The 122,264-nt window shown below is 31.4% G+C and overlaps 11 protein-coding genes across 14 annotated transcripts in view; 6 read left to right on the forward strand and 5 right to left on the reverse strand.

Annotated features, from left to right (window-relative positions):
- The window catches only part of LOC108781461 (allantoinase, mitochondrial), a 16,966-nt gene extending 7,986 nt beyond the window's left edge, over positions 1-8,980 (forward strand). The window contains exons 4-11 of one of the 2 annotated variants that reach the window (XM_018549422.1): positions 4,711-4,857; positions 4,941-4,986; positions 5,050-5,146; positions 5,223-5,409; positions 5,687-5,819; positions 5,935-6,107; positions 6,195-6,227; positions 8,631-8,980. In XM_018549422.1, coding sequence (XP_018404924.1) covers positions 4,711-4,857; positions 4,941-4,986; positions 5,050-5,146; positions 5,223-5,409; positions 5,687-5,819; positions 5,935-6,107; positions 6,195-6,227; positions 8,631-8,924 — 1,110 coding nt within the window. In that variant the 3' untranslated portion in view covers positions 8,925-8,980. Of the gene's footprint in view, positions 1-4,710; positions 4,858-4,940; positions 4,987-5,049; positions 5,147-5,222; positions 5,410-5,686; positions 5,820-5,934; positions 6,108-6,194; positions 6,228-6,320; positions 6,494-8,630 lie in introns of those variants that run through there. The other variant, XM_018549423.1, reaches the window with a different exon arrangement.
- A 2,107-nt stretch (positions 8,981-11,087) lies between these two features.
- On the reverse strand, positions 11,088-16,435 carry dre4 (SPT16 homolog, facilitates chromatin remodeling subunit dre4). Its single transcript, XM_018549424.1, has 16 exons — positions 16,159-16,435; positions 15,970-16,074; positions 15,305-15,469; positions 15,061-15,213; positions 14,828-14,974; positions 14,465-14,734; positions 13,105-14,391; positions 12,796-12,978; positions 12,558-12,689; positions 12,317-12,486; positions 12,025-12,208; positions 11,863-11,941; positions 11,608-11,773; positions 11,446-11,526; positions 11,277-11,342; positions 11,088-11,217 (listed from the first exon to the last, which is right to left on the reverse strand). Exons 1-16 carry the CDS (start codon positions 16,225-16,227, stop codon positions 11,088-11,090), a joined length of 3,387 nt encoding a protein of 1,128 aa, XP_018404926.1. The 5' UTR covers positions 16,228-16,435.
- Positions 16,436-19,385: 2,950 nt separating this feature from the next.
- Positions 19,386-24,539, forward strand: Ptpmeg (protein tyrosine phosphatase Meg). The gene is made up of 16 exons (XM_018549388.1): positions 19,386-19,619; positions 19,709-19,837; positions 19,967-20,015; positions 20,142-20,309; positions 20,422-20,542; positions 20,625-20,712; positions 20,788-20,940; positions 21,026-21,258; positions 21,340-21,510; positions 22,312-22,489; positions 22,575-22,742; positions 22,836-23,011; positions 23,099-23,298; positions 23,439-23,782; positions 23,940-24,224; positions 24,306-24,539. The coding sequence occupies exons 1-16, from the start codon at positions 19,386-19,388 to the stop codon at positions 24,387-24,389; spliced, it is 2,781 nt and encodes a 926-aa protein (XP_018404890.1). The 3' UTR covers positions 24,390-24,539.
- A 5,605-nt stretch (positions 24,540-30,144) lies between these two features.
- Positions 30,145-42,524, reverse strand: LOC108781458 (calpain-7). 2 transcript variants are annotated; one of them, XM_018549420.1, is made up of 13 exons: positions 42,479-42,524; positions 35,543-35,816; positions 35,290-35,453; positions 34,829-35,042; positions 34,432-34,754; positions 34,173-34,305; positions 32,685-32,875; positions 32,340-32,567; positions 31,919-32,163; positions 31,419-31,627; positions 31,127-31,335; positions 30,366-30,595; positions 30,145-30,286 (listed from the first exon to the last, which is right to left on the reverse strand). In XM_018549420.1, exons 2-13 carry the CDS (start codon positions 35,733-35,735, stop codon positions 30,145-30,147), a joined length of 2,481 nt encoding a protein of 826 aa, XP_018404922.1. In that variant the 5' UTR covers positions 35,736-35,816; positions 42,479-42,524. The 2 variants fall into 2 exon arrangements, with proteins under 2 accessions (XP_018404922.1, XP_018404921.1); XM_018549419.1 differs by lacking the exon at positions 42,479-42,524 and having other exon boundaries at positions 35,543-35,853.
- On the forward strand, positions 37,000-40,574 carry LOC108781457 (zinc finger protein 493). The gene is made up of 4 exons (XM_018549418.1): positions 37,000-37,065; positions 37,553-37,859; positions 38,044-38,697; positions 38,786-40,574. The coding sequence occupies exons 2-4, from the start codon at positions 37,617-37,619 to the stop codon at positions 40,496-40,498; spliced, it is 2,610 nt and encodes an 869-aa protein (XP_018404920.1). The 5' UTR covers positions 37,000-37,065; positions 37,553-37,616; the 3' UTR covers positions 40,499-40,574.
- Positions 42,344-45,591, forward strand: LOC108781460 (ADP-dependent glucokinase). Its single transcript, XM_018549421.1, has 5 exons — positions 42,344-42,769; positions 43,250-43,537; positions 43,622-43,758; positions 43,831-44,279; positions 44,564-45,591. Exons 1-5 carry the CDS (start codon positions 42,438-42,440, stop codon positions 44,804-44,806), a joined length of 1,449 nt encoding a protein of 482 aa, XP_018404923.1. The 5' UTR covers positions 42,344-42,437; the 3' UTR covers positions 44,807-45,591.
- Positions 45,592-46,468: 877 nt separating this feature from the next.
- Positions 46,469-55,624, reverse strand: LOC108781463 (zinc finger matrin-type protein CG9776). The gene is made up of 9 exons (XM_018549426.1): positions 55,533-55,624; positions 54,615-54,910; positions 54,371-54,499; positions 53,789-53,954; positions 53,436-53,614; positions 52,985-53,362; positions 52,469-52,574; positions 50,255-50,373; positions 46,469-49,209 (listed from the first exon to the last, which is right to left on the reverse strand). The coding sequence occupies exons 2-9, from the start codon at positions 54,906-54,908 to the stop codon at positions 47,008-47,010; spliced, it is 3,573 nt and encodes a 1,190-aa protein (XP_018404928.1). The 5' UTR covers positions 54,909-54,910; positions 55,533-55,624; the 3' UTR covers positions 46,469-47,007.
- Positions 55,625-57,697: 2,073 nt separating this feature from the next.
- Positions 57,698-62,484, forward strand: LOC108781423 (uncharacterized). Its single transcript, XM_018549375.1, has 8 exons — positions 57,698-57,746; positions 58,017-58,180; positions 58,406-58,528; positions 58,597-58,808; positions 58,898-59,137; positions 60,871-61,144; positions 61,315-61,728; positions 62,107-62,484. The coding sequence occupies exons 1-8, from the start codon at positions 57,698-57,700 to the stop codon at positions 62,233-62,235; spliced, it is 1,605 nt and encodes a 534-aa protein (XP_018404877.1). The 3' UTR covers positions 62,236-62,484.
- A 4,114-nt stretch (positions 62,485-66,598) lies between these two features.
- mnd (L-type amino acid transporter minidiscs) lies at positions 66,599-76,467 on the reverse strand. Its single transcript, XM_018549397.1, has 8 exons — positions 76,200-76,467; positions 71,454-71,672; positions 70,691-70,961; positions 69,986-70,109; positions 69,020-69,220; positions 67,225-67,374; positions 66,942-67,119; positions 66,599-66,800 (listed from the first exon to the last, which is right to left on the reverse strand). Exons 1-8 carry the CDS (start codon positions 76,465-76,467, stop codon positions 66,739-66,741), a joined length of 1,473 nt encoding a protein of 490 aa, XP_018404899.1. The 3' UTR covers positions 66,599-66,738.
- Positions 76,468-84,582: 8,115 nt separating this feature from the next.
- On the forward strand, positions 84,583-87,993 carry Tango6 (transport and golgi organization 6). Its single transcript, XM_018549376.1, has 8 exons — positions 84,583-84,647; positions 84,725-84,762; positions 84,811-85,001; positions 85,084-85,605; positions 85,697-86,890; positions 86,962-87,166; positions 87,468-87,619; positions 87,699-87,993. The coding sequence occupies exons 1-8, from the start codon at positions 84,583-84,585 to the stop codon at positions 87,975-87,977; spliced, it is 2,646 nt and encodes an 881-aa protein (XP_018404878.1). The 3' UTR covers positions 87,978-87,993.
- A 45-nt stretch (positions 87,994-88,038) lies between these two features.
- Rab3GAP1 (RAB3 GTPase activating protein subunit 1) lies at positions 88,039-121,650 on the reverse strand. Of its 2 annotated transcripts, none has more exons than XM_018549417.1 (14): positions 121,208-121,650; positions 120,769-121,063; positions 120,562-120,698; positions 120,247-120,460; positions 119,480-119,888; positions 118,856-119,067; positions 90,927-90,984; positions 90,732-90,822; positions 90,510-90,648; positions 89,937-90,117; positions 89,757-89,856; positions 89,032-89,351; positions 88,565-88,768; positions 88,039-88,458 (listed from the first exon to the last, which is right to left on the reverse strand). In XM_018549417.1, exons 1-14 carry the CDS (start codon positions 121,449-121,451, stop codon positions 88,228-88,230), a joined length of 2,835 nt encoding a protein of 944 aa, XP_018404919.1. In that variant the 5' UTR covers positions 121,452-121,650; the 3' UTR covers positions 88,039-88,227. The 2 variants fall into 2 exon arrangements, with proteins under 2 accessions (XP_018404919.1, XP_018404918.1); XM_018549416.1 differs by having other exon boundaries at positions 88,040-88,458; positions 121,332-121,467.
- Between the last annotated feature and the right edge of the window lie 614 nt (positions 121,651-122,264).

Genomic DNA, 122,264 nt, shown 5'->3' on the forward strand with positions numbered 1-122,264 from the left:
TATATTGCTTTGTTTACCTTTTAATATTTATGTTTTAATATTCACATTAATAGGTAGTGTTATTTTTCCTCTTTATATGAAATAAAAGGTTTATAATAACTGTAATGTTTACTTGAATTGCATCCAGACTTATAGTTGAACCAGCAGAAAATAATGATATTAATGTTACTATTTGATACATCGAATTCAGTGCATTGGTAAATCTGTAGAATAATATACATATTAATATATTTACAAAATTCCATATATACATACGTGCGTGCGTGCGTGCGTGCATACATGTGTATGTGTGCGCGTGTGTACTACAATATTTATTACACACTATGACAAAATCATTTTTTTTAATTCTTTACTTTACAGCAAGTTGATATTTCTTTAAACATATAATGTATTCATCGTGTAACAATGGCTCGCTTGCCGAATTGATCAATGCATTCATGTAGCATTTACGTTTGTTAGCTTGTATATAGATATTTACTTGTGATGTTATTCTTTTAAATTGTTGGCTGTAAAATGAAAATTTTAATGAAATTAATTTCAATAATATTTGCTGTCTCCAAACGGATTTAAAGTAAAAGTTATTTATGTACGTACCTAATAATCGAAAATAAACTACAAGCATGAATGATACGAGTAACATATATAGTCTCGATACCAATAAAAATAGTTACAGCCGTCACAAGTGCAGTTACATAATAGCAAAGTAGCGGTACAAAATACTTGTCCTTATATGTTATACATTCCTGATTTATCACATAACGTCGTGGTCGTGACTCATTAAGAGGAGATATAACATCAAGTATAATCGGTTTAAATGGCAATATTATATATAATGTTACCATACAGTACAATGTAACTGCATTTTCATAAAAAATATATTTTTTTATGTTGATAAATTGTAATGCAATATACAATATTTATGCACGAAATTATAGATATAAATATATATTTATTAAAACAGGGGAACGCATACAAAATATCATATCACTTAATTGATGAAACTATACCGGTGGAGTATCAATTTTAATTTTTTTTGCAATTTTTTACGAAATAAAGCAAGAACGAATAAATCTTTAAAGGACTTTCTTTCTTAGTTTATCAATTGTCCACGCATTTGTAATTTAAAATACAAAATAAAAAATTTTTTTTAATTTTATAATTATATATAAATATATATATAACTTTTTGAAAGAAAATTGTCTATACATAATTATATATGTATAACTTCTACATATAATTATATATTATACTATATTACCATTTAAATTCGCATATATGTATTATTTAAAATTTATAAATATATGTAAATATGTTAAAAAGATTACAATTATTTGTTTTCTTTACAAAAATTCTATGAACGTGTTGATTCAATCGACAATAGAAATCTTTTATGAAGTTACTTATCAGATCTATGTTTTTTAATATATATTATAATATTAATTAATTTATGTACTTATATGTAGACACTCACTTGCATAAATTTTTATGACTTTTTGAGATAAAATAGAATAGTCCTTAAGAATATGCATTTCAAATTCACTTGTAAATACATTCCAGTGATTTTCCATAGCTTTGTATAAATATCGTACCTAAGCACAATAAATAATTTTATTAAAGTACAATAATTAAGAAGTCATTAGTGAGGAAGCCAGTGATGTTTTCTGTACACGTACCTTGTCATGATTCAAAAACTCATTTGATAACTTAAAGATGATTGTGATTGAACAAACTAGGTAGTGAAAATTTAGGAAAACTACTCGCATGTTTTCCCAATAATTATGTAGCGTTAATATCTAAGCGTAATATTAATTATTCTAAGTTATTAATATTATATTTGTTTTATGACCCTAATTAGAACACGTTTACAATGATGTTAGCATGCTAACATGTTATACAGTTTACATTACGCATACTATATACTTTCAGAGGGATAAACTTCCGAAAACGTCCAATGTTCGATTTTCATGAACTTTGACAGAAATACTCTAAATGATGTCAAATAAATGCCCTTAAATGGATTTTCACCGATAAAGAAGTTTAATATCAAAAACGTTTGAATAAAGTTATATACTTTATTCAAATATATTTGACATTAAACTTCTTTAGAATAAGTCATTACGTGTAGAAATTCGCCGGGGAGAGGGTCAAATAAAAGTGACTTCACTTTACGTGGAAGTCACACGCCTCTGAACTTCTATAATATCATTCAAACATTTTTGTTAATATCATTTGAACTTCTTTATCGGTAATTCATTTGACATCATTTAAAGTATTTCTGCAAAAAATCTTGATAATTGAGCACTGGACGTTTTCGAAAGTTCGCCCTTTCAGAAATAATAGCGATAAAAGTACATTTAGAACGACATCATGCTTTATGCCTTATTTGCACGCTATAAAAATGACTCCTATATAATAATATATGAATATTTACGGGGTGTCACAAAATTTGCAACTTAAATTACTATAGCAAGGAAGCTCTCGAAAAATTAAATAAAAGTATTTATAAATTTTTATTTTGTTCAACAAATATATTTAAGTTTTAATCACCAAGTATAGATTATATTTAGATAGACATCTGTGAGTATTAATTTAGTCAGTAAAGTGAATTGCGTTTATGATACATCAGCGCGGCTCTTACTATTATTACCAAGTACCATATGCTCGCACAATTCATGGGTATATGACCATCTAAACGTAGACTATGACTTATTATATTTAAATCATTATTATTTAAAAAAATGACTGCTTAAAATGAAAAATTTTTAAATAACATTTTTACTTAATTTTTCGAGAACTTTTTTGTTATATTTTATGTTGCAAAATTAAGACATTGTATAATTGTATAAAATTTTATATATATAATTACACAACAATCTTATATGTGATCATACATATTTATAACTACATATTACTTTGTATATATTTATATACAATTATGTATAAATATAAAAATATATAAAAATAATGTATAATCGTTATAATATATTATTTTATCGTACATTTAATATATTTTTATGTAATTTTTTATACATATAATTATATATTTTTGTATAATTGTACATACATACTTATATATGGTTATATATGAACAATTTTTACCCGGACGATTATATACAAATTTATATATCATATAATTCTATATGATGATTCATATATAATCCTATATGATTATATATAAGTTCTATATGATGTTATATATTGTTGTATACATATAAATGTCTCTCTATATAAGATTATATGTTTATATCTAATTATATATCTATATGGGCAAATTTATATAGATTTATATATGATACCTTACATACATTTATATATAATTATACATATATATGAGCTATTCTTCCCCATTCATTGGGCGAATTCAAACGTTGTAAACAAAAATATATTGACACATTATTACCTCCAAAGGAAGCCAACCAATGTGAATTACAAGATATATTAGTGGTAACACTTTTCGTATAAATTTATTTTGTAGTGGCCAGAGACCCAAGTGTGATAATAATATTTTATTGACATTATACTCTCGTGGAACGTGCACTAGCATGATGTTGCTATTTGAGTGCTACGATACGAATGACACGCATGGTAGGCACTACCGCTTTTTTTCACGACCAAGTTTCCAGCAGTAAAATTGTAGGTTGTCAAAAATCGTTAGCATACGAGCTACCATAGTAATACTAATATAGAAGTACGTAGTAATAATAACTACCTATCTTAAAACTGAACTGCCATTCTTCCATTCCCTACTTTGATATGTTTCACAAAAACTTGAGACATACCTTTTTTGGTTGAACACTTTATACATATACAAAATAATAACATTGCGTTACGCTCTAACAATGCCACGCAAGTATTCATGAGAATGAGAACGAACATTTGGTGCTCTGTCTTGTTGCTTATTGATCAATTGTTACCGTCGCAAATACTGGTATAAAATTATAGAATGACATGTGAGAGTGATTGATTCATAGTTGACGGTTTTTGGTTCGATTTCAACCTTTATTCTCGTCTCATGTATACCTCAGTTTTATAAGAGATTGATTGGAGAGTTGAAGAGAGAAGATAAAGGAATATAAGGTAAATGATAATCCATTTTGATATCCCATATTCCAATTACATCTACGTTATTAGCATGAAATGTGCTATAATGAATAAATGTATATGTAATCGATTTTAAAGTGTTGTTTGTGTTTAAACGAAATCTAAGGAGTCCTCAATCAAAATTAATCTTTGAGTGATAAGAATGTGTGAAGTAAGATATACCCGTCCATAGTACTTTAAATTAAATGCACAATTGTACATACACACACACATAAATTGTCTTCCATATAATATTTCTGGTGAAAAAATTCTCATATTTCATAATATTTTTAAGAATTTTTTTATATTTATAAAATTTCTGAAGAAATGTCTTAAACTTTTTAAAAACTCTTTATAAAATTATGAGATGTCAAGAATCATCAGTATGAACCAGCTATTTTTGTACCGCAGCAGCGTATTTACTTTCTAACTAAACTATCATTTCTCCCATTCTTCCCATTTTTGTATACCAGATAGCATATTTTTTTCAACATGACACTTATATGTATGTATAAAGATGGTATTACATGGCACAGTAAATGCTATGCGAATAATAATAGTGAGAATAAGAACAGACATCGTGTGTTTGCATCATGATTGATCTCCCTCTTTTTTTTTTGCAATTTTTAGCACGAGTTGCGATCGTTAATAGATGCAGGTATAGTCGGTTTTAAGTGTTTCTTGTGCCCGAGCGGAGTCGATGAATTTCCACATGTCTCTGTAGACGATGTGAACAAAACTATTTTGGAATTAATGTCTACAAAAACTGTACTAGCGGTATCTATATATTGCATCACGCATTGCGCTTATATTTTCATTATTATAAATCTATTCGCGATTAATCGCAAATGTGTTTGCAGTTTCACGCAGAAATCGAGCGAGATGAAAAAATTAATTTATTAAAAGGTACGTATTACGAGTAATTTTTGTTTTTGCGAAATCAATTTTGTTTGTATTGTGTATTTTTAGAGAATCCAGGATTGTATGATACTTTCTTGCGTACTCGACCTGATCTCATGGAATTTGATGCCGTAAAATTAATTTGTGATTGGTGCATAAAATATAAGTAAGTCAAAGAGAAAGAGAGATTTTGTTTTGATACATGTTCTGTATAAAAATAATGTTCAAATAAAATTCTCAAGCTTTCGATGCCACATAGTGCATTTGTCAAGTGCGGAATGTTTGGCATTGATAAAGGATGCCAAAACTCGTGGTGCACCTTTAACCGTGGAAACATGCTATCACTATTTGGTATTAGCTGCGGAAGAGATTCCAGCAGGCTCTACTGAATTTAAGTGTTGCCCGCCAATCAGGAAAAATACTAATCGAGTAAACAAATTTTTTTACTTACAAATATTTATCCATTTTTCTTGTTTACCAATTTCAGTTACAATCATACGAGATCTTCGACATCAGATGTTTTAAAATAGTATCTATTTGAAAAATTTTATTACGTATATATATCTCGATATAACAAAAATATTTTAATCGAATAAATTTTTAAGTTTTCAAGTGTGATTTCCTCTAATTAATATCAAATTCGAACTTATTCGATAAATATTTATTCGTAATAAATCAGTTTTCAATTTTATACAAATGTTTATAGGAACAATTGTGGCATGGTGTTAAAAATGAAACGATAGATATGATTGTTTCGGATCACTCTCCCTGTGTACCAGAATTGAAAACTTCCGGAAATTTTTTGACTGCTTGGGGTGGAATCTCTTCATTGCAATTCGGTATACATTTATATGTATAAAATTTATCAGAAAGTAAAAAGTATAAAATAAAAATATTATAGAAGAGAAAGAGGGAGAGAGAAAGAAAAATAAATGTCTTCAAAAATACAAATAGGATTACCGTTGATATGGACATCCGCGAGAACGAGAGGCACATCACTTTCCGATGTCTCGAAGTTATTAAGCACTCAGCCCGCAAAGCTATGCGGTCTCGAAGATCGCAAAGGTGATTTATCGATTGGAAAGGACGCGGATTTCGTTATTTGGGATCCAGAGAAATCTATTAAGGTCAGTTCTATTGTACGTTCTTTGAATTTAAAAAAAATACAGAGCACTGCATGGGTAGTATATTAGAAAATTATTATATTTTTGCAGATCGAGTCAGATGATATTTATTACAAGAACAAAGTAAGTAAATACATAAATTATACCAATTAACATAGGAAACAATAATTCTGATAAAAGAACTTACCAAGTCTTCAAAAATGTTTATTTTTACAGTTAACACCATATCAAGGAAAGGTTCTATTTGGAAAAATAATCGCAACTGTCCTTAGGGGACGATTTGTTTTTAAGGAAGGAAAAATTTGCGATAAACCTGTAGGAAAATTACTGCTGAATGCAAATATTTTACAAACGATAGAAACTCAGTAAATTTTATTTCATTTTATCGCTCACGAATTTTTATGAATTTTTCCGTTTTTGCTTTTAATCCATCATGGCTTTAAAATCCATTAAGACCAAGGTTAATAAAAGAGCAACAATTAGAAATAGGATCGAAGTATGCGAATATCATTTTTGATATAAAAGTAAAAAGATCAATTTATTACAACTAATCCTTATAAGCGCGTCGTATGAGCTCATTCAATCACAGCACAGCAAGTTCGACAGTAGAATTTGTTATCAAATTGTGTGCAAACAATTTTTGTGATTGTTGTAGACGCTTATTTAACGACACTCTCGCGACAAATTTTCCTGATGCTGCTACTCACGACAGCTTGGACGAAGTTTAAAACGATATAAGTCTAATACGAAAAGGCTTATATGATAGTTTCGACATTTTGGTATTAAACTTTTCGTCTCAAAATATTACAAAGAATTTATCTTTAAAATATTTTTTGTCAGTGATGAGACACCCTGTATATATACATACATACAATATATATATATATATATTATATATACACGCACAAAATACACACACATTTAACATATAAAAGTGAAACTCTTCAGCCAATACAAGTCAGCAAATCTTACCTGTGTCGTATATTGGTCAATAGGGCACCGATATACACAGCAAGTCGTACGATCGACGTTATTCGAGAATGTATCAAGTGAAATGGCTCGAAAAATTTGCATCGATCGTTATGATTTTGTACATACATATCTTTCGTTGTAACATACAACATTAATAAAAAATTATTTTAAATGTATATATACTTTGTTAATATATTTTTACAAAACTATGTCATGAAGATATTTTCAAAATATTTAGCACATAACATAAAAATACTCCTATATTATCTGACATGACCGCATGAAAATATACGTAAAAATATCTATGAATATGAATATATTAATATATTTATGCTATTTTTGTTTTCCTTTTATTTTATTTTATTTTTCTTTTATTTATATGTATTCCTTCGTAATTTTTATAATTTTGAAGACTTTCATTCATGAAATATACACAATATGTAACGAGTATTCATACAGTTTGAAGCACACTGTATGGTAAGACTTCCTCGAGAAGGATGGGAGTGGTATTCTCACCGCTCTTCTGCCTCCACGTATCTGCGATATAAAAGCAACCTGCGTTGCAGCGCGCTTAGTTTCATTTCGGAGTAGCCGATTGTGAAACGTATTTTCAACGTGAGTATCACAATATAGTAGTAAAGAATTTACTTTTACAGGAAAAAAAGTGAATTTTATTTTTAATCGAATTTGTGTACTATGTGTATTTCATTACTCTGTATTTTACTACCCAATTAAAATTTGTTTCAATTGTCTTTAAATTTTTTGTGTTTGAAGTGCTAAATACACTATACACGTGTGTTAAAGAGGAAAAGGAAGATAAGCGTAGGAAATTTTAATGTGGCGTATAATATTTACATGATATTCACAGTGTGTCCAAATTATTAATTAGAAATTTAATTTCACAAAATATATTAATATCATGCAATATACGCTACACACACGTACGAAAATTTCTATATTTCTAAAAATAATATTTCCGTCACACACACACGATATTCGTCGTTATATCGAAGTACAAGTTTTTATTTTACGCAATAAAAACTTCTCCATAATGTTGCTCCAATTTCACGACCTCGACCATTAAGGAGAGATCGGACCAACGCTCTTCGGACATACACCATCGCACACGAAACTCTCGCCAATAACTGGCATTTCATTCCTCTGCATTTTACACGATGACTATTTTATGTTGACGTAATATTTAAATTGCTTCATAATTTTTGTTTCTTAGCGTGATGCGAAACTAATGAATTATGTATAGAGTTGCGAAACTGTAAGATAATATAATTAATTCAGGATTTAGATATATATAACGGCTAGTCAATATAGATAATAATGCTTACTTCATTAAAGCAGGCATTATGTATATTGGCCGGCTATTATGCATTCTGCCGGAATTAATAAAATTTCTCGTAACATCTATGTATTCTATTTAAAGTCTTCACCTTTTGTAAACATCTACACATATTTTCGAAGCTTTGAATTTTACTCTCGAATCGCGCGCGCGCATTGATTACGTAAATTTCAATAATCTTGTCTCTAATTTGTTTCCAGATGAAATTTCACACTGTAATCCTGGCCACATTACTTCTGGCGAGCGTGATTGTCGCGTATCCGCAGAAAGATGGGCAAATCTTCAGTAATGAGGCGATACGGCAAGCTCAGAATACTTATCTTATCCCGAAGGATGCGACTATACAAAAGGTTCAAGAGGGCATCGAATTGGCCGCTTACGAATCAATTCCCGGAGACCAAAGGATCAATCTCTTCGAGATCTTGGGTGAACACGTACCACCTGAGGTGGTAAACAATCTTCAAACCCAAATCGATCAAATAGGTCGAAATTAAATTCTTTCCTGTCGCATAATCGTCGTTATCGTCATCGTTGTCAAAAATAATCATATTCTAAGTGCCTTTTTAGAAAAATATTTATAAATAATAGTATTCTTTTTGTATCTTGCTTTTGTATCACAAAAATCTTTTTACGTCTTGTAGAAAGAAGTTCCACTTTTCGTAAATACATTGTATGAGAAATATTTTTATATGTATCATTTTCTGCCATCTCGATTACATTTTTGTATATTTGTATATTCATTTACAAATAGATTATTATCGATATTGTGTGTATGTAAAAAAATATAAATATTACAATATACTTTATAACAAAATACTTTGTACTTGTCTTTCACAATTTCATTAATCTTTCGATAGTTTCACAGGCTATTTACCATTGAAATAGGCATTCCTCAAAATACGCAGTTTGCAGATTGTGAAATTAATCATGTATTCTCATAAGGATCTCTTAGTCTGAATTATGTATGCTGCTAGCGATATATCATAGAGAAAGTTGCAGAACTACTCATCGAAGAAGCGTACTTTCACTTCTATTTATCATGTTACTGAACGTGACTTTTCTGTTTATTACATGACACAGCTAAATCGGAAATTTCAACATAAGGCACGCTAGGGTTATGAGACCATGTTTTTTGTTTTCTGCTCTGCTAATTTTATTGTCTCATTATTATAATACATATCTATATTGAGAGAATGAAAGGTCTTGATTCGTATCTCTTGTGGAACTTTCACTTTCTTTCATATATACAGCCGTGCACACGTAAATGGAATAAATCTATCAGAAAATCTCATTATATAATAATATACACTTTGATCTTATGCTACCTGTTACAAAAACTTAATAAAAAAATAGTTACTGTAGTTAGTGCTAATTTTTTTTTTCAAAGTTCTTAAATTAATTTTTCGCACATACATTGTACTCAGATCATATATTTTTCTAAAAATCTATAATACTATCACATAATAATAATGAATTTCTTTTACGAGTAAGTAGGGCGTTTTAATAAAAACAAATGTTTTCATGTATCAACATTACATACATTTTGGAATATAAAAACCACAAATGACATTTGTACATTAATGTTAAATAACTTAAGAACAAACAGTTTTATTATGTTAAGATACAAATCTGAGAACTATGTAAATGAGGTTTCGCTAATTTTCGATTTATTTCGATTTTTTCACTCTCTGAATCAGTGTTCTTTTCTCATCTCAGCGTACACATAACACATGGGCTCGATGAGGAGAATTACAAATGTATTTCCATTTTTCTGAGTAATCAAAGTATATAAAAAATCATATAAGACACATTTTCTCAAACAATATTGATTTTGCAATCCTTAAGCCAATGATTTAAAAAATACTTTGAAGTATAGATTTCAAATTTTAGTAAACACGAAGAAAAATTCAAGATTCACATAATGCTATGTGTGAATCGCATTTATCATTAGTACATTATCTTGCATTTCTATTGTTATTTTTTTCATAATACTTAAACTTCACCCGAAATGTTTATATCAATGATGTTCTATGTTATGATTCTTATCAGTACACACAGTTGTAAATTTGATCTTTTTATTTTTATCTTTCATACATTCAAAAATATTGATAATCCATGAAGTAACTTTCTCACGCAACGCTTTTTGATAAAAAAAGACACTCCAAGTTTATCTCATTAATTCATGTGTCTTTATCTTATAAGTGTCATAGAAAACTTAGAAGAAACATATATATTTGTAATGCAACTCTTACATTATCGAATAAAAAAATCTGAAATGTGGAATGAGTTATATTTAACCTTAAAAACTACTTAATGTTAAAAACGCAAGAGAATTACAAAAAAGAAGTTATATATATCCTCTGTGTACGAAAGCAAAATATTCAAACAATAAAAAATAATTATTAAAAGTATAATGCTAATTCGTTTCTATTCTGTTTAATGCAAGAAAATGTACTATTCGTACAAATCGTTATAGTTTAAGAGTTTTATTTGGAATCACCATTTGCTGTAATTTCGTATGTACTCTTGTCTCGATGTGCAGATCTTCTCTTAGCAATTTACTTCCTGTAAAAATTTAATAATTAAACATATAACTAAGTATTATTATAAAAATAAATATGTTATAAAAATGCTTATTATCATTTATTAATTATTACTTACTTAGATCTCTTAGATCCTCTGTCGCTTCTTTCTGAGCTCCTTTCACGAGGACGTTTCTTACTGCTGGACGAAGAATGCGTTGACTTACTTTTAACATGCTTATCGTGTTTATCACTCTTTTTGGGACTAAACAAACAAATTTCAATTATAGCAACATTAAAAATGTAAAACTTATCGGTAATCACCTGTGTTTGGATGATTTGGAAGGAGACCCTTTCTTGTGCGAGCCCCCACTCCGTGATCGATCCGTTCTTTAATTATTAAGTACAAAACTCGATATAATTTCGCGAAAAAAAAAAATTTACTTTACATGAGAATATCTGCTATTTGTAAACTATAAAGGATCATATTTACCTATATTTGTCTGATCGTTTATCTTTACTAGGTGAACTTTTACTCTTTGAATTAGTGGAACTCTTGTGTTTAGAATTATGTCTTATATGAAACAAAGAATACCTAAAGTTAGCATTTATTGTAAGAACATTGAAATATTTAATATATCTGTGTATACAATACCTATCTTTTGAAGGTGGAGATTGTCTTCGGTTCGCTTTCTTCTTTTTACTAGAACTGTAATCGTCACGATAACGATCATCGCCCCTTTCTTTGTCCTCCTCGGCCGCTTCTCTTTCCAAATCTGACCAATCTTTCCCTGATTCTTCAGAGCTACCTAATTCTTCTTCTGGGAAAAAAAAAGTATAAGAAAAATTAAATAAATTAAAAAATAAAAATAGCAAATGTATAAAAATACAATAATTTCGAATAAAGTACCTTCACTATCAGAATCTTCAGAAGCTTCAGAATATTCAGAATCATCATCAGATTCTTCCTCACTTTCCATATCAGATGGCTGTAAATACATTAAATATAAATAAAATATATGTATCACTCTTACATATTTAAAGAATTTCCTTGTTTATCTAAATCTCAAACCTCATACGCATCATCTTCTTCCTCTTCTTCATCATCGACTTCTTCATTTTCAGCATCACTTTCTGGATCCAGGAATGTCCATCCTCCGCTTTCAAAGAATCCTTCAGGATCATCTGTTATAGTTTTCATAATTTTTGTCCAATTCAAAGACTGGACACCTTCTGAATATCGAATGTCGCACGAACTAAACAGGAAATTATAAACTTAATAATTACATAAGTTCTGTCTATATTATAAAAGATAATAAAATTGACAAGACATTGTCCACTTTTCATTAAATAATATGACTTACTTTAACCATTCTTTGACATGATCTAACATATTCATAGGAACGGCATTTACCATCGCTACCTTTCGATGATAATCTTTGAAAACAAAGATCATATCGAAGTTCTTTAGATGAAATTGTACTCTTTCAAAGTGAACCAATTCAACATCTTCCAAGGTAATGACAAATGGAGGCTAAACCCAAACATATTAATGTAATTCTCTTTACCTTAAAATATTAATTTTGTTTTATCGCAGTGCATTACCCATTCTGTGAGATTAACCAAACATCCACTAGTTGGTTGAAGTAAGACAGTACTCCTGAATGGTGCACCAGGAAATCCCAAGTCCCGAAATGGTGTATCAAATTCTATCTCTTGCTTTGTCATTCCTTCAACCTTTATACAATACAGACATGTATCATTACGCATTAAATAATATAATATATATAAGAAATAAATATATAAAATCAATAAACATAAATTAATAAAAATTTATACACACCTTTTCACAGAAGCTTTTAAAAGCAGTTTTTAATTTATGTCTCAGTTCTCGTTCCGATTGTTCAGCTGCAAGATCATCACGATCGTGCATATGCTGATGTTTACCTAAATCGGTAGTAATTTCTCCAACTTCAGTATAAAACTGCACATCTACATGTTTCTTCTTGCCAAACATAATAGCATGCTACAAAAACCATAAATATTTATAAATATATACATATTAATGTATATAAGTAGCAATATTCATTCGTGAAAAATTAATAGAATTCTTACATATTTAAAAAATATAAGATAAACATATGATACATACTTTTAAATGAAAATGAAGTAATATAATCATTTCACCATCGCACGGTTGGAAGAAAGCGTTTTTAATGTTATTATAAAGAATATCTACTTTATCACCGCGTACGGAAGTATAGCGGAATCCATTTGTGTGCGCTTCTAAACCACCAGTCATTCTTTTTGTAACAATATTTGGTCGAATATATAAATCTTTTAATTTTGGATTGCCCTTATTTTGTGATAATATTAAAGTATCTTGTTTTACAAGATCCTCCTTTTCTCTTTCTTCTGCTTCTCGATTTTTGAACTTCTTTTGCACTTCCTTAATCAATCTAAAGGCTGTATTTAAATTTGATGATGGTGCAGAGATCTCGCCAGGCTCTTTGGTATTTGTGCTTCGATATGTTACTTCCTTAACAAACGTTGCATCAGGCTGAGGGTAAGATCCACCTTCATTTCGTCCCATAGTTGCACCAGGGTGAAAGAAGTTTATTCTAAGATACGTATAATCTCCTTCTACTGACTGTGAGATGTTTTTAATTGTTGATATGTGGAATGGTACTGGAATACCAGCAACAGGTAAAATCACAGTTTCGTACTTTTTATCCACAAACAACTTCAACTCTCTGACTTCTGGCTCACGTGGCATATGACTCAAGCTTTTATAAGATACTGTTGATTTACGTATCTTTTCTTGTTCCTTACCACCAGACTGTTGGGCCAATCGAGCTTTAGCAACTTCATTCAATTGTTGAGCTAATTCTTTTTGATGCTGCTTTCTCTTCTCTTCCGAACTGTGCTCTGTTCTCAATTTAGATTCTATTACAGCAGTTCTTTTTCCACGTCCTAGAATTTCTGGCTTTGGTTCATTTTCTTTTCCACTTCCCTCTTCTTCTTCATCTTCGTCATCTTTCACATATATACCTATATTTTTTACCTTCTTCTTTGATGGTGTTAAATTAGAAGCGGGTTGTCCTTCATTTACTATAACTGTATCGCCTATGAAAAGGGCGTAAGTTTTACCTTCTTTGTCCATTGCATCTGGATTATTAAGGTTTGAAAGACCAACGTTAACATTAAATACCATGCCCTTCTTAGCTATTGCATGAATTTTTGGACCCAATAGCAAAGAACTTTCTTTAAACTCAATACCCATAGCAAATCCAAAATTTTTGGTTAAATGATTTAACATTTCTGGTTTTTCATCTTTTACAAATTTAATACCAGCCTCATACACTTCACTTATTTTTGTTCCTGCAACTAATTTTTTCAGAATTTCTTCTTCCAGTTGTAATAAAAAATTATAATTTTCCTACAACAAAATGCATTATAAATTAGAACACTGAAATCTGATTTAAGTAATATAAATGTTTTTTTTTACATACCTCAATTATTTTTGTGGGATTGACTAACAGAGTTCTTACTATGTTTGAACAATAACTTTTGTAACGTGCTCCTAATGAGCAAACAATAACACCAAAGTGGAGAGTGGTGTTTTTATCGCTAACAGCGCTAAATTTAAGAGAATAATTTCCACCACTTTGTATAATTGCTGGGTAACACATATCTACCTGTGTAATATCTACTCCAGTTACATACTTTTTATTTGTGATAGCTGTATCTACACTTTCTGCTAGCTTTGAGTGTTTAACTTTCTGAAATCATACATAAGATACTCAATTGTAATGTTTTTATCGACATTCCTTTCCATATATGGCTAAAATGTCATACAACTGAAGAAAATATACCTTGTCCGAATCTATGATTTCCATTATTTGATCTTTAAGATACTTGGTGAAAACATCTACTGATATCAGACAAGCTTTCTTTATAGTGATTATCTCACTATCTTCTTTTGGACACATAACATAAGCAGCTGCAGCACTTATGTCAACCTATATGAATTATATAAATACAAATATTTTTTTAACTTAAGTCTGTATTCAACTATATAAATTTTCTATAATTTATGCCTGCTTACCGTATCAAATGATTCATTCTTTAAAGTAGCTCTCCAGGCATCCATAAAAGCACCTGGATAATTTTCTTTAGAAAACACTCCCAAAGTTTTGCCTTTTTTACTTTGCTTTATCACTTCAATGAGTTTTGCAAAATTTGCCTTGTCTTCATCACTCTATAAAAAGATATTCAAGTATTAATTAACATTCTATCAATGTACATTTAATAATAAAATTATTCTTATGTAAATTAAGCAATATACATACTCTGTCTCTGACAAATAATTTCACAGGTGGTACTCCTGTATCATCGGTATTCTGGTTTTCCACCTTTCTTAGAAATTCAATCTTCTTTTTACTGGCCAAGAAATTGATAGACTCTTCCGTCAATATCATTATAGTATCCGTGAGTTCATAACTGAGCAGCCATGTCTAAAACAAAACGTGTTCAAACATAGAGAAACTTTCAATTTATTTTTTGCTCAATAAACAGTTTTATTACATTAACCATTTGCAATAAATTAATACTTATTAATATATATCTTCAATAAACATAATATAATGAAACATAATAAAATGTAACATAATAAAATATAACATACAGAAAATCATTTTCGAGAAATACAAGGTACGTTTCATTATATAATCTTTTTTTAACAAATAATCTTATAAAAAGTATAAAAGGTACTACAAAAATAAAAATTTTCAACTTAAAATTTTATGTTCACCACACTAGAAACCACTCTGATATCTCAACGATCGAATTGTTCTAATGTCACTTGTTATGTCTTTCTCTATCAAAGATCTTAAACAAATTTCTAATATTAGGTTCATAGAATTGAAGCGAAATTGACACATATACTCCATCTTTGTGATAAGATACTTGTAGTGAGTCCTTAGGAAAAAAATTTCTGATTTTAATACACATGTACCTGCAATGCTATGGACTTGCTGTAAACGATATCTTCATCAGTTCCAACGGCAGAAACAAGACAATCCATTTTACTAAAACTGTCATCGGTGCCGACTTCCCCATCCTACGGAAAGTAAAAGATTGTATAATAATACGCAATAATTTCGCTCACCGGGATCAAAAAGCATGCAATTTCCGGCAAGCTTACCTTCCACGCAGCATACAGGCGCGTTATGCGCCGAAAAAACATATCCTTGTCGAGAGACACGTTTGCCATGGTTCGGCGTGGTTTGGATTTTTACTCACGCGGCTGAGAGCCTTCTCGTTCTAAGACGAAATTATAATCAACGCTTGCGTCGTAAGTGGCCGAGGAAACAAAACATTCATTAGACGCGCAGATATCCTCAGCGTTATCACATCTTCCGTTTCGGTTCTTTGTGATTTGAGCCAATTTGCGCGCCGGTATACAGACCGACTTTTATTTCGCGAATTCAACCGATGAAGTAACAAAGATCGACCGTAAGCTCATGCGACTGCAAGCAGTGCAAGCACGGAGATGGCGGGATTTATAACCAAACACGCAACATGCAACGCTGCGATGCCGCGAATCGGGAGATCGGGACGCCTTGCTCACGAAACGCATCCCGCGCAGTTTCATCAAAGCGAGGCGTTGATTGGCTAGAACATGGTTACAATACTCATGCTCATGGCGCAGTATTTCATCAATAATTAAAGAATGATATACTGAATTGATACAATATGCAACAAAGTTGTGATTAATTAAATACTCGTACCATATATATATATATATATATGGAATTTCGGAAAAATAATACGACCAATCGGAATCATTCATTTGTATAACGTGCTGCACTTAAATGATTCTGATTGGTCGTATGACTTTTCCGAGATTCCGTTCTTTCCGAAACTCCGATTGTCATGGGGAAGTGACAACGCTCGCAATGCTCGCAAGCATCGTTTTTTCTTGTTTAATATTTGATAAATAAGGATGGAATGATTTCATGAGCGTGGTGAGCGTTAATTGGAACGCATCTTCAGGCCTCGTTTCCATCGCCATAAGCCCTAGTTTACAATAGATCTGTTCGCGTTGCTTGCACTTTTTGCACTCAGTGTCTTCGCTTTCTCTCTTTTTAACGCGTAAATTAGATATCTATCTCTATTTTCCGTTCAAAAATTTTGTGAGGATTTCAAGCAAATCTGTTCAGCGAATAGACCTAATAAATAAAACGAACGAACCTACCATTCGTCCGTTTCGCTTGAGTTCTTTCTGCTACGCGCGCATATATATACCCGTGCATGCGTCCGACATATGTCATATATGTATGCACGCATTAAGCATGCAATACACGCAAATAAATACACCCCACACACGTGTGCAAGCGCGTTTTTTTCCTAGCCATCAAATGTCTCGCGTAATCGGGATGTGAAGGACTGATTAGAACCAATTAGAACCTTCGTTACACGACAAAACTCGCAAAATACGACTGTTTCATGTGCACTATTTAGCTTTCATTTTATGCACATACGTATGCATGCATGTGTATATATACATGTATACATATGCTGCACCTGAATAGATCTCGCATATATATGCGCATATATTTTTGTAAGCCCTGCTCGCGGAATGCTTTTATACATATGATTGATTGAACGTCGTTGCCTCGTGCGTCCAATTACTCCGATTGCCAATCTCACCGAACCGATCGTTTACCAGGTTTGCCTTATAGAGGTATGTTGGTAAGAATTGCGGCAAAAATGGGAGAAACGGAGTCGTGGAAAGTGGTAAATTAGAAATTGTCGGCAGGGCGTCGTGAGAGGTTGCGTATTTCGTGTGAGGAAATGTGTGATGAACTGTTGCTTTGCCGCATCAATATGATATTACACATCCACTTGGAGTGGACTGTGCTTGGATCGGCACAATTATGAAAAGGAGCCTGTACACATCTCGCCCGAGAGTCCAATGCTATTCTGAGGGAAGTGCGGCTCCCGGGCTCGTATGTACGCTTGGAACAATTTATCGAATCCTGTGTACAGGGTTTTACGGCAATCGCAAGTAAAACGTGTCGCTCGTATCATGAATGTGAGTAAATCTATATATTGTATTTAGTGGGGTTATAATTCGCCGTATCTCTCTAAATCAAATTATGTCAAGTATTTTACCCTGACTGTAATCATATGTCTGATTGAGGAATGATTTTGCATGTTGACAGTACAATGATGTATCTCTTAATGATATCGTTTATACACTGTTCCAATAATCTTATGTTGGTATTTTTTTCATTTGTAATAATTATATATAAATATGTAAATGTATTTGTCAATATTAATGCCCTAGCCTTGGAAAAATTTGCAGAATCCAATTGTGCGATAGCAGTTAGTCGGCAGTATTACTCTTTCTTTTTTGTATAAACTATTTTCAGAATATTCCCGTTCTCTTCTACATTACTCTGACAATTTGATTATGTAACTCATGTTGGATTATTGAAAAATCTTGGTAAACTTGCTTTTAATGACATCTCTGGAATGTAATTATACTTTTGTATCTATTTGTGGTTTGAAGTGCTAATTAATAAATTGTTCTTAACTTGTAAAACAGAAATGTATTAAATATATAACTTATGTTGATATAAATATTGAGATAAATTTGTTTTTTAATGACATTTCTAAAATGTAACTATATTTTCATATCTGTGTTTTTGAAGTACTAACACAAGACTATTGTTGCAAGAAAATCTATCTTGTTTTAGCTGTACTTTCTTATATTTCAATTGTCACATACATAGATTTATTTAAAAATAGAAGAAAGAAATGTAGGTATGTAAGTAATTTTGAAAAAATGATAATAATTTTATAAAACACAGCTAAAAAATAGATTTTCCGTATGATATACACTTTTAACAAAATTTTTTATTTATTTATATTTAACAATATATTTATTAATGAATTTATTAAATGCAAGAAACAGCTGTACCTTTACAATTCTTTATTACTAATAATCAGCAGATTTTAGTATATTTTAATGGAGAATGATATATAATAGCTTATATACTTGTAAGTGTATCACTGAAACATATATATGTAAAATTATTGTGTGTGCTGTTTTATTTATTTCAACTTAATTATATATGTAGATACTAATTTTTAACCTTTGGTATAATTAAATTTGTATTATTTTTGTTTGTATTATTTTTAAGCATATATATATAACAATTTCAATATAACATTTTTTTTCTATTTATGTATGTTTGTAAAATGTATATACGAGCAAATTATATTTATTTTATAAAATAAAAAGATCAAATATATATAAGTATATGTATATAGGATTCTTCACAAATTGATTAGAGCATTAAATACAATAATTGCTAACGAATCCTTATGTAATTTTTTTGATAAATTTTGATATATTATATAATGTTCCATTTAATTTTCAAAGGTGGTCAGCATAGCAGAGAGGTGGTGTCGAGAAGGTGGTTGACACGCCTTCATATATTTGAGATGATTGAAAGTGTATCACGCAGAGCACTTAGTGGCTCCAGTGGGAGCTACCACGTTCGTGGTGCTGAATTAGCAAGAAATCGCAGACTAAAATCTTTATCAGCCACTGTTACTTTTCTAGATGATACACAGCATACATTTCAATTAGATGTAAGTCCATAACATTCTTTCATGTAAGAGATGTAACAATTAAATGTAATAAAAATAAATATATATTAATAAACAAATGTATATTATAGAAACGAGCAAAAGGACAAGTTTTATTAGATTTGGTGTTTCAACATTTAGAACTTATTGAAAAGGATTATTTTGGTTTACAATATGCTGAAAATGGAGTTAGCACAACTATACCTACATCTGATATAATGGTAACATATCTTTAAAAAAATTATTTTATTACATACCTGTTCTTTCTCAAAATATTATTTAAAATATATAAATTTTATATATTAGTGTAAATGAAAAAAAATTAATCATTAATATATAAATATTTCTAGAGGTGGCTGGATCCCTCTAAACCTGTGAAAAAGCAAATAAGAAGTAAGGGTAAAGATCCTATATCTTTAACAAAATATATATAATTATATGAAAACTAAATATATATATTTTCTAGTTAATTATCTACATGTGTTATATAGTATATAATATATAATATATATTTATTTGTTTCAGGTGGACATTTCTTTTTTAGAGTAAAATTTTATGTATCCGATCCTAGTAAACTGCAAGAAGAATATACCAGATATCAATTTTATTTACAAATACGTAGAGATATTCTTCAAGGAAAACTTCAATTGCCCTCTAGTACAGCTTGTTTAATTGCTAGTTATACAGTTCAGTGTAAGTTTATATTAAAAATAATAGAATAAATTTAAATAATTTTAGTCTTAATATTGAATATAAATTAATAAAACGAGTTAATACATTGTATTTTTGTATGTTGCATATATAGCGGAGTTAGGAGATTATCATCCAGAGGAACATGGACCAGGCTATCTTTCACAATTGCAATTAATACCTGGACAAACAGAAGAAATGGAAAAGAAGATATCAGAGCTACATAAACTGCACAAGTTTGTACATTTTTATATCTAATATTTAATAATAAATCTTATAATTTACTTTAATATTAAATGTATTTTTTTTTATTCATAGGGGACAATTGCCAGCTGATGCCGAATTTAATTTTTTAGATCATGCAAAGCGTTTAGATATGTATGGAGTGGAATTACATAAAGCAAGGGTATAGAATATACTAGATAATTGAAAAGTACTTTTTAAAAATAAAATTAACGTATATACTTTATTTGTCTTTTAGGATTCTACAAATAAAGAAATACAGTTAGGTGTTACATCGATTGGCCTGGTTGTATTTCAGAATGGCATTAAAATCAACGTATTTTCATGGTCAAAAATAGTTAAAATCTCTTTTAAAAGAAAACAATTTTTTATACAACTTCGACGAGAACAAGTGGGTTTTATTATTTTATTTAATTCATTAATTTAATATGTATGTTTTTATTACTTTTTTGTGAATTAACTAATTTATGTTGCAGTCTGAAAACTATGACACATTATTAGGTTTTAACATGCAAACTTATCGTAGTTCTAAAAATCTATGGAAAGCTTGTGTTGAGCACCATACATTCTTTAGACTTCATAGCCCAAAAATGCGACCAAAACGATTTCCCCTTACTTTAAGTAGTAGATTTACATATTCAGGACGTACAGAATTTCAAACAGTTGAAGATGGAAAGCACAGAGCACGTGTGGAAAGGACATTTATACGGTAATTATGACAATTTATAGTAGTTGAATTGTAAAATTAATATTTTGTAAGGATTTTTCTTGGAACATTTTTAATATTTAGGTCACCTAGTAAAAAAATTGCTCATACTATTGCAACTGCATCTGTTACTGACGACAAAGGAAAATTGGCAATATCTTCTGGGAGACCTCCACGATCTTATGACAATAAGGTTCAATCTCTCGGTGCTCGTGAACCTCGTCAAGCATGGGGTGAAGGAAACCCAAGTGACGAGTTAGTTACATATAATAATATTTATTTATAATATTGAAGAGAAAATATTCCACAGTTACAGTTATATAACTATAATTACTTTTCTCTTAATTGTACATAAATACCAGGCAAGAAGATAAGACTAAGGAAACGATTAAAATTTTAATTACAAAATTTAAACATTAAAAAAGAAACTGGCAAATAAGTATTGCGTAGTAATTGTTGTGCGAATAAAATAATAAATAATTATAAATAAAATTAAGTAGATATAATTATTTGATCGTCGTTTCGACTCTTCTTGGAGTAATCTTCAGCTAACAGTTGGCGATTGAAATTAAAATGCCATTAATATCCTATTATATAGACCTAAAGATGAAAGATCCTTGTTAGAATGTCATTAAAAACATGGCTATAAAGGAACAATGTTAATGAACATATGTTTTACTAGAAGAAGAAAAAATTAATCTGTAACATTTTTTTATATAGATTTAAAGCACAAATACCTTCTCCAGATCAACATTTAAAAATTTCGGTTTGTAACATAAAATAACACACACACACACACATTACAGATTGCATTAATTAATTAAATTATTATTTAATCCACGTGTCAATTATCATGCTGTACTCATATTTGCCACTTTCCTTAATATCTTCAATCGCGCGTGCGCGCGTGTGTCGCTTGTTTACAAAATTCATATTAAAAAAATTATTTTGTAATATGCAATACAATTTTTTTATGTTATATTTTATTGATTATAATTATATAGTTAACGTTAATTTTTATTTAGCACTTTTAGTTTTATTTATCTCCTCTTATAGTGAGGGTGGTTTTTTATCTTTGAGGGAAGAAATAACAGGAAGCTATACACGAGGTGGAGCATTTTCACCAGCGTTAGGCTCTCGAGTGTTCAGTTATGCAGACGATGATACAACTGCTGAAAGAAATATTTACGATTTACCAGACTATAGCGAACCTACTAGTTCACCAGCTCCACAAGTACGTATATCTATCAAAAATACACATAATAACTAATAAAAAAAGTAAAAGTAAAGATATTCAAAACATATTTTTGTTATTTTAGATATTAGAAGACGGTTTAGTAACCATATCTTTAACGCCAGATGAACAAGGTCGTTTTGGTTTTAATGTAAAAGGTGGATTAGATTTGGATATGCCAATCTTAGTATCGCGAGTAGCACCAAATACACCCGCTGATCGTTGTTATCCAAAATTAAATGAAGGAGATCAAGTACTTAATCATTTAATACATGCTTTTATTCGTATCAATAGTCTATGTGATATTTCTTTTTTATGTATCGTAAAATACAATTTCTTTTTACAGGTTGTTTATATTAATGGAATTGATGTGAGTGGTTTATTGCATGAACGCGTAGTAAATTTAATACGGCAATCGCGCGATCGTGGATCTGGTGAACTTACTTTAACTGTCAGACCTAATGCTTTGTATAATGCATTGGCTGGCACTGACGAGACGTCCGAAGAAGAACCGCCTTATAGGTATGTAACTCTAAGTTGTAGATGTTTTTCTATATAATTGTATGTATTGAATATTGTTAAATATAATTTATTATAATGAATTGGAAGGTATGTACCTGATGCGCCTCATGCAGCTATTGGATCTGATGCACTGGCTCAATCTATGTTACTGCTTGCGGACGGTCTAGCAAGCGGTGCTCTTATCGCGCAATATGAACAGTTATACAGGAAGAATCCAGAACTTACGTCACTTGAATCGAAAAAACCAGAAAATCAATCAAAAAATCGCTATCGGGATATTTCGCCGTGTAAGTTGAAGTTTCCTCTATAAAAAGAATTATATTTATTATATTAATAAGTTATTAAAAAAAAATTCATTTAGGATAGAATAGCTGTTGAAATAATTTGTATGTAATATGTATATATATATATATTTTTTTTTTTATAGATGATGTTACTCGAGTAATTTTGATGAGATCTGCGAATGGAGATTACATCAATGCCAATTACGTAAATATGGAAATACCAGGTTCAGGCATTATTAATAGATATATTGCTACACAGGGTCCCTTGTCTTCCACCGTTGCCGACTTTTGGCAAATGGTTTTAGAAGCGGGTAGTACACTTGTCGTAATGCTCACAACCTTAGTTGAACGTGGTCGAGCAAAATGTCATCAATATTGGCCGGCATATAACGAGACTCTTACATTAAGAAATCTCACGCTTACATCAACTGCAGAAAATGTCGAAGATACATTTATTTTTAGAGAATTCATACTTCGCGATGTTAATGTGAGTAAAGTTTTCTCTAATATTATCACAATTTATTGCACTTTTTAATACATGAGATAATATCTGATGAGAGAATACCTGATAATATTGTAATACGTTTTTTATATTTATATGCTTAATATTATAATGTATACTTTTTTCACATATTTCTTTGTAGACTGGAGAAGAAAGAGACATAACACATATGCAGTATTGCAGCTGGCCCGATCACGGAGTGCCCAGTGATTGGCGACAATTTACTATGTTTACAGAACGTGTTAGAGCAGCTCGTACTGGAATAGTTGAACCTGCGGTTGTGCATTGTTCTGCTGGAATAGGACGAACCGGTGTATTAGTTTTAATGGAAACTGCATTGTGTTTAATTGAAGCTAATCAACCAGTATATCCATTAGATATTGTACGCTCTATGAGAGATCAAAGAGCAATGATGATACAGAATGCTGTAAGTCTTATTTATTGTTACTACTTAATATCTATTTAGATAATCTAATATACCGTTCTGTTTATGTGTTATTTCTTTCAGAGTCAATATAGATTTGTGTGTGAAGCAGTCCATAAAGCCTATAGTGAAGGAATAGCCAAGCCACTTCCAGAGTTTAGTAGATGAAAATAAAAATTCACATTGATGGGCAGCGTTTTGTAATTATACCATTTCTTCTTTCACATCTTGCATCAAGCCTCATGCCATTAGGAAGTAGTTTTATATTTTGACAATAACGCGTATAATATATATTTAACATAGCATATCTTAGTAAAAAAGGGCAGATATGTATTATGTAAAGTATAATCTCACTATACATAATTGACGTCCAATTCTCATTTATTACTGTAAAATTTCTATTTTTTAAAAATTTTCTTATACATAGAAGGTCTATTTAATATTTTAGTGATTTATTTTATCTTCATGCAAAACATCGTTTTGTACAAAATGTGATTATATTTTTTGACGCGAAAGTATTAATCTTTTATAATAATTTAAAATATTTCTATGAGACACATTTAGAAAGCCTCAAAAGAATAATATGTATTATGATATATTATTACTAAATTTGTACCTTATATAAAAATAGATTTAATTATATATATAATAAAAATTGTAAGATATAACATATATTTATGGAAACTTAATTGTAGGTTAAATAAACCGTAATTAATTTAAAAATTAATATATATATATATATGCATATATCATTTATATATTATCCTTTTGGACATTATATTTTATAGAAATATTTTAAATTTATTTTGCTATTAATTAAAAAAATCTGCAACTGTATATTATATAATGCAAATATCTGGATATAACATATTAACATTAATTTATTTGAATGATTTAAAATTTTTTGCAAAAAAACACGTGTTTATGCACTTTTTAAGTTTTATTATTAGTTATATTAAAAAAGTATTTAGATGAACAAAAGAAAAAATAATATTAATGCATAAATTAATATATTTACAAATTTGAAGTACAATTGTGAAAATAATGGATAAAAAATTTAGATACAATAACATAAATAAAAAAGTATTTGCACGTGATGTAAAAGAAAAAAATATATATATATTTAATATACTAGATAGTTATCAACTCTGTCAATGGACTTAATTTAAAGATAATTTTCCTATAACAAAAGTTTAATGATAGACATAATTATAAAATATTGAAAATAAAATACATTAACTGATGTCCTCGTATCAAATTTACGCTGTGCATCAATTAACTCCAAATTCATCAAGAAATTATCAGTAACAATTGACGCGATAAAAGTTTTACGAATTTTATAATTGCGGAACTTGGTCCATCCTATGTAAAAAGTAATCATACAGAAGAATATTTAAAGGCACAAGGCGAAGTATAATCTTCAATATTAGCAGCTTGCAGGCAAATTATAGCTATCTTATACACTTAAAGAATATGGTTGTATCCGAAGTGAATCAAAATTTATGCATAGTTTTAAATTATCGGACAGTTTAGTATCATATAATAACAAGTTGAAATTTTTCGAGCTTATTTTTATATGATATTAAATAGTCAATACTTTAAAAATGTCACTTTTAATTAAGAACATTTTCACATTCTTAAAAAAATATGCATATTGATCAAAATATGTAACTGGTTTTTCTATATAGATACGATTAGAATTATATATAATTCTCTTATTATTATTAAATGTTTATTGTAAATGTGGGACACTATACTATAGATATTTACACGTTTTTACATATTTATTTTTACACAAAATGAATCAGATCGATATATTATATACCAGAGAATGAAAATAACGCTATATTTGTAATGCCATTACTATTACGAGTTACTCTCTTTTTTTTTTATAGAGTTACTATTACAAGTTACTTTTTTTAATAACGAACTGGTAACGGCGTTACTTTTTTTGATAACTATAACGTAGTTACATTTTTTGTAACAATAACAAATTTTAGTTACTTTTATCGTTACTTTTTATATTTTGAACTCATTTTAAATATAATTTTTTAATAAATATATTTGTTCTTCAATCTGTGATTGGTATTCATTATTCGTTTTTACTTCAAGATTTTTAAAGTAGATAATATCTTAAGGTTCTCTAATACGGTTCTGTGATTGGTTTATGACGTCTTAAAAATGCTCTAAACAGATCACTAAGTTTAACACTTTATTATAATACATAAGAAAGAACTTTAGTTATTAATCTTTAAGTTTAACAAAAATGATGCCATGTGTTACAAAATTTATTATGAAAAATATCACTTTAGCCGGATTGTGTTTTAAGATCGAAATTTTAATCGGTATGTGACTTGTATACCTGGATATGTATATATATAAATTCACTCTAGAATCTTATTATGTAACAAAACTCTTCACGAACCGAAAAAGAATTTTTCCTTCTTAGTTTTTACATATCGGTTTGGTGTCATTATTGTTTATTATCTTTATTAGTATTTAAACAAAAAAATGTAAAACTTTTTAGACTAATCTTGTTTTAATATTAAAAAAGTAACGGAAAAGTAACGAATCTTTACTTTTTATGATAACAAGTAACACATCGATACTATTAAAGATGCTCGGCTTTTATGGAAATTCGCGTGACTGTTACAATTTAAATAATAAACTGATACATACTAATTTTATAATTTATTAGTTTCGTAGACATGTATATAGATATATTTAAAATTAACTCGATTTTTATTAAAAACTGTGATTTTAACGTTATCGTCCGAGTTTGAGTATCAGTATAGATGATAAATGCAGAAAAAAATTGTAATTTTTCAGCAATATATAAGATATTATAGAATTAAAAGTATGCATACTTATTTATACAGTATTTATATAATAAAAAATCAATAATATATATTACTAAAATATTTATGTTAATAATCGCAAATTTTTATTACTTGTTGATAATGTCATTCTTCAATTATCCCTGAGTTCCCAGGATTACATTGATAGTCACGAAAATTTTCCTAGGGCCGAGCATCTTTAATAGTATCTCGTCGATAAGTAACACACAGTAATGCATTACTTTCAAAAAGTAACTTCCCATTCCTTGTTACATACATATCTCCTTATTTACAACTTTCAACCTTGTAATTAATTTCACGAATCTCACGGATTCTTTTATATACTTACCGTGGACTCCTTAATAATATAATACCTCATTGTACGTATTAACACCAGCATTTTATAATCTATTTTTGTATTTATACAAACTAGTACTACAATAAACATTATTAAAACAATGGTCTATAATCTTTCATGCATGGTCAAAAGAATAAAAGTTATCCGTTTACAAATACAAATATAGTAACTTTTCTATTTCAATTTCTTTCTTTTTCTTTTTTGCAAAAGTTTTTATCAATTAAAATTAACTTTTATTCTTTTCACAGTGCATGAAAGAACGGAAAAATAAAAGAATGTCTGTCCTTAATGAATATATATCGATATATGTATGCTAAATCTAATTCGGCAAAAAAAATCTAAGACAATTATTTTAATATATGAGGAAAAAAATGTAAGGGACACCTTAAATATATATATCATAAAGTATGTACATATTAGAACACAAAATTGTGTATGTGTATATATATATATATGTGCGTGTGAATTACTTTTTCTTGTTTGTTTCATAATTCATTCTGCAATATTTTCACGATCTATATTGTATATTGTTTACAAAAACTAACGTTTTGTGTATATATAGCGTGACTTACGTAAAGTGACAAATCAGTATTTCAGAAGATATAAAAGGTACGGGAAAAAATTATAGACAAAAGTGATATAGTTTCAAAGGGGACGTATATTTTGGTCAAGTTATTTTTTTTAGGTGGAAAAGGAGGTGCCAAAAAGATATGAAAGTCACCTCCTTTTTAAATGGAGAAAAATTATGATTTTTTTGCATAATATGATTTCTCTAATTATTTTACATATAAAGTATTAAGATAGAGATTCTTTACATAAATTTTTGTATGATTCATCTTATAAGTGTTGAGGTACAATTAAAAAATTAATCGTTTACGAAATGTTTGATATTTCATGTATATAAAATATCTTTAAAGTATTGGTTTTCGGATTTACGGTTTATGTAAAAAAAAAATTATATAATTCTATTAGAAAAAGTGATTTTTGTATTTTTCCGCACTTCCACGTAGAAAAAAAAACAACAGTGAACATCTTCCTCGAAACTATTCTATTTTTGTCTCAAATATTTTTCCACATATCTTTCGTATTTTTTGAGTTAAGTATACTTGATGTGAGCCATTCTCACGTAAATATAAATCAAATAAATATATATATATATGTACACACACGCATAAACAATATAACTCAATTAGATTATTAATATATTAAAAGAATCTGATGCCATAAAAAAGTGCAAAGTGTGCACATACATTAGAAAAAAAAATTCCAATACACAACACAAATAATGCGTTATATATTCACCGTGGAAATTTATTATTTAATGTAAGATATACATGTTTGTGCAAACATATGATACGCAATTCTCTACTCAAATATTTTTTATCTCTGTGCAAATGAAAATATTTTTAATTAAACATATGTTACGTCAATGTCTACACTTTGCAATATATACATATATATATACAATAACATAATACATTAAAATATTTTTTCAAAATTTATTTGATATATTGTGCATGTCGATTATATAGAAATAAGTAATAAAAATACTTTATCAATTTATTTTAGATACATTTACATACCGTAATCAGTCAAAATTTTAGACTGTAGTGCCTTGTAAATTTTTTTCCCCAAACGCAGTCATGTTAAATACGAACTAAAATATTTGATTTGTGTTGTTTGTGTTGTAAAATTTTCTTTTAGATATTAATAATATATAAACAATCATAAGTATAAATCTCACAAATTTTGATTGATTAATAAAAATAGATGTCTAGTCTGATTCATACATACTTCTGAAATATAAGATAAAATTCTATTATGAGAAACAATTCTTTGTAAATTATTCTTTCCCGAATTCGTTTTTATAATCATTTGTACATTATATTTTTCAATTATGCAGATTTTATAAAATCAAATGACGCTGTTTATTGATTCTTTAATTAAAATAAATTATTTTTAAGTGAAAAGTTTGAACTCTAAGAAAATATTCTATTTAAATTTTAATTGAACAATATTATGAACAAATTATGAAAAAAATAATTTTAATACCTAAATTAAATTTTTATTAATCCTAGAACGCTATCGATTTGTAAATTTTATGTACAAATCATACCAAATTCATTAAATGATATCTTCACTGATCATCAAAAGATACAATTTGCTATACCCAAAGCTAGAATAAGTAAGGACAAATGTTTAAAAATTTAGTTTATTTTTTATGTTATCAGCTTGGTCCCTTTGTGAGAGTCCGTACTATAGTAGAGAGTATAATAAATGGTTTCAATTTTTAAGCAGTTTTCTGCTATTTATACAGATAAATTTTATTTGAAAGTATTACAAGGAGAGAGATTGGATATTAGATACTTTCACATCAGTTTATGATTGAATTTCATAATATACTTGTTTTTCCTTTCAAGTTAATAATTAGGTTACTTGTTTATAAAGGTTTATTATAAATATTTTGTTATTGTGTGTGTGTGTGAGAAAGTTCGCAATATATAAAAATTTTGTGTTGTATTAAGAGTGGCCTACTTCCTTATACATAAAATTTACATACAGAAATTCTGTATTACTTAATAGCGATAGCATTTTTGGATATAAATTACAAAGTTAATTAAAAAAAGTGCCATGCAAAACGCAAATCAATATATGCACATATATACAATACATATACAAGCAGTTAAATATCCGACATTATAATTCAACAATTTATATATTTAATTTGTTAAAGAACTTGTAGTTGCAAGTTACAAGAAGATTTACAAATTAAAAAGAAAGGTCCTTCTTGACCAGGTACATATGTTGAAGGTATAATGTGGTATGTTCCTGCAGGTACATCTTCCAGTTCTAGATAAACAAATCCAGATCTGTAAATAAAAATCAATAGTAAAAAGTATAAGAACAACATCATTTATACAGATGAAATAATCCAGATAAAATACACACCGAAATGGCCCAGAACTTTTTGTTGTAAACGCAGTTACGGCATTTATTTCTTTCAGTACAACGGTGTTAATGTCAAAACCTATTTGATATTGTTTAGGTCCTTTCAAAATAATTAATAAGTAATTATTGTTATTTGTACTTTCGAGTACTATTTGATATCGTGGATTATTTACATAGGTAGGATGATTACCACATCCTCCTGCTGTACTATTCTTCCATTGACCTGTCATCTAAAAAAAAATCCCATGTTAATATACAGGATGCCCCAAAATGACTCAAAACACTATAGCAAAAGTTCTCGAAAAATAAAAACAAGGAAATTATTTGTTATTTTACGCGGTAATTTTTTAAATAATGATTTACATATGATCAGTTACAAACTATGTTTAGATGGTCACTTCCACAAATCGCGTGTGTGGTAGTATTAATTAAGCACTGGTAAGCGCGAATTTCAGCATGCTCATTAATAAAGTGATCATCTAAATGTATGTGTGTGTATATATATATATATATATATATATATATATATACATATAAATAATCTGTAATTGATTATATTTAAAACCTTATATCTCAGAAAATATTGCTCAAAATAAAAAATTATGAAATAAATTTCTCCTTATTTTTCGAAAACTTTCTTACTATAATATTTTATATTTTAAGTTGCGAATTTTGGGACACTATATAATTAAAAACAATCTGAAAAATAGTCTGGAAAAAATATAGAGAAATATTTATTGTATTTATAAATAATAATATACCTCTTTTTCGTATTTATAAAGTTGAGGTATTTTCCGTAATATAAATGGACATGTTCCATATGCACGAAGTGTATAATAGATAGTATTCGTTTTCTCATATTGAGATATGACTAAAGTATATTTTGCGTCACTTTGATCTCCGAGTTTGATTTTACACAAATAATGTGGGCTATTTATTCTTACACCGTCAATATACGGTGGTGGATCATCTAAATAATTTTTATTAGATATATTTATTATTAATTAGCTGAAAATAAACAAAATAAAATTAAAAAATTTTGTATACACTTACGTGGATAATATACTCTTTTTCCATCATTACGGTAAATTAAAACTGTAATATATTCTTGATTTTGTCGAAAATCTGCTATGTCTGTAATATGCCTTGTAAGAAGTATCCAGATAGCACCAGACCCTTTATTCTGAATTTCTAAGGAAAATTGTGGATTGTCACCAATATTGTATACGTCTCTTATAGGTCCAATACCAGCTTGCCATATTCTGTAATAAAATGGACTTTGAACATATCATTGTTACAGTATATGAAAAGAAAGGACATTCTCATAACACTACAGACTTTTATATATACTACTAGACTACTAACTCATACTATATATGATAGGTGTATTTCTTTCCATCTCACAGGCGTATCTCGCCACATACATAAGAATTGAAGTCACTTTTTCAAAAGACAGTTAGAAGTCTAATAATACAGATATTTTAGATATATCATAAGTCTCTGTGCATAATATACATATAATATATTATAGATGTAAGAGGAGAGTTACATACTGATGTATGCAATAAGTATAATTAAATAATCCTGGATTCCAGTTTAAATAAAATACTTCAAAGAAACGACATATACTGTCATAATCAATCCAAAAAACACCGTTATCAAATACCGAAGCAGATTCTGGATCATAATTCAATGTCTCTTTCAAATCCTGAGTCCAATGTTTTATATCAAGTTCAGAATAATTGCCTCTCCATCGCAAATTGGACCATGGATTTTTCAATTGCAATAATCTTTCTCCCTACATATGCATTAATATTGTGTTAAAGTTAAATACTTAATATTTTTTCTAAATAAACAAAACATAATACAAAACATAAATAATATGCTTAGAAAACAGAAAATCTTACTTTTATTTATATATTATTAAAATACATTTAAAAAATATTAAATGGACAATTTTTCTATTTTGCTTACATTGATTTTTCTCACATCAAGAACAGCGTATGCATGACTTGGTACAAGACCAGTACGATCTGCGTCCAAATCTGATAACTCTCCTGTGGCTACAGTGACTAACACATCTCCCTTGTGAAGCCGTAATAATAATACATCAAATAAATTATCTTTATTAAAATTTACTTCATTTAGTTTTATCGCCCATCTTTCGGGTATCCAACCAGTTAAAGCATGTAAATCTATATTCTGTAATGATATATTATTGAACAATAATAAATTAATTAAAAAAATATTAAACAAAGATTAATGAGATAAATTATAGGATTAATAATTTAATGTTGTTGCAAAGATATCCAAACTTACACTATTTGATCCAGGAAAATTATAACCACCCATTACTTTCATATAAGCCTTCTCGAGTAAAGAAATCCATAGCTCCCCACGATTGCTAGAGTAGGAACAGAGTAATTGGTTGTATCGGCTTACAGGCAGAAGGTCATCTATTATTACTTTACGTGGAATGCCATTGATGTGTAGTTTCACCATGTATTTTCCTGATATTATATGTTTATCATTTCTAATATATAATAAATATCAAGTATACGCGCATGTTTTACATAAGATAAATTCTTAGGGGTCATTCAAAAAATACGTTCGCTAGAAGAGAAAAGGGGATAATCAAAAATATTATGTAGGTAAACGAAAGGAAGGGGAGCGGTTGAAGGAAATGCTAATTTTTTATTTTGTACTGCTGCTTATTCATTCAAATTACCTGCACGATTGAATAGATTCGAAAGGTGCGTTTTCACGCTTACACACTGTAAGCATAAAAAGGAACATCCTTTAACTATCATAATATTTTTATTATTGACAGCACTCACGTTCTTTTTTACTATTAACCGTTATGACCTTTTTTTATTTTAAAAAAAAGGGAGGGAGACTTTATTTTGTACGTTCACGTTAGGGAGTCATGGTTTCTGCTACCAAGCATTATGAAGAGAGAGGGAGAGGGAGAAGGGGAGGAAAAATCCACGATTTTAACGAACGTATTTTTTTTTAATACTTCTTATGTAAAAAATAACTATGCGTTTCAAATATATCTTTCAATAGCATAATTTTAATTAAAAGAGAACCATCAAGTGAGCAGAATGTTTAAAATTGCATTTGTCTTATTAAGAAGACAATCACGAACAAAAATATAATCATCAAAGGGTTCGTACAGGATGTACCTCTTTTAAGTAGCTTAATGTAAACATTTCTTGTATACTATTATACCGAATGTACCGAGTGTTTCAGACCATCCATACACCCTATTTAAAATCAAGGAAAGTGGTTATTTTGAAAAATGTTTCGGTGACAAAACCATTAAAGATCAAGTAAAATGCATTACAAGGACACATGCGATTAACCTTGAGTCGTCGTTAAGGTCGACTTATATTTTTTAAATAAGAACCCATATTTTTTATTGCATATTCTCTTATACGTAACTGAAGTCAAGACATTTTCAAAACCTGGTTATAAATCTTTTTTCGTCAAGATATTCATGAGTTATAAGATTTCAAAATTTCAGTACCACCGTTAGTATTACTCAAGATGTACTGCGTGGAGGTCGCACGATCGGATTTACATATCTTTGGGGTGCTTGATTAAAACGAATTCCCTTGTCTCTCACGTGTACGTGTGTGTGCGTGTTTATGTGAAACAACTGTTGTTTAAAGTATTTTTCTCAAAATAATTACTTTCCTCGTTTTTAAATCAGATTTACGGATAATCTGAAAAACACTGGTATATAATGTTACAATACCACTTTTATATAAAAAGAAGCTAATTTAAAATTAATTAAATAATTACCAAACGGATTATATATGGGTTCTTTGCATTTATTTTTGGGATAAATAATAGATGTTATGAGTTTTCGTCCAAATTTTTTTTCATATTGAGCACTCACAGCCAGAGACGCAACAAATGAACAATCAGAGACTACCTAAAATACAAAAAAATCAAATATTATTTAAGTATGTCATAGAGTCATCAGTTACATTGTCTCTAAATTTCACAAACTAATAATATAAGAATATTATTAGTTTTTAATATGTTATGTATTACTAACAGTCTGTTTTATGCTAAAATAGTCAACATGATGGCCAATGACCATTTTTGGATCAGAATATAATTCTTCTGGTCGTCGCCAACCAGCAAAATCAGGCTTTTGCTTTGGTGCTAGCTGTAATAATCCGTCTTTATCAGTAAATGGAAAGGCGTATTGGAATTTTTCAGCAAGATCGACATTCATAAATGGCACAAATTCGTTATCATTTATATGAGAGCCATATAGCAGCACTTTCTTTTCTTCTTCAGTATAATTAGTACTACCACCAGTTACTTTGAGATGTCCACTGCTTCCTCGGTGAAGTGAGGATCTGGTATCTTTTGCTGAAATTTATACAAATAATAAATGCGTTACAGTGCTTTGTTTTCCATCTTTCTGTAAGTATATATTTTTTTACCTGAAACAGCTGATGATGCATTTACTGGCTGTTCTGATTGTATTGACTGTTCAGTATCTGGAAAACTGCTTTCTGGTACAGATGGTAACTTGGCAAGACTTTTCATTATACCATTATCCGCAGTAGTTTTTATTCCTTTCAAAGATTCTGCCCGTTCAACAGCAACTCTGACAAGACTTGTTAACTTTGCTTTCATTTCTGTGTCAGCAGTTTTCTATACAAATTTGATAGGCATATGTTATAGGCAATTACACCACACGAGTTGCACATAAAATATTTTATTTTATCTAGCTCACAGTTTTCTATATATAAAGATGATCAAACTCTCAAAAAAACATAGTAACTCTTCACAAAAGCAGAGATTTTTATTTTTAAAATCATTTATTTTTAACAAAGTTATGGCTGCTATTAATAGTTTTTTCGAAAAATCAACAGAAATCATGCAACAATGTTATACTTACTGCACTAAGTCCAAGTTCAGCAGCATCAGTGTATAATTTTATTGCAATATCTTTTAAACCTGCTTCATCTGCATCTAATGCTTGATTCATGAGAAATTTACATTTCTTTAACTCAGACTGATGTAAAGGTTCTGGCTTATGACTATTTTGTTCCTCTTCGTGAACTAAAAGTTTCAAAAATAACATTTTTTTGTTAAAAGAGACATATTTATAATATCATGATTATTAGAAAATTCATGGTACACATACTTACCAAGACGTTGCAGCAATGAAATTCTCTCACAATATTCTGCAATCTTATCTTCATACATGCCATCGGATTGTAATTTAGTAAGAAGTTTAATAGCAATGTCATAATAATATAGGGCCTGTTGATATTGACCATTACCATCAAATTGCACTGCTCTACGAGCAGCAAGTCGTACATCATCTAAGGTTTGCGTCATTTTAATGAACAACAAAAATTAATCCAGGATCCAGATTTATTTGACGGTAAATTGATGTGTCTTCTTTAAATCCCTGGATAACTTTTCAATCCATTATAAAGGGTCATAATACTATGCGGTAATTGTATAGTTTAACATACACAAACACAAAATTGATAAACAAATATACCAATCAACGCGTTTTTTTTGTAAAATAAAAAAAATTAACGAATTTGAAAAAAAAAGATAGTTGTTTAATTTTCCGGTGTGTTACTTCAAAAATTGATGAAATTTGCTCATTCAACGCGTTTTTGTCCGAAACGAACAAATCTGGCTGAAAAAAGCATCACTCTGCCTTGCGAACCGAAAAATTAAACATTAAAGTTAACAACTATTAGGTTAGAAAATCTATCCAATCACAGAATTGCACGAAATTTTATGAATTCTACGATGCGAACAGGCAGCGATCACAAGCGATCACATAGAGATGGGGCACGTTCAAGATTTCAAAGGTCAAAGCTAGATTATTAGCTGTTCAGATTCTTACCATCGGATTGGCTGCAATACTGACACTGTCAGTGCCTCGTGTATCGTCTTATCCTTGTTTAACATGTTTAACATGGACAACAAGGATAAAACGATATACGGGAACGGGAGCACTCAGATGATGTTTTTGAACGCAGCCGCCCAGTATTGTAAATTGTAACCAATCCGATGGCAAAAATTTGATCCAGCTAGCAATCCAGCAGGAAAACAAGCATCGTGTACCGCTACCGCTGGCTTTAAATACCTAAAAAGTTATATCAAAGAACAACTATAACCTTTTTTTAATCGATTCGTTTGCTGCATGTATGTACATATATACAATATACATAAATATATATATAAGTATACTACTCAGTATTTTCGTATGCAATGATGTGATCATATGCGATATTTATCAAGAATCCAGACTCAGGTTAGGAAATCTGTCACAGCCACAGGTTCTGAATTATTTCTAACCTTAGTTTTGCAATAAGTCGATAGTTTGTAATCACGAGTAAGCGAGTCTGAAGACTCTGAAGGATATTTATCGGTCGGTGATTGAAATGGATGAATTGGTACAGTTGGTCAACAGCCAATTTTGGTAAAAATGGACGTTGAAGTTGGTGAGCTGGTATAAGCGTTGCATGAAAAAAACCGAGATAACCAAGGATGACCGCTCTCAGGTTTTTCTGCGATCAAAACAAAGCAAGACGCGCGAGAGGATGTGGACAATTTAATGTGATATACAAATCCCAATTAAATAATTTTTTCAAACAAACGCAGCAACTGGGAATTGATACAAGTCGAATTTATGTGACGTTATAGGGTAATTTTTCGATTGAGAAATAATTGTTTTATTATGCCGACTTGATTTTTTATATGTAAAATTATATGATAATACAGAAAGAGATAATACGGAAAGATATCTTTCCATTATGCTCATGTATTATGGATTGCTTTCCATTTGGTGATACAATTTGACAAAAACTTTCTTCTATTTTTCTTGATATTCAAAGAGTAACAAAGAGAACAACACTTGTATCAACTTGTGTCAATATGTATTACCAAATAGAAAGCATCCTTTATAAAGGATCTATTATAAAACGTCAAATTATATATATCTATAAATTAACTAGAAAATGAAAAACTAGATCTAGCATATAATAAAGAATTATTATAAAGTATAAATTAATATTGATTTTATCAATATCTATTTGTTTTTTGTGATAAAGAACAATTTGTAATGAAGATATCAGTTTCTTTTTTATTTAATAGCTAGAAAATAATAATAAAGAACTGTTGATTAATTATAGGAAATGGTAAAGAGAGCAGTAGGAACAAAGAAACAGTATTAAGTACAACATATGATAAATAATAATGAACAAAGAAATGCCATTAAGTGTGGAATGGATACCACAAAATGCATATATAAACAATTCTTTGGATCACTCGCTACCGGAAGACAGAAATCAGGACTTCTTAATCATAAAGCAAAAAACAGAGTTCTTTCAAAGTACCTTGAATTCACAACAGTCTGCGCAAAACAAAATCGTGCATCTACAAGTTTTGTCTAAAGAGAACAAGGAAATCAAACAAGAGAGTAGTTATTTAAATGCAAAAGTAAGTTTATTACTCTGTTCAGTAAATGAATTATAACATTTAAATCTCACTTAGCAATAGCACTGGGATTAGACATTTAAGAATTGGAATGATGTTATCTTGTTGTTACTAATATATAATTTATAATATTTTATGTACTAAAAATCTAATTGAAATTATTTTATGTATTTTGTACTATTTTCAGCCCTGCCAAACAGATTCTTTAAATCAGCCATCCAAAGGATTGACTGATGATTCGGAAAAATTATATAATAAAGGTCGCATCGACGTAATAGAGATGACAGTAGATTCAACGTTGAATTATAAGTATTTTTTTGTTTATGAAGATCAGGTTTCCAAATTTGTTATACTAAGGGCTCTCCATAGCAATACAGCTAAAGAGGTTGCAACAAATTTGTTAGATGTATTGGGAATCATAGGAGTACCGCGAGTATTACAGAGCGGCAATGGACGTATGTTTGCTGAACAAGTTGTATGTGAACTACATTCGATATGGAATGATTTGTTCATACTGCATGGAGACACATCTAAATGCGAAGTTAGCTGCAGGGATTTTAAGAGTTTGCTTGAATCTTGGATGAAAAAAAATCCAACTAAGACCTGGTGCGAGGGACTGAACTTTATACAGATTGTTCATAACACGACATATCGCTATCAGAACGGTAGAGTTCCATATGACATATTGTTCAAACAAAATGCATGTGAAAATTTTCAAGGTATTGGAAAAGATACAGAAAATTTGAGAACAGAAGAAGAATTGATTAAACATTTGTCGAATAAAATGGATGGAGGTGAGGCAATGACGGAAGACACACAGAGTACATCAAACAATACCAATGTAATAATGCAGTATAATATACAATGTTGTATCTCGATATTATAAACGTAACATAATGATTGAAATTATTCTATTTTGAATGTTTCAGCATTGCGAAGAGAACGAAAATATACGAAATACACAGAGTCAAAATGCACTTTTAAAGACCGACGATGCAAACTTTAATTGCGTCATCGTGAAGAATGAGTCTCTGAATAATGTACATACGATGGATTCAATATCTACAGATAAAATAGCCATGAAGAGTGATTCGAAAGTCAATGAAGATACTCAATCCCTCAAATGCCAGTACTGTCAAAAGCAATACATGAAAATAGGGCATTTGAAAAATCACATAAGAATTCACAAAGCAAAACAGGTTCTTCATTGCAAGCTGTGCAATAAAACGTTTAGCGTTCTGAGATTATTCGAGAAGCATATGAAACAATCACATGGAAAAGATAAAGCTGATGAAGAAAAAGGGATATCGGTCAGAAAAACGAGAAATATTACCAATGCAAAATCTATTCAAATAACACATGAAACATTCAATCCTGAAATAATAAACGAAAATTGTGATGTGTCACTCGACACGAGAGAATCCTCTAGCAAAGTCAATAAGAGTCCCAACCAAACGGGGAAACGGAAACTGCCCGCGGAGAACCGCATATCAAAGACACAATCTCTAAAGTGTACATTTTGTAAGCAAAAATTCAGCTTTCCAAGCGTGCTAGAAAGACATATCCGATCGCACACCAACGAACGGCCGTACGAGTGCGAAGTATGTAAAAAGAGTTTCAAGCAACTGGGTCATCTTAGTCAACATTCACTGACCCATCATGACTATCGTTCGTTCCAGTGTACAGTATGCAGTGTAAAGTTTGACTCGTTGGATTTACTGAAGCAACATGCGCACTCGCATAAAGGTGACACCACGACAACGACATCGAAGGTACGTGATGTCTATCGTCTGTTTGAGTGTGACAGCTGTAAAAAGGTATTCACAACGAAAAGCGTACTAGAGCGACACATATTCACGCACACGCAGGAACGTCAGTACGATTGTAAGGTATGCGGCAAGCGATTCAAGCAAGCTGGTCACGTCAAGTCGCACATGTTGGTGCACACTGGTGAGCGTCGTTTTCAGTGTACCATATGTTCAAAACGTTTCAGTCTCTCGAACTCGTTGAAGAAACACATGTACGTGCACAACGGCGAAAAGCCGTATCAGTGCGATGTGTGCGGTGCACGTTTCCTTGAGAGGCGCAACCTCAACGGCCACTTGCTGACGCACACCAATGAGCGTCCGTACTGCTGTAAGATCTGCGGTAAACGGTACACCCTAGCGGACACTCTGCGCCGTCACGTCAGTGCCGCGCATGAAGATGGTCGTACGTACCAATGCGAGATTTGTGCCAAAATGTTCAAGCAATTGGCACATCTGTCGGTGCACAAAAAGGTACATAACGACGAACGACCGTTCCAATGTCATTTATGCGAAAAGAACTTCAAGCATAAGAACGTACTCAAGTCGCACCTGGCGATTCATGCGAACGTACGGCCATTCGAGTGTGATGTATGCAAGGCGACGTTTGTCAGGAAGACGAATCTGCAAACGCACATTTCGTCGGCGCACATGAACGAGCGTCCATATACCTGTACTATCTGCGGCAAGCGATTTAAGCAGATCAGTCATCTAAACGGTCACGTTGTAGTGCATAGCAATTTGATGCCTTACAAGTGCGATTATTGCGATCGCCGATGCAATCGACTAGATAATTTGAAGAAGCATATGCGCCTTCATACGAAAAATAAGGAATAAAAGAAATATTTTGGCGAATTAATATCTTGTTTTTTTTTTTTTAAGGCAAGATATTAATACACTCCTGAACGGCATACTAGACCAATAAAAAAATTACTGAGTAAAAATTACGCTCAGTATGAATGAAATATTGAATCAGATTTTTTTAATGTATAACTCAATCTGTCTCTTTTTGGATGAACGCTGTTTGATATGTAAATACTAATATTAAATTATAAGTATAATTATTTGAATTTTGCTAGATTATAAATTCAATATAAGTTCCTGATAAAAAAAGTTATATATATGTATATATATATATATATATGTGTGTATGTAGGATATACTAGACCATCTATACGACCCTTTATTCTCAAAAATGGACAGTGGTTGGAAGTTGAGAAAAAATTTTTATTATCAGTCTATTTAAACCATATAATGGCAGCAGCATTTTGGTATTTTAGAAACTATATTAAAAGTAGGATAAACCTGAATCAAGTATGAAACTTTAGATAGAGATATAGTTATAGATCAAGTAGCTGTTGTATAGGTTTTTTACAAACAAATAATTTTTGCTTAAATTCTTTTTATATCACTTTAGGGTTTACGAGAAAAAGAAGAAAATGTATCAGATTACGAATCTCTCCCATTTGTTCAGACATCGAAAATTATTGGGAGTTTAAATTAAAATTTTTAAGCTAAACCCTATGCGATGAATATATAATGGTATTTAAGTTTTTAGAAACGAATATAAGAAAGGGATATTAGGAAAACTATAGCATATCTTAAAGTTTTAATATAAATTCAGATGAGAGAGAATAAGACATTAGATATGTCTGTTAAAAAGAAACATCTTTAAATAAAAAAAGTTTCTAAATATTTTATTGTTAACAAAAAATATAATTTCTTATTAATTCAGGTAGGTTTTGGTAATGAAAATGTTTCCATCAATTTCTAACTACTGTTTATTTCTGAGAGAAAAGCATAATACAGATGGCCTGAAATATCTTTTGTACGTTTAAATTGAATGATTTGCACTAATTGTGACTAATTAAATCATAGAATATTATACATAATATTTTCTCTTTAACTTGTTTGTTACTCTTCCAATCCAATCAGATATCACAAGAGATATTCATAACTTATATTTGAATATAATTTTATTTTAATTATATTTATTATTATATTAATTATGTAATTATTGCTATTTTCTATACACTATATAGTATCTTTTAATATTTTTTTAAAGAATTTTTTATGTATGATGTAACGCATAATATATAAATGTAAAATATTTTTTTCTATGTGGATTATAGAATACTACTGTTAAATTTATAGCGATAAGCTTTTAAATTTTATACTTGTATCATATGTGTAAGTAAATTTTTATGATGTAAACTATTTTTTACATATTACATGTACTTATATATACACTGGCAAACATTTATAAGTCATCTTTTTCTAAATAAGTCATAAAATTTACATTATCATCATATAATCTCATTATATTAGACATTTTTGTGCAAAGAAAATATTTTAAATTGATATTTTATAACGTAAGATATATATATATATATCTCAATATTATTGCTCAATAAATTACTTAAAAAAAATGTCAAAACTTCAGTCTAACTTTCCTTTATATGCGCGTGTGCCCACGCGCGCGCGCGCACTCTTACGTATACAAAACTTTGAAAACAACGTGGCGAACCTCATGGCTCATGATGACAATTATAGTACATAAATATTTGTATATGATATGTCCTATCGGAAAAAAGACATCGCATCTAAAGGCGAGACAATCAATGACGCCTTTTGTACACGTATGCATATTTCGCGGTCAATTGTGTGGCATTTGCGCGTTTAACGTTTTATCCGGGAGGGAGGAGACTAGAACAGGTTGGGGAACGGAAGATATGAGAGAAGGTTAGAATTCAGAACTCGCGCTGATTGCAGCAATATGGGATATAAGAAAAGGTTGGGATTCGGGACGTTTCTCACCGTGCTGATTGTGCTGGCGGCGATCTATTATCGCAACACCGATGACATTCTGCAAAAACGATTACTGATCCTGTTACATGGCCTCGAGAAGCTCGAGAACAAATACGTCATCACCAGTAAACCAAAAGTCGCCATTGGTTATGGCGTGTGCACCGATGTTTTCATCGACGCGAAACATCTGCTAAGGTATTCAGATGAGGTCGGCCGACCTGAACACTTCGACGAGATCAACAGCGAGCTTGAGCTACTCAAGAGCTTCGCCTATTATTTTCGTCATGGAGCCGCAGCAGAGTAAGATTTATCTGAGTTCTGTCATTATTTTGATAAATTATGGCTCAGAAATATACAGGATAACATTGACACCTATTTATCAAATCTAAAAAAAATTATTTTTTAGAAATCTTTATAAATTTTAAATATGACAAATTCTTAAAAATGTCCTGAGAATTTTTTTCCAGAAACTTTGACAATTACATTTAATATGAGTTACGTTACAAAAAAAATATTTAATAATAGAGGCTCTGACCCATTTGATTGATAAAATTATTTTGCTAAGATTGATATAAACATCTCATAGAGTAAATATATATATTAAAATTGCAATTAACTTTTCTCAAACAATTCTAGATTTTCCATTTAGCTACAAATACTTTAAATGATTGTCAAGATTTATTTATTACATTGCTTTTAAATCTTTCTGTATATCATACATTATTATCATGTAATTGTTACAGCTATTTTATACATAGTGATGTAAATTTTTCTCTACAGACGCTATATGGCAAACAGAACTTTATTCGATGAATTAGTATTGAAAGCACGCTCATTTCCATCGTCTTACTCGACAATTGGAGGAAATGCAGCAGTTATGGCAATGCGATTCGCGCGAGAGGGATGTGATGTGACTCTCGCGGCTAAAATGACCAGATCCTTACATCAGATGATTCCACAAGTAATAAATATAGTAGGTGGGGAAGTGAAACGTGACGATATTCATCTTATCATGGAATATAAACACGGTGAAGTGTGGGGTCCTTATTCCAGTGCAAGAGCAAATAGGTACTGATAATAATAAAATAACAGTAATAAGATGAATGCATAATCACCTGATGAGAAGTTGTATTCTTTTATGTCTTTTTCTAGATATATTGTTCATAACGATGTGAATAATCCAATGATTAGCTCATTTGATGCTTTTGACAAAGTTCTGGGAACATATGATCCCGATTTATTGGTAGTCAGTGGTCTCCAGATGATGGATAATTATCCATTTCGAGAAGGTAACTTCTCTCTAAACATACTCATAATTATGTGAAATAAAATAATTTTTTCACATTTACACAATTTTATAGACAAACGCAAAAATCTGCTAATGAACGTAAAGAAACAGATGTTAGATCGTCCGAGCTCTACCAGAATTCACTTCGAAATGGCCTCATTTGCTGAGGATAAATTGCTCTTTGAATTGTGCGACCTAGTAGTTCCTTTCGCTGATAGTTTGGGGATGAACGAACAAGAAATAGCGAATTTGTACAATACTATGTATTACGGTAACATCTCGTTAGTGGCCAATTCGACTCCACGTGTTGCAACGGTGTTAGATCAAATGAGAACGTTATTCAAACTTATACGTCTGAGAGGCAAGTCAATCGCGAATTCTAGAGAGCTCACGAGAATTCACGTTCACACGCTGGCGTACCAAGCCATATTTACCGTCAAGGATTCCGTTTGGAAGAATACTATAGCCGCTGCTGCCAAAGCATCACTGACTGCGCATAGACATGTATGTGCATCGAGTAACGTAAGTATTATTCACACGGATGAATAACTTATGAGAATAATTCATAAATGTTTTAACCATTACTAATATGTGATAGGTCCAAATAATTACCTGAAGACATGGTAGTGTCTCGACGTTAAGACATGGCGTGAGACACTGTCGTGCTTCTTTTAAATATTATAGTTTTTTTTTTCTAATAAAACGTTAGAAATTATCAGACATACAATGGCATATTTATGTTTTGCATTATGTAATAAGTCATCTACGTGCGTTTGATAATTTTAAAATAATTTCTTCTAATATAGGTTGACGTGAAGAAAGCGACACTGATCATGGATGATAGTTTTTCGACATCTATTGTTGACGGTACTCGAATAGCTTTGAACATCGACAAACCAGTGTCTTGTTGGGACGAGATATTAAAAGTAGAGCAAGAGGATATTTCTATTCAGGTGTGCGTCGCTCCTGTATTGGTTTGCACGCAAGCTAGTCAAACGGCAGGTGGCGGAGACAACATTTCCAGCGCAGGCCTAGTACTTCAGATCTAAAGTATGGATTCATCGAAATGACGGGATCGTTATACTACACCGCCGTGTTCGCATTACGAATTATATTCCCATTCATTGTTTATACGTAGATAATGAACAAAAATCCTAAAGTAGACCTTTAATGATGTTCGTAGCACGTGAGATTCTATACATTGGTTTTTACATTCCATTTGACTACGAACAAGATAGAGTGGACACATAGGACTAATTACACATCGCTAAACTATATAAAGCACGGTTTAATTTTTTTATGCACTTGGGTGCGTTTTATCGAATTGTGACGTTCTGCCTAATACAACTATCGATAGCAATTTGGTACTAACGTCAATGTTTACGAACATTATATTGTTATTCTCGCATTTGTAAACTAATTTTAATCGAAAACAGTTCATTCCGATGTTATATTACTTAAGCTAATCAATGCTCTGTGTAGATTAAGCGTTTTTACAAAAAAACAAAAAAATATAAAATCGTGAGATTTCCTAAGTACTGAAAACTTGAGTAAAATGGATATTTAAGAATTTTAATAGTGCCATGTGACCTATATTTAACGATAGATTCAACGATTTCGCAATATATTTCATAATTATGATTAGCTTTGCAAAGTAGAGGCAATGTGATATTATCTTTAGGAATCAATCATAAGATTGAACTTAAAAAAATCAAAAAGATTAAAAAGAATAAAACGAAATAGAACAATTGAAGTGCTAAGATGATCGCAGACCGATACAAGCCTTTACGATCGAAAATTTCCTAAAAAAAAAAAAGTAAGTAAAATTAGTAGTAAAGGATAGAGATTTATACCTATTATTATTAATATGCACAATATTAATAGTATGTGTTAAATTGTGTTAAAAAAATCTGAACGTTTTGAAAAGGATAATTTTTTGCACACGTAACTTAGTTCGGAAGCGTGTTACGTAACTGACTCTTAGCTCTTCAATTGTTCTATTTTGTTTTATTCTTACAAAGCCTTATTATTATTTATTATTTTTAAAAAGAATGGTTAATACACATATAAAAAAAAAAGAAAAAGAATTAGTCTCGAAAAATGTAATATAAATGTCTCTAATGTTACGGTCTTACATTCCAATCTATTATCTCTCTCTTTATATTATAAAAACTTAACTTGAACATTTCTTCTACATTTGAAAGTGTATTGTACATATACAACTGAAAGTTGCGGATTTACAATATCAAAGATATACAATATCAATGTTAATACATGATGTAGAATTGCGTTTTTTATTAATATTACACACATATCTGGTCGTATTTTTTGACTTATGCATTGGTAACATTCCATAACCTTATTCAATTTATCGATTTTCAACAAATCCTTATAACTTTAGTTAAGACTCCTGACTAATTGTTGCGGTCATACTGGATCGTGATGTCAGCGAAAAATGACTCGTCAACGTTTCTTGCATGCAATTTTGTAAAGAGAAAAAAAAAGTAGAGACCATATAAAAGGCACATCAAGTGAAGATAGAAGCTTATTTTCAATTGACGTACTTGTTACAACTATTTGCTAACTGTAAAAAAAAAGGATAGAATAATTTCGATTTGTATAAGTGTTTTGAAGTGATTTCATTATTTTATTTTATCCAATTCTCTTTATTTACAAATAGCATGCAAGAAACTTCGTGTTATTTTCTAATTATAATATTGATAATGGTCCAATATGGTCGTGGCAATGGTCAGAAATCTTAAGAGATAGACAAAGTTTAAAACTATTGTATATCAATATCTGCTGTCGCTGTTGTTAAATATGATATCAATTGTGCAATAGTAAATTCATAAATTCCAAAACAAAACTGATGAAAACATTATAAACGAAGACAGTTATGATGTTAACAAATATAATAGCGGACAATTGTAAATTCTACTGTATATCGTTAAGTAATCTTTACAGACCGCGTAAGTTGATACCAGACTTAGTCATGATTCTAGTCATCATGGCGCTAGCTTTATATTCACAATATTTCAGGATTATCTATCATAATTACTTTCTTTTCCTTTTCTTTTTTTTCAAAACATGTAAGAGATAGTCAATGATAAAATACATATTAGACGTTGAGATGAACGACAAGTGGATCAACAATAGATTAATCTTTTCTATTGCAGAACAAGACCTTTTCCTGTATGTGAATCAGTAACAGGAGCGCCATCGATATAAATCCATAGATTGCGAGTGTGGTTTACAAAATTGTATCTCCCTCATCAATTCCCAACATGCGAAGATCATCAGGTCCAGGTTGTGTGTCTGCTTCTGCCTCTTGCATAATCTCAGGTGGTGGTTGATCCATGTATTCAGGACCATATCCTACGCAGCCCAACATACTGTACATTGAAGAGTACATGATGTTAGACTCTTGACTCTGTTGTTGCTGCTGTTTAGTCTCTGCTGTTTCCTCCTTAGGAAAGATTATGTTGAGAGCTTCTTGTAAATCATCCGGCAATGGAATGCTCGGGTCTGTTGAACGTTTTTCTGACGGTTCCGGTATATCAGTCACGTCGGAATGCGATGGCGCTGCAGTACCAGAGTCTACCACTGTTGGCGGCGGCGGTGGATTCTGATGATTCTGTACGAAGTTTGCATTTGATACCGGTGGCGGCTGCGTCATGAAGGTAGCAGGCGGTACAGCTTGACGAGGTGGAAATCTTGGTGGTGCCTGAACAAACGGCGGAGGATTTGATATGAATGGTGGAGGCGGTCGATTTGGAGTAAAGTGCGGCGCCGGTAGTGTACTTTGTGCTGGCGGCGGTCTATTCTGTACTGCTGATTGTTGGCTTGGAGTAAAGCTGGGTGGTGGTCTATTCAACGGTGGCGGTGGATGCGAAGGTAACTGCAGTTTCGACACAGTCGAAGTTTGCTGCTGTTGCTGCTGCTGTTGCTGTTGTTTTTGTTGCTCCACTATCGGCTGTTCCTCTATAACTGTTTCTTCGGACTGATCGTCTATTTCCATGTCAACCACTTGCTGAGTCGGCTTGGTCTCGTTTAGCACGGGCGGCGGAGGTGCCACTAAAATCTTCATAGGCTGATTGTTAATTTTGCTCGCCATTGAAGTCGTAATGCTGCTGTTATTTAAATTTAATGGGGTAGCTAATTTGGTGATGTGTACAACACCAGGTGGATTGATAATTTCGTTAGGTACCTTTGGTGTATCCTCAAACTTGCTTTGTTGGTAGGGCAACGGAGTAATATCCTTTTCTGGTAACTTTGGTTCTTCGGTCTTTTTCTTAAATAGAGGCAATCTTCCAATGAATGGTAACTTGCCTTTAGTTGCCACTTGCGACGCGGATTTTTTATTCGAAATACCACCTTTCTTTAATTTCGACTCGCTTGATTTCTTATCAAATTTGGATTCATCATTCGATGAATTGTCATTATCTCCCCGTCTGTCTTTACTGTACTTGTCATAGCTCCTCTTGGGACTGCTGTCACGCCAATTTCTGTCACGCCTTGGAGAATCGTTATTATCTCTGTCCCTATCTCTTTTTCGACGATCGTCATAGTAATCACGATCCCTATCTCTATCTCTGTCTCTATCCCGATCTCTGTCGCGTCGGCTTCTCCTTTCGTATCTGCTGTATTTGCGATCACGATCATCCTTATAACGATCTCTATCGCGGTCTCTTTCATCCTCTTTCTCCATTGATTTATTTTCGGGCGGCTTCACTGTCATGTTCACTTGTTGCTTAGTCCAGAATCCCATGTGTGGCTTCGGCATCTCTTCTGGTTTCGGTAATTCGATTGGTTTATTTGCAATTGTCTGTGCCTGCTTCTCTTCTTCCTTCTTTATCCAGAAAGGCTTGGGTGGTTCCTTTGGACCCCAAGCCTCCAAATCCTCCTTCTTCGAATAAGTGTCTTGCTGTAAGTCCTCTTCCTCTATTTTTTCCTGATTCTTGCGACTTTTCATCTCCTCTTCTTGTTTGGCTTTCAATTTGTCCCTGATTGAATTCAAGAGTTGTCTGTCATCCGTCTCTGACGGATGTTGTTCGGGCATCGGTGATTGATTAATTTGTGGTGCTTTCGACCAGTTATGTCCTTTCAATTTTATACGTTGATAATCTATCTCCTCATTCAGAATCGCTTGCGTAGATGCTTTAATCTTGTTTCGCATGGCTACACGTATACTCTTGGAGGTATCCTGATCAGATTCTGTATCGGAATTATCTGATTCACTTGATGTATCGCTAGCGCTGCTTCTATTTCTGCGTTTCTTGGCTTTCTTTGATTTTTTCTTATTCTTCTTCGATTTTTTCGATTTTGTTGGGGGATCGTCATCTTTCTGTTTTTGCAATTCCAACTGTATTTGCTTGTGTTTGTCCTCGGAGAACGCCTTTTCTCTATCGGCCATCCAGTCGGTTTCCCAATGTGGATTTTGCTCTACAAAGCGCTAAACAACATATTATTCAATTAAATTATTTGTAAACATTTGTAAGATTAAAATATTTAGGGGGGGGAGAGGGGGAGAGAGAGAGAGAGAGAATAAGGCCTTGGTAGTCTAAGGGCTTAGGGCCATGGCACACAATAAAATTTAAGCATAAAAAGCAGTAAAATATAAGTAGTAAGCGAATTGATCAATCACAGTAGAATCCGTAAGGCCATAACATAGTAGCTAATCCAAAATATGTTGATTTTCTTATCATTTACGTCTTACTGCCTTAAGTCTTTTATGTGCTATGGTTGGTTTTTAGGATGCTCGCATAGATGCTAGAGATTCGAGTTCAAACTCTCGGCTGAGATAATATTTTTCGTAATAAATTTATTTACAAATTACCAGCATTTTAAGATTTCTTTAATAGATGCCTATTGAGCATCCAAATTTAATTGTGATTTGTATTCAGTAGTTTAGCTGCGTTTTAAGTCCGATAAAATTTTCGTGCAGTTTAAAATGTCTATACATATGTTAGATGCGATTCAAAAAGTTCAATTATTTTTTTTCAATCTTATTAAACTACTTATTCCTTATGGTTAAAAATTACTATTATTTTTTTAAACTTTAAAAAAATGCAGATATCGTGAGAAAGTCTTATTTGTAATGAAAGTTATGTTTTTTAGTTTTTTATCTAATATACGATTTACACATCTTTGCATACCCTTTTTATTTGAATAAATAACACTAATCATTTTGTTTTAAATAACAGTAATTAATTATTTAAGTATTAAAGATCCAATTTCAACAGTTATGGCCAATATTTCCTATTTGTTAAATTATTTGTATTAAACATATGAAATTTATGCAAAAAAAAGAAATTACGCAATTATCTTTTTACTAGATTTCATTTCAAATTATCTTTATAAATAACTACTATTTTAATAAAAATTACTTCAAATAATCATTATAATTACGTATTTAATTTTAGTTTGCAAGATAAATCTTTTATTCTGATCTATTTATTGTTATTGAAAGCATCGAGTGATATGAGAAAATCACTTACAGAGAAATTCTCAGAATGACGTTTAGACTTCAGATGCAGACTAGCACAATGGAGATCGCCTATCCAGGAATCGCAAAGTTTACAGTACCAGGCTGTTGCTGCGCTGAAGAACTGTAGCCCTATAATCAAACAAGTTTGTAGTTAGCACTATTTAAGCTTCGAAGCGGGTAAGCATTATAAGTTCATAAAGAATGACCTTATATTCTGCCACGACACATTCATGTCACTGAAAACAAAAATAATATATTAAAAGATATTCGATATAAATAGTCAATTACATTAAATTCCATTATATATTCCCACGATGATCTATATAAAATCAAAAAGGGAGGAAAGGAAAGAAAAAATCAACTTTATTCTCAGAAATATCATATACATGGTACAATTAATAATGCATATAAATATATATACGGATAAATAAATATACAGATACATAAAAATACATTATATTTTTATACTAATATATTGCAACTGCTTATTTTCAGTTATGTCCAAGATTTAAAAGGTTTTACTAGCGAATATGACTTGTAACATAACAATTATATACTAAGTTTATACAAATGGGCAATTGCAGTATATTTTACAAGCATTAATACAATGTTTTTTTTTAAATCAATTAATAATACTGAAAAGATAACACATTTTCAGTATAAATTATAACAGTAACTTTCTTCGCATAACTTCACCAAACTTACACAAATATCTTCTATATCAAGGTATAATAAAGCAATCATATCAGTCTGGTTTATTATTGAAAAAATGTTTCAAACAAAATTTGTAAGATTAAATGGCAACATTATGTAGCAATGTAGTGTGATTTTGGATAGTACTATTAAAGTAACATAAAAATTACTTAAAAATTTTTTAATAAAAACCCCTATTTTTTATTGCATTTTAAAAGAGCTTTCTAAATATATATATATATTTACTCACTATATAATATATATATATTTTTTTTTTTTTTATTAAGTACTTTCTGAGTTATTGAAAGTACAGTATCATATCAACATCAGTGTTATTCAAGATGTCTGACTGCTGGCTAAAATCTTTTAAATGTTGTTCAGAGTTATGACTAGTGTGCAGAAATTCAGACACACAATGATGCGGAGGATCGCTATGCGTTTTATCCATATTAAATGGGTCATGCATCAGCCGAAATGTTCACTTCAGCAAACACCAGATTAATTCACGCGCAGCGGTTCTCCGCGCACATCCTGTGATTGTGCCCGAACTTCCATGACCTTAATATATTGCTAAAATCATGACTCCGAACAGTATTCAAAAGCTTTCAATCCGAATTATGATATTTGAAAGTTACAGTATCAACGACAGTAGCATGTCTTTATAGGTTTCCGTCGGTCGGAAGACAATGCTGCTGTTGTTGATAGTGTAACTTTCAAATATTATAATTCGAAGAAAATACATCAAAAATATCTTTATAGTAGTTTATTAGTTTTAAAACGCTTTTGAGGTTAGCTACAAAAATATGCAATAAAAAACAAAGGTTTTCATTTAAAAACTTCGAAATTATTTTTATCTTATCTTAACAACATTGTCCAAGAGATTAGACTAATATTGTTATGTAGTGCTACTTAAAACTTTACAACTTTTATTTAGAACTTTTTTTTCAATAAACTACATATTTTTTGAAAAACCAGATTGATACGATTACTCTGTCATACTCTATATATAACTCAGTTGTAAGCAATAGCACAAAATGCTGTATATATATTATCTCTACATCATTATTTTTTTGTTAATTAATGCACTCCACGATGATAAGATCCAGAAGATAACTGACACCCTAAATTGTGTAAAACGTAGTGTTGTGGAAAATAAAATTAGACACGTGATCACGATAAAGTGATATTGCCAGAAAGTCGGCTCGGAAAGTGCGCTTCTTGAATCCAGATAAAATCCAATGCATCGCTGTGGTGTTTGCAATATTGCTAGAAAATTTGTAATCGTCAAGATTGTCTTGACTACACAATATTTTTCATATATTTTCCAATTCTAATATATCATATAAATTAAATTAGCCTTAACGTTTTAATCAATATTTGACGTATCATGAATATTCCAACTTATTTAGGACAAATTTTCAAGCAACTCATAATTGTTGATCTCTTCAATACATACCGAACACCACAGTTATCTGTGCACAAGCTACGGAATTATATTCTATTAGTAATTGCCCACTGTAATTGATCTTACCTTTAATAGGTGTTCTTTTCGTCGGTAGTCCATGATAATAGGGTACTTCTTTTTCTGTCCCTTCGCCATTTCGCTCATGCCATGGCATATCAACAATCTTGCGTTCCTATCATATAAAACAGAATATTAGTAAAAACGGATTTTATATCAGGAGCAAGAAACTCGGTACTTTTTGTTCTTTAATAAGTATTGACATATGGTACATCAAAAATTACTTTATGTACCAAGTACCTGCTTGTTGTGATCATTACTGTGTAATATATCATCCATTTACAAATATAGTTTGAACTACACAAATATGTATATTTAGTCTTGATTATAAATCCATTTGTTTTTTTTTATTATAGAAAGCAATATGTATGTATATATTTTTTCTACCTGTTCTCTATGGCAACTAACAATTTGTATTAATTTGTACTAAAATTTCTAGATCTATTTTCTCTAATATTTAATTACTTTTCAGCATCTCCTTCTGTGTCTTATGACGATTGTTTATTGCTCGAAATTATTACTTACTAAACAAGCCTCTTTGTGTTCATTGCTATGTAGATGATTTAAATACTCCTTTGCAGTTTTAGGAAAGATATCGCAGACTCTACACCAATGCATTTCAGGGTCATAGTGAACGAAATTGTACATTGGCTTATCCTCCGATGATCTTCTCTCCCTAATATCTTTTTCCGCTTTGGATTCTTTATCTGAATCAGAAGGTGACGATCTGTTGGGCGAAGGGGACTTCCCTTTCGGAAAGTCTTCTTTTGGACTTCTCGAACGCTTACTCAGTTCTAGCTTAAACTTGCTCTTCAAATCATCCACAGTAACTTTGTCACCAATAATACTAGTAAGCATATCGATGACGCTATGAATAGTCTTCATTTTATTTTGTATTTCAATCTGTAAACGAATTAAATTCAAATAAATGTTAATCATAAAGAAATATATTGACAAAATCACATATGTTAATTACCTGCAATTTCTGATTTTCCTTTAAAATTCGATTATTTTCACGACCACCGTCCTTGCCTATCTCGTCACATTGTTGACGTAAAATTTCCAATTCACGTTGTAATGTAGCAGATTTCTTAACATATTCCTCTCGTTGTTTGGCCAATGTCGCTTTCTGCTGTTTTACTTCAGCTGCGATTGCTGTTAGGTGTTTAATTTGAAGAGATTAAAAATTATGTTAAAAAAGTACTAATTATCATAATAATTATCATATTAATTATTAAATACAATTATATTATATACATACAGAAACTATTGTTAAATAAATATTAACATCAATTTGGATGTATTATGAACAAAAAGAAAATATCATACCTTCTTTTTTAACATCCTCAGGCCTTGTCAAAGATGTCACTAAGCCAGAAGAACTGCTGTCAATTGGCCTTGACGATTCTTGTTGTGGTGTCATCGCAGGAGGTGGTGGTGCTTCCTGGTTGTTATATGACACCTGACTTCCTTGCCAATTGGGTGGTGGATAATCCTAACAGAATTAATAATTCCAATCAATCTCTAGTCATTCAATGGCATTTTTATTGACCCTTACCTTTATTGGATGATATTCAAATGAGGAGTTTGCCTAATACATGGAAGTCTTGATGATGTAACGGTGTAGTCAATATTATGGATTTCCAATATCGGTGCCAGTAAAATACATAACGCGGATATTATACTTACTGAGAGATTCACAATATTGCGATATAGAGAAGTATAAGTATAATTATAATGCTCTAAGAGAGCAGAAACAAATACATTACCGAATATAAATCATAATCGGTAACATAATGATACTATTTCTAAAATACTTTGCAAAAGCGCGCAAGTTTCGACACCAGAATCAATCTTTTTTTTAAGTAAAACTAAGAGTGTATTAACTTTTTTATTTTAAATATAACTTACACTTCGATAACCAGCAGGTTGTTGATAACTATAGTCATAACCTGGACCATAATTGTAACCATAATTATTATAACCTTGGTTGTATGCAGAAATTGGTGGTGGTGGCTGACTCGTGTTTGGTGGAGGAGCCTGAACAGACAAAGCACAAAACAATATTGCAAAATATATGATAAAATATAATGATATAATTAGTAAGACAATTTTCTATCATTTATATATTTGACAAATTTACAAAGCTGTTTACCTGGTATTGATTATGTACCGCTGAAACATAACTTGCAGAATTGCTTGGATTGGGTACAGAATTTTGAGTTTGGGATGGAGGAGCTTGTTGCTTCCAATCTTGCGTCCTAGATTCCTTTCGTCTTCTGTCTCTGGAACTTGAACGAGATCTTCTATCTCTGGAACGAGACCTGCGGTATCGATTTCGTCTGGGAGATGGCGATCGATCATACTTTCTTCTTCTTCTGACATGCGAGGAATCATCTGAATCAGCGCTGGGGCTTCTAGGGCCCTTACGCTTACATTCAGATTCCATTGCTATATAATACAAATATATGCATTATATTCATGTCAACAAAAATTAAACAGTTTGGTGCAAAGATAGCATTTTGTGTGAGATCAGTTTTACAATATAACATCATATTTAGGACTCAATTTCACAACTTATGATTAACTCTTAACCAAAGTTCAACTAATTTTTTCTAATTCTAAAATTGGAAAGAGATAAAAAAATAAGTTAAACCTCAGTTAAGAGTTAACTGTGAGTTGTAAAACCGGGCCTAAAACAAGTTAAAAATTTACGTGTTTGAATGTTTGTCATTGTTCGTCTTTGAAACCATATAAAAACGATAAAATATAAGTTCTATTTGTCTTTCTTGCATTATCTCTTTGCTCCACTACTTATCGCGATAGGAAGGGATGGGTCGCGGAATCCATGATAAAAAATGCTTTCATACGTGACGTTACCTTGAGGAGAATTTTATGAATCGCGAGCCTATTTTTCGCCACCGGTTTAGACAATAAGACTTCGATTCGCGACAGACATCAAACACGCGATAGTTAGGAGCGTCATACTGCAGCCATTGCTATCTCCACATTGAGATGGGGACTACAAGAGTCTGCATCGAGTTATAGACGCAAAGGGCTACGCGGCTCTCACCTCAGCTCAAAAAGGTCCCTTGTTGACTCGTTGAATCGTGTGGGCGGAACAATCAGTTAAAATTGATATGTATGCCACGAGTGTACGTCAACAATCACTGAAGACGCCGATAACACACCACATGCCGCAACCTCGCGGCCCAAGATCGTGAAAATCCTGCGAAGATCGAGACGAATTTAAAGGTACTTTTACATGTGAGCATCCGTCGTATAAGAATATAAAGGTGTCTTTTCATGCTGATGCTCGACGACTGTGCTCGACGCACAATTTTAGCGTTAAAACAGGTCATGTGATAAAAATTAACGAATGGCTGCAGAGAAAGCAGCTTTGCAACTGTTGTAAAATTCTTTAACATGGTTGATTCATACATTCAGATCCAGTAAGGAATTAAGAGCAAGACCAATCATGTTAAAGATTTTACAACAGGTGCAAATTTTTTTCACTGCTGAACGCAGCCATTATCAAGGGTTCATTTTGATCATATGACTTGCATATTGAAATACCGACCTATTTGTTGGTTCCTCCTGCACACTAGAGGCGGAAATGGTTAAGCCCATGGCACATAGAAAAACGTAAGGCCGTAAACGTAATCAGTAAGCGAATTGACCAATCACAGTTGAGAACGTAAGCGGCGGCTGCTTACGTTCTCAACTGTGATTGGTCAATTCGCTTACTGATTACGTTTACGGCCTTACGTTTTTCTATGTGCCATGGGCTTAACAAATTACCGTTACTAGTTATCGCTTTTTAAAAGCGAGAAACACACATTTTTACATAACGCATAAAGCATGTGCATAAGAAATTTCATTTGCCCATTTCCTTATGCATTAGTGACCCTCTAATAAGAGTCTGGCCACCTTCTCCCCGGTTTGTGATTGGTCCGACATTTATCATCCATTCCCGCAAATTTCTTTAAATTTATAAATTGTAAAAATTAATAAATTCGTAAAAATTAAAGTAGAATCAATTACAATTTTTATTTTTACGCAGCAATGTGTGACGTGGGTACGGCCAACGCGATGCTACAAATGCTTTGAATCTTGATTGGTCAATTTGTAAAATTTTACAAATTGACCAATCATTCTTGAAATATATACCAATTCTTTCTTTTGATTGGTCAATCTAACGCTTTAAAGCATTTGTAGTTTGACCGCACTCCCGGTAGCCAATGGAAGTGAACATAATTGGTTGTTATTTACAGATCTAACCAATCATATTCAATCACTCAGCAAGCGTACCGTTGCTTTGCATCACATCACATTTTATTGCGCGGCAAGTGTTTCGTATCTAGTGTGCAGAAACGCGCGCGCACGAATATTGAATAATAATAATAAAATTCAAATTAATAATGTAAAAGTTTATTTAGATTCATTAACTTGTTAAAAGTTATTTATCTAAAATAGTAGCAAAATAGGATCATTTCTATTGTAAAAGTCAAAATTTTAATTTTTTAGAATGTGGATGCAATGTGTAATATGTTCGGGATATTACTTTAAAGAAAAAAGTTGACTTTAAAATCTATACGATGACATTTTTCTTCATTCTTGTTTTGCCTGTGAATAGCTGTAAAAAGTCATAGAAATTTCAGAATTTTAATACAATCTATTTCTGGTTTTTGTGAAAAAAAATCTTTTAATGGAGCGAAAAATATACCAATGCTATTATTTTGATTTTAAGCGAGACTTAAAACTTAAAGCGAAAAATGTCTCTTTTTGGATCCTTCTAATATATTCTATAGGCTTTAAAAAAAGAAAGATTTTTAAGCTTTGCTTAAAATTAAAGTATTATATAACATTGGTACGATTGAGGCTATTAATTAAAGTTGAGATTTTATCTTTTAAAACATCCAGAAAAATCATCTCTTTGGAAGCGGAGATATAATATTTTAAAGATCGGTAAAATTTGACTATGGTCAAAGTCTCATTACAATGCTTTGAGGTATCTTATTGAACAATCAGAAGAAAGAAAAAAATTTACTAATTTATCAATTAAAGATTGCTTCAAAACATTTAGAATAGCATTATATTGATCGTATCCTAATATATATTATATAATATACTTTTCATAGCCTTAATTTTCTAGTTTATAATGTCCATATCTATATACATTCTACATACTTTCTTGTTCGATGTGGACGTTGCCGCGGCAACGAATATAGCATCACAATGGCAGCGATCGAAATATTTTCAAGTTCTGTCACTTACAAGTATAAGAGTAGGATATATTCTTTTGCCTCGATTATTGTCTTCTTATTCATTGTTTTATCTTTGATTACGCCACTTTTTATAATCTACAATACAGGAGGTAAAAATCAATCTGACTTTTGTATCATCGATTTTAGACATAGGTATATGCGGTGATTTACGATAGTATGGGCGAAAAATGTAGCTTTTACAGAACAAAATTACATCTGCGCACAATGCGATTGATCAATCGATGAATTTAAAAACTTACCTTATAATAATTAATTTTTTTAAATTTCAGGTATCTGGATGAAAAATCGGATGCATGCAGAAATGCCTGATGTACACTTCATATATAAATACCTATTACTTGCGGAGGTAGATTCTCTTGAAGAGCCTATCGTGTGTTCCACTTTTACGACATACAAGGAGAATGATATTAAAGATCATTGTACAATAATCAAGGTTGCTTCTTCATTATTTTAATATGTTAAAAAATACAAAATTTGTTTGTAAACACGTTTTATATTTAAATACAAATTTTTTATTCCATTTTTTTCCAATTTTCCTTCCGTTTCTAATTTAAAGATCGTGTATGCAAAATTAATATAATTCTTATTTATTATTGGCGTCAGTTATTTATATTTATTATTTAAGTGTTATTTTTATATTTCAATTTTTTTTATTCAGGTACGAGAGAACGATCTAAACAATGATGGACAGAAAGATTCATTAAGATTTGAAGCTCAGTTTTACACGGACAAGCCAGTGAAATCTCTACGACTTTTGCTGTTCTTCAATTTTCAATTAAAGGTTGATTTGTGCTGTTGATTGTAAATTTGCTGATTACACAGCTTTAACGAATTTTCTTTATTTTATAGCATCTTATCCAAGCGACGATAGAATCTATAGGCGTGTTTAATCAAATATTAAACCATGAGGTTCAGGAGATAAGATTTTTCGGCGATCTGGAGCTACGGCAAAAAGGACTTTTGCGTAGTGAGGGCCTCTACGAAACATACAACCACAGCATAGAATTATCCGATTATTCTCTACCCGAATTGCTATTGTATAGTTTTAACCGAAAGTGTACGTACGTTCATATTTTTCGAAAAAAATTTTGTCAATTAGCATAAACACGTGGAATTATTAAAAGTATATTTATCTTATAGTCTCTGCCAGAATCACGAACGAGCGGGTAACGTGGAGAACAGGCTTCTCTAATGACGAACCTGTAGTCGTCTTTGGCGAATTGTTTTACGTGGAGAATTTTATTTACTATCAGCCGAGCGTGTGGGAAGAATTGAAATGGGTGTGGATCCAATATCTATCGTGCCTACTTGTGTTCGCATATGTGGCTAAACATATCCTGGTATTTCTATTCACCAATAGATACCTGAACACATATATTGTAAGACCATGGATAAATACATAAAAAAATAAACCTATATTTTTTGTGTATACAATTGCTCTGGTGGAAAAATTTCGATGAAATTAATCTACGTTTTGGAACTCTTCAATAAAATTTCAACATTTTAGAAAAATTTCAGTTTAATTTCAGTAAATTTTTATAGCAATTTCGTTAAAATGTTCCAAAATATGAAGTAATTTCAACAAAATGTTTTCATCAGAGAAACATATATCTCTAAATTTTTCTTTTATTTCTCGCTCTAGAATGTTTCATTTCCATTGCCTTTAATTTTAATAATATCTATATTATATTTTTCGACGAAATTTGCTGGTATTTCAGTAAACATTTGAAGTATGCAGTCACCATTTGTTGAAAACAATTAAATTTTGAAATTTTAATGCAAATAATGTTAGAAAATATTCCTGTCCTTAAACCCTTTGATATAAAATTTATTTACATTGATTATGTAATTTTTTTTCTAGAGTGGAAACGTGAAAATTTTTATGTATTTATGTACGTGTTATATATATATATATATATATATATACACGTTGTACTAAAAATTGTTTCACTTTGTATATTTCCGTTCTAAGAAAAAGTTACATAGTTGACTCAACCGATTTATCGATGGAAAAAAAACGGCTATATGTTTGTGCGCAGCTTGCGCTATCAGTCGCGCTATCCTCTTATCGGTCATGCAAATTGGATCGATAAGGGAGCCAACTATGCCATTCACGACGGTAGCGCCGGTATCGTCGTTGACGTCGGCGTCGGCGTCTATCCCTTCAGTCGTTTTCGTGGCTGACGTCGATTGGTGGTTTAACGAGGGTGGAGACTGTTCTTGTTCAGTGGTTGCATCTTCACCGTTCTTGCATATTCCATGTGGTATACAATAGTCTTATGTTGACAATCTGTCAACTGTAAGCGATGTAAGACCGATAATGAGAATGGGTAAGCTCGATATTAGATTATAGTTAATAAATCTCGGTAATATTCGATTCGTTCTGCATAGCCAAAATTCCGTAGAAAGATCTCTGCTCCACACCCTTGTACAACTTTAAAACAAATGCTAACATTGTCGACAAATTTTCTAATGAAAATAAATAATTTTATAACTTAAACAAGATTGATTAATAGGAATTGGCATAATGGATTTTGGCACAGTGAATTTCTCGATGAATTGTTGAAAAATCAGAAAATGTAAACTTTTAAATATTTGAAAAATTATTTTATAAGCATTTATAAAAGTTTTCTACTTCGAAAAATTAAAAACTCAAATAGGAGCTCATCGACATTCGTAAAGTATTTTTAAAATATGTTATCTTCAAGCAAAGTATCCACATTTTCTGAAAATATATTATTATATATATAATTTAAATGACAATATATTTAATCTGTTTAGAGAAATTAATAAATGAATTTTAGAGTTATATTATAGTATAATTAATCGAATTTCGGGAATCATTCTTTATAATATGAATTTGTATATATCATACTATAGGAAAACTTTTTAAAAACCTAAATCATATTGTTTTGTGTTGATTGAAACTCAAACAATTTATACTTTATTGATATAATTTTTCTTACAATACCTTTAATTTCTTTTTTGTGTACAAATTTGTTTAATTTTTCTTCTTTGAAGTATCTAGTCTAAAAATATAAAAAATTAGACATCATTTTTATGCATAAGACAGCTGGTCTTGAAAATTTCTTACGAATAAAAATTTTTTAAACATAGAGCGTAGCGAGACCTTGTAAAAAAACGACACGATACTTTCACCATGTCTACGAAATCCAAGGAAAAAGTGGTAGCTGCCATCCGGAAGCTCTTTCGGTCTTCTGATAAGATAGCTCAGCCGGAGGGAGCCAGTAGCTCAACCAATTCGCCGTCGAGGAGACTCCTAAATCGTCACCACCGTCCAGATGCCGTTACTCCAATGGATGGACCGATACTGGAGAATCCAGATTCCACTCACACTAATCGTAGTTGTTTCTTCAAGGCAAAGAAGTCCGCAAAGGTGTGTGGAATTCTCGATTGATTAATTAGTAACAGATCACAAAAAGGATCTAATCATTGTTTTTCGATAAATAAGCATAATAGAATAGCTTCTGTATCCATAATTCTGTAATCAGATTTTGGATATCCTGAGATAGCCTGAGAATTTCAAACCAGGCTTTACTCATACAGGACAACAACGATTGCAAAGCTGTCTATGACAAGGACATCGGTTTGCGTCGACTAATGAAAGAGTTTAACAGGATCCAAAGAACACAATGCGGCGATTCTACTTTCACCGTGGAGCTTGTCAATGATAACGTCTTTGAGTGGTTTGTTCGACTGCATAAAATTGATCCAGACAGCAAGCTAGCAGCCGATATGCGTGAATTAAAGATACCTCACATATTGCTGCATGTAATTTTTCCAAAGGAGTTTCCATTTGCGCCACCTTTTATGAGGGTAATTTCACCGAGAATCGATCAGGGCTTTGTGATGCACGGCGGTGCTATCTGCATGGAACTCCTTACACCGAGAGGATGGTGCTGCGCGTATAGCGTTGAGTCGATGATCATGCAATTTGCAGCCAGTGTTGTGAAGGGGCAGGTAAGCACTATTTTGGATCTGTACTAAATAATTAATAATTCCAGATACACTGTCTCATGAAAATATATTATAACGATAATATAATGATATATGTAATAGTATTATGTATCACATTATCGTAATCATCTAGAATATCACGGTAGTGTCTCGGCGCTAAGCCAGGCGCAGCGACACTGCCGTGCCTCCTTTACGCGAGTCGGCGAGTATATTATATACAAACATGGAAAATGTTATGTATAGTCCTTTTTCAATCAATTTTTAAAAAAATTAATTTTATCTTATCGTTTATAAATAAAACAAAGGCTGAATTTAAAAAAAATATTGGTCACTGTGTTCATATTGATTTCCTAGATTTATGTGAAGCTTTTATCTCGACAGGCACAAGTGGCAAGAGTATCAAAACCGAATAAGGAGTACAATCGACAATTGGCCGAGGAGACATTTAAGAATCTGGTGAGAACACACGAGAAGTATGGCTGGGTGACGCCACCGCTCGCTGAAGGTTGATTGCAGAATATTTCATCGTAGAAAATTGAAAGAGTTCTGTGTTTTTTGCTTGAGAAGAGGCGCACAAATCGATATGATTTTTTTCCTAATTTTCTGGAGACGCCGGCAATAATTTTTTTGTTGCATTAGGAAAGTCAAAGTGTAATTTTGTTGCTTAATTGCAGCAAGAAGAATGCACAAGTAGATATAACCAGAAAGAGTACAGAGTTTGAACACAGCACGCGTGGAAGTTTTTTTTAGTCATTTTTCAATTTTTGTAATAAAAATACGTAAGAACCTAAAGAGAAAGAATTTCAAGATCTTTAAACAAATTTCCTATTTTTTAATTTAATTACTTGTTCCTTTTTCAGTAATGAAGAAATAAATATATACAAAAGTATATCTCGAATACCAAAGTATTACTTTGATATTTATATAAAAAAAGATACGAAAACACTTTATTAAAGAGATATTTTTTAAAGATCTTGAAATTTTTTTACAAATATTTATATTTATATCATTATGCCAAATTGAAATTATTAAGATTACAATGTTATTCTTATTTACATTTTTTGAATCGATAAAATGTAACCACATAAATAAGGTTTACCCATTGAACATGGAAGCTCATAACGGAATATTCTGTTTCATTAACTTTCGTTTCGATAAAGAAATGAAAAAAAGGAATTGCTCAATAATGTGTATTTGTTGTTGTTATTGTTAAATAATTGAAGAATTGATGGAACATGTACATACGAACAACGAAAATAATACTAAATAGTATGACTGTTTATTCACTTTTAGTTTATGTCAATATTTTTGAAGGGAAAACATATATGTGTTCAAATATTTCCGCAGAAACAAAAGTCTTGATTATGAGCTTCTTCAATAGTTTCTTTTTTTAAGACTCAACAATATACTATCTATTATGTATAAACGGTTTTCTATGCATTTTTTAATCGACTATTTGCAGAAATGTTTTTGTATATACAGTCATTATGTTGGACATATATTGTACGTGCCAAATAAATATATAACAACAAATATAATAACAAATTCGAAATATATATCTCTTCGCAAAATTTCAAATTAATATTTGATCGTAAAGATTCGCGCGACTGTAAACACTCATTGTGAATGAACGTATATCATAAAGTGTATTTATATTAAGAAGAGACCTAATTAATTATTCAATTGATTGATTTTAATATGGCGTCGAGAAGTAATATCTGTACAAGATTTTTCAAAAGTAAGTCTTTTAAAAAATAAAGTGTGTGAGATAAAAATTAAATATAAATAAAATATTTACAAATACATGAGAAACTGTTGTAATTTGACAAGTATTAATAATACTTTTGGCCTATTTGCCGTAGTAACAATAGTTTGACGACAGGCATACGTATACTTTTTTCACCATACAAGTATACAACACATTATAGAAGGACTTCATACTAGTTATATGAAACATTAGGTCCCGGTGAAATGAGTTAATTTTTATATATGTTGTAGCTTGTAATATGATGAACAAAAAATATTACATACACATTACTCAAATAATGGATAGCTCTTGAGTTGCAGTATATCAAAAGTATAAAACTATAGTGTCCAGATAACCAAGTGTCTTAGCAAAATTGTAAATCTATAAATCTTGTAATTATATGTTACTGGTAACTATTTTGTGGATACGTAGATAACCATCTATCTAAATTATTTGGAGTGAAACTTTATTCTTAAGATTAAAAATTGTGCCAATATTGAGAAAGAATGGTTCAATTTTCAATTTTTAAGGATGAGTAGATTTCACTTTTCAAAATGAGATTTACTCTCAAAATTTTAGAAAACATTACCAGCGCAGTTTTACAGCAAGATAGTAGTATTCAATTAAGTTATCAGTAATACATCTTACGGTCCTATAGATTATTATGGAAAACATGACGGCAATAATACGAATTTTTGTGATAACGATTAAAGTTGTCGACAACTTGTTGACAAATTAATACCTAAAGTTGTCATATCACGAAGACAACAATTTGCTAACAAATGCGATAACTCAATTGATGCAATTTAGAATCAACACATACTTATATGCGATTAACATGTCAGTAACAAATAAAACACGCTATCTGGAAATTCACAGAACACCTTTGGTCCGTACTCTATCGCTCAAGAATTATTCATTATACGTGTTATATGTGTACATGACATTTCTTATTCATCATTATAAGTTACAACAATGTAAAAATTAACTCATCAGGACCTAATTTTTCAATAATTAGTGCAGGGTTCGTTAGAAATGACGAATAAAATGTATAGTATAAGAGAGTGCTAATCTTTCCTATCTCCGCTAACAGTTTACAAGCTAATTGCAAGGTATACTTAAAAGTAATTTACAACATCATTTTATCAAATCTGTTGGAATAAAATTGCTATTCAAAGATTTGTTTTTTTTCTCTATAAATTCCTTTAACACTAGAAAGACCGAGGCAGCTAATTTGGCTCCTTGCGAAATTCAAACTGCTATATAACTTTTGAATATATAAAAAAGCTAATGAAAGCATAGCGGCGCAATTAACAAACGCAATTATAAAATCTTACAACGTATATATTAATATAAAAAAATGAATTTATTTGTTTCGCTTCACCTTCGAACAGTTAAATTTTATTTTATGACTGTTGAGAGAAACAATGTTGTTACAAATTATACAGTTTTGACGATAAGTAGACCTTTACAATTTTTTTAAATTTATTTAAAAGTTGACAAATTAAATATTTTACTAATGACAATGATAAGATTCTGTTACTGGCCACCAAATTAAAATTGCAAAGTAAAACATTTGTCGAAACGGAGTCATAACAAAAACTTTTACTATCACGTGAGGATGAATGGTGAAGGAATTGCGAGCGAAGTATTTGATCAAGTTAGAAGATTTAAAATAATTATCTATACATTTCATTTTTTTTTATTTGTTTACGAAAAATTTGGAGTCAAATTGGCTTCTATTAGGAGGAATTTTACTGGGTCTTTCTAGGGGGATAGTCAAATCCAGTCCTTCTAGTATTAAAGTATACATACATATCTATTCTTATTCACACATAATTTGTCATTAATATGTTACTTATGATTATGCCATTTTATATAAATAGCCTATTATTCTGTTTTAAAAAATATGTAATCTGTTTGCTCACATATATATAAGACACATATTTAGTCATTCTTGAATGTAATTTGTCTTACAAAATAATTTCTTATCAATATTTGAACAGTTATCTGATTAGAGTACAAATATTATTTAGACAATAATTGAAAACATGAATGTCATTCGAGAGATTATAAGATTCTTTAGATGGATATTTAATTTTTTAAAATCACTTTCGTTAATTCATGACTTTGTTTAAACTTCTTCATTTATGATATTTAATTTTTAATATACATATATGTTGTGTTAATGTGTGCTTAATCAATATCGTACAGATAGTTAATTCATTTAAAACAGAAAATATATATATATTCTTTAGATAATTGAAAGTAAAAAAGGATTTACTTTCTCAGGTCATTTTTTCCATTGGGAAAAGAAATATGCACTAACTAATTACATAATGTAACGTTGCATGTACGTATTTACCTACAGTTAATCGAAACAGAATCCTTTATACATTTCTCATAAACTTTCAATCGGGACTATATTTACGTATGACGTATACAAACTTTACATTACTCTTTTTTATATACAATTAGGAATTGAAATCAGTATACTTCAGTATATTTCACTAAATTCAGATTAATTTAGATTTAAATGATTAGATACGTGATGATAGTTCTCATAAAAGCGAATAAATAAAATGCTATAATTGATGTAAAGTCCTTAAAAATTTGGATTTATCGAAATTGTATGAATTCTATTGATGTTTAATAATTTTGCTAAATTCTATTTATATTGTGCCTTCATAAATACAACTCTATTATTTTATATTTATGAGCTTGTAAAGTCCAATAAAAATGTGGCACATATACATGTACATATTATGTAATAAAAAAATATTTATCCTAAATATATATATATATTAAAACCTACATTTCGAATACGCCAGGCAGTATCAAGAATTGGCACTCGAATACAATTTACATGCTAGACTGTAGAAATGGCGCGTACAGGCACTTATTAAACAATAAATAATTAGGAATATATGTATATGTATAAAAATTACTTCCGCAAATGTATCTGTATGTATATACATATATATTATATAATATAAAAAGTAAAATGAATCTATCGATGACGGCCGTGCTGTGTCGGTCGCTCGCGCATTATCGTTAATACTTATGCAATCATGCAATAGTTTGATGATAGACAACAATGATCAACACATTGTATCTATTCAGAACTATACATATATTCTATCTATCTAAGAAAAAGTACGGCACGTGCGGAATGCACTCTTAAATTCGAATGTCTCAGTTCGGAGTTTGTCGTAAAGATTATGTGTGTGTGTGTACGCGCGCGTGCGCGCGCGAGTTTTGAGCATTCACTCCGTCTTATCTTCTTGTACGCACATGAATAGTTTTGCGCATGCTATATTGAATTTATCTGCAAAATGTAATAATGACATATAAACATATAGTATACAGCATATATAAATAATATATGTAATATATATAATATTATATATATTTGCATAAATTTGAGCAGCTTGTTCTAAACACAGTTCTAAAGCTCATCTATACTTACGGGATGCATTGATGAGCCAGGCGGGCTTAGTTTTCCAATCGATGAATATACAGTACACAGGAATGCCAGAAAGGATTATGATTATACCCACGCCTACTTCCCATGGCGAGACGTAGCATGGTAAGGTGACCAAGAATGCGCAGATTATGAAGAAAATGATTGGCAAAATGATAGAAACCTAAAGGATAAAATATGCGAAATGAGATTTGCGATTGAATAGAAAAATGGAAGATGCATAGATATAATATTTTATACAAATTAAATATAACAAAATTGCGCGTACCTTTATCGGACGATGGAGTTCGGGCTTTTTGTAACGTAACCACAATAGACCAGACACGGACAGTGTGGTAAATAGAGCCTCAACGAAGCTGACATAATTTATTAGTACGTAGACATCCTCTATGATGAGGAGTATCAGGGTGATAATGCACTAGAAACGGAAATTATAGTTTAACGCTCGGAATTGGAGTCCGACTACAAGAATAGAAAAATTGCTCCGCGTGCGTATCAGCGCTTTTAGAACTGATTGCAAATCGCGATAATTAAAACACTTGATTCCAGATAATTTTATATCAAAATCTAAAATTGACATTTTATTTAAAAAAAATTAATTTTTTAAATTAACTAAGATAGATTTTTAACACGTGGAATTTACGGATATCTAGATTATCTGAATTTCTTGTATTTCAAAAGTTATCGTTGAAATATTAAAAAGATAATTAATATCTCAGAACAAATTACATCTGTATTAAACATCGTACAATTAATTATATCTATATTTTATAGTTAGTATGTTTGCATTATTGTGATAGCGTGACATTTAAGCGTGGTTAAAGACGTAATCGATCCTTTTAATTCGTTCATAGAAAGGAATAGACATCGCGAGCAAACTTCCGCTATTAATCGTCAAAGAGATACGGGGCCAGGGAGCGACGTGAAAGGATCAATTTACCGCTCTCAATTAACGAACCGCAAATCAAAATGTCGAGCTGCATAATAGCATGCCGCTGTGTGTCTGCCGGCCTGCTCTGATCCGGCTGGCTTCGTTTATTTCATTAAGACGCCGGCTTTAATGTAATTTCGCGGGATCCGATTTATACACGTCAATTAATTCTATTCCCGACAATTGGACGGGCCGAATTATCACACACAAAGTGCAGATTACTTCAACGTTAAGTATAATAAAGCTTATCTTTCGTTAAAGATGTGATATTTTCTCTAAAGTAAAATATTCCGAAACACATATACTGCAGCTAAAAGTTTCTATAAAGTAGTTAACAATTATATAGAACAATTTTTCTACAGTCAAAATATTTGGGTATAGTATTATATCGTATAAATGAACAAATGTGGTATTATTGGAATTCGAACAAACAAATTTCATGATAAATTCAATATCTTTGTAGATTAATTCCGATATGTCAATTATTGAAGTGTTCATGATCGTTACAGCTATATAAATCATTGTCACATCCCGTTATCACCGAACAAATGCCACTGTGCAAACATACACACCGTTCTATAATTATGATGATAACGTATATTGATGAAACTCTCTTTTACTAATAAAATAATTTTTTAAAAATTATTCAGTTATCATTAATGATTAAAATAATACTAGAAATAAATATATACATATATTCACTATCAAGATATCATTTTTTAAAATAAGCGACTATAGCACTTAATTATCATAAAATTGAATTCGTGATATTTATTTATTTTATTCAGGTTCTATTCTTAAGAATTAAAATATAAATAGATCAAAAGATCGATGTTATGTGAAATGTATAAAAAAGAGCATTATTTTCAAATGTCTGGATTTTTAAATATTTTCATTACAAATCCTGAATATTGACGAATACAAATAAATTTTGCTATATATAATAAAGAATATTAAATTAATTCTATTATATAAAATTAATTATTTATACTTTTTTTTTATTTTCGTAATTTTATATAATCAAATTAATTAATTTATCCAACCAAATTAATTAGATCGTAATTAATTCTATATAATAAATTCTTTTTAATCATTATTTTCTCTTCACGTTTCATAAGGGTGTGATACTTACGAGGAAGATGAGGGATGGCATCGGTGTTAAATTGCGAACATTAATGAAAGCAATGGCAGTGGGGAGGTGTCCGTTTCGGGCACCGACAAAGAATAACCTGGACGACGCGAAGATCGCGCCATTCAGTGCTCCAAAAGTCGAGCATGCCACAAAGAACGGCATGATCCATGACATAACGCCCAGTAGTTTATCGCCAAAGGTCTAGAAAGGAAATTCTGTTTTAATGCTGGTAAAAGTGGAACAAATCTTGATCACAGCATAAAGTAATTGCAGGATTGCATAATTTCTTCTGTATGAAATGGATTGAATTAAATTGGTGTTTCACTTCTCGCAATACTGTACAAGCTCTTGACTTTTTATCGAGTATCTTGCTTCGATGAAGAGCAGCAACGCACGTGCAAGAAATCATACACAGAAAGAGGGATTTCGATGAAAAGTTTAAAATTTTGTTGAATATCTAAAAATAATTTTATTGGATCACATCAAAATAATTTGTTGGAAACTAAAAAATAATAAGCAATGCTGCAAAAAAATTTGATATTTCAATAAAATCAATTAAAATTTTTAATAAAATTGTTTTAATGGTTTAATTTATTTTTCAGATCTCTTATTCAACAAAATTGTAAACTTTTGCAAACTAACTTTTGTAACTTTTTGCGTTTCAGCAAAATCATTCTTTTTATGTGTACAACACATTCATCTTTATTTACAGCTCAATATATAATATTGCTATAAGCAATTTAATGCATACAAGTTGTGTGAATACTAAAGTTCGCCGTTAAATTTTTTTTTTCCTAAAATTTATTCTTCAAAATTTATATTATTTTTATACATTAAAGAATCAAATAATTGGTTTCTTGGTGATAAAATATTCATGGGAGTGCAATTATTTGACAACTAATCAATCATGGATTAATATTCCGCAATCAAATTAATAACGTTATTAACGTGTAAAAGTGTACTTACAACAGCTACAGCATTCGATGCGAGTATTTCATCCTGTGTGAGTACAACGAAATAGGCGATGTTCGCGAAAACATAAATCACTGTCACCAATGGTAGTGATATACAGATCGCTTTCGGAAGATTCCTGTGAAAATAAAAAAAAACAACAATTATCATAAAAGTTTCTGTAAGTCTGTATTAAAATTTTACGTACGTTATTGTTTTCGTAAATATAAACGCGCTTCGATAATATAACAATGCAAACATTTTTTCCGTATCAATTTCTAATAAAATATAAGACAATATTTTAAGAATAAATAATCAAATATTAATTTTATAAAAACTAATAGCGCAACGTATTACTTTTTATCAAAAATAAGTAAATAACATGATTTGACTTGTACACTGAAAAAAATAGAATAAATTTTAATAAAACATTTTGTTTGAAATAATGTCAACTAAATATTTTCTAAATACAAAGATATTTATTTAGTACAAGAATCATAAATTAATTTGTGATTTTACTATCATTTTTTTATCAAGTAAATATTTATTTACTGTAGATAAATATTTAGTTAACATTATTTAAACAAATATTTATTAAAATTTAGAATCTTTTTTCTTGGTGTATTACTCCGTTTTTTTTATTATAAATTAAAAGAATTGCAATAAGGATACAAAAAAGTTATGGAGAGTTTAATTTCCAATTGTATTTATGACAATTACTTATAGGGATCTTTTAGCTCCTCCGTCACGAAGTTGAGATAATTCCAGCCTGAATAGGAGAATAATCCGGAATAAACTGCCAAAGCGATATAACCTGGTTGAGTATTAGTGCCAGACATCGGATATTGGAAGTTTTCCGTGTGGCCCATGCAGAGCCACCAGACACCGGCTACCATAATGATTATTAGAGCGAAGATTTTGGTGCCAGTAAAGATGTCCTGCACTCTAGTTGCCCATTTAACATTATAGCAGTTAATGACGGTTAACAGACCTACAAATAAAATAGAAAAATTGCCATATGTTGTTGTTGCGCTCGTCGTACGCATGTCGCGGATGATAAATAATCTGACGAGAGTATAAATAATGCTTTTTTGGGTTATATCGAATTATGTCTCATATTACAACTCATGCACGTCAAGATATTTTTGGTCAGTTTGACACTCACACACATATATATATATATATATTACACATATATAATGCAACATTTATAATAATTGATGCAAATGTCTACAATTCCTGAAAAGGATAACGAACAGGTAATAATAAATAGAAGGAATCAATTATATTAAAAGATCTACAATTAACTGAAAGGTTTTAAAAATTATTTCCATAGGGAGTGTTCAAATTTATAAATTATAATTTAATAATTATATAAAAAATAAAAAGAACATAGAGAACACTTCTTGTATTTAATCAGGTCATACTATGTATTTTTTCTATAAATTATTAAAATAAAATAAAAAATATTTATTCATTTTACATGTGATTACAGCAGCGAGTAGTCGAATCGCTGCATACGGCGGCTCGCATCCAGGCCATACAGGTTGCAGTATGTATTGTGCAAACGTAAGGGCCGTGATTGCGTTTCCTGTTGGTACCAAGATGAATAAGGCAACCCAAAGGTAGAGGAATGCTGGCAGAGGTCCGAAGGCATCGCTAATATATGCATAATCGCCGCCGGATTTGGGGATCATCGTACCTATATAAAATTGAGAAAAGATGTTATTTTCTTATTAATTTAGTAAAAAACAAATAAAATTAAAGTTGAAGGACTCTTTATATGAAAATAATAATTAAAACAAGGTGAAGGACAATGAGAGTCAATTCGTAAATAAACAAAAAAGCGATTATAACATAAAAATTATAATATGAATTTTTAAAGAAAAAGAATACAATAAAATACTTAGCCGCTTTAGACACAATTAAAAATTAGAATATCGGTCAATATATAATAATATAAAAAATTTTTTTTAAATTAATAGAAATATATAAATTAAGATAAGAATATATAAATTGAACACAAAAAGTAACATGACATAAAAAGATATAAGTATATAATGTGCACTATACATCTACAACAAGAAAATAGTGCAATCATGTTTTATATCATTATTTTTTGTTTATCTATTTAGTATTTATATTATTTATGCAGAATTTCGTTAGAAAGCTCGGATGGGCGGAGAGATACTATATCAAATCGATTTTCGTCTTGAATATTGCGGAAGGTTCAATGCTCGGTTCGATGTATCAGGAATCATTCGATTGAAAAATATCGCTATTATTCATTATTCATAGTGGATAACACGAGTAACATTGTTTAATTATCATCAGGTCACGAATTAGGTCGCATATATACGTACGTGCGTGCAATGCTGTGTTATTGCATTTATCGATGCTCAATGCGCATTAAAATGACTTTGTTCCCTTGCAAATAAATCCTAATGCGATAACCAATCAGAAAATTAGTCCAATGTGTTATAAACCAATAAATACCGCTATTAAAATTCACCATTAATAAAAAATTTGTTCCAAAATAATATTTGACCGTATTTTATTACGTGTAATATTTAAAAAAAAAAAACATTTTATATTCTTACATTATAGTTTCACGTTCATTGGCGAAGCCGCGTGACTCAAATTCTGAGATGTGTTTTTTCTTATATTTTCTATTTTCTTCTTTTGTCTTTTCTATCTTAACTATTAAGCTTGTAGTTTAACATGTTCCCTACAGCTTGAGTTCTCGATGAGATCAACTCACGCTGAACTTTATATTTAGGTTGAAAGATGGTTATAAAAAAGAAATATTTTATGATTATAAAATTAATATTATACGTTACATACGTAAATACATAATTAAGACGTATGTTAAGTATCATATAATATACCGTGAGTACCAATTATCCATGTGGCGGCGATTAGTTTTTCTCAAGAGGTAAACTGTTAAAGGCATTGCAGAATTAAGGCATAACTTAAGAGAACTGTGTATTATAATAAACGATATGATGTTATGCATTAGAGTATTGTAGAGCATTACTATAGCATTAATGGACATTACTAAAGCATCATAGAAAATTGGACACAACTTGGGCGTTATTGGGTATAGACATTTTGTTCTTTGTTATTTTAAATTTATTTTTTATTTGAGCCCTATATGTTATATTCATATACATGTAATTATATGTTCAATATCAGAGTTAAAAAAATTTTTTTTCATTTATATATAAATATTCTATATAAGCAATATATTTTTGTGAATAAAAAAAGTAAAAATATGATTCTCACTTGGTTCATTTCAATATCCTCATAAATAGAATTTTTATAAATAAAATAAATTAGGTGTGCATCTTGTTTGGCTCAGATATCTAAGTTGGAAAATCGATATTGATTTCAAGCAGATCAAATTAAAGTTACAATTACAACTGCAGTGACGTCAAAGAGAAAATATGAAATATTAAAAAACTTAGTGTTAAAAACGATGAATACTCAGTATCGATAATGATCAGATAATGTTGTTAATCGATCGTCAATGATTATATTGTCATTTAATAAACTTCGATTTTAAACGATGATCGTTTTCATAATCAATTTTTAATATCGGAAGTTAATTTTTGTGCCTTTTAGGTGTGGCGGTGCAAAATAGCGAATTTATAAGTCAGATATAAATTTACATATTTATAAGAATGTAAATATATGTATTATAATATGTATCATAACTGAAAATAAAACACGGAAGTACCTTACAACATGTAATTAAGCTCTCTCTCTCAATAATATTTTGTTGTACTTAATGCATAAGCAACCTGATAATTATAACATTTTTTTATCAGTAGATAAAGTATAGACTGAAGACACGGTAATGTCTCGAGATAACGAGAAACTGACGGTGAACTCATTTCAAATAACAAATCTCAATTAAATAATCCTTCAAACAGGAAACTATGTGCTGAAAATTTAGATTAAAAATAATCGGTAAGATAAATAAAGTATATGTTACATGTGTCTTATTGTTAGTTTAAGTTCCTTATTATCATGCGCATGCGCATGAAAATATTTTACTAAAATACAAAAATTACTAATTTACGTTATTTTCTAATATTCATAATAGTGATTAGAAAAAATTAATCTTCCCAAAAATGTTTTTAAAACTATTCGAACTTCTTTCTTTTATATTCATCGTAAAATTTTAAACTATAATTTTATAAAACAAAATGTTCATAGTTCAAAAATGTTTAAATATATTATCCAAAGTTATATTATTTTTTCATATTTCCTTTTCTGTTAAAAAACAGTCATGTAATGAATTCGCTTATTCTCTCTTAAGTTATTGTCGGCAAATTATGAACATGGAGATATCATACGAGAAGTGTAAGCATCAGCATATGGCAGTGCTGAGACATGAGACGGCAGTGCCACGTGCGCATACATATCATATCGTTGTTGTAACAGTATCGTTGAGTAAGAAACAAAGAAATCATATACCAAACAAATAGAAAAAATACATACTTATGTTTCTTGGGACTAAAAATATCTCAAATTAATAAATATAGCAGAGAGAATATAGAACTTTTAAATATAGTAATTCTTTTTAAAAATAACTTTAGGTAATATTAATATAGACAAACTCTTCTATATTAATATTACCTAAAGTTATTTTTTAGTTAATACGGTTCTCTGATTGGTTCGGAACGTCAAGCCGGTGCTTAAGACGTTGCGAACCAATCAGAGAACCGTATTAACGTCTTTAGACATTGCTTAAGTTGATCTTTAGATTAAGAACGGACTATGGATTCCGGACAAAGAATAGAAAGACTTATGTATCAAAGAATATATAAAATGATATTATCATATCATTTTATATCGATACATATAAATTATAATGTTACATATAAATTATATGTAAGCTTACGATTCCACAGAACGCTATATTCCTAAAAAGCCAATTTACATAATTACTACTTTACACCTTAATAATATCAACGACAGTGTTATTTTAGAAAATTTTTGTAGCTTTATCCGTGTTGTAACAACAAAACGTTGTAAATTGCTGTATTATAATATATCTACTTTTTTTTTTCGAAAATATAAAATAATTAAGGCTGAGTCGTTCCACTTTTCAGTAAACTTCAGTTCACTGTCTTACTTTCTTACTCCCACATGCTTTTACTTTTTGTTTCTCTGGTAGGTAAATTATCATATAATTCATCTGAACATGAAATAACCGGTCCTAAATGTAATAGATTTTTAAGCCTTAAGTCTTAAGAAATGGACGAATCGTAGTCAATTATTCTTCTCACATTCAACTGTAATTGGACAAATTTCTTACGGCTTGAGGCTTAAAACACCTATTGTAAATTCGGACTAATCCGGCGTCGCCTACAATCCGAATAAGAGTAAGAAATTGATTAATCATAGTCGATTATTCTTCTCACATTCAACTGTAATCGATCAATTTTTTATTCTTACATACTTCTTATTTCGTGTATTGTAGACGATACATTAGAGTGCTTATTATAATAAGCGAAATTTCGCGAAAAAACGGAATTTTAGAAAAGTAATATACGATTATAGTATATATTATACAAATTCATGTTGAATTATTTAAGCATTAAAGATCCAGCTTCGATCGTTATAGACCTTTACATTTTCAGCGATAAAAAGGATCATATGATCAAAATTGATGCTTGATGTTCGTCAATTTTGATCCTTTTTGTTACTAAAACGGTCGGTTAGAGCGGTTCATAAAATTATACCTTTATCCTGTTTATTTATTCCTATTAGTTAAAGATTAAATAATTTTGATTGGCCGTATTATTTTTTCAAGATTTCGTTTTCCGGAATTCCATCTGTAATGAGGAGACACCCTTACACAGCTCTTGCACACAGAACACCAGTAACCAATCAATTTACCGCTTTTCAATAAAAGCAAAGATATGATTGGTTACCGCGCGTCTACTTCCACAGCGCGGCAAGCGTTAAGCTACGTCTAGCGAGTTTTTCAATTCATCGATTGATCAATCGCATTATGTGCAAATGCAGCTTTTATATGGAACAAAATTGTGTCTGTGCACAATGCGATTGATTCAATCGATGAATTAAAAAACTCGCCCGTCCTGGAGCCATATTACAGAATCGATATACTAATCCCATATTTTAAATTCTCCTTTCTCGTCGAGCGCGTTATATTTTAAATTTCAAAGCAACCGTTCAACAGAATTTCATCACTTACCGAGCTCGGCGTAACATAGCGCTCCGATAAGCGACAGGATCCCGGAGAAAATCCAGACAATGAGAGCCTGGCCGACGCTACCACTGTTCCTAAGCACGCCTTTGGGCGACACGAAGATACCGGCGCCGACGATGATACCGACGATGATCGCCACGCCGTTCCACAAACCCAACTCCTTTTTCAATTTGATACCCTCGTCGCTGTTAGATCTCGCAGCTTTGGACTGCGACAGCACCAACTTTTCCGCCGGCGCTACCTTATCCGGCATCTTCCGTGCGTCGTGTTAAAAGTTCTTTTCGAAATCGGAGCACGCGCGCGCTCGCGCGCGCGCGCGAATGTCACGCACGTTTTCACGCAACGAATCGGAGTGCTTGGGCAACGATTGTCGCGGCGGCGTGCCGCGTGTGCACTACCGCGGCTGCACGCGATGCGGTTAGCGGTGACATATGTGAAGAAGACGGAGGGAAAGCGGAAGCTAAGGAAGATATAAAGCGGAAGAGAGAGAGAGAGTGGAAAATGGAGAGAGAACAGAAAAAGTAAGAAACGCACGCGCTCTCGCGTATCACCACGTGGCAAGAAGCGTCTTACGCGACGGATACATACACCTTACGTGTTACGTGCCGGGCCGCAATTGCCGAACTGCCCGTTGCCGCGCTCGTTTCTTCTGACCGCGCTCGCCGGTACGCTCACCATACCATCTCCTACCCTTTGACTTGATTCGTCGGCGATCGAACTGACGCGACGCTAGCGGCTAGCGACGGTCGCGCGCGAACACGCGCGCCCATTGGCGCGGACGCACTTATTCTGACATCTCGTTGGTGGGGCGTGTGCAGCTTCGAAATTCGTGACAACGCTTTTCTTCTTCGTGTCTCTGAAAGTACCGATGAAAAATCAAAAGCAAGTACGGTGAAAATAATAAAAAAATCCACTCAAAAGTTCTTTATATCGTATCGATATTTCACCCGGTCTTCGTTGATCTTCACTAAAACAATGCATAAGTAGTTTCAAAATAATGTCGAAACTAATCGCATTGAAACTTATAACATTTCCTGAAGATATAATTTCTTGTTGACACCTCAGTTTTCTTCGTCGTTTAAAATTTTCCAGTCTTTTAAAAAATATAAACATTGTCCACAACCATGTGTATATAAATTTTAGTTAACAACGCAAGTATATATTGTTCCACAGTTTCTCGACGTGAACTTGCACACTCCAAGATATTCAATATTAGCAGCGCTTTTTTCCAATTTCATCAGCAAGATACTGACCGTTTCTACGCCACTGCGCCTACCTTAAACCTTACGTCTTACGAGTGTCCCAATCCGTATTGCATCATGAATGTACCGCACACCTGCGAAAACGGTAATCTTACGAAACATACACGAATGAAGACAATGTCTAAAATTTCATTTAAAATATACACAAGCATACATATATAATAACTAAGTAGGTGACAATCGTATAAGAATTTCTGTAAAAAGATTGTCGCGTCAGCCATTCAAACTTGATAAGATTGCTTTAATATTTATTCCTTGCATAGGCGTATCCAAAATTTTTTGTCGAGGAGAAGGATTTTTATTCTTTTATTATATAAACTCTTTTTATTACATAAATTCTTCTATTATCTAAATAACAATTTTTTGCTTTATTTAATTGATTTTTTTTGTATTTTAATTAGAGCTTATGTATGTCTCTTCGTTCTGATTTTAAATGAAAAAAATATTAGATTTTGTAAATCAAATATACACCTAACTTTTATTTTTTTGTCCTAAAAAAAGTATGAACAAAACATAGTTATTATAATAAAAACAATATGTATTGTTCTTTAATATTGCTATTGTTATTATTATTACATAATATTATAAAGCGCTTGTACAAAAACAATAGAAACTATTCTATGATTTCTATTTCTATAAAAACAATAGAAATAGATAAGATAAATTTTATTCAAGAAATTTTTTCAAAAAGGTTAAGCGATTACACTTACATGGTCTTAACGAGGAAAAAATATTTTATGCGATAGCAAAACAATTTACACAAATTTAAAAGTCAAGTTTATGTACAATTAAAAATGAAAAAATTGATAAAAAATTTTGGGGGTTTTAAACCCTCCAAATTCTTCTCCTCCCCTCCTCTCCCTGGATATGCCTATAATTTTTTGTAATTGAACGTTTTGCATTTATCATCCTTTTTTCTCTGATGTTTAATTATGCATATTTTTATATTATGTAACAAAAATGATACTAAAAAAGTTTCTAGTTGAAAATGGATAAACTAGAAAATTTTGATCAATTAGAATTTTAGTTATCTCAACTAGAATTATAATAAATTTAATTTAAAAAATCTGATTTATTTATTTTCAATCAGAATTCTAATTAATATAGCAAGATTCTTTTCCAAATAAACAGTACTATGTCATTTGTATTATATCTCTAATGTATCGTTAGTTATGATAAAGTTTTTTATACGAAATAGTTGCGTACGGTTTACAGTACTTAATTCCCATTAGTTTATTTCCTTATTTGATATTTTTGTAATTGATCTCGATAAATCTTTGTGAGTTGATTTATGATTCTATCCGAAACAATTACAACGATCTCTGTGGTCAGACGTTAAAAAATTAGAAGAATGCACTGATAATGTTAATACAGATAAGCTTATCTCATACATTTTAAAATAATACCACAGACTATAAGTTTGTAGATAATATACATAATTCAGATAGCACGCACATCTCAATTAGTGTATATATTTATCCGCTTTGTCGTACAAAAAATTTTTTATGTGTATTAATTGACTGCAGAACAGAGAGGTTTTCGAATTTTTCTATCCTATAGTCAAATCAACAGGTTTGAAAAGTTTGTCATACAACAAAAACAGATTAATGTAATATCATTTTTCATTGGCAGAACTAATATACGCACTCAGCGCACTTTAAAACCGTTGTACACAAATCGATTAAAAAATATATGTTTAATATTTCTAAAGTATATAGAAACGAATTAAACCGCAAAATTCTCAATACATTTCATGGTGCTATTTGATAAAATATGTACATTAGCCATTTTGTTAATTATAAGATATCTTACTTTTACATTTAGATTATTATGGAATAGTGTATGATGGCTTTAATGTGTACTGAGAGCGCATCAATTCTTTGCCAATAAAAAACGCTTTAATATTAATTTTAAACATGTAGCTTATCTCGATTTTAGAGACATAGACGTTTTGTTTAGGATTAGAGATTTATTATTTAAATAGAAAACACATATTAAATTTGTAACTTTGGAAATTTGTTATAATATTATAGATATATGTATGTGGGAAGCAGACTTTCAAAATTTATAATTTTCACAACGAAAAAGAAAGCCTCAAGGAAAACTATGTTTCATTTCACCGTAAACATTCACCCACGAGTATTCTTTGCGCCCTCGTAACTCCGCGTTAATCAAACGCATTTAATCGATGCGCCAAAAATTGTTTATTCGCAAGAATCGTTCGCGCGGTGATTACGCGGGCGCGAATCGCACGAAGTGCGGCGCGATACTCGCGACGTACAGTGTCTCGCAGCGATTTTCACTCGCATTCGAAAGTCGCGGCGCGTGCCGCCGCGTACGAAGGATCATATTTCGCCGTGAGGAAGCATGATCAGGATACACGCACGCACGGAGTACAGTGAGGCTGGCGGTGTACTAAAGCGTCTCCCGTGTCCAAGCGAGTCTTCTTGTCGAGATCATCATTCATGGCATTGGCGCGACGCGAGTTGAAATGCACAAATGCTGCAGCAAGCATTGAAATAAGCTCCATGCGGAAAATATTGCATGCGCGGAACATTTCTGAGAAATGCTTTTTGCTTGAGAAAAGTTTCCACTCTCTCATGCTGTCATACCTTACTAAAAGACGCGTATCAAAAGAATAGAAAATAACTGATTGATGCGAAAGTGTGTACGGACATAACAATTAAAAGATGATCAATTAAAATATTAATTATTAGTGCAATATTATCATTATTGCTTTTTTCTTTTTTTTTAAACATTCTTATAAAGTTTTTATATTACATCATTTTATAAATATATAAGATATTATTCATTTACTGTAATAACTACAAAGTTGTCATTTAATTTCTTACAAAGAAGAACGGAGACACATAAAGAAAGAAAAAATTTTAAAAACATTTTAGAAGAACATACATTTATTCCTATATCGCATATTCATCAGTTATTACACCAAAATTGTGTGTATTTTAAAATTAATATTACAATATTTTAATGGTTCAAAATATTCAAATTTATTTTCTGGAATATTTTGTATTTTGAGTTGTGTTATTAATGTGTTTGCATTGCTTGTACCTTTTGCGCTTAGCATCTCTGCTTTTTTTCTCTTTTTTTTTAGCATCAAATATACATTTATCTCATTTTAAGTGCAAACATTTATCAGGATTATTTAAGCAATGCAAGTAAACTTATTGTTATAATCAATGTGCGATTTGTGATAAAATTGTGATAATGGCTATATATTCAGTAGAAAAAACTGATTAATAAGTGCGCTCACAGTGATACTTCAATATATTTCTACATTTATAGATCTAACGAAGAATTGAAAGCAAGAACCAATCAATCACTGAGCGCTCATTTATCAGTTTCTTTGCTGAATACTCCTGATGTACGTATTGCCAGCTGCAATATGCTATATAGCGTTCTACGCCAATGACGTCGCACGTCCGTTTCGTCAGTGCCGCGCAACCTTCTCGTTATTATCATCGCATTATCATTTACGCATAGCCTATTCGTATGTGTGATCGCGTATGCGTGCTATTTAAATATGAATGAACCGCATTGAGTCAATAATATTACTTCTTATTTATCGTGTTTCTATCAATATCAAATCTATTTTTTGCGCTGTAAACATCTATTAAAATTCGAAAGGCAAACCAAATTTAAATAAAATAGCATTAAATCCTTTTAGGTAGCTATTTCATTTGTGCATTTTTGTCGTACGACAAATATTTCAAGCCTATTATAATTATGGCTATTGCATATAATATATAGGATAGAGAAATCTAAAGATCTCATCTCGTGTTTTGCACACATTTGTCATTGACAAAAACGCACGAATGAAATGTAGCACCCTTAACAAATTTTTGGAGTCACATAATCTTACTTCTTTTTTTTTATATACATGTATATATATTAATATGGAGACAATATTTAAAGTTTGTTACTTTAGTTCTTGTTAAATTAATAATCAAACTTTTTCAAAACGCGCGCGCGTTAATTTCTTTCTCCTTATTATTTGTTTATAAAGTTATAAATTTTGCACATATTTTACGCTAACGATAAAATGCAAATAACATTTGTTTTATTTAACACAAATTTTCTTATATATGTAAAAAGCTAATTATTTTCAGCTTCCTGCAGTAAATGAGAATAGATTGAAATGGATTCAAATTTTCATGAGTACGCATTTACAAGTGTTAAAATAAATTCTTTTTAATCGTAATGTATTTTTATTTCTTTAAGAATTACATGCCTTTCAATCTAAAAATAATAATATCAGCTTTTTTCGGTATCTCTGAATGCCGTGAATACTTTTCAATACAAAATTCTTATAACTAGAAAAAATTTAATTTTTCATTCCATTAAATTAAAAAAAAATTGAAAATGTACTATAAATGTTTAAGTGCGTATTCGAATGAATTCAAATTTTAATTAATCCATTTTCGTTTACCAAGCTTTATTAACATCTCAAATTGCTAACAATAAGAACATTTGAAAATTGCTGTTTCAAATTTCAACTTGAACTAAAATTTCACATCCAACTATACGAAATACAAATAATACAATTCATTCGCAAATAATATCAATTTTTTGTCTATTTATATGCAGTTTTCATGTGAATTTTATAATATCCTTTTTTGCTGTATTTTTAGCTGAAAAGACGGGGGATAGATTTCTACAGTCGGCGGAACGTTCGACAAGAATGAAGTCTTTCTTCTTTTTTATTTTTAGGAAAACTAGCATTATAGCAGATCATGCTGATGTTTCCGTTATTCACTATGAATATGTAAACCTAATTAGTACTCTCGAGTAGCGCACCAACGCTACAAACCCATGAAAAAGTGTTATGTACACTTTTTAACGTTTTTCTTAACACTTTGTAGGCATTGTGCTATATGTAACGTAAATAGGTTTTCAGTATTCAACGGCGTATACAAAATACACGGCCTCGCTCTTCGAGAAATCCATCATTTGAGAGCCACTGTGCGGTAAGCTTCCGCCGCTGCGGAGTGTATTTCTCCCCTTTCTAATCCACACCGCGGGTTCCCGTGTGGCCCTATAAAAATAAATTTTGACGCCAGCGCACACAAGATGCACGACGGACAAAATGAAATTAAGTGATTAGAGCCGATTCAATTCTTCTTTTAATATAGAAGGAAACAAACTACAAACGGCGAGACTTTTCTTCGATGAAAGTTGACAGGTATCGTGATCTCGAGTGGGTATCATAAATTAGTGTTTCGACGTGGAAATTCCGTTGTGATGCAATAACGACACGACGAAATATGGGGTACGCTATTGACAAGGGGAAAAGTATTGCAAAATTGATAACGCTATAATTATTAATTACACGCTAACGCGCGTATATTGATATGAAAAACAATATAAGACGAATTAATGTTTCATAAATTGGATAAAATAAGGTATCTTTTTCTTTTTCTTTCTTTTGTCCTCTGCGATGAGCGAATTCGATTTGATCATTTGTATAGTACTACACGATAAATATATAGCAGAATCAAATCAATTAGAGATATATTATGCTCCAACATGCTCTTATCATCTCCTACTGATTTCAACGATAAGCGCATTCATTATATAATTATAACTGGTTTTCTTTACTGAACTCAGTTCAGTATCATCTTCGATGCTAACGCATATAATATTGAATATTTGTTTATATTAATGTAAACTATAAGATTTCTCTATCAGAAATTGTATGTATATATATATATATATATATCTATATTATATAGAATTTAATAATGCATTTCAGTAAAACTATTTAACATATTAGTGCGCATGCTTTGTCGCTCAACGCTTGACGCTTCCATGTAAAGGTACTTAAAGATGCCATTACATAGGGAGCGTCAAGCGTTAAGCACTGTGCTTACTATTCGTTAAAAACAGATCACGTGGTTAAAATTGACGAATAGTAAGCCTACAACTCTTTCTATGAAAAGGTACCTTAGCTTTGAAGACGATTAGCTGATATGAACTGATGTTGTCATTATTAAGGTACAATTTCATGCTGACGCTTATTTTTAGCGTCAAAACAGATCACGTGATCAAAATTGATGCTTAATATTCGTCAATTTGTATCACGTGATCTGTTTTGACGCTAAAAATGTGAGCGTCAAGCGTCAGCATGAAATTGTACTTTATGCTTCTAGAACTGATGGTTGGTTTATGCTTCGGTCTTAAGGACTTAATCCTAAAATTCAGCCAATAGAGTTCAAATTTCGGTTAGAACTGGCAGCTTTATTGGTTGAATTTTAGGATCTTGGGATTAAGGCCTGAAGCATAAACCAGGCATGAAGCATCAAGAAGCTAGAATCAGATAATTCAGAATCATGCGCAACAAGTTTCTGCGCATCAGACGCATGGTGGAAGCATGGTGGAAGTATGTGTAAAAGCCACGTGAAGATTGTGAAGTAAAGGCACTTTTAGTCTTTTACCGCTATTGGCACTGAGTTGACTCTCCTGGTTCTAGTCTTCTTGGTGTGTGTATACAAAATGTATAAGACAGGAAGTAAGATATAAGGAGACTCCACTCCGTAAAATAAAAGTGGACCCATTTTAGGTTTCGAGTTCAGCTTCCGATTCTGATGAGTGCGAGTAAGAGAAATGATCATTTCTCTTACTCGCACTCATTATGCGCAGCACTACTAAATTCACGAGCGCTGCGAGTGTCGAGAATCGGAAACGGAACTCGAAACCTAAAATGGGTTCATGTCTTGTAGACTGGCGAGACCGAGTGGAGTCTCCTTATATCTTCCTTCATGGTATAAGACTTTTTGTTTAATAAAAGTGTAAAGAGGAAAATGGATTACAATGAAATATTATCCAAATTGATATACAATGGTAAGATTTTATGGTAATTATATATGGTAATAAAAATTTAGTTTCAATTTTTGTGTGTTTACGCGCTGTGAACTTTATTCAGTTTTTATTTTATTCATTACTTGTGGAAGGAAGATGGAAAATAAAGTTTGCAGCCTACAGCATTTAAGCATCTAAACCAAACATAGCCAATATAGAGCATGTAATTTTTAGCTAAATTTATATTTATAGATTCGGTTACAAATTTTGATGATAAGATGACACAAATGATTCAGAAGGTAAAGCTACATTTACCAAAAGATATGCAATGTATTGAAAATTTGTCTACGAGGTATGATTTCGTATTGTTGAAGTATAAATTCTATATAGACTAGATTTATTAGAATAATATATTTGTTTTATTTGCAGGCAAGAATATCTTCATATATTAGCTTATGTATTGCGAGGTATTAAACAAGAAAATATAAATGTGGATACTGAAAATATAAATGTAGATACTGAAAATATAAATGTAGATACTGCGTTCTTTAATGTGAATCATTATCATTCTGTGAAAATTGCTGTGGAATTCATAATATTAATTGGAATTAAGCCCTTTCTACTACCTGGTGTAGGTATAGATATACACAAATTATCCCCTATAGCTTCAACAATTACCGAAGAAAAAGATTTGAGTTGCTTAGAGGTAAAGTATTATATAATTTAATTGTAAAATATATTGTTAATTTTAATAATTATTTATATTAAACATAGATTTCATGTTTCAGAAATATGAACGATTGTGTTTTTCAACACATTTACTCTTAGAACTTTACGATGATCTTCATTTGCGACCAGTTGTGCTTTTACGAGTTGGTTTTTTAATGGCCGCTCTATTACAATTGTCTCATGCTCCATTAGCTAAACCATTGGACAAAGTTCAATCTATGAATTTAAATAGTCAGGAATTTCATATGACAACAGAAGAATACCAAAGGCTGCATGATCGTCAAAAAGTATTTCATACTAAATTAATTTCGTTATTAAGTAATTGCCCATGTAATATATGTTTTCGAGAATTAATGCTAATTCTTGGAGTGCAAAATGCACCAAGGTGGCTACGTAAAGAAACTCTGAACTATCTAATCAAGATGCTTATGGAATCCAATGGAGTATCATCTTTGATTGCCACAATTTATGACAATTTCGACTTGGGTGTGGACTGGAGAAAATTAGATACTTTTTCCCAATTGATAGCAGCAACGCATGGAAAGAACGTCGATAAATACTACAAAGCTATATGTCCACAGGTAAACCAGAGATTATTTAAAGAAATAAATAAAGTATATTTTATAAATAAATATAGATAAAAATAAATCAATATTAACATAATTTTTTTAGATTTTAGATATGTTTTCCTCAGACAAGTTCAAACATGGCTCAATAATAGCAAACTGCTGTATTAAATCTTTGTATGATTACAATCCACATATTTGTCAGAAATATATTATAGAAGTCGTTTGTGCACCTTTAACAGTGAAAGAATTACATGTAATTTTTTCTGAAATAGAGGTAGAACGGTGTGTAGATATATTAGCGAAATGTTTTCTAACGGAAGATTCCAAATTCAATGTGCCTTGTAAAGTTATTTTGTACGTTGCTACTCCTCTATTTTGCTTATATGATAAAATCCACGAAAGTGCTTGTACGTTAAAAACAAATTTACGACAACTTTTATTGAAAATTTTTGAAGAAGAGACAACGAGGGAAAAGTTGTATTCAGCTTTTTTAGGACATGATACATCAGGAGAATTTGGATATTATATAACATCAGAATTTGGATCAACTGGTGGTATCAAAATTACTGGTTTGAATAAGAATTTGGACTATGAAAAATTAGCTGATACTATTTTCGACTTAGTGTCCATCAGTAAGGACTTGTCTCTCAGTTTATTCCGTTACATGTTAAATTTCCTATCAAATATAAATAAATGGAACTATGAAATTGAACAACCGAAAATGCTGGAGACAGAAGTCGATAAAATAGAACGCATCATGATGGAATTAGCGGCTCATAAACTTCTTTCTCAATTAGCCAGCACAAGTATTGTTCAAGATGCACAAGTAAAAAATCCTGAACCGTTGCTATCGTTTATAAAGTCATTGTTTACCGAGTATACCAAAAATCGTTCGGATAAAACCGAAGAGAACAAATGCGAGATGTTGTACATCAGTTTAATGTTGATAAAAATGATTCTGCTTGAGAAGAGTGCATCGATCAAAATTGATCTCTTCAAAGATTTTAAAACGTTTTTAGAAGATCATTTAAAGAACTTGAATATGTCGGCACAACTTAAAGCATTGATCAGTGAAGTGGTGGCTTGTATCACGACACACGATTCTCGAATTAGAACAGAGAGGAGGTATTATCAAGATTTGTCCAGTTTGTCAGATAAATTTGACCAAGCCTTAAGGGATCTCGCGGACCCGTTACTTCCTGTTCGTGCGCATGGTCTTGTGGAACTCACGAAATTAATTGAGACTAAAGATTCTTACGCTGTTGCGCGTAATGCGATTATTTTGCGTTTATTCGAGGTTGTCAATATTTCAATTGCTCGCTTACTGTACATTCTACAAGTTTATTTTACTTGTGTATTTGGTTACAGGAGAATTTGAAGCATGAAGACTCATTCATATATCTAGCATCTATCAATGGGCTGTGCGCATTGGCAACTGCATTTCCAGAAAAAGTCATAGAAACGCTGATGCTTGAATACATTGATATGCCTAAACGTGCTGCAATATCGGAAATAACTATTGAAACTAGGATAAAACTCGGAGAAATATTAGTTAAAACAACGAAAGCCCTAGGTACACAGAAATCTTTTCTTTATTATGTGCATATATACAGCAAAATTCCTAAAAATTCTTTTTTTATCTTTATTAGTTTTATTTTATACGATGCTTAATTAAAATTCATAAGATACAAATAAATTCATAATAGATACATCGTTAATAAATTATCGCTATTTAAAATGCTGTACAGAAAACGCAAGTCCAGGAAATGATAACATAGGATAATAACACCGAAATGCGGCTAGTGATTCATAAAACCTGATGCAAGTTTTGAGTTAGGAATAATTTAGTAATAAAAATGTGAAATTTTTTGCAGGTGAAATGAGTGTGGTTCAAAAAAATATATTGCTTAATGGTTTTTTGTGTGCAATTCGTGATGCGGATCCTTTGGTACGAGCCTCTGGTCTCTCTTGCTTAGCGGAGCTCTGTAAAGTATTGAACTATCGTCTGGGAAACGTTCTCACTGAAGTACGTACATAAGAGATTGATAAAGAATTAAGTATCGAAGAAATTTGTTTTTAAACTTAATCTTAATGTTTCCACACAGATTCTCTACTGCATCATATGTATATTAAAATCAGACAAAATACCTGAATGTCGGCGTGCTGCCGTGTTGGTCGCAACACTGCTGTTCCGCGGACTTGACCGAGATTTATTGAGTACCTGTACCAGTGACATGATCGATCTGTACCGCGAATTGCGTAATTTGCGCGATGACAAAGATCCCGTGCTACAACTTCATGTTCAGTTAGCTTTTGAGGAGATTGATCGCATTATGCGAGATCTACTTACGGAATTACCCACATTCAGAAAGAGAATATCGTAAAGGTATCTAAAGTACACGTAGTAAGACGAATATATTTATTTATTAAAGAATATCACGCGTGACATCATATACTGTTTGTTGCCTTATTTCTTCGAACGAATGCAAAATTGAAAGGTGGTTGATATATCGAGAAAATGGATATGATCGTTCAACAAAAAGAGCAAAATATAATACATGATCTAAAATCATTATTGCAACAAATTCAATTTTTAAAATAAAAGTCACTGAAATCCGATGATGATGTGACTTATTATAAAAATATCGTATCTTCGGAAAAGAATCCGGCTAAACGAATGTGATCTCGTTTAAGACAGACATATAGCCGTTGTGGCTGCGGTGTAGAGGCTGGCGAAGGTCGTGGTATTATTGCTCGTAAAATGAATTCTTTGCACGATGGTTCGGGGAAAATTTTGTATCGACTATCTTCCGCACTTCTAGTATCTTTGGTGGTATTACTAACGGACGTCATCATATGAGCAGCCTGAAACAAAATTGAAATATTTTATGTTGAAATTATATATATAAATATATATTTTCTCTGTCTCTTTCTTTCTCCCCCCTCACTTTTTCTTTCCTTCTTTTTATACCTTTTGAGCATCGTGAAACATCGTTGTTATTCGAGCTCCGATGTCTCCTCTGGAACAGCCGGGTACGCTTACTTCCTTTCCTCGCATCAATTGAATCAAAAATGACGTAAATTCTTTGGAGTCATTATTACCGCCTAACTTGTGCTGTAATGAATTTACTTGAGCGACCAACGCTTCCACACTTTCAATGTCGCGCGTGATTTCCTGAAGAAATTAAAATACAAAGAGAAAGTTATATAAAGTATCTATGTACAAATTTCTGCTTATACATAATCTTTGTATAGTATATTTTATTTGAAAGTATTATAATATTTATATACCCACATTAATATAAATATTTATGGCAAATATTAATTAATCATGATCGAAAATAATCTAATGATGGATAGAAAATCAGCCCCATAAGTTAAGGCTATTGTTAGGGTAGCAGAACAAATTAATGAACGAATTAATAAACAGTAGTGTACCTCATATATTTGCAATTTTTGATAAATCGGTTTCGTTGCGTGTTGCAATTTATTGAGTATGCTCTGTGCTACATCAGGTAGACTTGGCAGAGCTTCCTGTTTCTGTGAGCTTAAGGTATAGAGCGCGGCATGCGTCAGAGCCGGTAACAAGAGCTGCGCGATTTGGCCTATTCGCTTTGAGCACAGATAATGCAGAGCCTTCTCCGCTTCTCGCGTATCGTCGAAAAGTCGTTTCTGCCGATGTGCGGGAACTGGCTGCGCCGATGCCCATGTCGTTGACCACGGATTATCAGGGATCATCATCCGTTGTGATAAGTGACCTACATTTCAATACGTATTATAAAAAAATATAACGTTGAAAATTTTATAAAACTATAATATAATACATTCCTATTTTAATTAAAAACTGACGTTCTTTGATATTTTAGTTGAGGAAAAATCGATTCTATATTGAACAAAAAAATCTGTCATTAAGAAAGAATTTTATTTATGACAGTCTATTTTTACTTTTAGCTTATAAAAATATTTAAAAAAATGTACAACCTTATAAATTATTATTTTGGCATAGAATCTCTCAATAAAAATAATTTTCTAAGATATTATATACACAGAGAGAGAGATACACTTCAACTTAATTAAAATAAAAATTACTTAGCAATATAATATCAAAATTTCTCAATTGGAATAATCTTCAGAATTTTATATATATTTAAAAAAATACTAGCCTTTTCCTTGCCCCCATTCGTCAATACCTTCGTCGTCAATCCAATCCCTCGGGGAATACCATCGAATAAAATCTTCCAGAACTGCACCGGGATTTGCCGCCTGCATTACATTATCATAATGAAAATAGATGTATTTATGTTAAGGATGAAATATGTTAAGGATCAATGCATTATGCGTACCTTGAAGGACTCCATATCAGATAATAGGGATGCGCTCATCATTCGAGCTCGCATCTCGGAGGCGTATTTGTCAGTACCAAGTTGCATCATTACCTGCGCATCCTCCTCCAGTTGGTCCTCCGTCTTCGGTACGGGATCCTGTGTGATTGGTAGATAAAGAGGGTCTCCAGTTTGGATCAATCTACACATTATCAATTCTCATTATGTCACAATCGTCACTTTTCAATTTTACTTCGTCAATAGAAATATTTAATTTTCCATTATTGGAAAGACTGGAATGCTAGAGACTACTGAATGTAGTTTTTGGGATATTTTTTATATTTCATATATTAGCTAGTAAAAAAAATCTTATATATGTTAAGATACTATAATTTATAATAAATTTTATTTATTAATATATATATTTAAAAAATTATAATATCATTTTATTTTTTTTCTATCTTTAGCTTATGAAGGTAAAATATTTCAATTTTATGTAAAAAAAAGATCTCTTGATAATACTGTAAGCTGTAATTTTAGATTTTTAGCAAATCTTAGCCAATTTGCGGTCATTATTCATAAAGAAAAATTAACCTGAGCAAAGAGTGTTTGGCCAATCTTCCCGAGGGTTTGTTCCACAGTAAGTGCTTTGCCTTCAATTGCGACTTCGTTGATGAAACCTCCTCGCTCGTCAGCTCCTCGCTCGTGCATTCGAAAAATTCGTCTTCGGATTCTGCAACAACCAGATTGACAATTTTCACATTTCTCTACCAATCATTGTTCGCGTGTAAAGCTTAATTAATTCGCGAATATTACCTGTCTCGTCCACATCATCGATTTCGATACTCTGAGACCGATGCGCATTCTCTTCCCTCGTTTTTTTCCTCGTTATACAGCAGTTCATCATCTGTGTGCAGAAAACGTAAGGACAAAGCCAATGAAATTCTTACCTAAGAAAAGTACATAAAAATTACATAAGCGTTACATAAAATATTTGGCAATTCGCGTCACCTGTAACTTTTGATGCAGCAAACACGTGCGAACGGAATCTGGAAAGCCGGGCCCGACTCTGAAATGAGACATGAAAACTGATTGTATATCGTGAAATGACGACATTGTCTTCGGAGAGAGAGTCTTTCACTTCATTGTCTTTCATTTTGGAGTCTATCGTATGATCCCACGTGTCTGTATTTTCCTGCCAGATCAACTTTCTAAACGCTATCGACACGAAGACTATAATTACAAGCTCGATATACATGAAAGTGTTTTAAACGTAAATTTAGTGAACATGGACGTATCTAGAAATGCAAGGTAAAAGATTTTCATGGTCGTGTAATAAGATGTCAGACGTTAAAATTACACCGGCAGGTTTGTAATGTCGGTCGTTGATTTAGTAATCACTTGTCTCCTGCAAGTATAAATTCAACATTTTAACATGCACATATATAACGGTATTTCGCGTATTCTATATTTCTGCAGTCAACGAGTTATTTATATCCATGTTTCTTGTATTAATGATAAACATTTAGCTGTGCTAATTCCACCGCTCAAATTGATATTATTAGAATTATTAAAATTAATTTTTTCGCATTAATAGGTGATAGAATTCTAATTAATTTTGCAATCTATTTTTATTTTTAACTATATTTAAGATTTGTTTTATTAACAAAAAAATTTAATAGAAGTTTATATTCCATAATTATGAAATGTGTGTGTGACGGGGCAAAATTAGTTAAAAATGAAGAACGTAATTCAATAATCTCCTGAACTCTTTTTTTCAAAAATAAATATTATTCACAATTTTTTATAAACTTTTTTCGATTGTACTTATCTTATTTTTATATGACACATCTATCTATTACTCAATCAAAGAATCCAATTAAAAAAACTGTTTAATTGGATGTCATATAAAAATAAGATAAGTTCAATCGAAAAGAGTTTATAAAAAATTGAATAATTTAAAAAACCAAGATTCAATCGGACGTGTTGATTCATCAAATCTTATAATGGAAAATCGAACGCAATTGCAGCGCATGCGAAACTGAAGACACAATTGTATCGGCCATTGGAATACGCCATACGCTTACAAAATCTTGTCGCGTATAACTGACTTGACGACACGATAACTAGAAAGCAACAGGTGAGCGACAAGAGAAGAGTGCTCGTTCCCTTCAAAACATTTTATTGCATGCTTAAAAGAAAACATAGGGAGATGTACTCGTATTGTATTTATACGTTTGGTTCGATTTAAACAACTCGATACTTCGTACACTAATAAAAAGTTTCAAGTTTTTACTTCAAAAAAATTATTATTAAGATTGCTATTTTATAAAAAAAGAAAGAAATTTGAGGATTAAAAAATCATTATTTATTTAATAATAATAATGTGTATAATTTCTTCTTAATTGGAATAAAATATTAATCAAACATAAAACTGTATAGAGATTAAAATTATTTTGTTGAAACACAAATTAAGACTATATACACATACATATATAAATATGTATATATATATATATAATTATTCGTGATATATTTTATAGAGTAGACAAGCTTTTTTAAAGGTAATCTGATTTTTCCCAAGAAATTAATTTTTTTTTATCTTCTCTCTCTACTCTTCGTTCCAATCTCCATAAATATGTAAAGAGTAGACATAAACATGAAAAATATCTTTAAAGAAGCTTTATTATCGATAGTAAAAAAGAAAAACCCTTTTTATACAATACATTTGAAATTAACTGATTATCTCGAAACCTATGGAACGCACTACAATTATTTTGGTCTTACTTAAAAAATATAAGATTTGTTTTTGTTTTAAAAAATATAATTTAATTCTCTACAACTTTCGTTTCGGTACTTTTTTTTGTGATATATAAAATAATCGTGATTTCAAAGATTTTTGGGTGATAACTTTTTAAGGATGCATTTTTCGACCCACATTTATGGAAAACTTTTTATTCAAAATTAGATTTAATTCCTACAAAATTTGGAAATTTCATTGAAACGTTCAGGGTCATCCTGTAGAACGATTTACACATCGTTGAATTGAAGAATACTCGGTATACTTGAATGCAGCAAGACCGCCGTCAAGGGTCAACTCCGCCTTCGACAAGGTTTTTCCGCCAGCGGCAAACCTCGTCAAGACGCTTACATCTTATCCGGCCTGCAGGGAAGCCTACCGCCGAAGAGTCAGCCGCCCTACCACCGGCTGTCACGGTGCTGGCACGAGACAGGATTTCTACGGGGGCCGAGGACGGACATAGCCGTGCCGCTTGATTCTTGCAGTCGACTTTAAGACCGCGATGCGACGATCAAGCTAACGGTCAAGAGAAGCCGGAGCAACCTTCCACGTTCGCGTCCGTGCTATTCGAAGGTCCCCGCCGACTCGAAGTGTAGAAAGAAGACTTCCGTTTTCTTTCTTTCCTCCTTTCTCGTCCTTTGTACAGGACATGACCAACTCGTAAGACGCGATTCCAACCGCATTTTGTGCATTCCGGTTACGCCTACGATTCGCGAAGGGAACGTTCGCTCGCTCGTTGGAAGTGTTGCGTTTACGCACGATAGTCAGGTGAATTCCCAGCAAGGTGCGGTCGAATTTCCTCCTCGGCATCATGGCCCAAATTGCTCGTTCGTAGAGAAGAATATATGATAAGTAAGTATTAACTTTTAAAGTACACGTAGACACATAAGTTTTAACACGTTAATCCGCGTTTGATGTGAGTGTACTTATGCGAATTTTTGGAAGAAGAGTCTCCTTTAAAAAATTCGATTTTCAGACTTAATTTCTCGTTTCTCGATATACAGGTTTATTTGGTCTAAAGATAGTCGACGGATAATTCTGCTGGTACCTGAACTAATAATACCGTTACGCGACTATATTAATGAGCTAAGAAAATTCGTGTATAAGTGAGTAGTGTATTTAATTCCTCGCTGTGCAGTTCAACTTGATTTAAAAATAATATCTGAAGTATTATAATGAAATTAAAAACGCTAAAATGTTTACGTTACTGTGACATAATTTCGGTTTTTTTATTTGTAAAAAGATAGCTCCCTAAAGAGTCTCTAACTCAACACAGCTTAGAATATTAAATTTATTTTAAAGAATTGGACGTTCGGTTTGCTCTTTTACAAGCGTTATACTACTCTTCACGGAACTATAGCAGGGAATCGTATGGCGGACTCCTCTTCGAAGGGTTAATGCACCTACGTGCGTATCTTACAGCTATCGTCTTCAACGTACACCGTCCGACCTTGAACCGCACTATAGATATACGACGTATACGCCGGATACTTTTCATAACCAGACAAGATACCGAATAGTTTGCGTGGTTTGCGCCTCTGTCCGAAAAGTTCTCATCTTGCGTTTAATTTTTTACAAGACACTAAATCAAAGATTTTTAAAGAACAAATTCGTTTACTCAAATGACATTATTGAACAGATATAAAATATAGTTTTTTTTTTCCAACAAAAATGATTCATATGTACTATATGGATTATTAATACTTTTATGTGTAAAATAATTGAAGAATTCATATTATTTAAAAAAATATTATACAATTGTATCTAAAAAACTGGAGATGATTTTCATATCTATATAGTGCCTGTACTTATTGTTAGAAAAATACAACGTGACCAAAATATGTCCTCTTATATTATAGACATCATTCCACTTTTATCTGAAATAAGTCACTGTACATATATTAGGAAATATGTACTAATGTACACGTACTTTTATGTCAATTACACCGTCTAGCTCTCATGCATAAAAATTATATAAAGAAACAATATTAAATGGTACACGCAATACCTTGTAAAATATTAATGGCAAAGATATTTTTCATTTGATAAGTTTAAATAAAGTTACGATATGTTGTAACAAATCGAGTAGCCGACAGTGAAATTTATAGACAGATACAATGGGGTATTGAATTTTTCACGAAGAATGCTTGGAATTTTTCAACACTGAGAGTAATATGGGTTTATCAAAGATCGTGATATTATCGAGATCTAAGCATAAAGCGAATACAGCGATTTGATCCTAAAAGAGCTTTCATTTCCGCTCGATCGGTTGACCAGGTGATCGGAAACAATATCACGAGCCTGCATCTTCGGAAGCAATATCGAAAGAAGAATGGAAAGTGTGAAGTTCTTTTTATATGTGCGATAAAAGAAGCCAAATAAAAGGATGAAGACAAAAGAAGCACTAAGAATAGAAAAAAATCGATTAGTATTTCTTACGAATTGCATATCCTCTATAATGTGGTATTGCTAAATTATCAAGTGTGTTGTGTTGATCGTTCTGCGCGAGTAATAACATTATGTAAACGTTGCATAAGTAGATCGGGAAATATTTTTTTATATAATAACAAATCGCGATGAAATATATGTATATATGATGAAAATATATAACAGTCTCTTCGATAATATTATTTAGATAATTAGCAAAGTGTTTTAAAAAATTTACTGTTAATATTTGTCTTTGCAATTATTAAGATCATTAGTCTTGTATATACAAGTGTTGCTTAAATAGGTCGTCATAGTTTCGAGATATTTCAGATAAATTGACAATAAAATATTTTTTACGAAAGATTATTGGATTATTTGTGTAAAAATTTGTTTGCTTTTATTGTTAACAAAAAAATTTAAATTACATATTTTTTAAATGAAACCATTATTTTTATCCATGTTGTTATATAATATATAAAAAACAAATTCATCTATTTAGCATTGTGTATCATTTTAATCATTCGTTAATTATTCCTATGTACGTTCTTTAGTACGATCAAGTTTGTTTATGTTTGGGTCTCACTGTTTTAGGTATCGACGACAGGTTTATGGATTATTTTATAAAATTAATTAAATTATCTCTTAAGAGATTGAATAATCAAAATGATACATACTGCTATGTCAATAAATTCATCCTTTTATGTACTACAATAATACGAAAAAAATGATTCCACTTAAAAGAACATAATATAACTTAGATTTTTTATTAAAAAATTGACAAACAATCTTACAATTTTTCTTATGCAATTCATTATTAGAAACCAACAAATTGTTATTAGAAACATTTTGTTGTCAGTCGATTAGATGTATTATATCTCAAAAACTGATGGTAGTGACTGATTCGCGAGAAACATCTTGTATATATTCAAAACAGTAAAGTATTAAGTCAATTACTTTTATTAAATATATATTAAGAAAGTCAATTAAATTAAAATGCAATTAATTATTGCAAAATAAGATGTTCAATTAAATTTAAAATAATTATAGTGGTTCATAAACATTTAAAAGTGCAATATACTTATAGGTGCGTGAAAATATTAAAATCATTATTAATTGATTATTACTTTAAAGAAATGCTTTATATAACGTAAAAAATTTATGTGAAACATAGAACTTATAATGTTATAAATATAATATTATAGCAACTCGCATAGTATTTTACAGCAACTTGTAGTATTATAGTAACTTATAGTATTATAAGTATATACTTATAGTATTATAAGTTTTATAATGTAAAATTTGCAAAATATATATATATTTAAAAAAAACTATCAAAAATCGATTACTCTTTGCTGCTTCGTTTCACATTTGTATATACGTATTCTCTTCCGCAAAATGTTCGCGGAAGATATAACCATAGTTATTTACGAAGATTACTTTTAGCGGGAAACATTTATCGAAATGTCTGAACACTTTCACATGCTAAACGCTGAATGTTTAAATTTTCGCGAAAGCTTGCCAGGTTCAATGTACCGAGCGACTTTTAGGATTGCATGCGAGCGTAAGCAATGTTCACCGTCACGGTCGGTCTGACCAGAAAAATCAGGGCGTATGGTAATGACGTCTAGTCTGGCAACCATTACAGAGAAATTGCTGAGATTTACTCGAGAACTAACCGACGAGTATGGCAATGGTATATAGTGGTCCGTTTGTCCTCAAGCCGTGACCATCGGACCATGATGCTCTCCTGCCTCGATTCCTACATCATTCCTCTTTCATTAGACTTGCATTTCCAGTTGCCACGATTGCAACACTTGGTTAAGGCATTATAGTTTATCAATTGAATTGTTCACAGTAGTAAAATGCCTTTTATTCGTCATTTCTCATAAATAAAGTAAATATTAGAAAGACAGTATTCTTTCAGTGTGTAATTATTATATGTTAACATAAATGTTAAATAAATTAAATAAATAATTAAATTATACTTTATGATTCAAAATAATATAAGTTGTCAATTATTTTTATTATTTATAAAATATTGTATATTAGAATTAAAAAAAAAACACTTTCAAATAAAAATATGAAGTTGAGTGTTGTAGTTGAAAACGGTAATCGTCAAAAGGAAATAGTTGTCATCATCGCGGTAATAGATGCCAACTAATTTTGTTACTTTTTAATGAAACACGCTGATTTTTTGTAATAATTGCAGTTAATAAGCTTCATTGTTCGTGTCTATCACTTAAATGTTACAATATGAACTTAAATATAACGCGTCAGCTTTTCTTCACGTCTGTCATTTTGATTGTGGAGTACTCTAATCAACATTTATTTTTATATAAATTATAAATAATAGTAATATATCAGATATTAGATAAAAATGTTCGGTAATACAATCACTGTAAGATATTCAAAATTGGTGCATTTGAAGAAACTGCAACAAATTTCTTGAATTGTTTATATGATTATATATATTATAATCACATTAAAATCAATTTCCAAGAATGTTACAATATCTCGATTTTATATTACGAAAGAAAAATCCGATATATATAACCAAATGAGAACGTGAGAGAGAGAGAGAGAGAGAGAGAGAGAGAGAGAGAGAGAGAGAGATTTTGAATTAGTCTTTAGTTAATAAATATTTAGTTAAAGCTAGAAAATCTAGTAGTTCTGTAATGTTATATGTTATATGAACGAACGCACGTTTGCTATGCTTTACGATTGCGTAGCACAAACCAACGACTTTTCTATTGCAGTCTTCATGTATTTTACCTACATGTATGTTTTATGCAAGCAACCCTTCGAACGTGATATTAGCAATGTAAAAAATAACTGCAAGCCGTTTGCGATCGAGTTTGCGTTTTAGAAAGGCACGTACACCGATGCACGGCATATGATATTGTATCGTGATCGCGTACTTCGTCTTGAAAAAATCACAAAGAGCCAAATTGTTCAACGCAAAAAACTATCATAAGGTTTATAGAGATTTTTTCACAGAGAAACAAACAGCAACAGAAACAACGTAAAGTTCGTAAAGTTCAACGGAAACTACTTAATTATCTTAATGTTGCACAGTATTACAATTTTATTGTCCCCTAAATGATAACTCCCGGTCATGTCATTCAAGTTTCATATTTATTTTTTATTTCACATAAACTTGTTTTAAAAATAAAATCATCGATATACGCGATCGAGAAAAATTGTCAAGGATCACACAAATTATCATCATCAAGATTGTTTCTTATCTTTGAACATAAAGAATATAATCCAGCGTGACCTATCCCACATTCTAGAGACCGAGAGAAACTAAGTTAACGCCGTAGCTCTCATTTCCGGAACAGCTTCTTGACTTCCGTCGCGGGCATCGTCGAAGCATTTGCCGCCCAATAACTGTTCCGCTCACGAATCGATTGATCGAAAGTTCACCTGACGTCATAATTTTGCCTGATTATACTCTTAAAACCAATTTAGTGAGTAAACCTCATATCTCGCGGGATTAATTTGTTTCAACAGAATTTTAAAAACAATTACATTTAAATACAAAGCATATGATGAGAATGTTAAAATCGAAAAAATGCAAAATTATTGTCGGGGATAAATTTTGCTCAAATCGATCGAAAAAAATGAAATTAAAAGAGATGTTCGATGATGTTTATATAACGCATAATGCATGCCTTGGAGATTTCAATGCCTGCTGTGAATAACTAAAGATAAACTCGACGTGTCGCGTTCTGGTTCACAGTTCTACGCGAACAGACGATTGTGTCGGCAGCGGATGAAATCAACAATTAACCGTACGATGGGCTAATTCATGTTTCTTTGTTACTGTGTCGGTCAGACCACCCTCGAGTCCGGTATTGTGCGACAATTCTCACAGCCCGTGGCATAAAATAAAGCGTCGCATAATCCGGTGCAATTCGGCGGACGAATTCTTTTCCACGAAACTGACAAAGTGTGCGAAAGGCGTATTTATCTTTCGTAGTAGATTTGCACGAGGTTAGTAGGAAAATAGTAGTCGTTTTGCAAGCTATATCATTGTTACACAAAGAAATCGCAAGTTACGCATTGTTCTTTCTGAAACATAAAGTGCTTTCTTTTAGGATTAGTATTTTTAGAATATGTAAAATTTCTTTACAGAGACTTTAAAAAAATGGACATGTTATGCTCACAAAATTTCAATAAATATGCTCACAAACATTTCTAAATTCAAAAATTTTATATGCAAGATTATTGATTCCTACGTTTCAAATAAAAATATTAACCAATAATTTTATTATACATATTTTGTCATTCAAAATACAGCAGCTTCTTAATATTCTTTATTAGTATTCATTTGTTGTTGACATAATAATATAAGGCTTAATTATCGGCTGTTTTAACTTGTCAATCAGTTAAAAATATCTTTAATGTTCCGTCTAAATACTCTAAATAATGATTCCGTATGAAAATCAGGCGTAAAAGATGGAATGTCGAAATCATCGGGAGACATGTTGGACAACGATGTTTTAGAGGGAGAAAAAGAGGGCAAGACCCCACCAATGGGTCGCCACTTATGTGTCATTGTTCTTGATACCGAAGTCACATATGTGCCTACATACTTGCGCGTTTCGGCATTATGAAATTAAGTAGCGCTTGAGAAACGCGCGAACATCATTCTGTCATGTCTCAAGGTATTTCTTGTGTCTTACGAAAGCCCCTACCATAGAATAATAAACTAAAAACAGCGGTTATAGCGTCTCTGTAAATGCAGTTAGATAGACAATCGTGACATTTATACCATAAATGCAAAATTAAATAATGGCGTGTGTATTGCCTATTCATAAATATAATTTTATTATCGTATTACAATATACGAATAAATATCATATTTTTAATGATATTTAAAATAGTTAAAAAATGATAAAAGTGTCACTGATTAATTAATTTACGTGACACTGCAACATTATATCTACAAAATACATATATATATTTTCAAAAATTTTATATTTTTTATAGCTGTTTCGTAATAATATTATACTATGACATGTGATCTCTTTCTTTTTCATGCCAACAGATAGAATAATAACAAAATTAAGCTTATCACTCTCATGTCCTAATTCAATCGAAGATCAAGGCGCATCACTAGAAAAGTATTCCAGATTTTGACAAATGAGTAAAAGCAAGAAAGCCAATTGCATCTTTTCTTTTCGTAATTCAATAATTGCAAGGAAAACTGCGCGATGAAAAGAGAACATAAAGATCGAGGTAAATCAGGATATTCTTAAAAAAGAAAAATGAGCGTCAATTGTGCGCAGCCGGCCATTAACGCAATGATCATTTTGGAATATGATGATCGATAGATTGTGCAAATGTCTTCCTGAATAGCTTTAATAAATTTTGTTTTATATAATGTACATACATTTATTTTTTTCTATAATAATAGAGCTTAAGTCATTGCGATGATAAAATTTTTATTTTAGTGAGATACACTAAAATATCTAAAAATACACTAAATTAAACATTTTTTAGTGACATACTAACACAATCTATTTAAAGTAACAATTGGAAATAAAATCAAGAACTATTTCTAATTTGTTGTTATAAATAGCAATATTTACAATTATTAATTACATACAGTTATTAATTAATAATTAATAACTGAATACTTCAACATCTTTACAAAAAAGAAATCTATCTTCTAATTTATTAAATAATTTATTAAAAATAAAATTATTGAAGAATCTTCCAGCATTAAAAGTAGCAAGAGAGAATATATTTCTCTATACGAAGAATTCTCTTTAGTTCAATACTTACAATTTTTATGTATTATGGCTCTTTTTTAGATTTTATTAAGCTTTAAGAAAAAATTTATCTACGCAGTCGTAAATTTCTTAATCAATGCATTGTTTTCAATAGATTAGAAACATAAACTATAATCTATCAATATTAACAAAGTGATTAGTAGTAATGAAAATCATCCAGAACGATCCGGAATAATTTCTTTACCGGTACGTTTTCGCTCTTTATGCGTGGAACAATAGTTAATGAAAAAAAAATCGTGACGCTTTGCTTTCTTCCGAGCTGGAAGCCGTGAAATGTTAATCGTCGCGGTCAACAATGATCAGCCACGATTTCGAGAGCCGTTCGCTCTTTTTACGAAACACTTAAAGAAGAGATAGCAATGTTATTCCCAAAAATGTAGCAAAGTAATGGCGTCTATACATATTTTAAATAAGATAAGAATCTATATAATTAGACGATATATGTGAGAACACAACCAATAAGAAGTAAGAATAGAAGGCCTATAACGATTAAAGCTGAATCTTTTTGTTGCTTAAATTCAATATAAATTCTTATTTTTACATTTGATATATCATAATAAATTTAAAAAAAGTACCCGAGATCTAGCTTGACCGTTACGGCATGTTCTCATTGGTATTTATTAGTTTAAAAAATATATTTAAAAAATATTAAAAAAGTATATCTAGCATTTAGGATCGATAGTATAACACTTACGATTAAGATCGACTTTTTATTGGTCGTACCGCCATATCATGTGCAATACTTTTAATTCCACCATGACCGCGACGATTCATATCTTAACAAATAATATGCATTAATAATGATTAATTCGTTGTTAATTTGCGCAAAGCGAGGAGAACGCGACAAAAGAGATTTAAGATCGCTTCTTAATTTGCAGCTCATAATTGTCGGTGAGCGAATCAAACCACGCCTATGTAGAATACCAAGGATTTACGAAAGCGAAACTGAAACGGATAATTCCTTAATTGTCGGCTGACAACGCGTTCGAGATGTGCCCGTAAAAATTGAGAGCTTTCGCCATGATAAATATAATTGAGCCGTTAAAGACAAAAGAAAGCACTACTCATTGTGGAAATCGACTCAGGCGTTGTTTCAATACAAACCGGATAGAAAATTTCATGAAAATTACTTTGAAAATAGATTAAATCGCTAGCCGAGATGCAGTATTACATACTCTATAGGTACATATAATATCTTGAATTTAATACAAATCTATTGGATTCAACAGGGTTGTTGTCAAGCGACCGATTAACCTTAACGCGGAGTGCCATTGATGAAGAATGGCATGCGTTATAATCGCAACGCGATTCGCTCGAGGGAGCTCCTCGTTGTTCGCCGGTCCGTTGGCCGCATATATGCGTGTCCTGCGAGATGGAGCAGGTAACAGTACTTAGATAGTCGGTTGGCATACTGTGCCGACTGGTAGCGCGAACCGTTACAGGCATATGGAAAGTTCGGCGGGTCGTAAAGCAGCCGCGGTAGAGTGTATGAGCCACATAAAAATCCTGCAAGGAAGTGCGAGGATAAGCTCCCGCGGATCTTTCTTTCAAAACTGGATCCAACGACGTATGTTGCATCGAAGATAAATTGTGCTGGCAATCCCAGTTAATCCTTAATTAAGGACCTTGTTACCTTATGCAATTTCATACATTACCTTTTCATGTTATTTTTGTAATTTTTATTTTCATCGAATGCTGTTTGCAGGAACTCTCAACTAGTTTCAAGTTAAAATATATAGATGTTAGAATGATTAGACATAAATAGATAAATAGATTCGCTGGAGTGTTTTGCCGTCTGACAATGAGAGCGACTCTCTCATTGTCAGATCTCTGAAGTGGACATCTAGTTTCACGGATCAAAATAACAAGCAAAATAATTTTGTGGCTTAGTCGGAGTCTTGTGTACGCTTATAAAATGCGTAAATAATGAAAACTTATGAAGGAAAGACATAATAGAAGGCGTGAAATGCCATTAACAGGATTCTATACAACTAGGAGAAGCTCGCAAAGTTTTTAAGTCAATGAAGGATACATCACTTGTAAATGTCAATCGTAAACAACGATTTCTCTATTCAAGAAAATTATAGACGCACACGAAATCATATATTTATATTATACACGCACACAGTTATATTATAACCTTGAGTTTTATGTCATCGACTGAATATTTCTCTTAAAATTCATTAGTTTCAACGTCGTCCAAGTAGATTTCAGAGATGGATGATTCGTTAGTTTCTTCTAGTGATGAAAGTATTAGACAAAAATAGAATAGATCTATCAGTTACCTTTAATTACCTAATGTTTATAAAGAAACGGTTTATATATAGCAGCATAATTTCGGATATTATTTTTTCACAGAAAAAAATGTTTAGCTTCTCTATTATTGGGAATGATCATAATGCATAAGGATGATATCATTCTACACATCTATTTATAGAAAAAAAAAAAACGCGAACACTTTCTCCTTTTGCGAGATAAGATGTATGATGCGAGAGAAACAGGTTCAATGTATTTACAGACGATTGCAACAATCTAAATTAGAGCAGATGTAAAGTAGGCACACTTTCACCATATTTGCTTAATTCGATGCGATTCCGCGATAACGTTGCTAATAGTTAATGCAGTGCAGTTCTTAAAATTAATTTCGCTTATACGCACTTTCTTACTTTTCTCATTTCCTGCACGTAGTCAGGATTCATTTGAATTAAAAAATCTCAGTTAAAAAGAATAAAATAATTTTCTATAAAAAATATAATAAAATTGGTTTCTTAAATGCACATTTTTAATCTCAATGTTGATTCATATAATTTATTCCTATAATTAAGAAATAAAAAATAATTTGAGAAAACAAAACAATTAAAAAAATATTAGATGCATTATCAGTGAAACGTTATTCATGTTGTCTTAAATTAAAAATTTATCACAAATTAAACAATTTTGACCATTTATTGCTTTAATGATAGAAGATACGTTTTAGTTAATTTTTTAATCATCTTGAGCAAGGAAATTAAAATGATCGCAGACACATACTTCCATTAAGAAGTATAATTGATTAAACTCGGAGCACATGATTTACAGCATCTATTCTTTCTTGCCCTATTTTCTTAATTATTTTTTAAATTAATTATAGAAAATAATTAAAATCTTAATCATATTTTTTTAAAATAATTTTTATTCAAGTTATCTTCTATAAAACCCAAAAACAATAGAATATTATAAATAATATTTTTAATGTTATTTATTTATGTAGATATAAAACGGTATAATAATTAATTTTTTCCACTTTATAAAAAAGAAAAAAAATTAAATTGCAGATCGCAATTGTTCGAACGTTAGGGAAGATATATCTCTCATTTTAGAAAAAGTGTTACTATCTGGAGTAAGAAAAAATTATAAATATTAATCGTGAGAACCTATCATGGATCGTGAGCTAAGCATTGAATCAGAAGTGTTCACTAGCCTTTGATTACTATATACAATGTAATATTCTAATTTGCCCCACAGATAGGAAAGATTGATCCGCATAATTCTTTGGATGTAGTGTTTCAACGGATTTGAGCTCAGCATACTGCGGACACTCACATACAGTTACATATTACATACACATACAAATATACATTCATTCTGCATTCAAAGGGCTATTTAACATTGCTTTTAATATCCACTTTAATATCGGCAAGCTATATCTGTACGTAGATAAGTTACTAGTTGAATCGATCTCTATAACAAAGAGGATCCAGTGCCATTATCAGAGAGAAGAATATTCCATATAATTTGGAGCCTGCATAAATCTCGGTTAATAAGGTCGTGTAAAATAAAGAGATAAAGAAGATCAGAAAGAGAGTTAGAAAGAGGGAGAGGGATGGAGCGTGGCAGAAACGGAAAGCCGAAAGAGAACGAAAGTGAAAGGATCAGATTCCATTCCAGCAAGTATAGGTGCATGCGGTCGTTGCACGTGTACCTTGCACGCGTTTGCACGTGCCACGTGCAAATCGCTGAAAATGCCGGTTACGAAAAACCATACCAATCCCGAATCATTAATCGGAAAGAAATGTATAATATATAGGATGTATAATATATAGCAATAAGCTGCAAACAATTGTGAACAAATTTTCGAGTGTGATCAGTATATTACCAACGTATGTTTCGCGAATAGATTCTTTTGTGCGTGTACATCTGTTATCGATCGAATAGATTTGTAATTATTACAACTAATTAAGTTATAGATATAATTATGGTAATTAATAAAAATTATATTTTTATGATTATAAATATAACAAAGGAGTATGAAATTTTGGAACTAAAATAAGATAAATATCCCTCATATAAATAATAATTATTACTATTAACATAAAATATATAATTAAAAGTTTAAATATCACAATCGAAGTCAATTGAATTTAATTATTTTATCTTTGACATAAGTTAATACGATAATCAAGAACGTTGTTCATTTTCGTCAATCCATGGCATTCACGCACAATACATTTCATCGCGAATGGCAATTTTTCGTTATCGGTCGTAATATTCGATGAAAGGTTATTCAATCGGTCGATCAGTGTTGCCCAAAGATGTCATAACATAGCTGACAATCGATCGATAAAACGACAGGTTTTCCAGGAATAAGCGCGAGTTTTTTCAATGAGTATAAATCATGCTGTATTCCATAAAGAAGAAGCATCGTCATTTAGGAAGATCTAATCCATTAAAACTCATCATCATCAAATTAATCATTTTAATTCGAAGGTACATCATTGAATGCAGAATATTTTCACAGGACAGATACAATAATGCATTTTACCGTATTTCTTAAGAAATATATTTCGAAGTATTTCAATTAGTCAAGATTGATAATACTTGCACCTTTTATTGTACAATTTTTAAATCTCACATGATTTTTAGTTTAAAATTAATATCGTGAGCTGTTTGAGTTGTTCAGAATCCTGCCAGATTGACAACGAATTGATGATTTAGCACAGTCAAGGTCTTTGAGATTTAGCCAGTAATCCCGGATTGTCACAGTCTGATAAACGTGTTCACACACGCAATCGCGATCAGCAACTCTTTCATTTCTGTAGAATGCTGTCAGCAAGATATGCAGCATACTCTGTATATCTTCATAATACAATTGCACGAGAAAAAATTGTAATCTCTAATGTAATAATCTATTATTATTATTATTATTACTATGTATTTACGAGAAATATACGGAAAAAATAATTTATTTGCTGAAATACCTAAAAATTTAAACAGATTCAGAACTAAAAATAATTTTATTAGATTATAAAAATCATTATATAGGAAATTCAAGTATGACGAACAATTTTGCATAAAGTTTTGATATTTAAGCAACTAATTTGAGCGGTTTACATAATTGTCCTTATAGTCCAACAAAATCGTCTCGTGTATTAATTAAAATCTCTGTGTATCAGTTTTTAATTTGAAACTTATAAAACTTATAAGAGAAACTTATAAAAATTTACGAACTTAATCACATATTCTTTCAATAACTTTCCCAACGAATGGAAAATTTTTTTGACTTAATTTAAAAGAATACGCCATTAAGGTCTTAAATTGCCATTTAATTATAATTGATAAATGTCTAAGCATATCTATGTGTACGATCATCATTGACGTACAAGTCATTAGCATCAGGAAAAAAAAGATGATCGTTCAGTCATACTCTGGTAACGTCAACGTACCAATCATCGATCGCTACAATGATGAAGGTACTAATTGCACTCATTACGAGTTAATTATTTTAGCGGTTTGACTGTTATAATTAAGCGATGTTCCCAAGATTATCTTTTCTTAATATTAAGAAACACACATCTCACGCAGCGTATATATTATTAAAATATAAATTAAGCGATTAAAAACATTCGTAATTAAAAATATATTCCAATAATTTAAAAATTTAATAATTAAAATGGAATTTCTATAAACTTGATAAAATTAATAAGAAAAGTTTTTAGTTAATTATACTTTTTTTTCTAGGTTATAAGATTAAATTTGACCGGAAACTCAGTGAGATCGCTTTTCAATGTTCCATAATATATTATACACGTCGTAACGTGTATGATATACTCTTCATGCAAATCGTTCATGATGGCGAGTAATAATCAATAATGAGCCACGCGCACTACAATTAATGATTTAGTACACCACGCTAACTAGCAATCTGTTCCCATTAACAAGTGTTCCGGCGCCGTAACGATGGCTAGTTTAATTAATTCATTGCTCACTTCCGTGCGATCTCAGTTCCTATTTTTTCTCTTTTTTTCCTCCTAGTCGCTAAGAAGACCCAAATTGCCTATTGCGCTCTGAAAATTCTTTACTACCGCGAAATCGTTCTAGAAAGCAAATATTACAAGCGCATAATTCTGATTGTTGATTATACGTGATTAAAAACTGCTAATTACAATTTAACCTTCAATTTCAATTGTCACATATGTATGTATAAAAATAATATATAAATATGTATCATATTTTTAAAATACAAATCGTATGAATATTTTATGATAAGACATAGAATAGATATTGTGAATAAAAAAAATGTATTATTTGTTGATATTATTTGAATTATAATAAAAAAAAGTTTAATGAAGTTATGGAATCATTTTCATGGAGTTGAGATTATTTAAAGATCAGAATGTATGACGTAAGAGCGAAGAAACTTGAATAATTACCATTTTAAAAGACATAAAAAAATTATTCTGTTTTTGCTGAAACCATTTCCAATCCTAATGACAAATACATACATAATTTACAATTTCATATAACTTGTAATTTTAGTTATTAAAATTCGTGACTATTACACAAGATATTCTTCTTATAATGAAGAACTACGGAATAAATTAATTAAATAAATAAATTCGCATCCTACGCGATGCACAATAGCCTGCTTTCACAGAGGTGCTGCTTATTTTTGCATAAGTTAACCCTTTCGGCATTTAAACTCTGTAAGCGTTTCCTGTTTTACGTTCGCGCTAATATAATGATGTTTTAAACTATTTATACGCGTATTTCTCATAATATTTTCCCAGGCCGGCTCGCTAGATTTTTTCTTCTCGGGGCGGACGAACGAAAAAAGCGTTCAAATGGCACGATATCCGCTTCTATCGGAAAAGAGCACGTTTACGTATTTGCGCGGAAATAATCAGATCGTGAGTGAAAGGTTTGTAATATTCCTTTCGTCGACCTCGCCGAGATCGAGAATGTGCATTATAGCAACACACTTGCGATCTAGGTGACTCCACTGCCATGAGCTCTTTTTAATCCGGAAGTTGATCGCCGAGATATTGCCACGGCAAGCGCGAAAAATGTGAAAGGTGAGCCGTTTTCCCAGATTTTTACGCCTTGCCATAATTGTTGTACGCATTTACGAACGCAGTCGGAAGTTGATTCCGTGAAATGAAGAAATCTATTCATTAATTACTTGCAAGCCTAAATAACTCGTGTAATTAAAACTGAGCTAAATAGTTCCGCGAACTTAGAATAAACTTTCTTGATACAGTAAAAAAAAAAGAAAAAAAATATCTCTGAGAGAATCACTTTGTAATCATTTTATTCATGTGGGAGTATATCGCAGAAGATTCCTTAATATTCATTACATTCATTTTGTTCTTCATAAATATTCCTTTAAACTCGCGCTGTTTTTCGCAATGTTATCAACCTTGACATACAGAAGTTTTTTCGATTATTCTCGAAAAGAATCTTCATCCATAAGTTTTCCATCTATTTCAGCAATTAAAAGAATTCTAAAGTCTATTTTATCGATTCAATAGGACTTACGCATATATATGATTTACGTCATTGACACATCATTATTATTACATATTACATCAATATTGCGTGCAAGTTTACATACGTTTTCGTGTCAAATTAGGTATTTAATTATAAGTCTAATTCTAAGAACTTGTTCTTTGGCTTGAAAAAGTAAAACTGATGTAGTGTTAGTTTAAAGAAAAATATCTGTTACATGTGTGTATGACATGTTATGTTACTTTGAGTAACAATAGAAATTTATTATAATAAAATGATTAAAATCAGACATATGTATATGTAGGATATGGTGATAATTAATTGTTTAATTTTTGTCTAATGCCGAAATTGTAAAAACTATGCCAACACGTCCCGGTCTCTCCTATTACTACAATCACGCACAGAGTGCAAGATGTGCGTTTATGAGAATTCATGACGTGTAAATGCGGGCAACGTGAGACCGGGAAAAACTCGAAAGTCTGGCCGCGATGCTGCAGTGTTGAAACAGAAATGCGGCGCAACCATGTAATAATCTAAGAGTCATTATCGTGTTTGCGCGTATAATACATGCGTGGTGCATCGACCTGTTGAGAATTGCACGCAAAGAAAAAAATCAATTTTCAGCCGATAGGAAAAGTCAACATTTTCGCGCATCTTGAAGAATTAAAAGTTGTAAACACTAAATATTATATTTAAATATATAATACATAATATTTCTTCTTTATCCTTTTTTTTTCAAGATTATCTCACGAGATAAAAAATTTGAAGAATTTTAACTTTATTAAAAAAAATCAAGGTAAATAAATAAATTCGAAAAATTAAATAGTTAAAGAACTGCCGTTGTTAGAAAATCATTAGGTCACTTATGATGATATATTAAGCATTTGTGAGATAATCAATAACCGTAGAAAATCGCCGTGGAGAAAAGTCAACGTGACCAACGCTCGAGAACGCCTCGTTGAACAAACCCGAGCCCATAGATTGAACCCGTTACGAGTCAACGGCCGGAGTATTACGCGTGATACGTGTCCTCAGCTCGATCTCGCTATCGATAGCCACCTTACGGTGTACAAATTCCTGCGGATATCGACCATGAGCAACTATTTCAGCTATGACGTTATCCGTCTCAATTAAATTTTACCGTTTGTCAAAGCGAAGATTCACTTGTCGAAAATGTTGTTTGTCTAAATCAAAAGTCCAAAAATAGAAAATACACACACAGAGATACGCGAAAAAAGCTGCTACTATAAAAGAAATATAATAAAACTCGATTCACGGAAAGGTTTGACCAAATATATAAAAATTTAGCTAATACAGAACTGAAAATAATTTTATTGGACTATTAAAATAATTATGTACACTCAAACTGATTAGTAGAATGTTAGAATTTTTTGCAGCATTGCTTATCACAATGCTTGAGATTCCTATATAATTATTTTAATTGTTAAATTATTTTTGATTCAACAAAATTAATTCAACAAGTAATCGATCTCAGACATCAGAGGTTCGTTTTATGTGCTCTCATTTTACTTTATTGACACTATTTTATTAATTGACGATTATGATGTTTGTGATATTTGTTAGAACGCAATATTGGTGGAGCTTGAGTTTTTTCATCACCATTAGCATACTAACTAATTGAGTATGAGACTCATCTCACGATTGTTGCGTCTACAATTGTAGGAGATTATGAATTTAGAAGATGTAAAACCTTATATTTTATTTCAATGATTCGCTGAAGATGACTCAAAACTAGAGTCGAAACTAAAGTACGAGAAGCAAATTTATAAACGTCATCGAAATAAAGGTTGCTTGGCTTTGTAATATATATTTATAATTATTCGCAAATTATAACCAGCGGTTGACTCACATTACCTGTCATATTTGTTTTTAATTTATTCATTAATTTGTATTAATTCATGAGTCGTTAACCAAACTTAATAGGTTTGTGCTATTTTATTTATTCTTTTGTCAACAAAATTATTTTCAAATCTCAAAATTTAGTTAAATTTTTTGTTTTAACAAAATCGTTCTTTTCATGAATTTTAATTTTGTAATTTTCATTGTGCACTTTATGTTTTGAATATCTGAATATATAATTGTAATTATACATATATAATAAAATAATAAAAAATTTAACTGTAAAGCAAACTTACAAAAATTAAGATCATTTAAATAACGAGTAAAACCTATGCATTTAAATTCATCCTAAGTGTCTCTCCAATATTGATTTTAATACGTGGCAATTTCACTTTCTCTGTCTTTGCCTGCGGTCCTGCAATTACTCTTCGCATTTGGTAAATACATCGCTTTAATGGATGGTTACATTCACTTGTATATGGGGAGAAATGGATCATTCTCATCGTTACCGTAACAAAGCCACGTACGGCATAACGAACTCGCAGTACTCTTTTCAAAAAATTCAACTACTCTACACAATCTGATTGTATGCACATATAATTTAGGAAAGAATGTTTATGACTATACTTAAGAAGAAGGCGGAAGATTTGTCGACAAACGCCATGAATTTTCACCGGCGCAAGGTTAATAAGACATTATTAAAAAAAAAAAGCAATTTATACAACACACACACAAATCGTATACTTCGTTTCATTGATATCAAGAAACGAGTGTCGTAGAGTACGAAAATAATGCTTGATGAAAAGACCGGATAGTGAAACAACCTGTCCATGAAGGCAAGCGCGAAAGGCATTATAATATTATAAAAAGCGACATAATTGCGAGAATGTACAAGCGTTGCGACATAAGTTTCGAAATCACGCGTGTACCCACGTGCGCCCAAAGGAATTGGCGCTTTCTCAATAAGATGATGCGTTCTCTAAGTTACAACACAACGACATCCATGATATTCGAAAAATCTCAGAGTACAACTCACATAACAGCGATTAAATTATCACTTTCTGTAAAATATTATATCAACGTTTATTCTGTTAATTTTCGAAATTTAATTAATTTTCCTAATTCTATTATAATTTTCATATCTTGGAGTCAATAAACTTTTTCGTTGTACCCCACAAATATTTTTCGTATATTATACAATACACAATATAAAAAACGACATTGAATCCAAGATATTGCATTTTTAAGAATTATTTATTTTATTCTTTCATAATTTCTTTTTATAATTTTTATAAATGAAATAATTGTCATTACAATTTATATTTTTTATAAAACGTTTTGTATTAACATAACAATCTATTTGTCGATTTATTTCCTGTAAAAGGAAATTTAACAAGCCTGCAATAAACTTTTCTATTATTATTGTTTAAATAGTTTTATTTCTTGATTTTCAGACATGCAAATTCCAAAGGAGTTGTTGCTGTTGCTAGCGGGAGCGTTTGTCGTTGCGGCGACGACATCCGTCTGTCCATGGTCGCAATATATGGTGGATCTCGACAGCTCATGTATCTGTGATTATAATCTAGCTGGCGAGCTCTCGGTGCAGTGCGATATTGTCGATTATGAACAACTATTGTCAGCAATGCGTCGTTACGCCACCAAAACGCCGATTGATCTGTTTTATATTAATAATAGTACAATCGGAGTCTTAAGAAACAACTCGTTCGCCACTTTGAGAATCAACAATATACAGCTATCTGGGTGTCGTATTAGGAGCATCGAATCAGAGACTTTTAAGGGTCAAGAGAATAATCTAAAGAGTTTAAACCTTAAAGACAATGAACTCACGGAAATCCCCGGTATCAATTTGAAAACTCTGAAGAACCTCACTGTGCTTGATCTCTCGATGAATAAGATTACCAAAGTCAATGACAATGCCTTCGCTGGCACCAAACTAATTACGTTGAAACTTTCCGACAACGAGGTCACGCTTGTTCCGGGATCGTTTCGTGGCTTGGAGAGAACTCTGAAAAATCTCAATCTCAAAGGAACGCGGCAAAAGAAAGTGCCGGAAGCGCTCAGAGGACTGAAGACTTTGGCCTTCCTCGATTTGTCACAAAACAGCATACGCGAACTTCCCGGCACATCCGGAACCAAAGCTTTCGAGGGTCTTGACTCCCTTACAGGATTAAACCTCGAGAGAAATCTAATCCAGAATATTGGACCGGATGCGTTCTTCGGCATCAAAAACTCCTTGAGCTCTCTCAGCCTGTTGAACAATCTCATTCCAGATTTTCCTACGGCGGCTATCAATAGCGTCCACGACCTTAGAGTAAGTAATAAAAAATTACAGGAAAAAACAGTACAATATATAGGCTATCAGGTTTATTAAAGACGAATACTTAGAAAAAATATTTCTTCTGTGTAACTATTCAACTTAACTTTTAATGGGATAACTTGTTAAGTTCCCTAAAAAAATGAACGTGATTTTTCTCGACTGACTATTTCGCAATGGTTATTTCTTTTTGACGAATGATCAAGCTGCATTATTTTTCACGAAATAAATTGATTTCTTCTAGGTGTTGGATATTGGATTTAATCTAATCACCGAACTACCGGTCAACGCCTTTCAAGGAAATCCGTCGATCACGCTGTTAGCGATCGATGGTAATCCATTATCCACGGTTCCGGAAGAAGCACTTGCCCAACTGAACGGTACCCTGCGCGGTCTAAGTCTGGGAGGACGATTCCTCGTCTGCGATTGCCGCTTACGTTGGATCATTGAGTGGATCAAGACGCGAGACCTACAGGTCACCAGTCGTGAACGCAAGCCACAATTTTGTGGCAGTCCTCAGCGATTGCAAGATAAGAGTTTCTATAACATTGATCCTGAAGGTAAATTCTATGCTCATCAATATACGGAAAAAATAGGGTCGTACAGCAAAGCTATAACTTACTGCGCGAATTTCATCTGTAATTAAGAATACTTGATGATTTAACAAATCATTATTCAACTGTCAACTTTGCTACTTTACATAGAAAACTGACTTGTCTGTATTGGTTTGTATATTACGACTGTAGATTTGCTAAATCCGTGAAGTTTTTAGCTGGTTTTTTTTGTGTATGGTTCCTCTAATTATCTTTTGCATATAAAAGTATTGAAATTATCAAAAAATCAATTTGATTAACTGAAAACTATGCTCAAACAACTTAGGTAATCAGGCAACTTCCATATCACGTTGTAAACTACCAGTTCTCGTCCGATCACTGAAGTCAAGCAACGTTGAGCACGGTTAGTACTTGGATGGGTGACCGCTTGGGAACACCGTGTGATGTTGTCTCTTATTTTTTTTACTTTTTGCAAAGTTGAAAGAAAATTTTATAAAGTAGACCATATCAATGTAATACTATTAAGGATTACGATGATATGATCTACTTTATAAAATTTTCTTTCAACTTTGCAAAAAGTAAAAAAAATAAGAGACAACATCACACGGTGTTCCCAAGCGGTCACCCATCCAAGTACTAACCGTGCTCAACGTTGCTTGACTTCAGTGATCGGACGAGAACTGGTATTTTACAACGTGATATGGAAGTTGCCTGATTATCTAAGTTGTTTGAGCATAGTTTTGTTTGGCTTATGATTCCATTACTCTCATAATTTCGTTTTTTAATGTAACAAAACAACAAGGAAAGAATTACTTAGAGTAAGAATGAATTGTTTCAGGAATTTCTAATTCAATATAGGAATAATAGGAAAATAAAATTTAATTGTCATAGAAATGAATTGCGAGCGACCTTCGGAGATAATCGGAATCGGAACGGTGGAGAGCGTAGACACAAGAGAACCGACGGAGACGATAGCTGAAGATACTGGTATCCATCTACCGACCGTACGATCCACAATTTCTACAACCGAACTAGCTACTAGTACGACACTACCTTCGACCACAGTGATAGTGTCGTCGACAACCGAGCAGAGAAAAACGACACTATCGGCACCAACATCGACCTACATTCCAACAACCCGACCGACTGCTGCGCGAACTGGAAACGTTGTAGTCGTAAGAACCACTTTGTCGCCACCAAAACAATCACAGGAACATGTACAACAGCATCATCCGCCGAGACCACCATTAGTCCTGGGTTCGCCGTTGTATAAATCGAAATCAAACGAGAAGGACATCGTTGTAAAAGATGTGCTGAGACAGGATAACGCGGTCATTATATACTGGGACACAGAAGCAACTAACATTCTGGGTTTCAGGGTAATATATCGTTTGTTCGGGGATAATAGTTTCAAGCAAGCACCACCGCTCGAGGCTAGCGAACGAGAATTCAGAATCAAGAACGTGCCTTCCCAGGTAAAAGATGGTTCTTTTTTACAAAAAAAAATTTTACATTTAAAAATTATTTCGATAATTTACATAATTTCAATCAATTGTAGGAATGCATCGTAGTTTGCGTAATCTCGCTGGAGGAAATCAACATTACACCGGCAAATGTACCGCATAACCAGTGCCGTGAAGTCAGAACGGAAAATTCGCCTACCTCGAATATGGACAAGATCACGATTGCGGCGAGCGCGGCGATCTGCGCTACAATTATTGTCGGGGTGATTATCTTCGTGGTCGCGAATCGTCGCCGCGCTCGTAAGCTGCATACCCTGCACAGTATCGATCAAACAAAGATGGGCGGCCCAATCGCCGGTCTTCCGGTCAATTGTTGCTCGAATGTGGGTCCGACACCCAGCCCCGGCGGGCCTCTGTCATCAATGGCTACTCTAAACGCTTATAACGCTCAGAAAGAGTGGGATCAAGTGTCGGCTTACAGCAACAGAAGCATTCCGCGGCCGAGGATTTTCTCTATTGATCGACAAGGTAAATTATTGTCTCTTTATCGTTTATAATAATACTTAACATTCGTAAAGTTTATCATCTTCTTTATGCTCCAGATAATTGTTTTTATTTAAAATTTCAAAATAAGTCATTAGTTTTATCTGTTGAATCTTAAGATAAAAGGACTTATTTTTATTATCTTCGAAAAATATGTAAGAATATTGGATGGATATTTGTCCAACAAATACATATAAATAAATACTTATAAAAATAAAAAACATAATATTTTTATCTTGTAGCAAACATAAAAAAAATGAAATGGATTTCAGGATCGATAACCAGAGCATCCTGCATCGACGACGTGCGTTCCCAGACCGGACACTATAGCAGTAAAGTATCTGCCCGATCGATCGCTGACGGTCAATCTCAACATAGCTTCTCCAATAATTCCACGCGGTATTTTTCCAACACTGCCCTAACTTCTAATCTCGTCAGCACGAGACCAGGTTGGTGACCTGCATGTGCTCCATAAAATTTATTACAAGTTTTGCTCGCCTAGTCTTCTGCATTGTTTCTCGCATTTGTTCAGAATTACGACAATCGCGCCAGTCGCTGGCAGCCGCCTCGGACCGGATGTCGCGGTCGAACTTTAGCAGTAATCACCTGCCTCCACACTCGTCAGCTCGGCGGCAGCGACCACGATCGCGTAACCGCAATCTGGAGTCAAATCCACCGCGACCTGGCAGCCGATATAGCTTAGCCGATTCCACGCATACCCTCAACAACTATGATGAAAATAACTGGACCGACCACGATATGGATATTTACATGGCTCGTAATCCCACCACGAGGAGTGGTCTCGTGCCGCTCTAAATATTCGTGGCCTCTATGTCTCGTCGTTCATTCTTGCTCAAGTGTATTCAATAGATTTCAATCTCAACCTTAAAGGAATCCTAAAGTCATCTGTTTTACCGATTATTTTTCAAATAAGTATTCTTCAAACTGCCTTTACATATAGATCCTTTATCATAATTAAAGCATAAACGGAAATGTAATCCAAACTGTCGACTTTATGCCAAAAACAAAAAAATTTAGAAAATTACAGTTTTGTTATTGGCTTCTAGCGTCGATTTGTAATATTTGTTTTATATAGAGTAAACTAAGATATTATGGCCATACGGAAAAGATGGCTATAGACTGCAATTTCTTTAATAATTTCTAAATATAGAGCATTTTTGTAGTCATTCTAAAAGGCTATGGCCATCTTTCTCGTAGGCTATATTATCTGAGTTTATTCCACAAGTTTTATATTTTGTATAAAACAATCTTGATACGTGGATTAGGAATTACATGAGCAAACAATGTTGAGTACTTAGAATTAGGTTTACATACTTAATATAGTTTAATATAGTTAATATGAAAGATTAATTAAAAAAAGACTTCGCACAATCCTTATGATAATTGGATTTCGATGGAATTGATTGAAAATTTGATATGCAAATCTTGTCGTCTTGATGAGAAGTCTCCATGGGCACAGCTCCTATAATTGATTGACCTCTATAAAGCGCCGTTTTGCACAACTGGTTAATGCAACATCTTACTTTTAACGAATCTAATGCATTCCTATTTTATCTTTTCTATTTTTAAGTAAAAATTGTAAAGATAATATTGACTTGAAGTTGATAATTGATGATTTTAGAGATTTAAGGCAACGCTGTGTTGCTTCATATTATTTAAATGAGGATTGACAATTGAGTTTTCTATTCAATTATGTTTTGCTTTAACTTAACACAATGTTAGCTTAAAACTTTCAGCAAATTTCTACCAAAATCTAATATTTACAAGGAATGTACGAAATCCTTTGTATGTATGTGTGAATGCAATATTAATAATATAATTAATGTAGTAGTGTATAGTGATGTGTCAATGATAAATCGTATGTGTGTAACTACTTAATCAGTGAAACGGATGACTTCAAGATTTCTTTAAAGGATACTAAAGTAGGACATATTTACGATTTTATATCAGATTTAACTTAATAATTTTCGTAGAACAATATTGCATATATTACTTTTATAGTAATACAAGTCTGTTTGAATTTTCCGAGAACAATAAAAATTTGTGAAATTGAGACGATTTCTTGGATCAATATGGTATCTTGAGCTGTCAAGTTATGACAACATTTGCTTGATATAAAAGCTCTGCCATTTGTACTTACGAAAGTGGAAACTACAGATTAGTAGATTACACGAAGAAATAACATAGAATTCTTACATAGAATTAGACTTGAGCCTAATCGACAATGTGCTCTTTGTTTCCTATTTCTTGCTCTTTATTTCTTTCACTTTTTACTTCTTGTCTTTTTGCCTCTTATCTATAATAGTTTTTTATTTTCTGTCAAATTCAAGCTCAAGATAAAAATAGATGAACTTCGAAAGAGACAAACACGTGAAAAGAAACGCAATTGTAGATAAACCAAGAAAAAAGACACGAGGTAAAAAGTAAGGAAGCAAAGGGCACATTGTAGATTAGACTTTAGACGTCTAATTAAATCGTTTTACGAAAATTTATGTATATGTATGCGTGCAATATTGATGTAATAGTTAATAGTATGTAAAGATATGTCGGTGTATCGCATTTTATCGGTAAAACAGCAATTTCATCAGGTTCGAGCTTCACTTTAGGATCCCTTTAATAGATTGTTTTTATCTACAACGCGTTTTTTTTTAAATCTAGATAATCTTGACAATTGCTCTGATCGAGGAGAGCTGAATCCCAACTCCCTTTTTGGAAAATATTTATTGCGATATATCGTAGAAGTTTATATAAAATATTAAAAATATGTTTAATGTGACAGGAAAATACAATTTCTTAGGAATTTAACACATTTCGAAACTCATTCAATTTCGATCATGACATTAATACAACAGGCATTACCATGTAATGCTTGTGCAAATATGTGCAATCAGAATTGCGTATGTTAGAATTGCGAGTGTTAGAGAAGCGTCTTATATATACATCCCTGTGTAGCTCTAAGTAATTTTAAGTAAAAATATTCTTAATTACAAAATTGCTGAAACAAGTGAGTTCGAGAATGTTCTTTCAGACAATTCGAATGCACGTACTCCTAAATGTTTATTTTCGCATGGTGAACTTAGCGATTATATTATCCAAAGACTGCAATCAAAGTGTTTATCTCTAGAGAAAAGCTATCGCGACCAAGTGAACTGATATATTGTGAGAAAGACGCTCATAATCACTCTGAATGAGAGGTATAACGAGAGATGTCATATTGATAACAAAAGACTTGACAGTTTTCTCCGTTGACTTTACCTTATTTTATAACATATGTATTCGCACGTGCGTTTACATGCGCATGCATTGATAATGAAGACGATTCGTCGTCCAACGTACTGATGACAAATAAAGAGATTACTACTCAGTACTTACCCAGGTATCAAGACATTTTTTTCCCATCGAAATCTGATCTCCTGCACGAACTCGTGCCAGAGTTGGGCCAAAGCGGTTGCGCCACCAAGATTGTGCGTGCAGTGTGCTGCGACGACCGATAGACGCCACACCAAGCTGTCCATCGTGCAAGTCTTCACACCCTTCCACTGATCATCTTCCCCAATCGGGATAATATCGTTATAAGGGAACTTCTGCAAAAATTTTGAATCTGCGATTACTAATTACATCTTTTATGAAAGAAAATTGTCAATTTTAATTATTTTAAAAATATTCGAAATATTTTCAGGCTTTAAAAAGTTTTTTGTATATTATACGAAAAGAGAAAGAAAAGGAGAGAGCAGACAAAATTAATCAGTTGATGATCTTTGATATTCCAAAAATAACAATTAGTAAATTAAATAAATTAAAAGCTTAACTATTATCTTAATTATATGTTTATAACAATTATATTAAAGTACTTTTTTTACTTTTGATTTACAATCAGATATGTTTCATCCCTTTTATATATAAATGGTAATTATTTGTCAGTCTTGAAAAATAATCCTAAATTGAAGGTGAAGTATGTAATATCACAAATTAAAATGATAAACAATTTGAGTTTACCGAGTTTTCATCTGCATCCGGAAAAAGGAAGTATAGTATAGGTAACAATATCTCTTCCGAGATTGGACCCTCGATATTTTTATTCTTTTTCGCGTTCGCTCTACCTACAACGGTCGTAATTGTAGGTATTCTGGATTCGGTGAGCACACTGAAGGCCGAACTTAACATCTGTTCATCATCGTGAATGTAAGATGCACTTTCACCCAGTAGTTCTACCATAGTCTTCTGATTGTTACACAAATGCAGAAAGTCAGTCATATATTCGCCGAGTAAACAAGCTGGCAAGGCTACCATTTTCACTTGCACTGACCATTCAGGAGCGAGTTGTGCATCGAGATCAGAGTATCCTTCGCTGTCCACTACTACATTATCTGACATTTGCGGCCATGTGACAAATAGATGAAGTTCCCTAAAAATATTATAAAATAATAAGAAACATGTATATATATTTTATGCATATATATATATATATATACATATTTTTTATACCTGTATACATATAGTATGTTTTTATATGAATAGTAACACAGAATATATTGTAGTCAAGAGCATAATATAAAACTTTTTTTTGTAATTATATATAAAGAAAACTTACTAAAAGTTAATTAATACATACATCATTTTTTACAAAACATTTATTATAAAATTACTTCTGAGATTAACAACTCTAATTAACTTATAGCAAGTTTTTTAAATATAAGACTAAAAAGGAATACTTTATTTATTGTGTTATGTTTATGACAATAATATATTCAATATCTAAGTACCTGATAGGATCAAAAGTTGCTCCAAAGGGAAGTTTACCCAATTCTGCTACACCTAACGTTTCTCCTTGCATGAAATCAAAATCCGGAGGTTCTTGCGTCCATGTGCTATTAGTCCAGTCTTTCAGTAAATAAGAAAATCTAACAGATACCATTACAGAATCAATTTTTACACCACAGCCTTCTCCAATTTTCTGCTTGAAAAGAGTAAGTAAACCTGTAAATAATATCTGTTTGTGAAATAATATTCATTTTTTAATAAGAAAATTAAAAATGTTATTTAAAAAGAAGTTAAATAAAGATGTAAATAATGCTTGCCGGTAAGGTATCTGCAATGTAATGGAACTTTCTTTAAATGTACCATGTCAAGATTTACACTGGTTCCTTTACCAGCGCAGTATCCAAGATACATTTTCTGCCAAGGTTCTTGTATCTGCACCAATATCGGTACATAACTAAAATGCATAAAAAGGATTACAGAACTGTAATTAGAAACACAAAATAATCGTTCGGCAAATTACCTACCAATTTGCATTGTTACTAGCAATTGTTAGCGAACTGAGTACGATCTTGATTCGAGTTTCATCTGTTAAATTTGTTTTTCGAGCTGGTATCAAAACAAGAAACTCTCTAACGCCATAATAACGAGCTATCTCCATACAATCATCATTAAGTTTTACAAAATCATTCGATATATCCAAAGCATCCTTTTGACACTGTATCCATTCTTCTTCATTTTCTTCATTTGCTGTATCTTCCTTTTCATGTTCTATCTCATCTTCCTTTCCTAGCTTGTAGTGTTTTAGCAAAAATTCTACATCTGAGTCATATATAGTCATGTAACAAAAAATTAAATACATAATGTTTCATATAAAACATTAATAACATATAAATGTTATAAATATGTACATATATGATTATTTGATATTCACAAATTATGATTTAAGGAAATGCTGGAGTTGACGGCTGAACTTAATCAATATTAATAGTACAGATTTTTTTAAATTCCAAATTAAAAATGTTGAAAATAATGACATCTTCCTTATATTATCATATATATAATCTCCTGGTTTGAGGGAGCTTGTAACCTTCATATGTTGCAACTTCCATTCGTGCATAAGCTCTTCGATTCGCGCGATGAACACTTCCCATTCAGAGACAGTAGTAAAATCATGATGATAAAAGTCTTCGATCTCTACGTGATGCATTTTTGACGATGTAATTTCCAATCGTTCCAATCTGTGATAACAATCATAGCGAAATCAGAATCAGAAAAGAGAAGTATTACGAAATTCCGAAGAATGCGCAATAGTCAGTAATGGGAGTTCAGCCAATCAAACACGGCAATGCGAAAAACACAAACAGCTGACGAAATGTTATTGAATCAAAGAGAAGCCTGACAGCGGCCATGCCCGGGATTTAGGTGTTACTTTATTTTGAAGCGCCTATATGTCCACAAAACGTGGACGTTGAACTATGTAGCCAATGTCCACGATCGTGTCGGTAATATCCACGATTTTTGATTCGAATCTTCCCTATGACAATGATTTTTTAAAAAATGGCTCTGAGGTACAAAAATTGGAACTAAAAGGGTCAAGTAACAAGTAGAGGGGATATTCAAACCTATACACGCATATCAATATGAATATAATAACCGGTTATACTAGTAAGTTCCTGAACGATTAGTTAACTAATGTTATTAACATTATTTAAGTTTGCATTATTTAAGATAGAGAAATACACCGTTTCCCAATCTAAAATAATGCAATCTTAAATAATGTTAATAAAATTAGTTAACACAATGCTCAGAAATTCTCTTAACACAATTTGTGTTTAGATTAATATAAAAGAGTTGTATAAAATATTATAAAAATTCTTTTATTTTTATTAATATTCATATAATATATATATAAATATATAATATATGTTTTATACATTTTTCAAATATTATCTACTATCAAAGTTACAATTAGTTTTCGCTAATTTTATTTTATTTCTCTTTTACTAAAAATATAATGCAA

Source organism: Cyphomyrmex costatus, unplaced genomic scaffold (assembly GCF_001594065.2).
Source record: "Cyphomyrmex costatus isolate MS0001 unplaced genomic scaffold, Ccosl1.0 scaffold815, whole genome shotgun sequence".
Taxonomy (NCBI): Eukaryota; Metazoa; Arthropoda; class Insecta; order Hymenoptera; family Formicidae; genus Cyphomyrmex; species Cyphomyrmex costatus.

Coding starts and splice junctions, on each gene's coding strand:
- dre4 (XM_018549424.1), bottom strand. CDS start 16,227: ATGGCAAACGTGTCTCTCGACAAGGATATGTTTTTTCGGCGCATAACG. Junction 12,979..13,104: donor TACTTCATTTTCATTTAAAA/GTATGTATCATA, acceptor TGGTTTTTGTAG/CATGCTATTATGTTTGGCAA. Junction 11,218..11,276: donor TCCAAATCATCCAAACACAG/GTGATTACCGAT, acceptor TTGTTTGTTTAG/TCCCAAAAAGAGTGATAAAC.
- LOC108781423 (XM_018549375.1), top strand. CDS start 57,698: ATGGCAGCGATCGAAATATTTTCAAGTTCTGTCACTTACAAGTATAAG. Junction 58,809..58,897: donor AGTTTTAACCGAAAGTGTAC/GTACGTTCATAT, acceptor AGTCTCTGCCAG/AATCACGAACGAGCGGGTAA. Junction 59,138..60,870: donor ACATATATTGTAAGACCATG/GATAAATACATA, acceptor ACATAGAGCGTA/GCGAGACCTTGTAAAAAAAC.
- LOC108781458 (XM_018549420.1), bottom strand. CDS start 35,735: ATGACGCAAACCTTAGATGATGTACGACTTGCTGCTCGTAGAGCAGTG. Junction 35,454..35,542: donor TTCATTGCTGCAACGTCTTG/GTAAGTATGTGT, acceptor TGAAACTTTTAG/TTCACGAAGAGGAACAAAAT. Junction 34,306..34,431: donor ATTTTAGCATAAAACAGACT/GTTAGTAATACA, acceptor TTTGTATTTTAG/GTAGTCTCTGATTGTTCATT.
- LOC108781463 (XM_018549426.1), bottom strand. CDS start 54,908: ATGGAATCTGAATGTAAGCGTAAGGGCCCTAGAAGCCCCAGCGCTGAT. Junction 53,955..54,370: donor AACCTGCTGGTTATCGAAGT/GTAAGTTATATT, acceptor TAATTCTGTTAG/GATTATCCACCACCCAATTG. Junction 52,575..52,984: donor AACACAAAGAGGCTTGTTTA/GTAAGTAATAAT, acceptor TTTATATGATAG/GAACGCAAGATTGTTGATAT.
- Rab3GAP1 (XM_018549417.1), bottom strand. CDS start 121,451: ATGCATCACGTAGAGATCGAAGACTTTTATCATCATGATTTTACTACT. Junction 119,068..119,479: donor CGGATGCAGATGAAAACTCG/GTAAACTCAAAT, acceptor AAATTTTTGCAG/AAGTTCCCTTATAACGATAT. Junction 88,459..88,564: donor TGTTTCACGATGCTCAAAAG/GTATAAAAAGAA, acceptor ATTTTGTTTCAG/GCTGCTCATATGATGACGTC.
- Tango6 (XM_018549376.1), top strand. CDS start 84,583: ATGATTCAGAAGGTAAAGCTACATTTACCAAAAGATATGCAATGTATT. Junction 86,891..86,961: donor TTATTTTGCGTTTATTCGAG/GTTGTCAATATT, acceptor ATTTGGTTACAG/GAGAATTTGAAGCATGAAGA. Junction 87,620..87,698: donor TGGGAAACGTTCTCACTGAA/GTACGTACATAA, acceptor GTTTCCACACAG/ATTCTCTACTGCATCATATG.
- LOC108781460 (XM_018549421.1), top strand. CDS start 42,438: ATGGGATATAAGAAAAGGTTGGGATTCGGGACGTTTCTCACCGTGCTG. Junction 42,770..43,249: donor CGTCATGGAGCCGCAGCAGA/GTAAGATTTATC, acceptor TTTTCTCTACAG/ACGCTATATGGCAAACAGAA. Junction 43,759..43,830: donor TAATTATCCATTTCGAGAAG/GTAACTTCTCTC, acceptor ACAATTTTATAG/ACAAACGCAAAAATCTGCTA.
- Ptpmeg (XM_018549388.1), top strand. CDS start 19,386: ATGTTCCATTTAATTTTCAAAGGTGGTCAGCATAGCAGAGAGGTGGTG. Junction 19,838..19,966: donor TACCTACATCTGATATAATG/GTAACATATCTT, acceptor AAATATTTCTAG/AGGTGGCTGGATCCCTCTAA. Junction 23,299..23,438: donor CTATCGGGATATTTCGCCGT/GTAAGTTGAAGT, acceptor TTTTTTTTATAG/ATGATGTTACTCGAGTAATT.
- mnd (XM_018549397.1), bottom strand. CDS start 76,467: ATGCCGGATAAGGTAGCGCCGGCGGAAAAGTTGGTGCTGTCGCAGTCC. Junction 67,375..69,019: donor TGCCATCCCTCATCTTCCTC/GTAAGTATCACA, acceptor TTCCGTTTCTAG/TGCATTATCACCCTGATACT. Junction 66,801..66,941: donor CTGGCTCATCAATGCATCCC/GTAAGTATAGAT, acceptor TACATTTTGCAG/ATAAATTCAATATAGCATGC.
- LOC108781457 (XM_018549418.1), top strand. CDS start 37,617: ATGAACAAAGAAATGCCATTAAGTGTGGAATGGATACCACAAAATGCA. Junction 37,860..38,043: donor GTAGTTATTTAAATGCAAAA/GTAAGTTTATTA, acceptor TACTATTTTCAG/CCCTGCCAAACAGATTCTTT. Junction 38,698..38,785: donor GTACATCAAACAATACCAAT/GTAATAATGCAG, acceptor TGAATGTTTCAG/CATTGCGAAGAGAACGAAAA.